General features: G+C 41.5%; 2 protein-coding genes across 3 annotated transcripts; one reads left to right on the top strand and one right to left on the bottom strand.

The window, feature by feature from the left end:
• Positions 1–27,188: 27,188 nt before the first annotated feature.
• On the bottom strand, positions 27,189–30,943 carry lsm6 (LSM6 homolog, U6 small nuclear RNA and mRNA degradation associated). The gene is made up of 4 exons (XM_049567856.1): positions 30,859–30,943; positions 30,306–30,411; positions 30,085–30,198; positions 27,189–27,957 (listed from the first exon to the last, which is right to left on the bottom strand). Exons 2-4 carry the CDS (start codon positions 30,397–30,399, stop codon positions 27,923–27,925), a joined length of 243 nt encoding a protein of 80 aa, XP_049423813.1. The 5' UTR covers positions 30,400–30,411; positions 30,859–30,943; the 3' UTR covers positions 27,189–27,922.
• A 13,520-nt stretch (positions 30,944–44,463) lies between these two features.
• On the top strand, positions 44,464–123,936 carry znf827 (zinc finger protein 827). 2 transcript variants are annotated; one of them, XM_049567823.1, is made up of 15 exons: positions 44,464–45,026; positions 64,797–66,071; positions 68,276–68,448; positions 68,745–69,240; positions 78,804–79,082; positions 91,778–92,017; positions 95,965–96,019; positions 96,147–96,247; positions 106,589–106,726; positions 107,977–108,148; positions 110,222–110,388; positions 113,911–114,120; positions 115,855–116,032; positions 119,364–119,414; positions 119,744–119,883. In XM_049567823.1, exons 1-14 carry the CDS (start codon positions 44,984–44,986, stop codon positions 119,410–119,412), a joined length of 3,576 nt encoding a protein of 1,191 aa, XP_049423780.1. In that variant the 5' UTR covers positions 44,464–44,983; the 3' UTR covers positions 119,413–119,414; positions 119,744–119,883. The 2 variants fall into 2 exon arrangements, with proteins under 2 accessions (XP_049423780.1, XP_049423771.1); XM_049567814.1 differs by lacking the exon at positions 119,364–119,414 and having other exon boundaries at positions 119,744–123,936.
• The last annotated feature ends 20,243 nt before the right edge of the window (positions 123,937–144,179 follow it).

Here is a 144,179-nt window from a genome sequence, read left to right as displayed (position 1 = left end):
CCGCAACGAGCCAAACAGCATCAGAAAAACATGGATTTTTTAACGTGAAACTGCTTTATTCAGTATTTTTACCAGCTTAAATCCCTGGGTCTGTTTGTTTTGGAGAGGAGAAGACCTCTTTGAATATTTCGTCTCCCTGTTAAAACCTCCCTAACATCTGGATCTTAAGTTATCAGAGAAAAAAGGTGAGCACACATTAGCAGGTGCTAGGCTAGCGGCTCATCTGCAACAAGCTAACCAGCATCAAACACTGATTTGTAGCGTGAAACTGCTTTGTTTGGTGTTTGGTGGAGTCTCATTTATAAAACTATATGTAGGATCCATACTCAACATGTACATACAGACAAAAGCCAAAAAGTGGTGTGCAAAATATCCAACAAATTCTACAACCAGCCTTCTACCTCACCATCTGCGTTCCCAATTTCCTGTCTCCAAAATGTTCATCAGCATGGGTCAAAATTTCTCCTGTGAAATTTGTTCTTATAGATCACAACTTTTTTGTGTGAAGTAGCACATACCTCTTTTAGGCCTTGTTTTGTGTATACGCAATGTCTATAAATGAGACCACTGGTCCGTTTGTTTTGGAGAGGAAGAGACCTCTGCGGATAATTCGGCTCCTGGTAAAAACCTTCTGAATAATGAACAGTGAAGGAATTCTAACCAGGAGTTCACACTTGGCACATGGGAGAAGTTTCAGCTGGTTGCAATCTGCAGTCCTCACCGCTAGATGCCACTAAATCCTATGAATCGTACAAAGTGCTCCTTTAATACAGTGTAGAACACATATACTGGCCTATACTTAAATTCCTTTAAAAAAAATATTGCACTCTTGGTCAGAAAAATCAAAATTAGATATTTTCCTCCAGTCCTTCAACTTTATGGTTGCTTGTGTTTTTGAACGTTTGAGAATATCGGCTTCCTTTGGTAAATAAAACAAGGTTTTGGAGATTCATATAAGTATCCCTATAAAGTATGATAAAACGATATCTAGCTCCAGTGGTCACTTATGTAACTACCAAAAAAATAAATAAAATAACTTATGTAAGTGCCTTAAAGTTTGGAGGAAAAAATGTGGAAACTTTCACCAAACGTCTCTGTTCTTCCCAAATGTTCGTCTTCATCTCTGACAGTAAAAGTTCCCTCTGTGAGCACAGAGTATCTCCACTTTGTCACACTGCGTTCATGATCCTTTTCTACTCCCCGCACATGAAAGCCAACCTGCTCGTTTTATGTAAATAACAACAAGGCAGAGTCTCCCGCGTGCCACACTTGGTGAGAATACTCTGAGATCTTTGCAACAATTTTCGCGCTCTCCCCTGCCGGCAAAGTGTGCCACAGTACCAGCTGCAGCAGGAAGGCAACTTAGCCTCCAGCAAGACTAAAGTGCGCATCAGAGTAAAACAGTTGTTTACTTTGTTTGAACTGCAGTATCTCACCCATGGGAGACTGTGCGCTTGAAGTTTTGCATCTTTCACTCTCAACTTGTGACAGAGTCGGATGAATAACAATGTCATTTTCTCTACATTCTCCCCCTTCTCCTGTTGTCTTCTTCTTCCCTACGTTCCATCTACTTCTCTTACCACCCGCCACCGCCGCCACCCCTCTTCCCCTTTGCACTCCTCTCGAATTATTCATCTGCTCTTTTAAAATTTCAGCATGCAGTAAATTGGTGGTGACACACAAACTACATTATGTTTTTTCACTCCTTTTTTTTTATAAACTAACAGCACTGCTCATCTCTCTTTAATTGCGCAGCAGTTGGGGAGGCAGATGCACACAGATGCGAGTGCAGGAGGGTGAGATGAGAGGAGGGAAAGTGGGGATGAAAAGACAGTGGAGCAGAGGATTGTGTAACTTAGTTAAAGTGATAAAGCAGAGGTCCTAAGTGACCCGGCTCAGATGTGAGTGTTGTATCCACATCAGCGCACAGACAAGAGAACAGGAAGCAAGGAAGGGCTGATACTCATTCTTTGGTTTGCTTCTGCTTTAAATTCAAACTACTACTGCTTATGAAGATATGGTACATGTACTTTTTCAAACTTCCCACAAAATAAACTTTAATGAAAGATGGTTGATTATTCAGATTGTATTGAAATAACTGTTCTAGATATAAATGATAAGCTCAAGGTGCTTTGCAGTTTTTCTTTCACTAAGTTTGTACAACATCAAAAGAACATACATAGAGGAGTATAGCGGGTGCATTTCTGTCCGTTTTTTTCTGAAAGTGTCATATTAAAATAAACAGCAGGTGCATTTTAATGTAGCACGTCAGGGCACTGGTACAGCAGTTTTGATTTAGTTCGCTGTTGAGTAGCAGGTGTTAATTTTCAGATAACTTTTCCCTTAAATCTTAACAACTGAGATCCTTATATGCAGTGGTTCTCAACTGGTCCAGATTTCTCCATAGTCATTAGTTAAAGGCCCACAGAGTTTAATATATTCAGCATCATATTTGCGTTTCACCATGTCGTCGAGCTAGTTTGCTGTCCCTTGGTGCGCCTCAAAGTCAAGGATGCTTCCCTGGTACGACAGGTCCATCCAAGTCAGGTCCTACAGAGGCGAGGCAAGACTCCCTCCCAGCATTCAGTGAACACACACAGACTAGCGAGTGCTCAGGTGTACGTCATTGACGAGGCCCTGCCTTTAATTCTAGCAAATCATGTGCAAAGAATTCTGCCTGCTGAGGATACATCCTTTAAAATCCTCTGAAGGAAGGACTCAGTCCTCGGTAAAATTCAAAGAATCCTTGACATTGGGACAGTCCTTCAGTGGGATTCAATGACGTAGCCTTCTTGAAATTCAGCCGTTTAAGGATCCTTACTCAACTTGGAGAAGCACCATCTGTCAAGTAGCTGTCAGTTACTCACTCACTCTACAGCAGTAAACAGCACTTCAAAATAAAAGCTTTGTGCTGGAAATTCACCATACTTGCGGTCCTAACAGAATGGACCTGTGACCCACTATGGTACCATGACCCACCAGTTGGGAACCACTGTGGCATTAAGCAGTGCAGTTTCAAAACTAAAGCTTCTCCCATGTGACAAGCGTCAGGCAGAACTACAGTGGCCAATGCAAAACTGTAAAAAGCACTCTCTAGAGTCAGTGTTTGGTTTTGTCTGTTCTGAGCTACTGTAGAAACAACATGGCGGACTTTGTGGAAGAGGACCGTAGAATTTTATCACAGCAACCGGATGCCGCCTATTCCCCTTCCAATGGAGTTGCTCACCAGGCGCATATGCCAAAAAGTTTTCTGGCTTCTGGGTTTACATCCACGGTATGCAGCCCACTAATTATGCATAGTGGTGTTTCTCCCTCTGGCCCCGCCCACAAGTGCCCGCTCAACTCATAGGTTTGACATTATGATAACGTCACAGATTTTTAAATAGCTTTTCTTGGCTTGAGGAAAGTTTTACAAATATAAAACGACCATGGCTCAGAGATTCAGAATAGAAAGTCTTATAATTGACCTTGTTTGCAGTCAGAGGTGTCCTGTCAACAGTTTTACAGACATCTCTTTGATGTGGGCTATGGGGAAAATGCTTTTTAGGCCATAGGGGATTTTTTTTGCTGCAATACTGCAAGTGACCACTGGGAAAAATTTGCTGTAAGACTGAAGTGCTTTCCGAGGGGTCTGAGGAGGATCCACTCTGTATGTAGCTAAACAAGGCTCATTCTATGGCAATGAAAATAATAATAATAATAATAACTTTATCTATATAGCACCTTTAAAAACAAAAGTTTAGAAAGTGCTTTGACAAACAAAGCAAACAAAATTAAGCTAAAATTGAGGTGAAGTTAAGCAAAACACAGACAGAGTGACAAGACAGAATGTTAAAAGCGATAAGAACAATAAAGGCAATAAAACTATTATTTCTAAATACTAGAAACAAACGAATAGAAGGATAAAAAGACAACATTGCATAATGACAATAGGATAACAAAGAATACATAATTAAAAGGAATAAAATAAAATAAATAAAAAGAATGAACAAAAAGAATAAATAAAAAGACACATAAAGGCAAGTCTATAAAAATGGGTTTTAAGAAGAGATTTAAAAGATGTTACTGATTCTGCAAGCCTTATCTCCTCTAGGCAGGTCGTTCCAAAGTCGAGGGGCCCTGATGGAAAAAGCGCGGTCGCCTTTAGATTTAAGTCTCGACTTTGGAACGGCCAGGAGGGCCCTGCCCGAGGATCTAAGGCTGCGTACTGGCTCATATGGGGTCAACATTTCTGCTATGTAACTTGGGGCCAGACCCAGACGGGCTTTAAAAGTGATCAGTAAAATCTTAAAATCAATTGTAAAACGCACAGGAAGCCAATGGAGGGAAGCCAGGATTGGGGTGATGTGATGTCGTCTGTTAAAACCAGTAAGAAGCCTAGCTGCTGCGTTCTGGACCAGTTGGAGGCGGGAGAGTGATTTATGGTCTATGCCAGAGAGGAGTGACACAACAGTTATTTTCAAGTGACTATAAACTAATTAAAACACAGTCATGAATATTATATTTCATTTCGGCCAATAGATGCCCCTAAATCCTACACACTGGACCTGTAAACACACACGATATTTTTATTGTATGTTTGACTGTAATTTACAACTGCATTTTACATCTTAACATTTTCTGCTGTTAACTCTCCGCATCATGCTAACTAATTGAGATTGAACCAGTTTGATACTGTCTCCACTTTCTCTACATCATTTGAACTAAATGATGTAGTGTTGTGTGTATATACGTACAGTTGTATATCAGTTGATGTGATTTGATTTTGTCATAAACAACATACATAGAAATTCAATTCAACATGTGACCCGCACATACAAAGAAAAATTAATTAAAAATTAAATTAAATAAACAAAATATAACTTACATGTAACACAAAAATATATGTATTAAAATTAAGTTCTTTTATAGTTCTTTTATTAGTGTAGGAAACCATATGAAATATTACCCATTTAAAATCATCTGTCTTTTGGCACTGTATGAAATTATATATATATACCTTCCCAGGAGAGAATGACCCAACAGCAATCAAATATATACACATGGATGTAGGTTTAATTTCAACATTGGGGGGGACATGTGTTAGGGGGGCTTTTGGTTCCTCCACCAGAAAAAAAAGAGTGTGAAACACTTAATTTCCAGCATTCTGATGAACTTTAATGCACCACTTTATGCCTTTTCTGCATCAGTGTATGGTGTAAATGTCTTTAATTTTGTCTGCAACTTTCCTAGTTTTATTGGGGGAGACAAATGAAGATGTTGTAAATATTGAGGGTGACATGTCCCCTGTGTCTGCACCTACTTACACCTAATCTACACCCATGAATATACAGTTGCAGCCTCTGCAACTCTGTGAGCTTGTGAGTCAATTTCACTGTTATCTCCTGTATGCTCTGCAGCTGAGGGAGGTGATGCAGCACCTTAAAATAGTTACATCTGTGGTTTCCTGGAAGAAATTTTAGAATATTCTGTGCGTCAGCCTTTTCGGAGTTGTCGTAATGTAATAGTCATGTAGTAATTGTCATTTTTATCATTGCCGCCTGTAAACATGCGTGTATTCTATTGTAGAAACAATGATAGTTGTGTTGATCTTTGAAGCAACTTTTTAGTTGTTGCCCTGTTTTCCCCTGTGTCGTGTGTGTAAGTTATGTTTTTATTCTGTGCTGTTATGTTAAAAAAACAAACAGTTTATTTTCCTCATTTCTCTGTGCTTAATGGAGATATAGCATACAAACAATAGTATCAGTCTGGGGACATGCAGAGCAGAACAGAGCCAAGATCAAAGCTACAAAAGATTATTGATCGGAGAAACGGAAACATTTTTACTGTGGATGAGGCTGAGGTGTCCATATCCCTGTCCTTGATCCAGTCTGTTCTCTTATCTTAATGAACATGTCTTTGGGGAAAGGGAAATACAGCAGAATGTAGTCTGAGTGTGTGTGTGTGTGTGTGTGTGTGTGTGTGTGTGTGTGTGTGTGTGTGTGTGTGTGCCTGTTTGTGTGTGTGTGTGTGTGTGTGTGTGTGTGTGTGTGTGTGTGTGTGTGTGTGTGTGTCTATGCCTGTTTGTGTGTCAAAACACATGTCAGTACATATCTGAGCAGCCGGTTTTTAACCAAATGATGAATCAAAAAGTAATGTCCTCAAGAGAAACATGTCATAAAAGAAATGAGGAACCAATTTATTTCCTTTCCTCTCTCTTTCTCTCTCTCTCTCTCTCTCTCTCACACGCACGCATGTTCACACACACACACACACACACACACACACGCATGTTCACACACATAAATTACCACGATGAGGTTAAAAATGTCAGATCATAAAATGTCACGTTTTTACTAATGTAGAAGTCAAACAGTGGAAGAGATCAAAGCCGTACAAAATGTATCAGATTCCGTGTGTGTGTGTGTGTGTGTGTGTGTGTGTGTGTGTATTTATGTGTGTGTTTGTGGCACACATATGTGGCGGGACGGGGCTCCCTTTTCACCTCCCTGTCGCTTCCTCCCTTTTTCAACCCCTGCACCTCTCCAACAGAAAATAAATAAGTAATACTTAATATCATCATATGTGATTGAAGGGGCTCTGAAATGGAGGAGTGAAGAGCATCGCCAGATGAAGTGAAGTGTTGAAAAGAGTGATTATTTTTGCTTCACTGAGGTCTTATTTTTCAAAGTGCCACTAAAAGCATGAGAGACTTATGTCACTTTGCGCTGGGAGGATGGAGCAGCTGAAGGGTGATTTGATAAGAGATGAAAGAAAGGTAGTGACACCGCGGTCCCCCGTTTTTTTTCCAGACCTTTGCTCAAAATCTCGATACTTCAAGTGGCTCCAATCATATTCTCCACAAGGAAGGGTGATATTTATGGCCGATTGCCCACAGCCAAAGCTAATATTATGAGCTTCCACAGTGCCATCCATATTGTTTTACCTCCCATTGCCTGCAGTGAGGAATAAATAAAGTGCCTGCCGCTGTAGAGTGGCATTGGCAGTCTTGGCTTTCAAAGCACTCTTCTAGCAGGTTGGAGAGCGGGCCGGGCTGCAGAGAGGGGAGAGATGGGAAGAAAGGGGGCTGTCACTTTAGGTTGGGTAATTTTTGACGTGCACGTCAAGCCCTTGACAAGGGGAATGTGGCCGGCTTGTACATTAGAGTCGGGCTCACAGGCAGCGCAGCACTGGGGACAGGTAGTAATGCAGTCCCAGAGAGTGCTGCTCATCTGCTCACACTATGTACTTGTCTGGTGCCACACAAGGATGCCCCCTGTCGCCCCGGCTCCACTCCCCCATCCCTCTGCAGAAATGACTTTAGTCAGTGAGGGAAGAATCCATTTACAATGTGTGCTTTATAACATCTCCTTGACAATGCAGTAGTGGATTAGAGACATTTGTGATGAATCTTTTATGTCGACTTTTTTCCCCATCTTTCTTTTCTATGTGCACAGGCTTTCTGGGTCCTGGCGCACCACATGCACATGTGTCTGTTCGGATGTCATCGCAGCAAGATAGGGAGAGGAGATAGCAATGGGTACTCGCCCAAAAAAAGAAAAAAGAAGGAAGGGGGAGAGTGACACAGAATCGTCAGAGTGAGGCATTAAAATTTATCTGCAAGTCACAATGGCTGCCATGATATCGGCGTGAAACTTTCCTTTGAAAATGAACGTCACTTGTCCTCTCAGTCATCCACTTCCCTCGCAACCAAGACAAGCGCTCTCTGTCCTCATCAATTCTTCACTGCCATTTTGACATTTATTTCATTCATTTGCATAACTGCTCCCCGTGTCTCTTGTTTCGTCTCGGTTTGAGCGCAGCATTCCCTTTTCCTCAACTTTAAAATGCTGCTTTAAAATTAATGCCGGCCCAAGGAAAATATATAAATATATCCTAAAGTTGACATGATGTTGTTCTACATTATTCCCTTTGAAAAGCGATTTTGTTCGTACTTAAAGCTACTCAGACGCGACGGGTGTGGAGGTGCGGGCACACACACTCGGGCTAACAAACACGCACTTGGTTGTCTAGCCTTGCCATCCCTTCTGTCTGTCTGCTCTGCGCTGTTAACATGGAAAGATGCATACTGAATGTTACAATCCCGACCAACTGAACGCTGCTTTTTTAATGCGCAGGCCTCCAGCAAGTTCTCAGCAGAGAACTTTACTTTAGCAGAATTTGAGTTTGTGGCTGAGACTGTTGGTTTTTGGGTATTTGTGGACACTTTGTGGAGCAGTTTTAAACAAAAGTAGAGAAACCATGACTGAATAATTCATCCTGTTTGTCATCACCTTTAATTAATTTAATCACTTATCCAGTATTTCTTACAAGATGTGAAAGCTTCAGCACGGAGCAAAAGGTGCTCTCTCGAAAGCAAAGGCTGAATAAATCCTTCTCCTGCCTGAGCTGATGTTGTCCAGTTTCAGGCGGCTGCAGCACAAATGGCTTTCCCCTCGTTTTTCCCTTTTTCCACTTCAGACTCACTTGTCTGCCCTCATTGTCCATCTGAAAGGGGGAGCAGCGGCAGAATCTGAGAATGAGCCGATGCAAATGCTGCATGAAAAAAAAAATATTAAAAATTGATCACCTTTCCATTTGAATTCAAGGTAGGCATCATTCTCCATAAGCAGGCCTGTCTCTTTAAATCAGAGGAACTGTCGCTTCTGTGACTGCCTGTTTACAAAATATGAGGCTGAAAATGAGACCTGCTCCCTGCGGACAAGCTCCTTGTATAAATATAAATAATGAATATTAGATAAATAATTTCTGCCCTTTAATAATGCACAACTCGACGAAATTCACTTACACTGTGAAACCCGAGAATCTAACTAAAAGTAGATAATGCAGTAGTACAATAGGGGTTAGAGTGGCGTGTGTGGCAGAGAGGAACAGTTCAGGTTGGAGGCCCTGCTGACCCTGTGGTCACCTCAGTGAATTCACACTGTGTGAAGTATGGTCAGAGTCATACTGTAGCTGTAGCCAGGCTGCTAGTGTGTATAAATAATTATATAGTGATGTTTAATTAAGATTTTCTTAAAAGAGGTCAAATAAAAATGTATTTACAACCTCTACAAGGTTACTGGGGGAGTATGATGCAAACTGGAGCCCAGTTGCGGCTTCACTCCCATGGGGAGAGGTGGACTTGGGAGTGTGGCGGAGCAGGAGGCAGCCTCCTCTGCTCTGCAGCCTGGGTGTCTTCTGGAGAGAAAGAGGGTGGAGATTTGATAAATGGTTAATTATGAAAACCCTTGTGCCAAAGCTAAAACTGTAATTAGCCTTAATTGGCTAATTGGATAGAATTGGTGGATGGCATAAGCGTAATTGCCCCCTTTTTTCAAAGCATTTACTGCAAAATTGAGTATGTAGCAGTGGCAGTGACAGCGAAGTGATTTTATTGCTTTTTTTAAAAGGGTAAGACAACATAACCTGTCGTCAAGCCAACTCCAAACTTGGTCCATTTTTCTGTCAAACTCAAATGACCGGCTCTTTCTGCCATTTTTTTTCTCCTCTCACCAGATTTTTAGTGCACTGCATCGACTTTTTGTGCAGCAGCCAAATGGCTAATCAAACCCTCGGTGAAGGAAGTCCAGCTTTTCCTCCGACCTGCTGATTCACACCGCGGAGATGGATCGTGCTAACACCTTCACTCCGGTCTGAGACGGTCGGCTGAAACAAGAATTTTCTCTCCTCCTTTCACCTCCTTTCTCTCTCTGACACACAAACACAAACTCACACTGAGTATTAGAGCAGCTCAGCTCAAGGTGCTCAGACTCTCTGCTAATAACACCATCTAGAATTCACGCCCTCCAAATAGGTTAATGTGTTTTTGCCCAGAGGGCCCTATCTACCTCAACAGCAGAACTCTCTCTGCACTTCCATTAAGCAAGAACACTGCCGCCTATTAGCTGCTTTGGTGTGTACGGGGCCAGAAGTGAGAATGTGAGCGAGAGTCTGTGCACACACACTTGTATGCGTGTGTTAGTGTGTGTGTGTGTGTGTGTGTGTGTGTGTGTGTGTGTGTGTGTTTGTGGACAGCAAAGGTGCTCTGCAGTGCACTGAGGGTGTCACTACCTGGAGCTGCAGCGATGTGCTGTGTTAACTGTTGCAGGAGAACAATGTTATGGCCCCTGACAGCTTGTTAAAGACTCCACCATGTTGGAGCTGCTCCCACTGTGTTGTGTGTGTGTGTGTGTGTTAGCACCCTGCGATACACAACACATATTTCAACACACATACAGGAAACACATTGTCTTGTTTGCTATGTGGGAGTGTAAAGAAATAAGTGGATCACTGCAGAAATTCATGCAGTTTTTTGACTGAAACTTTCTCTTCCTTCATAGAAAAACAAAACAAAAATGAATTTAAAAACTGCTGCTGTCACTCAGTGAGTAGACCAAACCTTATAAACTCCATTTATTTGACTTTTTCAGTATACACCAAATATTTTGTTCTTGTTTTGTCTTTTGATTAGGTTTAATTTGTATACTTAAACCTAATAAAACATGCTGTAAATGATACGATGGACTAAATTCTAGCAGTGCTTGCCGTCATTTAAAGACAATATAAATAAGTATTAATATAAGAAAGAAGTATAAATTTAGATACCAACTAATTCTGAATATCTGTCACTTTCGACTTTGCAACAGATAATAAAGAAAGACTAAAGAATGAAATTAATGTCCAGGACAGCACTATGAATACTGAGTGATACACACAGTAATTTCCTCTAGTTACAGCAGCACTGCACCGTACTCTTCAAACTAAACTTCCTCCTGTACATTTTTATAGTTGTATTTTTTAATATATATAAATATATATATATGTTAAAATATGAGAATCACATGTGACTCAGGTCACACATGACTTCTCACTTTTTCTTTACTTGCAAAATTTCACAGAAACAAATTGCACAATTACAAAATTGCAAATTGAAGGAAAAGTTATTAAGACAATTTGAGTCAGGAGGTAAAGCTTCGTCGAAATATGATGCAGGAATGTTCCAGTACCAGGGCGTTGGCGATTCAGTGTATTCATATTTTAGATTTGAAATTGATTTTATTTTACAAAAAATGTTGATTTCACATGACAGATATTTAAAAATATTAGTTACGTCTTGATTAAAGGGGCTTTACTTGTGATTTAATGTTAGGAATCGGGCAATAATACAAATTTGATGTTTTACTGTTATTGCTACGATCACCGTGTTTCACTTTCAGCGTATTCCACCTTCACCCACAAGTTTCAACCTTCAAGTAAGTACTCAGTCTAAACTTTTATCAGTAACACTGACATTTTGGAATATATTTGTTCTAATACATTTTTGCCATCTTGATTTGCATATGTGATTATAGCCATGAGGGTTGTTATAAAGAGATATTACAGTATATAACACTGGGCAACATAATATAAGATATAGCTAAAGGTCATTTCTGATAATATTGCCAATGGCTCAGTGCTTGTGGTGACATAATGTAAAAATTATTTGTACAACAGCTTTTAAATACGGCTCTGACAACCAATCATACAAAGAAAATTGTACTTTAATATATTTATGTCGCATAAACATCAAATATTTCCTTTCTCTTTTTGTCATTAAAGAGTTTTTCTTGATGTGACATTTGTTAGTTTATAATTACATATATATGATGCCAATGGATTGAAACATAATTAATCATAAAAATATTTAAACATAAATAAAGTGTATTTTGATCAAAATTAACATGTTTTCTAATCATCAATTGGACTATTTTTTTGTGAGGATCTGGCCTCACATTATTTCACATTGTTCAAACATCTCAGCATCTGTAAAGTTATCTCAGCTCACACAGCAGGGGCTGAATGTTTTGTGTCAGCCTGACCCCTAGTGGACACCCAGTTCACCCACTAGCGCACCACTCTCCCATTTACAGAGGCATCAGACAAAAACAGTAAAAGGAAAACATCTATAAAACTTGTATAAATTTTGTTTGAATGAATAAATCATCTATTGAGATGTTTTGATTGCATTTCACAAGCAACACATGTCCTGAATTGTTTTGCAGAAAGTATTCAAGCTAAAACGCCTTAGGCCCTCGGCACTGGTCTGTGTCTATGAACATTTATTTGTATTTAAGTAGACTAAGCCATTATTCATAATGTTTCATGCCAAAGTCAATAAGGGGCTGTACAGAAATGTGAGTTAAATTGCTCTCAATTCTCTGAACCTCCGTTCAGTGTGTCTGCCTTTGACAACAATAACTCAGACACTGAATATGTATTAAAGCCCAGATAGTCCTCAGAGATGCAATGCATATATTTGATGAATTCCATGACTGACTGGACCGGCTTATACGGGTAAAATAGATCCGACCAACTTAGAAACAGCAGAACTAATTAAATGGATAAAAGATATATATGACCTCCTCAGAGTATGTAAAATTAATACCAGACCAAAGGACTTGCCTCTAAGCCACTTCATCCACTCTACAGCACCGAGCCTCCACACTGTGCTGAGTGTAGATGGAGGGCAGATGAGACTGCTTTTTCGTGTGTGTGTGTGTGTGTGTGTGTGCTCACGTGCATAATCTGCATTTGTTGGTGCGTCTTCAGACATTTCTCTTTTGTATATTTCCAGTGTTATATAGTCTCTGCATTTGATGCTGCCTATAGGAACATGAATAATCTCGAGTATGTGGACAGAACACCTGTTCAATATAATGCAATGCCAGACAACACACGTGCAGTAAGCATGACCTCAGAAATGAGCTGTTTATCTGAGACTGTGTCAATGACTTCAACTCAGTGATACTTTTGAGCTTGTGTTGTTCCATTGAGCTTTATTTTATTGCAAAGTTTCCTGTAGTTTTGTTGACCCTGTTTTATGTCCCCGATAATTTCCCTGGTTTTTTTTACTGATGTCAAAAAACAGTGCTCTTTAAAGGCCCAGTGTGCAGGATTTAGGGGCATCTATTGGCAAAAATGGTATATATTATTCATAGGTATGTTTTCTTTAGTGTGTAATCATCTGAAAATTAGAATCGTTGTATATTTGTTACCTCAGAATGAGCCATTTATATCTACATACAGGTCCACAGAGTCTGTCATGTTGTTTCTACAGCAGCCCAAAATGAACTAATCAAACACTGGCTCTGGATACGGCCATTGGCATTTTCGCATTTTCACATGGTCACGTCCACCACCATAGTTCTCCTACACGGTTGGCGCATGGGAGAAATATTGGTTATGTAACTTCGCCGCTAGATGCTGCTAAATCCTACCCACTGGACCAGGGTCGGAAACCTTAATCATTTTAAAAAATCTATGCGGAGCCACAAAACATATTAAGCCTTGTAATGAAGGTAACACAGTCTATTAAATCTGAATTAGCCTATCAATATAGGTCTAAATGAGCATTCATGGATATGTCTAACCACCAGGTGGCACTGCAGTGGGCTATTAAAGATTATTTGGATCTTTAACTTTGCAGAGTTGGCAGTAAAAGCAAACAAATCTCTCCAAGCACAATTAAGTTTTGTTTTCTTCCAAAAAAAAGTTCTTATTTTGGATTTTGAATCCATAGCTAGCCAAGCTAGGGAAACTCAAGACTACTGAGATTTGGCAAAATATAGAGGAAAAGGTGCTGGGCTGAAGATGATTGACGTATCTTTTGGTTGCCAAAGTGTTATAACTTTTTTTTTTTCTTTTTAATTTGGTGTATAGGCACATTTTTATAACTAGAGAATGACAGAATCACTTCAGGGCTACAGCATTCATGACTGAAAATTTTAAAAAAAAATCCCGTTTTGGAGTCACAGGAGAGGGGCCACAGAGCTGCATGTGGCTCCAGAATCACAGATTGCCCACCCCTGCACTAGACCTTTAAGTGTTTATATGCAACAGTGATTGTATCAAGAGTGGCAGCAACTAATGATCATTTTCAGTGTCAGTTAATCTGATGATTAAATTCTCGATTTAACAATTTAACAGTTTGGTTTTTTTAAACAAATTGAGAGAAAACTGTGGAAATACCCATCACAAGCTCATGATGACATGTTTAAAATGTCTCATTTTGTCCAACCAACAGTCCCAAACCCAAGTATAGTCAATTTAGAATAATCTAAAACAGAGAGTTGCTTGAAAAAAATGACTGAAACTGTTAAGTTACCATATCAATAGTGATTTTTTTTTTCTATTGATATATCAGTGAATTAAATAATTATTTCAGCTCTGGTCTTCAAGGTCTAGTGTCTTGGATTTTGTAGCATCTAGTGGCTGAGGTTGCTGATTGCAACAAACTGAAACTTTTCCAGTGTGTTGAGTATGTACGAAAACTATGGTGGCCGAGGCAAAAACGCTACTAGCCTTTATCTAGAGGCAGTGTTAAGTTTGTCTGTGCTGTGCAAAATGGCAGACTCCGTGGACAGGGACCTGCTCCATATGTAGATATATAAGGCTTAAACTAAAGTAACAAAACCACAACTATTTTTTTAGGTGAGTATAAACTAAAGAAACATAGTTGTTATATTCTATTTCTGACCATATATCCCCCTGAATCCTACACAGCGGACCTTTAAGGTGCGTATGTTTTGGATGTGTCTGGTTGGACAAGTTAAATATTCTCTCTCTTGCTCTGTCTCTCTCACACACACACACACACACACACACACACACTGGTCCTTTGCTGACCTCACTTTTATGTCTTAGAGTGACTGAGCCTGAGGTCGTGCCTGTATTAGGAACACTCTACACTGACCCACTTTGACTTCTTGTCAGTGCCCTCACTTTCACTTCCCCGTCACCCAGTGAGACTTTGGATGAAGAGAGGAGACAGGAACATTTCTTTACTCATCCAGCTTGCTTTCATCAAGACACAAATTGATGTCTGCAGGTGCCAAACACCAGGGTCGGATGAAGATGTTTTATATCTGACGTACAGCATGTAAACAAGTGACTGAGGTCGAAGAGATCAGTTATCTCTCTCTAAAAAGAAGGGTTAAAGAAGGGTTGAATATCAATTTGCAAAGCTGCAAAGCTGTACTGAAATCTGTCTTCCATAGTGAAGTTTTTAACGTTTTAAGGTCTATTTATACAGAAAAACAAGTGTGAAAGTACATGTTAAATATGTATTACCTACATACCCATGTAATCAGAATTACCCAATATGCAGTCTGGGGTCATGAAGAGAGTAAAATCATAAATCATTTTCCTGTCACCGAAGCTTTGATTCAACAATGAAGCCATCATTTCTGATGTTGCGTTATATTCAACAGTATTTCTATTATTTTGTTCAAACTCTGTGCATTAATGTACCACCCTCAAGTGTAGTTGTAGTTGACACAACCCACCAGTAGAGGGCACGCCAGAGAGAAGCCACTGCTACAGCTCTCGAAGGATCCCCAGCCCTGCCAACTTGCCTGGCCTTGACCATGCACTTGGGAAGCCATCATTTATTTTTGGAGCCCTAGGCTGCATGGCAGCTGTGAGACTGACGGAGGGTGAGGAGGAGGTGGGAGGGTAAGGAGAGAGAAGAGATGCAGGGAGAAGGAGGGGAAGCAGGGCATCTTACGCCAGCACCAGTGACACAAAAAGCATTGTCCTGATTTAATGGCTGTGAAGTCTTGCCTCCCCCTGGTCCAAGAAGCTGCTGATGCTTAATTAGGACGACACGCACATGCACACACACACACACACACGCAAACACACAACAAATAACCACGCACGCACATGTACGCACACCTCAGCCCCTGCCTTGCCAGGCTCTTTGCTACCAGCCCCCGAGCAAAGATGATTCAATCCTGCTCTGCCATCACAGCAGATGAGTGATGAAGACAGAGAGGTTTTCTGTTGTAGCACGGCACAACGTATTCACTCTCCTTCTAGTGTGGAGGCCGTAAATTTGTCACCAGGCTTTAATGTGAAGAGTTAAACCTCTGATGAGTCATCATGTGTAAAATCAAACAGGCCCATGGTCTATGATTATAACTGCACAGGGAGTTGTAAGCTTATCTCTGTAATGACAACAGAACAAAAAAAAAGAAAAGCCAAAGGAGCAGCGAGGGAGAATTCATCCTCAAATATGCTTTTTATGTGATATAACACAGTCAGATGGAGGTGCTGACAGGTATGACTGACTCAATTGTTATGATTTATGCATTTTAGATCTATAATTTTTTACAAGGTAACTTCAAAGAAGCTGATTTTATTTCAATCGGACAGCAGGATTTCAGTCATTAAAGGAGGGAAGCTCTATTATCTTTTCTGCTGCGGGGATGGCTTTGTTTAATCACACATATATGCAGTACTTTGTATATTTATATAGTATTTTATATATTCATAGAAGGCCTCTGTAGCTATCAAATCATTGTATAATCTATTAATTACAAAGTTTGATTCTCTGTCTCTTTCTGAAACTAACTGAATCATTTTTTAATGTTTAATCCAACATGTTTTGACTGGATGACCTTGTCATGATGTAGATTATTGATTGCCTTGTATTGATAATACCAGTCTCTCAGCAGCACGTTGAAAAGCCGACACAGGCAGCATTAATATGTAGATGTATCAGACGGGCGGCGGTGGTATCCCTGTTCATATTCTCTTAGTGCAGGACCCGAATGAGCACATGTCCCATTTGTACAGGTTTCTGTTTTTTAAAAAGTGATCCTGCTCATCCTCTATGTTTAACATAAAGGCAAACTCAGTGTGAAACGCCGGATGAATATTTTACCATCTCTTTACACAGAGAAATAAGGATACAAGACAAACTCATGTACAAGCCCCACACAAATATATGCCAAAGTGTTTCTTCAATGAATTTACATCCAATTGTATTAAAATTCCCTTCTCCATTATCTGGAAATGCATATTTCTTAATTATTCATCGCAAAGGCATTGAAGCACCCAGGTCTTTTAAATTTTTTATTTCTGCTCAGCTTCAAACAGTAGATCTTGTAAAGGGGACCCAGTTTTGGGGTGTGGGAATTGCTGCAGGGCGAAGCTGACAGGATTTTCAGTCTCGGGGCACCTCGCGCTTTTTCATTACAGCAAAGCAAAGGAACAAATCCAGGTCAATTAAAATAAGGAACAAGAGGGCTGAGTGGCTGGCTGAGAGTCAGATCACCGCCGAGATCTGCCACAAGAGGGCACAAGGGGCTCAGATATGTCTCAGAAAGGTAGCAAACACATCTTAGAGCAATACAGTACAGCAGTCAGGGGACTAGTGGCAACCCAGATAACATGCAAACACCCAAAACATCACCTTACACATTTGACTTAAGGTTATACAAGCCTACATCAATGCTCAAGCTGCAATTGGTATGCACAGTTAAAAGCCTTCACTTTTGGCACTTCATAAAAGTCTCTCCCAGGTTTTACCTTTATATGTGTCTTCCCTATAAAAGCTGCTCCTCAAATCCTGCCAGCTACTTCTGCAGGAGGTGTGTGTGTGTGTGTGTGTGTGTGTGTGTGTGTGTGTGTGTGTGTGTGTGTGTGTGTGTGTGTGTGTGTGTGTGTGTGTGTGTGTGAGAGAGAGAGAGAGAGAGCTGGAGAGCATCCGCTCTCCACTTTCCATGACGGTCGTTAAAAAGTCTCAAAGTGACACGCCCACGTAAGAAGCATCAGTGGCTAACCTGGGGAGTGTCACATTGAATTTAATGGCCTCTTGTTCCTGCGCCGCGCTCTACGGGAAATCATATCTTGATGTGAAAGGTGCTCTCCCTCGTCTGCCTCATAATATGTTGTGACGCAAATGTTCACATGCAGGCTCTCTATCTGTCTTTCTCTCTAACACACATTCACACAAACAGATGGAGGAGAGACCCAGCCCAGGCCCAAGACTGAAGCGCTGTAATTGTGTTTATGACAGTGCCCTGACTCTAATACTGGCCCTAGTCCAGTGTCCAAGCGTGTGCATTCGTGCATGTATGTGTGTGTGTTTGTGATAGATTAGGTTGCTTAGTGTGTGTTCCTGAGTGTTAGGTAAATGTGTGTGTGTGTGTGACTGTAGCCTCCTTATGACCTCCCTGATGGCCAGAGATGAGCTGAAGTCATAACTCTTCTGTCTGGCTTTACCCTTGAGCAATATCACAGGCAGTCTGAGTGCAGCGAGTCAAACCACTGAGCCTCTCTCTCCATAACTGTGGACACACAGAGTGAAGCAAACACACATACAGAGGCGTGCACAGCCAACAATAATAGGCTTACATTATAAGCTGTCAGAGAAGCACCATTAAAGGGTAATTCCCGTTTATAGTGTAACAACTTGGGTCTTATTTTCATAGTCGTGACCATTCTATCAGCTATAATAACATTTTACTCATCCAAGCAGTCGTTGACATCAAGGCTCACTGCGATATCACTACAGCAAAGACTGACAGGATAAGAAACACAAGCAGTCAGGTGTTCAGACAGGTTTTGTTAACCATTTTTAACCACTGATGGATAAGTACCTGAAAACCAAACTTAATTAAAAGCACACGTGTTACTTGAAAATGACATAAGTGAAAGTTAAAATCACCCATTGAAATATTACCTGAGTAAAAGTCTTAAAGTATTTACTGTTCACTGTACTTAAGTATTAAAAGTAATTTTAGGATATTAAATGTTAAAGTAAAAGTACAAGTAAGTGCTGCTGTAACAAAGGAAGTGGTCAGAATTTTGAAAATTCTTAAGTTTATTTCTTCTTAACATGTACGCCACCTTAACTCTGTGAAACCTGGAGTGACATCATTTTTCTTGTGCTGCTTTTAGACACCTTTCGCAAGTACTTAAACCTTTTAAACCTTTAAACCCTGAGCAATTTTTCTAAGAAATATGGGAAAAAAGGCAATGAGCAACTCGGTAAGAAATGTCCAACAAATTGCAAAAAATATAATAGATGCAGAAAGTTATTTTTTTAAAAAAAAAAAGACTAGAAATGAATGAATGAATGAATGAAAACAGCTAACAGCTATAAATATTATTATTACATTTTAAAAAAAAAAATTATTATTAATTTATAATTTTTAAGCACTTTTTCCAGGCTGTTGTTTGTTTGTTTGTTTGTTTTTTACTTTTTTTCCTTTCTTTCTTTTTTTTTAATGAATTTTCTTGTTAATATTTTCTTTTTACTAATTCCTTGCAAATTTTGGGGGTCATTTCTGCTTTCATTGCTCATTAACTTCTTTTCATGTTTTTGAAGGAAACCAAGCCAATTAGCTCAGGTTTCATAAGGTTAAAACTGGAGCCTACATTACAACTGAAAGGATTTAACATGAAAAAAAATCCAGTTTTTCCTTCCCTCCTATTCTTTCATTATTTCTGTCCCTTCCTCGCTTCCTTTCCTATTTTGTAGAAAGTAACTAAAATGCTTCGGTTAAATGTATTGGAGTAGAAGTATACTTTTTTTTTTTTTTAGGAAATGTAATGGACTAAAAAGTAAAAGTTGACAGAAATGTAAAACATAAGTAAAGTAATGATACTCCCAAAAAATACTTACAGTACAACACTGTTTTTAGCTCTTTAACCCGACATTAAACAAGCCCAAAATAGTGGCAATAATTCCTCATTGCAGAAGAACACAGTGAGCACAACTTCAGCCAGTCAAAGTCGTGTTTCTGGCCACCTGATGAATGTCCAATATTCACTCTCATCCTGGTTTTGCTTTACTTTTAACCAACTCCTGATATGCTCCGCTATGTTCACCAGCTAGTCGCTAACACTGTCTGTCTGCTGTTTGGAGCTGAGCAAGAATACAGTTCCCTTGTATAGATCTGAAGGCTACTGCAAAAATAATTCATTATCATATGAACCTGAAGTTCTTACCACATCCAGAAGCTCTCATGCAGTCTGTGACCAGAGGTTATCGATGATCCTGCAGTTTATCCAGCAGTATCTTTGGTAGTTGTTCTGCTAATGTAAAGAAAAATGCACTGATGGAAAGCAGGATATCTTGACATTCTACAGGTGTATTGGTTGTTTCTCTGTCGTTAAGGCAAAGGTGTGAAGTTTGACCCTGAAGTGCCCTTGCTCCTGTCATTTGGTTTTCATGTTCTTCTCAGGTTAAAAGCTTTTAAAAGCATGCTGAAAAAATACATTGGGAAAAAACATGTCTGTGGTCCTCTGATATCAGGTCTAATCATCAGCTTGCACACACCTCGGCAATCATCAGGAGTCATAAAATCACTTTTCGACAGCGTTCATCATTCTGTTGCTTTTATTGCTAAACGCACAATTGTTATGAATATTTTAACCTAGCTGCCCCTCTACAGTGGGTTTCTAGAGGTATGGAAACAGCTGTGAGTGAACCAGACCAGTAAAGTTGCAGGCCTTAAAACCAAAACAATGAGCTGGAACATGCTGAAACTCTCCATAGAGCTGAGGGGAAATACACAATGAGGTGATAATTATCTGTGTTACTTCAACTCTCTATAGCAACACCTCTCACATATACACAGTCACTTGATCCAGCACGGTCACCAGAATAAAATGTCCGCATTGTAGGTCTCTGCAAATCATGGAAATGTTACATTTGTAGGTTTCATATGTATCATCAGTGGTTCAAGAGTGACAGAGTTCATATTACATGTACATGAGCGAGGTTTCTCATCAGCAGGAGGAGGGGATGGTGGATGGCGCGAAACCTGGGCGAGACAGCTGTCAAGCAGGCTGCCAAGACGTGGAGCAATGTTCGAGACCAGTGACATTTCCAGCCGTGCTTGTGTTGACCAAACTGGGTATTGTTTTACGAGACGTCAAGACATTTGGAGCTGTTTCTGTGGTGATCTGAATATTTCAAGTCAAAACATTATTTTGTTTCTAACCATAACCAAGCAGTTTTCGCAAACTGTAAAGAGATGTTTCCACATATCTGCCACATATGAAACATATAAATGTAATATAGGTAGTTTGCACTGCCAACGTTTAGTCTGGTGATTAGGTTAATTAATCCATTGTTAATATAAAAATATTAATTAAAGCAGCTTTTTTTTTTTTTTTTTTTTGGCCCTCCTAAAACCAGATTCAGAACAAGACCAAAAATACAACAACAGAAGAAGACATGAGACCAAACCTGAATAACTCAGTGAGACAGAGTCAAACCAAATTCTAAACAACTGCAGCCTACAAGCCTTTGGACTGTAGCATTCGAGGGCAAAGGGTCATGTCGTGACTCCTGACTGCCGTGCAAACATTTCCACTTCCTCAACATTTCATCCAGTGACACACCAGCCGCCTGTGGCCGTTAGTCTGAGAGGAAACAACAACAAAAGACTCTTGCAATACCATTATTACCATTTTGGGTGCTTGCCAGCAACACTCCGGATTACCTTGCATGGCAGACAAATTGGCAATTGGAACGCCAGCGTAATGGAGGCTAATTGCCCGAGTGCAGGGTTAGTTTGTATTTCATGCAAATCTCATGTGCATAGTAGTGAGACTTGGCTGACAAACAGAACAAGCAATCGCCTTTCTGAAGCAAAAAGGCGATTGAAAATGGCTCTTTGACACGGGCTGTTTACTTCATATTCACTAATTATTGCTCACAAGCGCTGATGACCTCATTCTTAAATATACTATTTCATGAGATAAGGTCCCGAGACAGTCATTCAGTAACCTTCCTAAACCTTGGATTTTATGCTACTAAGTACTTTTTGTATAACCTGGAATAAAACAGAAATACAGAGAGGTAGAGCACAATTATTTCTTTGCAGCTTTTTTTTTTAAATTGAAGTGATTATATTGTGCCACGTCTATTTCTCTTTCAGCTTAAGAAAGTTTTTAAATTGAACTTTAGAGCATTAGGATACGAATTACTTCCCAAACAAGAGGCAGTTTTAAATCATGTCATGTCAAAGTGCAAGTGAAAAGCAGCTCTTTCAGATCCGTCAGATTTCGCTTTCGAATCTGTGTTCAGAAAGTCGAGAAGCAGTCCTTTTAATGAATAAGCCAAAAAATTAAATATTCAAGCTGTGTGGTTATTCAAGGCCTGCCTGGCATTGCTATTTGTTTGTTATTGTTCAGAGATTTTACCAGGTCAAGACCTAAAATTCGACAAACCTATCTCACCTCAAGGTCAGTTTAGTAGCTCATCATGGGTGTTAGGAATTTGTTCTGTTGTCTTGTCATATGCTGTAAATGCTCAAAATTCTGTTTTTTCTCAGCTTTGTTTGGGACTTCTTGTCCAGGTTCACTAAAAAATTGAGTTTAAAAGTTCATCTTAACCACTGGAACCATTAGATGGCAAAACAACCTCACCTCAATGTCAGTTTAGTCGCTGGTCTGGAGCTTTCAGTCATATTGCATGATCTTCATCAGCTGATGGAGACTTTAATGTTTGGGTAAGTAAGTCAAGTACCAAAGCAAATCATGTGAAGTATCAAGTCCTTATTTTGTGACTGAAAGTGCAACATTTTTAATAATCAGGGGAGCGATGATTAAACAAAAAACAAGGAACTAGTTAAAAACTTAACCAATGTTAAATGGAAAAATCTTGTGAAGGAGATATTTGAAATGGAAAAAAAAATCATGAGAGTTAGAAATCAAGTCTATATTTTTAAAGAAAGATGGGAAAAATGGCTGAGATATATAAAAGACGATGTTCCCAATGATCTTTGATTATATGACAGCTGAGGTAATAAGATTGAAAGCATAGAAGTGTTTTCTTGTTCTTTATCGTTCACATAAACATATGGGTAACTATGTGTCCATATTTGGGTACACACACATTCAATGGTGTGAGCATGTATGATTAGGCGTGTGTTATTATGTGTGTTCATATCTATGAGTACCTAAGGTATACCTAAATGTTATATAATGTATCATCTAACTTAAACTTAAATTTATGTTGTTGTTTTTTTTAAACTATATTCTATGAAATGATGTATGAGTAATTTGCTTTGACCTTATTTTTTGTCTTTACATATGATAAATAATTCTTAAAATTACAAATAAAAAAATAAATGAAGTGCAACATCAGTATTTTCTAACCAGGACCCTATTTTCCCATGTTTTTGTGTCTAAGTGACTAATGGAAACGACAATTTTTGAAATTGTTCCGGTATTTAGCGAGAAGTCTGCAGCCAGCAGCAGCAAAACAGGCTGCAGTGTAACCACTCAGGGCACGTTCGCCCCTCTGTGTACGACTACTTAAAGTGCTTTTTGCCACTGACAGGCTCAGAATATTATTTTAAGTGTGTGACGACATTATGGAAAGAATCCCGACAGAGATAGACCTTTTTGTTCAAAAGTAAGTTAAACCAGAAGCAGCCATCGCCTCAGCCACCAGACTCCATATAAATAAATGGTCATTTTATCATCATAAAACACACGTAATTCACAGTCGACAGAGACTAAATAAATTTCACAAAAGCTATCTTGGTTCAGCTTTCCACCGTTCCAACAATTACCAACTCAGTTTTGGCTAAAATAAATTCTAAATTTACCCAATTAGATGTGAAAATATGCTGGCTCTATTCACGCTAAAATTACTGTTTATTTAAATGGAGTTTGGTGGAATTGGTGGTTGCAATTTCAGAGGTGTTCCTGGTTTAACAAAAAGGATCTTACTCTTAAACAAATAGTGTTATCTTTGTAGGGATGCAGTCTATAATGTTGTCACACATTTACAATAATAATCGGAGCCTGTCAGTGGCAAAAGCGAGCACTTTTAGTGGACATAAATTGGCGGTGTGAACATGCCCCTGAGTGGTTACATTGCAGCCTGTTTTCACAGCTGACGGCAGCAGCACTCTGCCTCAATACTGGACCAATTACGAACATTTTTTGTTCCCATTAGTTGCTTGGATACAGAAAATGGGAAATCAGGGCCAGGTTGAAAAATACCGGAGTTACCCTTTAAGTCTGACTTGACCCCTAGTGTTAAGTCTATAGCTGTGTAAGATGGCCTCTTACACAAAATTAAATACATAAAGGAAATATTCTTCATTGTTTTATATTTTAGGATACAGGAGTCGATCATGGATGCCACACCTTGTTCCAGCCCTGAAGCCTCATCTCTTTGAGTTGTAATAGGTATGAAAAGTTCAGTAAGACACACCAGAAACATGTACAATCAACAAAACAACTTTTAACCTGTTGAGCAGAATAGTGACGGTGTGCTTTGTATTCCACCGGGCTCATTGTGTTGTAAGTGGGTCAGGTCATGGTCAATAATACAATATGGTCATAATCTAGTAAGAGATTTCAAGCAAGTGTGTTTCCAAAATAGACCCTTCTGTTGTGGGACAGCTGGAGAGCCTTTTGGAGGTCAAGGTTCAAGGACTCACGTGGATCACGTTGCCGTAGCACACAAGACTTTTTCCTGGCTGTTGTCTGAAAGTCTGTTGCTGTTCATAGCGTTGGAGCCCATGCAACACATAAAAATGCTCTGTGAGTGCAACAGTACTGCTCTCTGGCCTCCTGAAGGGTACCTAGTTACGCTCCCCCTAACCTCACCATCTGCATCACGCTGCCATTTGGAGCCAAGATAAATCACGGAAGCCCCTGTCTATGCTGGGAATAGCTTCTTCCAGATAAGAAGGTCAAGGGTCACATTTCTGGCCAAGGTTGACTGTCCTCGGGGCTAAATAAAGAGCCTAGGGGTTGCAGAGCGGCAGAGGCTAGCACAGGCCCTCACACTCAATTAGGATCAAAACAACCGTCAAACTTGAACTTGGATTTAGGTTACTGAAAGACAAGGAAGTGGAGCAGGGAGCCGTCTGGATCAAACCACCAGTAACACACACACTTTATCCTGATATATTTTGATACAAATATCCACATCTGATTAATGGATTAATAGACAAAACAAAGAGCGTCAGTTTAATAATCAGAGGCAGCTGTTTTCAACATTAGTCGGCCATTGTTACGCTGTTTCTAAGGTGTTTGTTTATTCTGCGCTAACCTAACATGACCTCTGACCCAGCCGGTGGATTGTGAGAGCAGAGACACAGTGTGGGAGGTCACTGCCATCATTTACATCCTAAACACATGACAGGCTGTCAGGCAGAGGTTAACACTGGTCAAGTTCACACAGGACGGCACAGATCCCAGTGCACTGTGAGGAGGGAGGTCTCTTTACACATGCGAAAACAGATTGTTGCTTACATCTACACACACAGGCACTGGATGTAATGATAGTGTAATGTAATGCAACATGATCCTTGTTTAACTTATTGTGCTTTTTCTAACAGAGAGGTGTCGATGAGGCTGTAATCTGTGGTGCTGCATTTAAGGTGTTTCTGATATTTTGTCGATCTCTGTACATTCGCTACATTATTTCAGCTATGCACACACGATGCATTCGTTTACCGTGCAGTAATTCACCTTGATACTGCTGAATATGTGCAACAAGAGATAAAAAAAAAAAAAGGAAGAGAAAAAATACTTGAATGTTCCCAATGTGTAGCAAATTCTCCATCAACCCTGGCAAAAACCATTCATTTGAAAAGATCCACTCTGAATAGATTTGCATAGAAGAAAACAGAGATTTGTCCTTGTCCGAATGAGAACATGGTACAGCCAAACATAAGGGGGGAAAAAAATCACTGATTTTCAGGTTGTCCTTGTCATCCTTTGATCCCTTGTGAAAAGGCTAGACAGTCATGCTGCAGTGATCAGTCAGGGTCAAAGTCATACTCCACTTTCCCTCCCTCCCTCCTTCCTCCCTCCTGTGACTCCACTGTAGTGTTGTAGCTCTGGCAGCTGGTGGTGCTGTAAGACTTGAGTCTCCCCCGTTTGCGTTTTCTCCTACATAACAAGGCTGTCACCTATTCTATCCTCCTTTGTCCTCTCCCCTCCATCACTCACCTCCATACGTCAACGCTGAGCCACTGCAGCATCCTCTGCCAGGCAGCCCCTGAGCTAGTCTGCCTTTATGGGGTGAGTGGGAACGGACCAGTGCCCTAAACAAACTACGCCACACAAGAAGAAAAGGCAGCTTGAAAAAAAAAATGGAATAAAAAGGGGGTTATTATTCTCATTCATTCTGCGCATTATGTCAATGATCCGACAGAAAAAACTGTGGGTTTGAAAAGGGGCTGCGAGGCTGAAATCAATACTCAGATGTTGACATGGACATGCAAAATGAAAAAATGACTGCATCAGTTCACAGTGTTTTTTGGTTCAATAGCGTGATGTCTGCCACTAGGTCATTTGCGTGAATGGTATTAATTGGGTTCCCTGCGAGGCCACACAGCCAGCGGCTCAGTTATGATTCCAGTGGGTAAATATTTGCCTGTACTAACCCTCACTAGGTGCCATAATGATTCTTTGTGTGTTGCACTGTGTACAATGCGTTTCTGTGTACACATCACTCAGTGCCTATGTCTGCCCGTGTGTGTGTGTCTGTGTTGCGGCTCAATCTCCCCCCCAACATTCCCTCTCTACAGCTGCAGCTCGGCAGAGTTTGATCAATAACGCGTCCTTCATTCTCAAGTCGGGCCTGACCTTGGCAGCCTTTTGTCTCCTTCCAGGGGCCAGAGTGCGCATGTACAGGTTGGAAAACAAGGCTCTCAAAAATCCACCCTTGGAAGGAAAAGAATTCCCCTCACTGCCTCCTCACTACAGCATTCTCATTAAGAGCCTAATGAATCATATATTTATAGCGTTCTTATCTTAGCGTAATGAGGTGATGCCACTTTTGAACTCATTTGCTAAATTACCACAGGCCACACTGAAATGGAATAAACTTCCAATTCCTTGCATATGCTGCTGCATTCATATTCACAGTGCAATGGAGGCGGCAGGGCCGATCCAAAGCAGACTTATGAACAAAGAGCATCCGTGTGCAGTCACAGATGACAAAAGGTAAGCTGTGTGTTCGGAGACATTTGAAAGCACTAAAACATGGAGGTCTGCTGCAGAGGGCAGTGGGAGTTGATCTGACAGATCTGTTTACATGTTAATGCAGCCTGCAGGTGGCACCATTTATGGATCAGCCCTGCAGTCACATTCTTTTTGTGTTACTCAGTAATGGATATTTAAATGGCCAGTAAGTGAAGAATTTTCTTTCACAGGTACATATTGAATTGTTCCATAATGCTGCATTAAAACAAGCAACAAGTTACTTTTGTGTGTACGGGTGCTCCATCACGCAGGCCCATGCTGTATGATTTATGCTGCTGGATACTGACAAAGGTCAGATGCAGGGACGTTACCGCACTGATTCGTCATATAAACCTGTAGGAATACTTTCAGCAACATCAATCATGTTCAGTGTAAAAGCAAGTAAGCTTAAGATAAAAACCTAAATGTCAAACTTTCACAGTTTTATTTTGAATTATACAAAACAGCTGTTCATTAAATTACTGTGTAATATAAAGTAAATGCAGGATGATGAGAACATTTGTACACAGGCCATTCAGTAATGGGTTTCTGCAGGCAAGTCGTATCAAGATCAATTACAAAATTAGCACATTAGTAGTGACAAATTACAAAATTATGTTCTAATCCTTTTGAAGCCTTGTGGTAAAACAGTGGCAGATTTGCTTGCTCCTCGCTTGCTCCAGGGATAAACTTTGAGTGAATGATTTGGCTGAAAAACACCCATCTTTTATTCCACTGCTACAATCCCACTGGCACTGTGGAAGCCTGATATATTCAAGAATTAACTCACAAGATATAACAATATAAACCACAACTCCTCACAGGAATGACAACCTTTTTTTTCCAAAATGAGGCCTATTGAAATGATACTGTTATTTTTAAACCATACTTTCTTTAAACAAAGAACAATTGAGACCAGGGGAAAAAAGTATTGTTTCCTTGTACTGTTAACATCAAAATATGTAAAAATATTCACCAAATCAGACATAAATCAAAACTCAGGATTTATTAAGTTATTCCACTTTTACAAAAACAAACATTCCTCAGGACGTTAGGCTTTACAGAACCAAAAACACAGGACTGCTGTCCACTGACACATGAAACACTGGAAAATTAAAATGTAAGAATTTAAAAAAAAAAAAAAAAAAAAGGATGGTCTTCACTACACTTTCCTCTTCTGAGTGCTGATGTAAAGGACTGTGGGGAGAGAGGGAAAAGCATTAGAATTTTTACTGGTATTTAATCACATACTTTCTTGTTTTGTGGTCTTTTGGTGTGCTTATGCATCAAATTAAAATTTCTCAGTTTTCAAAAGATGAGGTCAATAATTTAAGTGGCCCAACCAACTTTGCTGCATAGTGCATTCATATAGAATTTTACAGTTGGATTGTGAATACACGTAATGCAACTTTACAGCTCATTATTGATGCTCAATGCTGGTTGCCGTCACCCCACCCTTCACCTCCCATGACACACCACTAAAAATTCTCTGCGGGAAACACAGACCCACTCACACAGATCTTATTGTTAAAAAACAGCCACATTTCTCATCCCTGACATAAACTGTGTACTGGTTTTGACTGGTCAATCTAGGTGGAGGTGTGAGTCTGCAGACTGTGCAGAAAAGCAGTCAAGTAAACCAATTATTCCTTTTACTTAAATCTACTTTTATCAACCTGCTCTGTTTTGACTAAAATAGTCTCATCTTTTGCTGTTGGCCCTTTTATCACACCGAGAACTCCACTGGCCAGCATGACTCATGTTCCAGAGGGAAATCACACAGTAAATACAGTATGTAGCTGGTGTAAGGAAAATTCTAGACGGGGGAATCAAGTTAAAACAACAGAGTCTTCACATTCTGACTATTATGATGACTACAGAACTTATTAAATAGACTTTTATTTCATATAAATCTTTTATTTATCAAAGATTGACAGCAGACAAACGTTTAAAAAAAACACACACCAGAGAGCTCCTAATGCTGGCTGCTCTAAGCTTCCCACATTCTTAATATTTCACAGCAGAGCCTGTTACATAGATTTACAGAGTTCAGACATTTCTAATTTGCAAATGGGGCCAGCTAAAGGAACACTTTAAAATAAAAAGAAAGAAAACATTTCAATAAAGTGTTGATGTATTTCTGATGGTTGATTTACCCATCATGATTTTTTTCGTTTGTTGAACAGCGGAGCTTTGTGTTGTCACTCAAACTGTTTTATTATCTGAATCATAACATATCATCTGAAGCATTTCATTTCTATCTACAGTATCACACTTCCTGGGATATCTCTGCTCCAGAGATCCTCAGATTGAGCTGATATACTTGCATCAATATCACTGCCATTAAAATACTTTTTTTTGGAAAGAGGCATTTTAATTGTTTTAAAAAAAAAAAAAAAACTAACAAAATAATAATGATAAAGGAAATCTCTTCAAGAAATACTTCACCCACAATATGACCATTTTGATACCTTAATTTCATAAAGAAAAATGTGTTTATCTCGCATGGCTCCACTAAAAAAGGCAAACTTTCATCTACTGAGTGATTGGGGGCCGTGTTTAACAACAGCAAAACTATTTCAAAATATCAGTTTACAAACTGTCACACAACTTCTGCAGTATAATTCAAGTCTCAAGTATCCAGTCGTATGCTCACTACTTCCCAAACACATGCATTTTCGCTAAAACCTCACTAATTAAAACTGAACTGATAATGAACTTATATATGCTCTCCTCAAAGCCAGAATCCAATACTAAGTTTTGGTTGTTGTTTTTTTGAGTGTTAATGCAAATGTTTGGGAAGTAATGACCATACGTCTAGATAATTGAGAATTGGATTACACTGCATGACTTGTGTGAGAGTTTGTGAACAGATGTTTTGATATACTTCTTATATGATATATACTTGTAATACGTGGTCCCTAAGCAATCAATATGTTAGCTGTTTTCTGTGGTGGCATGCGAGAAAACAAAATTGTTCTCCACAAATTTAACATGACCTGACTATTAGAATCCAAATGGTCATTTTGTGGGTGAAGTTATTCCTTTAAGGATGGCATTACTTAAATGTCACACTGAAACACTCAAATAGGACAGAGAACTAGGATGAGACAAAATGTTGTTGGCCTACGTGTCAACAAACTTTCTGGTCTAGTCTGCAGACCTCCACTGTCCATACACTGTTATAATCTGAGTGCCTCATTGTGGCGTGTATGAGAAAACTTGCACACATGTAACAATGATGAAAAGAACCACGCACCTCAAGTCTCAAAGTGCAAAAATGTCTACAAATCAGAAATGTGAGTATAAATCTAAGAATCTTACCATTGTTTCCTCTTAGAAAAGCATCTCCATACTTGTTCTTGAGCTGTCCGTTGACATACTCCTCAGTCTGCTCTATGGCAATGTTCATGTAACCATCCAGGCAGGCCAGGACACCTGTGAACACACCATACATGTGCAGCTTTTCAACCAAAGAGTAACTAATCACTTTAAAATAACTATATGGAAACAAGTGGATATGTTGTTCATGTCAGGTGCATTACCTCTGTAATCGACACCAGAGTTCAGTTTGACCACCACAGGTCTCCCAATTATCTGCTTCAGGAAGTCGCTCGGGGTCTGCTTTCTGAGACTCATCTTGACTGTGATCTGAAAAGACAGCACATAAACTGTAACGTCAAACTTTATGGTTGCAATACAATTAGAAGAGCTACATTAGCATTAGCTTATTAGCATTACAGTTAACTCGTGCTCCATGGCGTTCCTTCGTTCAATCTATTAGAGCCATATTTACTGTAAGTATTGCGTGTGGGAGCACGTAACTGAATATTTCTGATGTGACCAAACACTACCGTAATAAGTGATAACAAGTTAAAAGCTGTGTGGAAAAGTAGCGTTAGCTGCTTGCTAATCTGTGAAGCTAACCGGCTAACTGCCAACTCTTTAGTGAATATGCCTTCAATTCTTGGTGTACGACGGTTGTAAATTTGGTAAATACATTATATACGTTTATTGGAATTGAAGCGGGAGCTCATGGAGATATATGCGTTTAGAAATTGTTATAATTAGCTATATATTTGGTAGCATTTCACTTACCGATAGACGTTCTTCAAACGATTGTATTTGGCATGGACCGGGAACTGACCAATCAGAGGCGAGTAGTATACGGCGACAGATTGAGGACAAAAATCTGTGGAGCGCAGCGATAGAGATTGATTGAGAGAGAGCCAGACCTGTAGTTTTAAGTGGTTATAGAGACAAAGACTATATAGATATGTTCTGGTGTGAGAGGTTGACATATTTAACTGTGTTTGAGACACATTTTAGTCAGCAGATCAATAAATTATAACACAGTGGCACTTTATTTATGCAGATTACCCTGTAGGTGTTTGTACATTTTACAAGCAGGTGAAAAGATCAGTCCCTATGTTTCTACCTAAAACTAGGATAAGATCATATTGATTCAATATTTGATTCTTACGAATTCTAGACAGATTAGTAGTACATGTAAGTAGTTTGATCCCGAGGTTGCGCATGTAACAGTAATATAATTCCAGCTCCAAATGGACATGTGCACAGGAAAACCATAACAGACTTTTCCCCTTGGTGTTTGGTAATTTGTAAGTGTGTGTTTCATATTTTCAATTCATATTGCTAGCCATCTTGTGAGATCATGACCACAGCAAGATATTTTTAGCTGCAGACTGTTTGAAATCATTATTAGAAACATACAAATAAAAAAAGAAGTAAAAGCATCTTCAGCAAAAAACAAAACCAAGAGAGAATTAAAAAAAAAAAAGCCCATAAAAACAAACACAATATGCACAACACAACATTGCTATTATGGTCATTTACACAGCATTATCTTTAGTAACTTCAAGGTCAGAGTTCAAATTTATCATATTTTCTATAAAATCCTGTACAAATATGAATGTATCTTTTACATTTTACTTATTATTTTTAAATAGAAATATAAACCTTAACATCTGATAGTTTTGTTGTCAAACTTAGAATATGGAAAGATGATAGAAGCTAGTATACAATTCTGACCAACCCTATTTTACTTCCAGCAAAGTGATTCCTGGAATGCTCTGAATCTCACAGACTTGTATGCCTCAGAATTTGTTCCTGTGTCTCTGCACTGTGTTTAGTTTTTTACAGCACAGCCTCCATGGAGCCATGCAAACCTCCACAGTATTTGGCTGCTGCTGGACAGTGGACTTGGAGCTGGTCACCAGATGTACATATACTGGGTTGAGGTCTGATCTGCCAGCATGGAAAAGAGAGCAATGTCTGGATCTTAGTGTGGACTGTAAGTACAGGAGAGCTGCAACAATAAGTCAATGAATTGATTTGTCTCAAATGTGAGGATTTGATGCTTTTCTTTGTCAGATAGTAAACTGAGTAAAACATTAATACATCACATTGGGTTAGGGGAATGATAACAAGCATTTTTCACTTTCTTCTGCCAAAACAAATTCAAGACTATAGTGCAGTATTTTGTTCCTCAACAAGAACAAAAGATATTAATGATATCAGTATAAATTATAGTAAAACTATTGAAAATGCCTCAATATTTGACTTTATAACAGACTTCTGCCATGAACTGAACATTATATTTTAATTTCCCCAACTCTAATTCTCAGTTGTATCATTATTTGCTCACATTTAGTTCCTTTAGCATAACCCATTATAATATTGTTGTAAGTGTTATAATTATACTGTACATATGATACCCAAAAGTGAGTTTAGTCATCTTATTGCACCTTAAATTTAATATATCTTTAAATCTCTAATGGAATTCTTGTTCCTGGTCTTATAATATTGTTAAAGGAGCATCTGCTATCTGCTTTGAAATGTATATAGTATATTTTAAATGCATTATAGCTTTACTGTGGTTTCAATTTTTTTTGTGAGTGTAATTGAAATCAAGCATCCTAGAGGTTTTAGATCTTTTCATCATTTTATTCTGCTCTGGCCGAGCTGTGTTGTGAAGGATAAGAGAAAGTCTACCATCTGATAAAACTCTGGTTGCTGGGTGCATGACCCAAACACTGCACAGCTTGGGAGGTACATGAAAAATGGTGCAGGGGCGAAATAGGGATGAAATGGTGAGGTGAAAGATAGAAGAGGATAGAGGGAGGGAGGATGTGCCAGTACGTGTTAACAGAGACAGAGAGGTTGAGAGAAAGAGAGAGAGACAGAGGGAGGCAGAGAGAGAGAGGATTGTGAGAGGTGGAATCATAAAGTACTTCTTGTGTGTCTAGACAGGTTGCTTGTTAGCAGGGCATGGCTAGCCCTGTGGAGGCTAGAGGTTAATTTGGTATCTGCTGCTGTGTTAAACTAAGGTCAGTACTACAAGTCCTTAAGTCATAAACAAGAGTGGTTAAGAGCCATGTATACACCTAGGCACCGGTTAATGAATATTCAATGAAGATTTTTTTTCTCCCTTGTCCCCTGTTCCCTTCGTTGTTTCTCGCTTTGAGGGAAATTTTAGGAAAGAAAAAATCCCAGTTTATCTCTGTTGCCTTCAAAAATGACCTCTGTGCACTTACATTTACTCGTCCTTTGTTATCATAATAGATGGCCTTAGTCGTAATAGAAAGTGGCTTTTTGCTATTTGAAATGTGGCACACTCATTATGCAGCTCTGTCCCTGAATGCACCAAATGTAACTACCCATAATTTGATTGCTTCATACAATAAAACCAATAATGTAATAATAATGTGATGATTTCTTTTCCAGGTCGTAAAATTTGTGGTTAAAATAAAACTTAAACTTTAGACCAAGGCTGCGTCCTCACCGGCATTTGTTTCGGATGTTTTAATATGCAGCTTGGTAACTGGGCAGGCGATGAGAAAATGCGCTTGAACTGAGCAATCGCAGTATCCAGGGGCCCTGAGATAAGTGTGTTTTGCTTGTAACCTGCAGAAAATTCACCAAGGCAAGATAATCATTCAGCTGAAATGGGGGTTAATTGTAAACATTGACACTGTGGTCTGAAATCACCGTCAACATCACATCCCATTTTACCACGGATTACATGTCAGTGATGACCACACATTCTGCAGCCTATACATTATTTACAATTGAAGCGCGTAGGAGTACACCTTTAAAATGCCAAGCCTTTTTTACATGCCCTATAATAGCAGTTAAACACATTAGCATTAGAAGGCTTTGTTTTTGCTTCTCTCTCTGACCCATCTGAAGGCTCACAGTCAGTATTTAAAATATACGATTTAACAATGTGCTGTGTACACTAATTTTGGTATCACTGCTAATTAAGCTAATTTGCATCTATACCAATTAATTTCCTCTAAAGACCAGTTAGCAACCTCACCATTTCTGTTACACTGACTTAGTTACAGATCACACGTTTGCAGGATTTTTTTAGTGAGCACATTTTCCTGTTTTGTGTCTAATTGCTTTAGTTTTTTTCTGTCTTATTGTATGATAATTCTTACAGTGGTTATCATTGGGACATATTAGTTATTGTTTGTAATGCAATTCATTTAGATGTCTATTTTTAATTTTACTTTATAGCTGCTATAGACTACTGAATTTCATTTATTTAAAAATGGATCAAATGAAATTATTTATTATCAAAGCTTGCTTGTAGTGACAAACCCATTATCTGACACTGCAGTTCCTCTCAGCTTCATAAAGCATTTTGGTGTCTTTCAGTTCACTGTTTTGGGTCTACGGCACACAACTTTACTGTTTTTGTCAAGTTTCACTTGAAAGCATCGTCTCCAGTTGCAGCAGGCAACTGTTCTCTGAAAAAAATACTTTAAAAATTCAATGTAGGCTACACTCCCTGCTCAGCACCAAACAGCAGATAGACAGTTGTTGACTAGTTGGTGAGCATAGTGAAGTGTAAGAGTCGGGAGTTGGTGGAGACCAAAAACAGAGCTAAAAGAGTGTGAATATTGGACTTACATTCATCAGGTGGCCAGAAACTTGACTTCAAATGAATGATAATATTGCTGGATGTGTAAATAAGCAGCTGTTTGCTAACAAGTTACACAATATCAACTTACGTAAAAGGTGTTAGATAATATGTCAGTGTTGTATTCACAGCTCGCTGCCCCCAAGTGGCCAGAAGTCAATCAATTCAGGTTTAAAGTCCATGGGTTACAGTAAATTCAATATTCATTATGTTTTAAAATGGTTCCCGTAATAACCAAAAACATATTTTTTTCAGTAGCAGTAGTAGTCAGGAAGTTGTAGAAGCAGCAGCATGTCATTATAATGCGTAATTGTCCTTTATATAATATTTTATCGCCTGTAAATGATATAATTATTAATATCATTAGATAACTGAAAATCATTTTCTTCTAGCTGCTCCTATATGCTCATCAGTTGTATGAAGCCAAATGTCTTCAACATCTAACATAAAGATGTCTGGACAAACAGCGGGGGACTTCTCTTCAAAAAAATGCTCTGACCGTTGCAGTATAAGAGTGGGGACAGTCAGAAAGCACAACAGCAGTGTTGTCAATTGAGAGACAAATCCCATCTCCATCTCCAGACCTCTTAAACCCAAGGGGCGGGCTAGTGAAATAGAAAGATTATGGTGACGGGAGATGCTATTGTAGGTGGGAAATGGGGGACTGGACCAAAGGAGGCAGGGGCTTGAGGTAAGTGGGAATAAGAAGGGGGGGAGAGGCACATCCCTCTTGTATCCTAAGGCAATATGCAGGATGTGGGTGGAGGTGGGGGTCAGCTGTGCAGGATGAGGAGAAAGTCTAGACTGCATTGACCCTTCTGAAGCCAGGTTTTCTCTTCAGGTCAAGCTTGATATGGAGAAGATAATGGAAAAGCTTGGGGGAGTTTTCAAATAAAAAAAAAAACAGATTGGTAGACAGAGTGTCCCTGCTCTTGCCTCTATGTAATCCCTAACTGTATGGAGGTAATAGCTTGGAAGTGATGGGAAACCTTTCTTCCATCAAAAAGGGGCCAGGAAACCTCAGCTGCATGGCTCGATGCTTGGATCTGTTGCCTTTGTGGCACCGAAGGTTGTTTTAGATGGCTGACTTGTTCAAAGCGCTTGTGACTCCCTCCATGCATGCCCTCTGTTCATGTGACTGTACAGCAGCACATGCCAAAACAGGTGGTCGGACCGTCACATCCATACATCCCCTATAAGAGCTCTGAATCACTTTGTCACAGTCTGTAACTGTGGAATAGAGAATCAAAATGTATGAGCAGTGGTGAATTACCCATGGGGTGCAACGAGTGTCCCTGCGCATTGGGTTTTGCTCCTTATTATTTCCGTGCCAATGACACATCGCTCAACTTCCACTTAATGACTCAGCTGTGAGCGCCGACAGTTGACAGTGGTTGGCTGCCCGGGGGCCCCCATGCTGAGAGAAGGGGGTGGCGCGAGGCAGACGAGGTGGGATGTAATCACTCCCTGTAATTTGGAGGAAATCCACTGAGCTGCTCACAGTCAAAATGAAAGCCTCCTCTTGTTCCGCCTCTCCTCAGCCACCAAGCTCCACTGCTTTCAAAGCCCTAAAAAGAGCGGTTCAGAGAACCAATTCTGCCTGGTTGGTGTCCCCCAGGGGTTAGTCCTGGGACCATCTCAAATCAGCTACAGCCCTGGAGCCATGTTCTTTCCCCAAGGAGTGGCACCACAGACAGACAGTCAGACTGCCCATCCTGTGCTATATGGCCCAGGCGCAGCCAGCCAGCCAGCACACAACTCTCCTGAGATCCTCCTTAGTGGAAAGAGAGCTCAGTGGAGCTTATGCTGAGGGCTCTGCTTGTATCTGGCTGTCTGTCTGTCTTTCTGTCTGACACCCTCTCATGTCACCTTATCCTCTTTCACTTGCCTTTAATATCTCAATCTTAGGCAAGGAGGGAAGGCATTTTTAAGGCTCCACATCCAGTGATTTCTTTTGTCACGTTAGGGAAGAAAAACAGCAATATAAAATCCTTAAAATAAACTATTCTCAACAACACGACAAGCTTGTGTGGATAAGTTTGCCTCGAAGCATCCTGTCATGAAAATAATTATGTGCGCAGTAACTAATAATTACACTTTGTTAACCTCAGCATGCTTTATTGTCTCAACTGTCTAAATGACAGTCAGTTTCACAAGAAAATTTGGCTGGAGCCATGAGCAGATCGCCCAGTTTGATCACTTTGTCACACAACACTATCCTACCAAGTTGTCAAAGAGAGACACTGTAGTGGTTTTGCTTGATAGATGGTGAATGGTGCTTATACAAGGAGCCACTCCAGTGCGCCCATAAATATGCATCGTGACATTTGGAACAAAGCCGCTCGTCCTCTCTTTCCTGATGAGCTCTGCCTGCATACTATAACATATTGCCATACTGTCACACCTTGTGTTTCATAGCCAATCTCTCTGTTCATCAACTTGGCAGATAACCTCTAGATGCTGACAGATGATATGGGCGCTGGCATTAGGGCTCTATTGTATGCAAAACCAGGAAGTGAATTTCCAGCCGGGATGCTTATACCAGTAATTAATAATTAATCCATATTATTTTATGGTGTATATAATGTATGGTTGTATGAATATTTCAAAAGAAGGTCACGTTGTGTATTTGCATGCTCTCCAGACAGTTTGGAAAGAGTCAATCACGTTTCTCTATTGATCAATAACAGGTCAGAGGAAGAGACATGATCTCACATTCACAGACCTGGAGTCTGTTAGGGCAAGTGTAGAAGAATGCTCCCTGTTCTCACTGTAGCATTAAGAACATAACTGGCCTCTTTCTCCAAACACCTCATTGCTTTAGAAAGGAATAAATATCCAAGACAGCCAGGAGCAGTTCCTTTCAAATCCCACACACACGCATATCTCTCTCTCCCCTCCATGTCTCTCTCTCCTTCTCTCTCTCTGTCATTTGACCAGCAGTGCTTCCTGCCACTGAGGACCTGTGACTCAACAGCCAGAATACAGCAACGTTCTCTTGCCCACCCTCTTGAATATTCATAGAAATAAGAGGACTCAAGCTCAGACCCATCCATCTTGTATTCATCCACATTTATATAAAAAAAGGAAGTGTGTGTTAGGGAAAGGGGGGGGGGGCTACAAGTAGTACTAGATATCTAAACGGGTGCAGTGGGAGAGGGGGCGTGGGGGGCTGTTTTACACTAATTTCTTTATCCCTTTCACAGGAGTGCCATGTTACAAGAGAATTCCTGAGGCGAGCCAATGGCCCGATAAATCTGCCGGAGCCTCTCTCTCAATTTGTCTCCGTGGAATGTCAGCTGGCAAGCGCCCAGACACTGAGAACCTCTTTTCACAATGCGCCAATCTAACAGACGAGATCCCATGTTGGAGCTACAGTACAAGGACTGGCATGGATAAATTGCCACGTGCCTTATCTAGGTCTCTTTATGTCTCACTGTCTGAGGTCTTGCTCCTCACTCGGCCTCCAAAGGCCACTTCCTCCCAGACCCTGCCGGTTAACCTGAACGGCTGAGTGGGTGACATTGACAAAATGCAGGTGTCACAAAAGAGGAACCTGTGATATGACACAGATGCTGTGTCAACCCGTCTTACTCTACATGACCCGCAGTGTGAACAGAAATTGTCCTTTTTGGTGTCGTTCATCACTGTGTGGCGCAGTCTCCCACATAGCTCGGTCCAGGTGGTGGAATGGCAGAGTGGGAGAACAGACCATGTTTGTGTGAAGATGCAACAACTATCTCTCTCTTTTTCTTTCTTTCTCCCTCCCTCCTTCCCTCCCTCCCTCCCCCTCCCTCTCCCTCTTCAAACAGACTGCTGTAGCACTCTTTGTACTCTATTTAAAGGTTGTAGGTTAGCAAACAACAAGATGCCTTCCCACCTGTACCCCTAAATGAGTCATGAGTCATGAATGAATTCATCCATTTATTTATGTACAGTATTTACAGCAAAAATACATACATACTGTACATACACAGATGGATATGAGTGTAGCTACAGTTCTTTCCCAATCAAGATTTAAATGCCATTTATATAAATATTTTTTCCTAAAGTTAACATTCTTACAAGGTTTTACTAATTTTATTATTAATGTGGCATTTCCTTAACATTTAAAACTACCAAATGATGTAGGAAAAAATAAAAAAACCCAAAGGAATAGCACCCTATCCTCTACAGCAATTTTAACACAGCCAACCACACAAGCGTATTTAAGGGGTTCATGTTACTGCATGACAGTTGGCATGACTGTAAAAAAAAGGCATGTGCCAAGTGGAGCTGCCAATGCTCAGCATGGCTGGTTTTAATATTTTAATGTGTTTCATTACAACAGTATGGGCCAGATAGCCTTTCTGACGTCCAGACAATTGTCTGCAAATGAACAAGATTACATGACAAGCCCTGAATGACAGAGCTACCCACTGCTGCCTACCCCAGCCACTTATCTGATGGTAGCCTAGCAACAGATCCCTGACCTGGCTTTGACCTCCACCCGATAAGGTCAACACCTGAAGGCTCTCCCATTGGAGGGCTGGCTGAGAGAGAGGTGGAGCTTGGGGATGTAGGGAGACAAAGGACTCACAGAGCAAGGGCAGCCTCCTCTGCATAGAGTTCCCTGCTCCCCGCTGACAAAAAAATGTTCGTACAAAAGCATGCCAGACCTCTTTACCAGGGTTCGTTATACCTGTGTGTGCGTGTGTGTTTGTGTGTGTGTGTGTGTGTGTGTGTGTGTGTGTGTGTGTGTGTGTGTGTGTGTGCATCAGAGACAAGCCAATCATAAAAGACTGGTCAAAAAAAACGAAAGTGCTTGCCAGTACAGTGTCCCCTGTAGCAAATTCAGACAGCAGTGCCTTATTTTACACAGGGTCAAAAATGTTTCCTCCTTCACCACAGCATCAATGAGAGGGGGAAAAAAACAGCAGCTGTAACTGTTCATAATGAAAACTATTGTGGTGACAAACAGAAGAGACGCATTATGAAGGAGGTGCTGAATGTGAAATTAATCGACCAGAGCAGCCCACCCTGATAGACATCCCCACTTCTCTATCATTTGTGCACGCACACATACAAAACCTCACTCGGTTTAACAGCAGTGATATGGAAGTTAATCCAAATTGTGATAGTGGCAATATCCTATTAGACCATGGCAATAAAATCAAGCTGAGACTGGTAACACATTACAGATATCAGAACATGTTCAGCACGCTCCATTACAATATGAAGTGACATTAATCAGCGGGGGTCCTCTTACACACACATAGAGGCATAAAACAAACATGCAAATCATACACACAGGCGTGCACAAGCCTAAAGTACAGCTCAAAAGAACACACGTTTTAGTGTTGAAGTGCTCTTTCATTTGATATTATTTTAAATGGTGTAAAGAATTTATCACTGGCCTTTTGCGAGATTAATTCAGACATATTGTAAAGAAAAAAGATAGTCAAGCAGCCAAGGGCAGAAGGGCGGACAAATGAATAGCTGTTCATAACAGTTTTTGTAATTATTATATTATATATTATAATAATTTTTGCTCACCCTGCCTCTGGAATAAAAAAGTGATTTAGAGGCAGGTGGCAGACAGTGTTACTGTATAGTTCTTTGTGAGTTTCTGTGAAAAATGTCCTGCAATTTAGTATGCAAACTGCTTGAAATGATAAAAGAGCACACTGTTTTTAGAACTCTCCTCGCAAGGAGTGTGCCACTAATCAGCTCACCGATTCCTTTCAGTTTCTAGTCAGTTTTTAGTTGGACTGGGCTGCATTTGATACTGTGCATATCGCTTTCTTCCTGATGTGCATATGCACTGTGTTGACACTGCGAGGATTATCATTCAGCCTGTCAGGTTTGGCACTGCTAAAATAACTCTTGTCCCTGAGTTGAAGGACCTTCGCTTCCCTCCAGGGCCTTTTTGCAAGACCTCTGCCCCAGTTCACCCAGGCCAACCTAGGCTCCTCCTCTCTCGCTCTCTCTGTGAGTGTTTGTGTGGAAGTGAGTGTGCATGTCTTCTTACTGCGGGGAAACTGCTGAAGGTCAAAGGGCAGGAAGTTGGCCACCTGCCTCTGTCACTTTAGTAAAAGTAGTTGAGCAGAGAGAGGAAGTGGTAGCAAGAGAGTAAGACATGACAGGCAGAGATAAAGTATGAGTATATGTCAGTGTATGTCCGTGCTTTTGTCTGACAGCTGAACTTACAAGAAGGTCAGACGGGTTGTAGAATAAGAATCCTTGAATACGTAAAAATCATTGTCATTTAAGTCACATTCTGTAAAATCTCCAGCACTTTCTCCTGGGTTTCTCTTTTTCACCGAGGTTTTTGTTGACCTTTGTGAAACTTAGTTTATCTGATCTGCAGACTTTATGCCTGATTAAAGAAAACGACCGCTACAGGCTTTTGAGTTTCTCAGGACTGTTGCTGAATAACCTGGTAGGGATCTCTCCGCTGGTATTTGCTAGAGGCGACAACCCTTCTCGCTCCCTGCATAAATGTGCCAACTGAGGACGAGAGCATAGAAGGCCAGAGGGCAAAAAGGGAGTGAACCACCTGCTTCTGTCACACTGTCAGGATGAAGGCGGACGAGTGCAAATAGGGTGAAGTGTGTGTGTATGTGTCGGGGTTGGGTTGGGGATATTGTGTAGGAGGGGGACAGGTGGCACGCCGGACAGCGCTGGCACAAGCCACCCCAGGATTTATCACTCAGCGACAGTCACGGCTGGGCAGGGGACAGATGTTTCTGTTTACCCCAGGGCAACATCTGACTGGCCGAGCCTAACGTTAGCCCAACCAGCCTTGCCCGCACAGGACAGGGCCTGAGAGGATAGAGGAGAGGAAGAAAAAGAGAGAGGAAAGCATAAGAAACTGGAGGATGTTCAGTTTGCCCCCAAGGCACATAAGCAAGTTAGCTCATTTCTCTCCAGTCTGCTCCATCCTCCACTGAAGCACCTGAAACTCATTTAGCCCCCACTAACTGTTGTGCCACTATAGGGAACCATTTTAATAAGTAGTAATAATGTCGACTGACAATATGAGCCGTTTTCAAAGCGGGGAACCTGCGCCAGTTATTGGGGACTGAAACAAAACAATTCTAATTGACCTCAAGTTTATTCTACAGCTTCACTTAGTTAGAAAAGCGACACCAATGCACAGCACTTATTGTGGCGTTATTTAAAGTCTACTGGGTGAGAGCCTTTTTGCATTAGCGTATGTGTATAGTGTACAGTGTTCCTGCTGGGAAACCTGAGAACTGTCACTGGTAATGTAGCTGGAGCACTCGTCTCAGGAGCAATGAGGAATGACCTTTAGGTTCAACCCTGAGTGAGGTCATGTCAGTGTTGCCATGGCTACTATCAGCAGACTGTTCTGTTGCCAGCATTACCTCAGCTGCCTGGCATTGTCGGGGTCAGAGAACAGGCTGTGACCTCCCTGTCGTAACCAAACTCAACTAGGGACAAAAACACCATGAGACACTATTAGTCCAGTGTATCTTATTTTCTGTTCATGAAAATGTTTAGTGGAAATTATGGGTGCAGAATTTTTAGATTTCCACACAGATTTCCATCTGGGTTAAGTCAGCCTGGTAAATGAAGTTGGCTATTACACTGAGTTTGCCATCATTAATTAGCACTAATGTGGTGTAATAAGCAAAGGGTGGATACACAGAGCAAGATTTAACACTCATCCAGCAGGAGAATTTCAGCTTCTGTAGGATAGTTAATACCTAATTTGTGAGCATAAACATCACTCTCGGAAATCTAGAAAGCGAGAGAACGACGACATTCATCTGTAATTTCATCAAGACGTACAAACCAGAGCTGCTGCATTACAATGATTTAGTGGAATCATAAAAATATTGTTTGCACTGTGCTGCGTTTTATAGACATGGTAACTGATCTGAACCAGAAAATGTGTCTGTGTGCTCTTAAAGTCACCTTTTCCATCTTTCTCAACTTGTTTCTACAAAATCTCATAAAATCTCAAACATATATATGTGCTGGACATAGTGTTTAATTTATAACTGTTTGCCCAAGTTGAATGTTCTACCAGAACTATAGTACTACTTTTTCCCTGAGGTACTTTGAGAAATCGTCTAGAGGTCTTGCCATATGCATATTTTGTGCTGTGTACAGAAATACAGACAATGTGCAAGAAATGCAAAAACCAAAAAGAATTTAACCTTTCCCTTGTAGCAGCTCATCCACACTTTGGTCAGAACACCTGTCCGTGGAGTATCCATCTGCAGCTGAAGGTGAGAAACACAGCTGTCCACGCACACACACACAGACACACAAACACACTCACACAAGTCCATTAAAATTGTAATGTAAACCATTATAATATTCAGTATCACAACCCTGCATTATCCTCGCCACAAATGAAAAACCTAATGGGATGTCTTAATCATTTCATGCAGGAGATGCAATAATATATAACTCTTTTCTATTTGTGGAACATGTTTGTCCACTCTCCTCCTGATAGGCCCCATTTAATCATGTTGTTCTGTTTCCTAATTAGCAGAAATGCAAAGTGTCTTTGTCACCTGTGGACAGCCAAGAGGGCTAATTTGGGCTTTTCACTAATTGCCACGGTAACGAGCCTCCTGCGCCTCCGCTGGGGGTGGGTGGAAGGCATGGCAGGAGGAGGACTGGAGGATGGAAGGATGGAGGGATGAAGACACAGCTCTCCTCACACACGGCCGAGGTGTGAAAGAACGCGGCAGGCCAACAGAACGCAGCCTGGAGGAGTCCAACAGCAGGGAGTGGGGGACAGCCTGCGCTGTGAAAAAGCCCCAACACCCAGCTGAGAGGGAGGAGGATTCAGCTCTGGCCAGTTTTGGTCTCTCAACTTTGATGAGGAGATGACTACATTGGGTTGGATAATTGTTGGACGTCTCTCTGACACTGACACCTGTTATCATCCCCACCTGACTTGATACTGGTTCCCACACAATGTACCTTCTTTTTTTTTTCTTTTTTTTTTTTTTACTGTTCTTTTAATAGACAAATTCTAGGTATAACAGTTTTTAAATTAGCAGCTTGACATGTATGTTTCTTACAAAGGTTTCCTGTGTGTATGAAAAAGAGGTAGAATGTGATGACAGAAATAAACTAGACTATGAACTATAAATGAAAAATATCAGATGCTTGACAATGATGTTTTATTATGAATCAGTGCTCACCTCAACTTGCAGCTTTCCTTTTTTTTTTTAAAATACAACTTTTATATAGTTTATGAATCATGGTGAAATGGCAGCCTAATAGAAACTTTTCAGGGGAAAGAGTGGGTGTTAGATTTGAAATGTCCTCCTCTTTGAGTTTATAAATAACTTGAATGTACTATAACACTATTAATACTAATGTGCTAAATAAAATTAAGTATTTTTAGAGTTACAGCATTACAGCAGCGTACATTTAACGTGTAAGTTTGCAAAATTGTTGCGTTAACTAAGTCATCCAGTCAATATTAGGCAACTAAAATTCATTTTGAGCATTTATATTTCACCGTGCTGCAATTAGGATACTTAACTTTAATTTAAACAAAGGTTTAAGTGCAGTGGTTCATTGTCTGTTTTGCTAAAGCAAGCTGCTTTATGTATTTCATAACGTCTAAATTCATGTTTGCATCATTCGCATTAATTATTATCGTCACTTACTGTTATATATTTTTTTTTTTTAAAGAAAATTAAATAGAATCCGTTAATGTAATTCGTCCGGATCAATATGCTCTCTCTGCTGATTTATACCCTCTTTTGCTTTTTTCTTTTTTCAAATACATTTTCTTTTCAGCAATACACCCTGAAAGCTTGGGGGCACCTTGTCCGTACGCTGCTCTCGGGGGCGAGCTCCTCGAATGTGTGCGTGCGCGAGAGAGAGCGTGTGCGTGAGTGTGTGTGTGTGTGTGTGTGAGAGAGCGTGTGAACGCGGTGTGAGTGAGTGTGAGCGTGTGTGTGTGTGTGTGTGTGTGTGTGTGTGCGTGCGTGTATGTGTGCGCGCGTGTGTGTGTCTGCTCTGCTGTTGCTGCCCTTTGATCCCTGCATTAGTGTTAGTTAGGGGCTCGGAGACACACTTGCACCGAGAGCAGCCATAGTCAAGACACGGCAACAACAACAGCGGCACCTCCTCCGCCTGTGTTCCCATTCCCCAACAATACACTTTAAACCGAGCAAAGCCAGGTGCACGACCAAGTCCCTGCCATCACTGGCGCCTCCAGTCTCAATGGGAAAAACCTTTTTTCTTCTTATCCCCAAACAAGGACGAGAATGTGATTAAAAACGGGGGAAAATGCCAAGGAGGAAGCAGGAGCAACCCAAGCGCCTGCCTTCACGTAAGTCCTTCACTCGATTTGTTCTATTTTAACGGCTCTCCGTGTGTTTTGCGCAGTAGTTTAGGGTTAAAGAGGTGAAACAGACAAAAGACTCGGCGTAGGTTATTTCTCCCTTTTTAGGTCCGAGCGAGGCAGCCATGTTGTTGGCGATGGGTAACGTTAGCTAGGCAGTGAGTGGATAAATGATACGTGGCTTTATTAAAGAGTATAATCGATAAAGGTCCGGTTCCGCTAAAGGTTGCGGTCAGTTGGCATATGTGTCGGTTGTGTGTGTCTGAGGGCTAACGGCCGAGCGTTTTCGGGCAATGTGTTCGCCTCTGCTAGGTCGCTTTTCGGGTAGAAAGGGGAGGATCTGGGAGTCTGGCCGCAATAAAATGAAGGGTCAGTCGGATCAGACAAGCCAGAGTCTGGCTACCCGTACCCTAGTGTTCCTAGTTAGCAATAGCGCTATCTAGCAACGCTCGGTAAACTTCATTTCCTCGGCGATTAAACGTGTAACTTTCGCCTCATAGTTTTTCGCTGCTTCCAGAAATCGCGGAACCGAATTTTGTTCGCGCTTGTTTGTCGTCGACTTTAAAAAGTGTGGAGAGGGTTTTTTTTCCTCTCTTGCCTCCAAGCCAGTGTATTTTTTTTCTACCCCTCCCAGTCTGCATGCAGGCTATGTCAGAGCCATGGTCGGTCACCTGAAGTTCAGGGTTTTTCCCCCTTCCCTTTGCAGCCATTCATTGCAGACAGACTACGATCAATAACGCGGTTAGAAAAGGGAAACGGCAGTTATGCTCCGCTACGTTGCTCGAAACAACATCGTGCCGCAGCAGAAACCCATTGTAATCCCCGTGTAGTTGATTTTAGCAGGAGGTTGGTTTACTTTTGTACATTTGACCCTCCGTATCTTGGATGTTCGTATTGTGCCTTTATCAGTCCAGATAATGAAAAGCTGCGATAACGCACTCCGGCCACTAGAGGATTGCTTTTAGATGGTAGTGGGCAATGACAAGGAATATTAAAGGAATTATCCCCAGAGAGTGACATCTCTCTGCTCTTGATCATTTCTGCTCAATACATGCGTAAGCAAACAGCTCAATTAGTCACATTGCTATGCAAATGTAATGAATAACTGTGATTCATCTTTAAAATCCACGAGGGCTTGATACATTTATCTTATGACACTGTCTTCTTCTTCATTCCTTAAATGTCAAAGCACGCCAGCTGTTCATCACTGCCAGCCACCATAAAAAAGAAAAAGCACTTAAAGTTGTCTCTCAGTTTGCTCACATAGTTTTAATTTCAAAGGCTTTGAGGAATGAATGAGTTCCAGCACCTGACACCTTAAATCAAAATGTGCCTTACAGAGTCATTCACACAATACACACATATTATTTTGTGGTCACTGATGCACTGCTCAGGTGTTTGACCTAGGGTTGAACTTGGGAAATAGCAGCGGTTGGCTGGGAGGCATAGAGGTGGAGACTGGGTGACAGTAGTGAGTGACTGTGAGTGCATCTGTGTGTGTATGTGACTGAGTGGCAGGGAGATATTTGGACAGTGAGCCCTCACTCATATGCTGCATTAGGAGTATGTAAGCTGTATGGTTGAACTGCGCAGAAGAACAGGGTCGTGATATTTATGTATCACATATGTATATATATATATGTGTGTATGTGTGTATGTATATATATATATATATATATATATATATATATAAGCAAAGGTAATCCACTGCAGCCTTTTTTACCACTGATCTGCATACTGAGGCTTCGTTTATGGAGCTTGTCCATTGAACATCGTCCTCCAAAATCAGTGTTTTACGAAGCATATCAAGTGTACAGCGTTACCATGAAATACAAGCAGTAATTTCTTATTAAAATACCTGAAACTGGGTTCCATTTCCTGAATTTCCCTTCTTCTGTAGTGACGTTCATGCTCCTGTTTATGGTTAGGTGGAGAATACAGTATGGAGTACAGTATGGCTAACTGATGCTTTGATAAGTTGTAGGCTACATTTTTTTTCCCCAGATAAGAAAAAAAGTCTCCTGATCAATTGAAGTGAGTCACTGCGTAGGATTTTATGACACCGTGTTAACAGGGACACATGTATACTCATAGTTTATTGGGTATTTTTGTGATATAAATAAATTAATTTCATGTTGTGCAGGAGATGTTACCAGGAATTTTTAAAAAGCAAAAACAAGCCCTGCTTTATGATGATTACAGTATTGAAGTATATGCTTTGTCAGTTTCAATGTAAAGTAATTTAAAGGTTAAATCAGCTTGAGTAGGATTTTAAATAAATTGTTGTAACATGTTGGGAAAATGGTGAGATCCTGCAATTAAGTTGTTTGAGATTGTGTTTGCTAAAGCTTCCTGATTTTAGACCACTCAGATGGTGCACTGTTTAGCTGTATTTCACAGCGTCATGATTATGCAGACTGGATCAGTCAAACATCCAATATTTCCCCCTCTTTTTTTTGGGCAAGGAGACCAAAGTTAGCCTGTGTCAACCTCTCAATTAAGCTGCTTCCTAATTGGTCTGGAACAAAAATACCCTTCACCCACGTATCTGAAACGCATGTACTCCTGTGTAGGCACTGTACTGGAGCACTGCTGTGCCTGTGTTCCTGGGCTTAAATGAAAGCCTTTTCTGATTTAGGAGTTGTTTCCCTCCTCAGTCAACAAACTGTCACAGGAAAGTATGAATTTGTCAGAAGCTTTTTGCGCTTTGTTTTGGATCTTCCCACTCTAGAATGGAAGTGTCACCTCATGCCATTCGCTGTCAGTCTGTGTGTTTTCATTATTCAGCCAACAACACCCTGGTGGTGTGCCAGCCAACAAGCACAATATCGAGCTTCAAATCTCTTCATCTGTGGTGAAAAAGGGCAAGCTAATACACTGGCTTTAATGCTGGAGGTGCTTTATCTTAGCACAGACCCAGATATATGGGCTGTGTTGCCTGGTGTGCACTGTCCTATTGTCTGTGGCACAGCTTGTGAGAGGAGACTATTCTTTAAGTGTGTGTGCACGGCACGCACATGTGAAAGTGAACAGGCAACCCTTGTGTGTTTGTGTGTGTGTGCGCGCGTCTGTGGGTACATAAGCCGGCTATGGAGGTCACAGTACAGTATGGCGCCTTCACTCTGACAAGTAAACATGACCTTTGGTGCCACAATGAAAACTGCCATTCTTTATGACCTTGCAGTGTGTTATTGTTTGTGTAATTTTGCTGCCTTATTACTCACTCTTTAAAGTTAGCGTTAGTGAAAATGCTTGTAAGGTTTAATGTTTTGTGTAGGTTGGTTTCTGATTTTTTGAAAAAAAAAAAATGACATTAGGTTAGTGAGAATGAACCTTAATATTCTGTATTGTTTGGCATTTTATATTCCAAAATGTACATCTTACAGCCTTTAGTTCAAGCAAGTCCCCTCAGTATTTCTCAACCAGTCGACATTCTCATCCTCGGAGTCTTTTAAAGTAAGTGGGTGAGTATGTTAAAAATATAGACTAAGAGAGAGTCCATATCATAAAGAGCACAACCTTAAGTGTATTGGGAGGAACATTTGTATTCTGCTTACTTATCCCCCGGTAATCTACATTTGAGATGGAGAGACTTTTTACATTTCTAGACAGATATTGGCCGCTCTTCGTCAGCCAATAGCTGACTGGCTGTGTGGCTCTCTACCTTACCGTAATGGCGGGTCACTGGCTCCCTTCCACTTGCTATGATTATAATGACCTTGGTGGGGCTGGGGCTTGAAAACATTGGATTAAGGGGAAGGGAAAATTAGAGGAGGTTTCCATTTCGCTCTTGGCATAAAATTTGTGGGGAATTTCTGCCAAGAATCCCGTACCTCACCACCACCGCTATGCCCCCCCACCTCAAGTTGATGGGGCTTGGGTGCTCTGGTGGTGTTGGATGAGTGGAGCTCAAGCGAATAATGATACACAGGCTTTAACTTAGAAATGAATTAAAGGGCAGGGGAAAGGTGTCGGATGCCTCGCTCACCATACGCTGTCACAGAAAGCATAGAAACAGGCTCTCATTGAACATTCAGTGGCCAAACTGGACTCTGGCTTTTGTGTTTTACTTGACAGTAAATGGGTAAATTAAATGGGCCTGGACAAGCCTCAGGGTGTGGATCTTATGCGCGAACGGTAACCTTATTTGCTACTTTAGACAATTGGCAAGGCACATAAGCAGCAGGGTGGTTTATCATGGTGTCAGTGATGCGTTTCAGGGTAAATACAACTTAAAAATAAATGTTTCTCAAGAATCAAAGCTCTCTGCGGGTCCGGTCCGTATGTTACCCTAGAATAACACGTGAAATTGGAGTTTTCTCAGGATTACCTCTTTCACATTGCCATTGAATAATTCATTTGAACTTGAGTGCCCATTTATTTCACATAGCACCTTGTAGTGTCACTATAGAGCTAGGCTAATGCATGAAATATTGGTGCAGATTCCTGTATCTTGGTGAGCATCATAGCTGCTTTTGATAAGTTTTGTCAAGTTGTCATTTGGGACCTGCAGAGTACAGTATTGTAAAAGTTATGGTGACGTACTTGGTTCGTCATTGCATTGATTGTAAATGTTAAAGGAGACTGCACAGTTTTTCACTCTTCCCATATTTTCACCGCCCATTCACTTATTCACATCAGAGAGCTTGTAGTCACAATGCCTTTACTATTCCTTAAACTAACTCAGGGAATAGAGCGTTGATGTAGGACAAACTTTGTGTCTCGTAATTGTCATATATCCACATTGTTTTTAAAGCCCCCCATCTAGAATGTCATACAGCTTTCTAGCCTTTAATAACTCTCTGCTCAAAAATAATGGCTGATTCTTATAGGTGTGATTCTTGTATATGGACAATAACTATGAATTTCAGGGTGTAGTTTTTGGTTAAGTTTAGTAGATTGTCCCGTAAAGGATGTTAGCCTCAGTCCGACCTGTAAACTGCCAAGGTGCGGACTTTGTCTTGGAAGAAAAGCTTTAATGGTGCTGTAATTGTTCGCTGTTGGTTAAGGCAATCAGGGTAGCCTAGCACATCTATCAAATATAAATGATATTGAAAAAATAAATGAGAAACCGGAGCTGGAAGAGCGTCCCATTTGATTTAGGTCACCTGTTTAGGGAACATTGTGAATTCCTGTTAAATTACAGCATCTCCAGGCAACAAGTAGTGGATCAGACAGAACCGAGTTAGTGATTTGTTATATCGGGCTTTATAAATAAAATTGACTTGACTCACACTCCTAAATTGTTGCTCTTATCTTGTCTCATAAACCACAATTTTTTTTGATCACAGAATGTTTGAGGTCAGTGGAAGGAGACCTGAGTGTTTAATAATGTAGCAACACAAATGTGTTTTCGGCAGAGGAGCTGGTCAAGAGTTTATATGTGCATGCGAGAGGCTAGTTGTGTCCCAGAAGTGGAAAGTAGTTTAACCAAAGTTTTCTCAGACATCTAATTGCAGGCAACAAAACAGGATTAATATACCAAGGCTGGAATCTGAATACTTTTTAATACCAGCTGAAATGGGTTTGTTGCCCCAGTCATCAAAGACTGTCCAACAAAAGTTGCTGCTGAGTGCTTGTTCAGATTCTTTGTGTAGTTTACTTATTCTTTTATCAACTTTGGCTCAACTTATAACATTATTTTGTCAATTTTGTTCTATTTTTTTAATGTAGGCATAGGGCTGTAAACTGTGATGCAGTTAAGTTCAGGTTATTTTAATGAATAATGTATTTGTAATCAGATATTCTCAGTGTGAGTAAACGTTCACACAGCCCTGCATTTACCAGCGAGGGTGGAAAAACACAAGTTGCTCCTTCCAGTTTGTGATTTATTAGTTGTCTGCTTGCATCTTTAAAAAGTAAATTGCGAAATCTGCACCACAGTTAAGTTAAAATCGTAAGGTAAAAAACCTTGTGGTCAACTTTTAAAGTGTTGAAAGAAGGATGAAAACATCTGCTTCATGTTGCTCAGCTGTTACTTAATTCAGTATCAATAACTGATCACACTCCTAAAAAGTCATCAGAAATGTATTTTTTCTCCTTCAGATGTTTTGTTATCTAATAATTTCAAAGTGCCTTCTCCAAGCAGAGAATCCTCTGCAGCACAAAATCAGGTTACAGTATTCGTCCTAATACCTCTAGTACAGTACCTGCCTGTCTGCCTGGTCTCAATCAGAACCCCCTCTGTGTGGAATGGAAGTGCCTCAGCCTTGGTAACGATTTTTCCCGTGTTGACAAGTCACAACATGGAGATCTACAGCTCGGAGAGCAGCCCTTTGGCTACGCAGAGCCCTGCTTGCACTGAGTAATAGCAATCTCACAGGAGTAGCAGGCTTTCAGCTGGCAGCAGTTCATACGGAACAGCTCGCCGGTGCAGCTGGGAAAGACAGAGCAGAGTGGAGAGGGAGAGAGGAGCTGGTGGTGGTAGCAGTGGAGATGGAGGGAGGGAGGAAGTGGAGAGGAAGAGCTGTTAAGAGCTTTGGGCGGTTTCTCTGTTGTTGTACCACACAAGTGCATCCAGGCCCTGCAGGACAAGCCTTTAACAGGCATGAGGGATGGAGAGCATGAGAGGAGAGGAGGAGGAGGAGGAGGAGGAGGAGGCGGCGGTGGAGGAGGTAGTGGTCTGGGGAGCTGAAGCCGGCCAGTCGTGCCAGACGCCCGCTCTAAACAGGGATGTGATTTATTGTTGGACTCTGTCTCACGTTTCACTCCTAGAAAGACACTAAAATTACATTTTACAGAGATAAAGAACTTCCTCAATTGTCTTAGAAGAAAGACCAGTGCCTGTGGGCTCTGAAGAATATTTTGCAGCATGTGGTACATGTTTAACTGGTGCATGAAATTAAGAAGTTTTTGGCATATGGTGGCATCTGATTATAGTTTTTTTGGCTATGGATTCTGCTTTGGTTATTGCTTTTTGACCGTCCCTACAAACCTACAGCTTTATTTGCATATTATAAGTTAACTGTCCATACAGCTGCTTTATGAAACATAGTAATCTAGCGTAGGTCATCAGAGTATGTGCATCTTGCCAGGGGGCTTAAAATGGCTTTTGGCCAACACGTTGATCTTTGTCGCCCTCGCTGAATGCACTTGCACAGCGCAGTGCTATGAGATGACCTCACTTCCTGTGTGGGTAGAGCAGGGCAGGAGGCCTCTTACACACACATGCACACAGAGTTTCTCTCTCAAGCACAGCCTGGCTCTAGTTAGCCTTTAGTGCACTAGCCAGGCTAACCCCTCTCTCCTCTCGGTGTGGAAGTGTTTCCACATTGCACATTTAGGCAGTCAAGAGCAAGGCACAGGCTAATGTCTTTAACTAGCTGGGCTAACAGCTGTGTGTCTGCAGCTTTTTGGGACGTAGGATCAGTTTTATAGGGAGATTAAAAGTAAAGGGGGGGGGGGGGGGGGGTCTGTTACAGACACAGGATAGTAGGACCATAAGGCAGTGACAGCTCTCTAGGGAAACAATATATCACCTCTAAGAGGAGAGTGGAAGTGTTTGGCTCTGGGACAAAAATCCAGAGAAGTTAAAATCATTGATGTGATGTCAGCTCAGAGAAAGCCATTGTCAGTGCGGTGTGAGGTTATTTATGATGTTGAAAATGCAGGTGAGCATCTTGACTAATTCAGGCTCGTAGCGGAGGCTTCCCCATTTGCACAATGTAGTCGTCGCAACTCCCAGTGCATTAAAGAACGATGCGACTCAGGTCTCATCCTTTCATTGTTTACCAAGGGCGTTTGGTCACTTGATTTTGTCCTTGTGATGCTAATGAGATTAGCTAATCACTGGATATTTCATTCTGAGCGAGGAGCCCTGTAGCTTATGGTACCTGTAAGAACCATAACCATACGCGAGAACAAATGAAGCTGGACAAATTAACAGAGTGCGGTAATGAATGAATGGTTTTAGGTAACAGGCTATCCTAAAAAGAACTGGATCTAATGGCTCAGCTCATGATTGCCCGTATGTTCCCACTCCCCACGAGTGTTTTGAATGGGGGCCATGTTGGTTCAGATTGCCATGTCATTAATCCCTCGTACTCTACAGGGGAGTGGTCAGCAGCAGATGTATTTGCACTTCCTCCAGAAGGTTTTCTAGATTAGCACAAATCCTCCCAGAAAAACCGTTTAAAAACCTCATTTGGCACGCACAGCCAGACTTTGTGCTCATAGCTGGCCAAAGACAGCCATCCCTCCCTCTACATCTCATTCTCTGTGACTCCCCTGATTTTTTTTTTTTTTTAACCCCCCCCCCCTTTGTGGTTCTCAGAGTTTAGCCCCATGTCGATTTAGACAGGGCAGTGTAATTGTTTGGAAACTCGGTTTTGTCATTTGCATGTAGCAAGCAGCCACTTTTCCAGTTTCAGTGGTTTGACCTTGTTGTACCTGCCAGCCAGAAATGAGATCATCAGAAGAGTAGACGAGAAGCTGACATCTCTCCTCCACCTACCCATGGCTTTAAGTGATGGTTGTCATAGCAATCATTATGCCACAGAACAGACTCAGTGGGTGAAGGATGGCTTTGAATGCGGCAGCCTCAGGTCACAACCTGGTTATGACAGAACAGATAGACCTATGAGGATTGGTTGCAGTACACGGTCTGCACAAAGTAAACAGCCGCATACATCACATGTCAAGTTCATATAGATGGGGTTAGAATTACTGAGGCAATGTCTCTTTTTATACCTTGAAGAAAGCGAGGCAGGTATTGGTGTAACGGAGAGGGGAAGAGCAGCATGGGGCGAACAATGCCTCTCATTCCCATCAGCTGCCCTGGCCAGCATTTAACATGGAGATTGGAAACGGAATAAGCTCCCCCCCCCCATTCTCCCTGGACCTGCATGTAAATGAGGTTAGCGGTTAGCATTTCCTGCTGTGCCACAGCAATTCTTCTCCCTCTCTTGCTCCCTCTTTTTCTTTTTTTTTAATAATGGCCTGAAAGTGCTCCCCCCTTTCCCGGGGTAGGGACCGGGACCAATCCTGATTAGTGTCCCTGTCCTAAGTGACAGGCTAAAATCCAAGCAGGCACTGCCTTGGGCGCCTCTGCCAAACAGCCGTCAAAGCAATACCACCATAAAAAAGGCATCCCCCCCCCAAGATTCCCTCCCTCTTTCGTCTTCCTCGCTCCTCTGCTCATTCTCCCTTGCCGTCCATTCTGAGTGTCTCTAATAGACACTGCCTCCATCGCTCTAATACACTGTCCCCTCACATACATGCGCGCACATATAGAATTACCTCTCACTCTACCCCCACCTCCCACCGGACCTTGCTTTGTATCCCTGGGTGGACTGGCTGCTATAGAGCCGAGTGTCCCTTTTGCCAGTAGGGTGATTTACAAACAATACATGAACGCTGTACACACTCCCACCTTCCACCCTCCCACTCTCTCTCACTTCTCTTCCACAGACACACAATCACCTCTGTGAGGAGCTTCAGTATGCCAGAAAACTACGCAGCAGGGTGATGGCCTGTTCTTTTTCGCACTTGTTCCAAAGAATGTACCCTGTCTACTTGAGAATGCTAGCGCGACATCCACGTCTTGGTTGAATGAGGTTACTTTGTCAACCGGAAGACAAATTGATGGGATCTGACTAGTATGTCAAGTGGCTTATAATTAGTAGTTTGTAAAACCACATGAAATGGTAATCTGAGCTGTGGTCATGACAATTTTGGTTGATAGAAAGCAAATATGCGAGGGAGTTGTGTTAGTTAAACAGTCACATACATATGTTAGTCACTCTGTGCTTGAGAAGAGGAAATTGTTAAAAAATAATTCTCCGTAGTGGCCGTAATGAAGTGGTTATCATCCTGCTGTCCTTTAGATGTGGTGCTATGTCAGTCTGTACAGTAGGAAACACTGTATACACGACACCCTGTGAAACAACCACTGCAGTACAGCAAATTGATCTGGTTATGTCAATGAAAATGTAACACCACCAAGCAGTTTTTAGGTAAGCAGAGCAGCACTGGACATGTTGTGTCAGAGGCATTATTTGTTTCATCTCTAGGACATGTGCATGTAAAAAAAAACACTAAAAAATTTTTTCTACCATATGTGGTGTTTTAAAGTGTGCTGCATGTGTTTGCTTGTATTCAGTTTCACAAAGAAGGATGCCACCCACATATGCCTATTCCTATGAGAGGCAACGGCTTGAGTCTTGATGAATATGAACAGCTCTTTCTCACAGAATCAAGAGATTGGTTTGTGTCTAGTGTTCAGACACTATGCTGGCAATGAGTCCCATTTATCTAGCAACATATGAATGATTTTTTCCCCCCAAAGCACTTATGTTTAAAAACTGGAACTTTTCTTTTTTTACTTATTAAACTGGTCACTTTGAGAATGGTTATATCATCTGTGCGTATATGCTGATAGATGAAGAGCTATGTTAATGTGCATCAGCAGCGGTCATAAAAGTTCCTAAATCCATGGTGTAAATCAATAGGTCAAAAAATCTAAACACTGAATTTTATTTTCACTCGGTTGTTCTTAATTCGTCTGAGGGAACATGCCATTTACGCAGAATTCTTCTGAATATTCTACTACTTCTTTAAAAAATGAAAGGGTTGTGTTTTGGCTGGTTACAGACAGACTTGGCATCTGGCTTTTATCCACAATAAATGTGTTATATTATGATTCATGATATCAAATTTTGGATAGACTGCATTTGTACTATACTGAAATTAAAGCAGCATTGTACAGTGCCTCAAGCCCGCAAGCAATGAAACAAGACGGGGCACTAAAAACACTTCACAAAAAAAAGTGTGGAAACGGAAGCAGTGAAGAGTACAAAAGACACAGTTGTACAATGCAACATGAAAATATTTGAAGAAATTTGGCACTTTTCAAACCCATGTGGCCGAGTGACCTTTTTTGAGTAATGGCTGGTCAGCAGTTTTAAATGCTGGGATTGGATTTACGCTGTTGAGTAATACCCCTGACCGACACCATGCTGTTAAAGACCCCAGCACACTCATCTGTTTTGGGGTTTCTTCCTTGCATGCATTCCTCGGGTGGAAACCTTTTTCTGCCAGTTTTTTTCCAAATACACGGGCAATTGAATTTTTTAAAAATTATGCCAGGAAATGTTCACTTCACCAACCAACGAACCAGTAAATGATATCCAATGAGTGGGAGACTTAACCCTGTGACATGCACTACATATTACATTTGACCTCTTGACATTAAATACTCTTAAAATGATTTTTTTTCTTCTGATTTTTAAAATGTTAGTGCTATCAGTTTAGTAGTGTGGGCTATGGTGATCCACAGATAGTCATTGTAGCTTTTTTGTCAGTCAAATAATCTTTTTCTTATTCATTCAGTGGAGAACTGTACATAGAATTGCTTTCAAAGATGAAGGGACAACCTTGTCGGACATGAGATCTCCTTTTCTATTGGCTGCTTAGATTATTTACCAGTGCTTGTAAAGTAGATTCAATAAAAAAGCATGACTCATCGTAACCGAAAACACTGCAAGCAGTGAATAAGTCATTAATAATAAAATAAATCCTTTGGCACAGAGTTTGACAGTAAAACCATCCAGAACAAAGTTGACCCAGGGCCAGTTGACTGTCCAAACCAGTGCCTTTGGGATTTACCACCAGTATGCTGGTTTTAGTATTTCTCACCTTGTAATTAGCCAGTTAATCCTTGCCTCTCTGCTGCGGCACAGGCCCACTCTCCTTTATGTTGTGTTTTATGTGCCCAGTCAGAATCAATGCCACCTCAGAGTTAGTCAAGGATCCAGTATCTTGAAGAGCTATTTAAAGCGACTCATTCCACATACACATGACAGTGCTTGGGATGTTAATCATACATATCATATGTTTGTTAGTGATATTAGGAAGTTTCATCTGGTTGATTTTTAAGAGAGCCGTCACCACAAAGGCACAGGATGTACACGATTGGCGCTAGCAGCAATTACTGAGCAGGGCAGTTAATGGTAATATTTGATTAGTGGCGATATTGAATTATGGTTTTGGTTTTAATGTGATTTATCACTTTGAATGACATTCCTCTCTGGTTATATTATGCATTGATAATTTGTTAATTGGCTGATAGCTGCCATTGTTGGACTTGATAACAGTTGGTAATGGACGCCAGTGGCTTGTCATTATGAAGGGAATGCCCAAGATGTCACCATATGCAGAAGTCGCCCACTGTGATGTCATTGGCAGTCAGTATTTGCACATTTTACAACTGAGATCAGCTGCACAATTAGATTAGAAAATAATTCACGCAGGTTATTACAGACTGCCAAACAGTGGTGTCGTCAAGGGCCAAACTGAAACAATCACTGGCGTGGTGTTTTTAAACTTGAATAGTCTTGTTCCAAGTAGATGTTATGTTCCTTACGGTTAATGTACTCCTTTAAATTAAAGCTGAATATTGTTTTTTTTTTTTTCAAACAAAGGACAACTAGCCCATATGAAGAACAATGAATTGTGTGACACATGTATACACAGATACGTAATACTTAATAATAAATTAATAAAACAGGATTGTTTGTGGAACTCAAAATGTTAACTATACCAGTATTAGTCTATGCACATCAGATAATTTGTAATATTTTTTTTTTAAAGATATTTTTTGGGGCATTTTTAGCCTTTAATGGATAGGACAGACAAGTGTGAAAGGGGGAGAGAGAGAGGGAGCGACATGCAGCAAAGGGCCACAGGCCGGAGCTGAACCCGGGCCGCCGCGGCAGCAGCCCTGCATATGGGGCGCCCGCTCCACCACCAAGCCACCAACGCCCCAGATAATTTGTAATATTAGCTGTAAAATAACAAAACAAAGTATATCAGTATGTGATTCCTTAACTCTTGTATTGACATGGTTTTCAACTAGCTTATATACTTCAACACTATAATAGTTACTGAAACTCAGTCAAGGCTTTTGCTTTTGGTGTAATTATATAAAACAGGTATCACACACTCTGGCTCCATATGCATTTCTTTTATGTCGATGGTGATGTTTCAGCCCTCAGACGTTCTTCAAGATCAACAGATTGTTGATCTTGAAGAAATAAAAGAAATGTGAAAAATGAAATAAAAGAAATGCATATTGAGCCAGAGTGTACGACACTTGTTTTTGATAATCAAGTCTACTGCCAGTGATCAGCACCTCGCTATAAATCTTGGTGTGTGTTACTGTTATATTTTAAATTTTGCTTTTGGTGTGCCATAACCAAGATTTTAGCAGCTTCATTTGGCCATCCCTATGACACATTTCTGGGGTGCCACTGCTGCTAAAGACGAAATAGATGAGATGCAAAGTGATTATATAACATAAACTAACTAAGCGTGCAGTTTTCTAAATAAAACATCAATTAAAATCAAAATATATTTTTTACAAATCCGTCCACAGACAACCAGATCTGTCGAAGCTGTTTTGGTTTTAGTCTGGCTGACAAATAGTACGTGGTGTGTAGATGCCTTTAGGCTTTTTTGGCTACCATTCACACACCACTGACTGTCCAGTACATCGGACAGGTCGTTGTTGATCCTTATTGCCTTAAGTTTTTTCAAGATATTCATTTGCTTTCCTTTGGTGTTGCAGATCTCCCTGTTTATAGCATGTTTGCTTTTGCAAATTGGGCAGCAGCCTGATAAACTGACATTAAAATATATTATCTATAAGCTGTTTGAGAGAACTCAGTGAAGTTAGTGTTTTCCACATGTTGAGAATTTACAGAATTGATTTCTAACATTTAATACTTCACAAACTGTTTAGGAAGTCACTTCAGTTTATAAAGTGGCACGTTAATGCACCAGTCTGGTGGACTTTTCATCATTCTGCCTTTTCATTTGCGTTTTATTGTAGACTTTGAAGAAAAAGTACACAACCATGACTCTGAAGGTCTCTGATAGTATGGCACAGTGATTAGAACGTGAATGCCCTTTGTCTGCTCAGTTGAAATGGGAATTGGTAGAAAGACATGGGGTTTGACAGTCTCATGTGTAAAAGATGTTTCAAACATTTTGATGCTGTTTTTGGGACTGTGACAGCGAGCGTTGGCCCCGTTTCCAGTCACCAATTAGTGTCATTAGCTGGATACTGCAGTTCGCCTCAAGCCTGGGCTGTAGATTATTGCTAGAATGATACTCCTAATCATTTAGCGAGATACTGTCTGTGTACAGCGACAGAGGGTGTTCTTAAGCGAGATGAAAAAGTTCTAAAATCGCAATATGTATGTCTATTTCTGGGCGATTGGTTGCTTACGTGGGCTTTCCTGTAATGGTCTCACATCATATTCACACATTTGCATCAGGATGTTGTTGCATGTGAAATGGAAATTGGCTTTCACTGTTCAGGAATATGGAAAAAATTTTAAATTGGCCATAACTGCAGGAGCCACATTAACTGCACAGCCCACTGCAGTTGAACTAAACTCCTATACTATGATACCTGGCAGCAGATATATCTGAATTTAAGTTTTTTATGCTTGTTTTATGTAGTAACATTCAGATGTCACATTGGAGACACAGTAAATAATATATGAATGGTACAGCCATTACAGAAGGTGATAGTGCAAATACACGGTTTGTCCAAACATGTGAGACACACTAACTTCCAGCCCAGGTTGAATCATTTCAGGGTGGGACAATAAAGTCACTGATCAGATTCAGTTGTTATCTCCTCTAATCACAATTTTTGTAATATGTCAGTTTATGCTGCAAAGATGCAATAGACATACCACTTCTCTCCCTCCAGCAGTTTAGGTCTATAGCTTTGATGACACATCTGAGGTTATGAGCAAGTATTTTTTTTTTAACATGAGATGCTAAAAATGGAAGGGAAAAATAAACCAGAGGGTAAAGTGCACTTCATCTGCAATGAGGAATTTCAGAGGTCTGGGGCTCTCAGTCGTCTCATTCTCTTCCAAGAACACTTCTCCTTCCTGTTTCACCTCTGGCATGCCGCCCAAAGTACCCACAAACCACGGAGGCCAAGGCCGAAAATACACAGATGGTAATTTGCACTACATTTCAATACGACTCAACCGCCATTATATATAGCCCTGCTGCCTGAACCCTGATCTTCACCAAGAGTATCGCCTCACCTCAGATTCCAGCTAAAAGATGAGCTCTTTTTCGTCTTTGTCACAGACTGCCAGTTGTGCAGGATGACGGAGGTAGCTGGAGTTGAAATGAAAGAGTTGATTCTTAGTTTTCATGAAGTCTAATGTGAACCTCGATCAATAACCAGCAGGGGTTTTTTTTTCTTCTGGATCAAGACATTGTGTCAACATAATTAATTGCTAGAGGAATGTTTAATGGTTCAGCTTACTCTTGCATGGAAGAAAAATTGTCAGTTTTTCAAGTCGCTGAAAGTAAAGGCCTTGACAAGAATATAAGTGACTACATATATGCCATGTGTATGTATATGGAATTGCTGCTTTTAAGAGTACAATCTGTCTGATAGGCACTTACTTTAATAGGTTAATGTAGAAGGGAGTGGCATTGCATCCCAACACAAGACAAAGGCTATCACACCATCACCAAGTTCATCAAAAGTAAATGCTCCATTGTGTGACATTTTGCTTTAGTGATCACATGTCTTGCCCAGCCTTGTTGGTTGTCATGTTTCATCAACTTCCTAATGGAAATAACATGATGGATAAACTTTGGAGCAATTATCATGTTGCTCCTGCAAAAGACAGCATTTAACAGATTGATGGCGTATAATTTCATGTGAAGGGGGGAAAGTATGTCTGCTAGCTCCCACACATCCAGCTGGATTTATTTAGAGCATCTGCGTTTCATTTGTTTATTTATTTTTAATATCTGTATTCCAAGTTATGGAGTCAGGAGAAAGAGGGACAGGGATGAAGGGAGTGATCTATACAAGAAAAAAAAACATGTGGGTGTGAAAGAGATCAAGCTGGTGAGAGATTATGGAAAAGGGAAGGGAAGCGATCCTGATCCAGTGTGTCCCAATTAATGGAATTACCTTCCTCCTCGGGAGGACTGTTAGTCATTTGCAGAGATGTGAGCCCGCCAGTAGAGCGTCTCTCCCACCATATTGTCCAGCAGGCGCTAATAAGGCAGCCCTGACCGCCGGGCGTGCTCATTAGCATAGCCCGCGGCCGTGGCAACCCCCGCCAGGGCCTAGCCGGACACTTAATTACCACCGTGGCTCCTTCCTCACTGCATCCATGCTCACTGCCCTCCTTCCTATATCCTCACCCCCTGCTCTACCTCCTTAACCCACACCCAAAGACACACACATACCACCACAGTCTCCCCCTCCCAGTCGCAGCAGCAAAGATGTAAGACTAATCATTTTGCCGATGTAGATGTGATGGCTTTAGTCTTGGTATGTTGTGGCAGTCTTTTATGTTATCTCACTTTTAATGGCTTTTGCGGTCAGCAATCTTTGCGATTTTAGTGATTCCCTGACCTGCGCTACCTCCCTCTAGCTCGTGCTGCCTCTCCCTTTGACTCTCTTGCTCTCATTGCTATATTAGCTCATGGGCATGACTCTCGTTTTGACATCGGCACAGTATTGATGCACCCCTGTCCAGCCTTAATCGGCTAATGGCCTCCTCTTCTTTCCTGCCAAGCCAAATCAACCCCTCCCTTAACCATCCCTGTATCTGTCCCTTCCTTCCTTCGCCTTCCCGTCTCCTCTCCCCCTACCCTGTTCAGGCCTGGGGTCAGTGAGGCCAATTTTCATGCCTGGCTAAGTCACAGAATAGCTTTGTGTGTGTGTGTGTGTGTGTGTGTCTGTGTGTGTGACAGAGAGAGAGAGGGAATATGTTAGTCAGCAGCCTCACACAAGTCATGTGGTGAGTGACCTCCTGACCTACCTTTACTCCAGTCCCTTGCTCTTCTCTCCCTTCTCTAACTCGCACTCTTCCCTTTACCAGCAATCATTCTGTTTGACAAGGAAATCTGGCTGACTCCCGTACTAAACTTGTATGTATGTGCGTACACACACACACACACACACACACACATACATGCACCCCTCTCTGACCTAGAAAAGCCACGGCCAAAATAATCCTGCCAAGTTCACAAATGGAGATTGTTGACAGCACTGTGTGGTGAAACAATGAACAAGCACACTACCTGTAATGTCCAACTGTTTTTAGCTGTAGTTGCAGGCTGTGAGCTCCCTGTCTCTTTTTTTGTGACAGGTTAACACAACACACAGGTTTCCAAACACCGTAAGTCACAGAGGTGCTACATCAAAATATTTTTAGCTGCTTGGTGTACATCTCTGTTCAAGCTCAAGGCAGTTTATTTTAGCCGGTCTCGAAGCCTCACGGCCTCCTCTTTATGTAGCCTCAACTTGCACTTTGACTTGTTATGGCTCTCTTTTTTCTATAATGTGGTGGCGCTATACATCTTTGTGGCCCAGAGAGAAAATCCCCTGCCGCTGCACCACTGAATCACCCGTGTGTGAGTGATAACAGAACCAGACTGCTGAGCACCCCGCAGCTGTTTGTCTCAACATGCAAGTCATCCCCGCCATTACACCGCTAAATGGTTCCCTTTCAGTGGCAGACGCTTGCCGCCTCGGCCCGTATCTCCATGCCTTCATCACTTGGGGGGGGGGGGGGGGTTACAGTTACTGTCGCAGAGCCAGCCACCACACTGGAGGCAAAGCATTTGAATGTGTGTCAGAAATGCAGTGAGGGGAGGACTTCAGTATTAAATCACATTCTTGGCTGTGCATTTGGAGTCTAAACATATGTATGCACGTGCATATGTTTGTCCCCATGCGTGTGGTGGGCATACAGCAGCAGTTGTGAGAGCAGAGCTCAGACGAAGCCCCCTTAGAGCTTGGGCCGGAGACCATGACCTTGGGAAATGTCATTCCGCCCACAGGGGTGGCTCACTTGTGACACACAAAGCCATGGTAGTGGAGTGCATCAGTGCACTGTAGCACTCTGGCAGAAGCCTAGTGGTGTAGTGTTGCGTTCAGCTGTACCTAACCCTGAGGTTTAAGAGTGAACCTAGGAAGCTAGAGAGTTCAGCCTCAAAGCTGAGACCTTGGGTCAGCAATCTAGCGATTTCCCTCTAACCACATTACAGCCATTAGTGGCTCTTGCTGCTTTTTCGCATGTCACATGGAAATGGGTCAAGCCCTGCCCTGCATGACTCACTGGCTCTTTCTCCCGCTCCTTCTCTTTCATTCCTGTTAACCCTACTCAGGTGGCAAAATGGCTTCAAGGAGCATGGGAAAATTGGACTCACAATCGTCGCATTATGACGTTTCCATTCACCTTTAGAACAGTAGTAAGAAATGAGAAGGATCATACACGATGTGTTGCTCATCAGTCTCTTACATCTTGCATTGTTTGTGTAGGTGATGTCTATTAGACACAGGGTCACAGACGGGTTGGAGACCCCTAAGGCCAGTGTTATAACATAATCCATTGTTTTGGTTTTTGGCATCTGATGTTTCCTGTCAGCTTTTGGTTGTGTGTTGCTGAAAAATGTAAGATGTGTGTGCATGAAAGACAGAGATGAGAAGATGCTTTGTGGAAGTGTGTAAGCCCTGTTTGATATCTGTTGCAGCAGGAGAGTAGCGGTCATAGTGGGTTGTGATTGTGGTCACCTTTGTGGACCATGGCGAGCCACGCTGGCCAGATGTCAGCCAACTCTAATGATCCCAACAGGTCGCTGGGCTGGGTTGCCAGGCAACCGTTTTGCCGTTGCTTGTAAACAGAGAGCAGACCCACCAGGCCTCTGTCAGGGTCGTGAGGGTGAAGACGGCTTTGGTGTGTGTGGATATACTGCATGTATGTTGACGTGTGAGACATTTTAAATAATTCTTTCATTGCCACATCTTTTTGCAGCTGCATGAGTGCCCAATTTTCTGAGAAATCTCAGCCAGTTTGCTTTTTATCAGATGTTTTGTGAGGTTGTGTACACGAACCCAAAGAGGAGGGGAAAAAAAGTCAGTTTTGACATTTTGTTTTGCCCAGGCTTGGTGCTTTTGACATATTCTTATGGAGGTTTGTTAATATGTATCAGGAATATTCACTTTTCTTTGTTCGCCCTTGTCTGGCAAGCTGTAATGTTTTGCTTATGAATATTGATACATGAAGTGTATATTAATGACCCTTGGTGACCTTAACCCTATCCTTATTGGCTCCCCGGTGGTATCTGCAGGCTCATGAATATTAATCTAGTTCTGTAACCTCCATTACCCTAATCTTTGCTGTCTAGCCTCCCAGAAGGACCCGTTGTCATGGTAACCCCTTTACTAGACTCTTCCAGACCAAGGGTGGGAAAAATATGGTTAAAAAAGGACAGAAAAATCTAAATTACTCAAACATCTTGGATGCGCCTGGTGGAAAGCTGCCATTGTATAAAAAGAGGTTCAATTTGTGTTGGAAGTCATTTTAGTGTTCTCCTTGCTGAGCAATAAAGTGTATTTTTTGCAGCTTCAATTGGCCGTTTGACTTGGTTTGGGCAGGTAATGTGTTTGCGTTTATGAATGTTCAAAATCGTGGTCTCAATTAGGCTTCCACATAGGACAGATTACTAACTGCTCTGCAATATCAGACGAGCAAGGATGAGAAATAATTAAAGTTAATAGTAAATAGTAATTTCCACTGTTAAAAGCTGTCTATCCAGAGGCTATGACCATGCCCGCTACTGAACTCTTAAGTGTTTGGCTTTCACAACTCATACTTAGGATGCTTAAGTGTTAAGCTGACAGATAATGCCTAGTCTAACTGTTTTTTCTTGAGCAACATGGAGATATCTGTATGCATGATCTCTCTCCTCTTTCAGATGTGGACAGCAACGAGGAAGGAGGGCCAGATGACGGTCCTGTGGAGGAAGAAGGCTGGTTTGGGAATGCTTCTGACACCCGCTCAGAGTCGTCGTCCTACGGAGACACCCAGGATGAGCTTCTCTTGGCCAGGGGCTCCTCTCCTGATGAACGGCCTGGAGTCAGCACTGGGTCCGGGGACCATGATACCTGTGGAGGTGAGAGCTCATTGGGTTGCCCCACGCCCGTCCATCGTGCCTCTTTGGAACTTCTTGGACTGGATGGAGGTGCATTCTCGACCCAGGACACACTCTCCTCTGTGGTATCATCACTGTATGGCGAGGCAGCATCTCGTGCCCTGGGAAAACCCCTCAGCAGCAACCTACGGCGCCTCCTAGAGGCTGGGTCGCTGAAACTTGACACTGGGGAGCTTCTGGGACGGTCATCCAGGGGAGGTGCTGGGGGGGAGTCTCCTCCGATAGGTCTAGCCCCACCGTTGACTCTCTCCCCATCTTCCCACCACGCCCAGCAGTTAAGTGCTCTTGCCCGAAAACTGGCCAATAACAACAACAGCGGCTCAGCCTCACCAGCCTCCTTGGCACCCTCAGTCACCAACATTAAGCAAGAGCCCCTTGACCCCTTTAACTCTGTCACCCCTAGCAACGGCAGTGGCTTCGTATGGGCAGGTGTTGCAGATAAGTGGCCACCGGCCAGCTGCTCCACACCCTGCGGCTCCAGCTTGTCCCCAGACTCTGCAATCCAGAAGTTAAAAGCAGCAGCGAATGCCGTGCTCCAAGACAAGAATGCCGTGGCCTCCTCCTCAACGACTCCTTCCTCCTCCTCCACTTCTGCCTCATCTGCAGTGCCCGCCCTCGGAGGGGGTGGTCGGGGAGAAGACGTGGTGCGCTTTGATGCCTTCAACTCTCCGTTCAGCCCACAGTCAGCTAGCTCCACCCTCGCTGCACTTTCCAAGAAAGTCAGCGAGCGGAGCCAAGCCTCGTCAACCGCCAGTGCTGCTACTGACCACCAGTCCTCGGCTAGTTCCTTTCTCTCACTTGTTTCAATGACCTCCTCTGCTGCCTTGCTCAAAGAGGTGGCAGCCAGGGCAGCGGGAAACTTGCTGGCAGAGAAGAAGGATGGTTCCTCCTTGGCGACTCCTGGGGTCCTCCAAGAGGATGTGAAGCCCCTACTGGACAAGAACCAGAAGGCTCCCACGCCCTCTACACCCACCCAGAGCCTAGACCTGCTGTTGCCCTCTACTCCAAAGGGCAGAGGCAAACCCAACAGCCAAGCAGGTAATCTAAAGGAATAATGTCTTTACTGTGATCACTGTAACAGTAATGCTACATTCATCAATATTATAGTTGCATCAGTATTGATGATAAGAGTACAGCCCAGCTTAGGTTAGGTACATTTTTGGATATTTTTTGCAGAGAAAAGTTGTATTTTTCTGTTCATTGCAAAACGCTAAAACAAGGTTGCTACAATGAAACAAAATGACCTTATGTTTGTATAGAAGAGAGAGTCTATGAAGGTTCAAGACCGTTTCTGCTGCACGTCATGCACTATATGAAAAGTTTTCATCTTCCTTCATCATGCCGTTTTCTTTTGAAAAATAATCATACAAATTTACCTGAAGTTCAAGAGAACTCTCCCCTCTCATTATACTTCTTCCCATTCAGCATTTACTAAAGAACTAATGCCACTTAAGTCATGACGAGCAAATCAAAACTGTTAGTACTGATAAGTTAAAACGGCAGCTTGACTCCAAAAAGACACAATGTCTTCGCTGTCATTGTGTGGGAGAGTAGCAGGTTTACTTGTCACCAAAAAAGCACAATTCTGAACTTCCATGACATGTTTTCTCTAGTTTTGTAATGGTTTTGTTCTCACCTCACTGGCGCTGAAGTAGCGAGTAGTGTAGCCTCAGCTTAACTGTCAGCCGAGCAGAGAGCATAGCCGAGAGAAAACAGCCCTGGCTGGCCTTCTAGTCTGGGAAATGGTCTGTGGGCTCGACGGGGGGTTCCGACTGAGACCTCACTGCCTTCCCAGACCAGCTCGTTTGTGCTCGGATGTGCGTGCTGCCAAAAGGGGGCCGTCAGTGTGTGCTCGGCACAGTGGGGAGCCCTGGAGTCCATATCCATCTCGGCAGCCTCCTCCTGGCTTCAACCCCCACTAGCCAGAGCCCTCTGCACTGATCAGCACAGCAGACTTAAGGCCAAACACATCATACTTTCCACTGACTGGATACAGATGCGTGCACACACACTCTCTCTTTCTCTCTCCCTCTTATTCTCTCCTCCTCAGTTACTCACAAATGGCCATGCGGTATATTCTGTAAGTGTGTACTCAGATGTAGACATATAACCAAACAAGGGTGCACACAAAGATCCCACTCGTGCACAGGGAGAGAGAAAGCCTCATAGTGCACGCTCTCGCTAAGTAGCCTTTAGGGAGAACAGAATGTTTTCAGGGAGATGGATGGGCACTTTTGAGGGATTGTGTCGCAACCCCGCCAAATCTAAAATGGCTGGATCAAATTGACTTCAGACAAATGAGGCAGTCGATGTAATATTCTGTGATCTGCATGCTAAAAAGGGGGTCTGCTCTAACCCGTGAGCCGTCAAGGTCGAGCAGCGCTGTAAAAATGCAGGTAGTTGTTTGGTCGCCAGACTGAAAAATGTGACCTTGATTATTGACCGTCATGTCTTGTTTTATTGTCGTCCCTTGCCAGTTCCACTATAAAACTCTATTGCACAGGCATGTTCTGCACTTTGAATATATAAGGGAATGCTTTCTCCCTTCTTCTCAAACATGGTTGTGATTACATAGGAAACAAACGTGTTAAGCGCTAAGGCGAAGGCACTAAACCGACGCACATTTCCTCTCTCCTGTTTTATTTCCGCTCCACTCGGCTCGACTCAGAATAAGCAGAAGTCATTTTTGCATTGTGATCTCTGCTGTGCTTGGAGAGGTTGGGCCGCAGATGGCGGTTTATTGTTGCAAATAGGCAGTCTCGAGGTTTTACACCTCAGGTCAATGAATGGCTGAGCACAGTAATTTCACCAAACACTGATTACCAGATGTTTTTCAAGGAACGGCACTGGAATACTTATGAAGCCATCCTGACAGGCCCTTGTAGAATTTGTAATGCAATCATGCCTCTTTCTAATAAGACCAATTAAACAGTAATGGATGCCGGATATGAAGCCAACAACAATAATCGAGATACTAAAACATGCTTGAGTTTTTACTTCCATTGTTCCATTGCTTCCAGCTGGCATTTCCCTTGATAGTTTTCACCATTAGGTGTGGAGTAGTTGTCTCTTTTAGATCAGTGAATACTGTAGTCTGTGTTTGGAAAGGCATGGTTTTTATTTTGCTACAGTAACACAGGCACATTTCAGCAACACACAGTACATGCTGTATTTCTGCTGTATTTCCATGCACTAAAAGACTAATGACTCTCCTTGTAACAATGTTCTTTGGTGCCCTCAAGGCTCTCCTGAGGATGGTGGCAAACCATTCCAGTGTCCTGTGTGTGGACTGGTCATCAAACGCAAGAGCTACTGGAAGAGACACATGGTCATCCACACAGGCTTGAAAAGCCACCAGTGTCCCTTGTGTCCCTTCCGCTGTGCTCGCAAAGACAATCTTAAGTCCCACATGAAGGTGAGATGATATGGATTTTCTTCATCTTGTGACCCTGCACCCCTTGTCACCCCCATCCACATCATTTTTAATTAGCAGTCATTACGGCTCTTGGAAAATAATTGTTAACATTAAAGGATACTCATGCTTTAGTTAAACGTGTAATATATCCTCTACATGGCATAATTAAACACGACTGCATGTTTGTTGTAGATGAATTTAACTGAAATGAAGCCAAGAGTCCTGTCTTTCCTCGTGATGTTCCGTAGTGCCGGAGAGGAGAAGCGATTTGACACAAACCTGTCCTCCTTTTCCAGGTACATCAGCACCAGGACCGGGGTGAGACTTTTCAGTGCGAACTTTGCCCCTTCACCTCCTCCCGTCACTTCAGCCTGAAGCTTCACATGCGCTGCCACCAGCACTTCCCTCGCACAGACGTCAAGGTGAAAGAGGAGCTCACCACCGACACGGAGGGCGAGGGCTCCCTGATGGGCGACAGCGGCTCCGCAGACCTGAGAGGCACCGACTTGTCCCCGCTGCACTCAGACACCCAGCAGCAGACGTCCCCTCCGGTCGAGGCTTCCTCCAATCACGTCCACATCAAGGAGGAACCACAGGAAAGAGATCTGTCGGTGCTGTCCCCCTTTAGCATGTGCAGGGACCGTCCCAGCAGCAGTGCCAACTCCCTGGATCTACCTGGAGTTGGGGTAGGAGTCGGGGTCAGATCCAGTCCTAGCGGTCCAACAACAGCCTCCCTCTTCAGCCCTGACATCACCACCAAGACGGCCACTGACCTGCTTATGAAGCTTTCAGGTTTGCATCATTTTCAAGTTTGCATGTTTGGTTTTGTTCCAAGAAGAGAGTCAAAAAGTCAAAGATATTCAGTTTGGTATCACAGAGGACCAAGAAAACCAGAAAATATTCACTGTTGGAACTCTGGAAATTTTGAATTTTTGCCATTTTCCTTACAAATACTTGCTTAATTTCTAAATTATCAAATAGTTGCCAGTTTGTTTTCTTTACTGCCTGTAAAAAGCACAAACCCATCAATGTACAGTATATTCTGTGCTGCAGTTTAAAGTTACCACTCTCTAAATGAAAGACAGATTGCATCAAGTAAGTGAGTTTTGAGAAATACATGGAAAAACAGCATGCACAGACACACCAGCTTGACTCCTGTGATCCATAATTGTTTTGTTTATTGTGCTGTTTTCTCAACTTGACTTTCTATCTCCAGTCATTGCAGTCCCACTTTTATCAAAAGTATTGCGCTTCTTCCAGACTTAAACGTGAAGACATCCATTCTGATCTCCAGCTAGAAGTTGTCTCCCCTTTGCCTCAAGTTTTGTTTTGATTCCTCACTGTCACCAGAAATAACATTCGTAAGAAGTGTAAACAGTTTTATGTTTATCGTTTCAGGTCAAGGCCGCAGTATGTCTCTGTGAGCTGTTTTTAATGGGTTTTAAAACAATGGGAGCCTACAATGTCTGAGAGTTAGTTCAAACCTTTAGTGAATAGACAGTTTCAGCTTTTGACAGCTGCAAATACATTAATGTGTTTAGACGTTTTGTGGGCATTAACATAGGATTCGAATGTAAAACCCTGCTTATGCTTCATGCAGCTAAGTGAATAGAAATTATTTACAAAATAGGTGGCAAAGCTGCGTGGGTCTCTCAAGTTCAGACATGTATGTTTGAGCTGTTTTTCAGACCATAACTATTATCTTGCATATTGAAGATATCAGGGATGCCTTCACTTGTACACAAGGGTTACTCACAACCTTGGTTTCAGTATATCTCCCTTGAGTATGGAGGAAAAGTAGGCCATGGACTTTTAGCCTTTTCACAAGTACCACATGCCTTTTTAAACTGGTTAGGGCAACACCCAAAGAATTCAAAGCTTGCTCTTTGCACACTGATTTGAAGAGGACAACATACTGTATGTTTGAAAAAATAGAGTTTGCTTATATTCACTGAAAACTAGAGTAGACAGCCAGAGATACAAAGGCCTGAAATATTCCAGTATCAGTAACAACTAGTGCTGTCAAGGATATTAATTTTTGGGCATCGAAGCATCAGTAACTTTTTTGAAATATCAGTTTTTGGTCAGTGCATCTAAAATAATGCGACAGTTAGCCACTTTGTTAGTGTCCAGGTCGCAGCAACAGCAGCCATGATTTCAAGACAAACTTCACAGTGATTTGAGTAGCACTGGACTGCTTGGAATTGACGTTAGATGAAAGTCACAAAGCCATCGCACCATGGCAACGATGCAAGCTTCGACGCATTCAGGTCAGCCCTAATGAAAACTGCCCAGCTGATGTAACACTGGGATAAACACAGGGAGGATGTCACCTGTGAGTCCTGATTTTGCAAATCTGTATTCTAAAGATGACGCATCTCAGTAATGAAAGCTCCATCCATGTATACTAAACGGTGAATACTGTTAAGCCCAGCAGGGCTAACTGATTCACTGGCACCCTCGTTGTGTCGCGCCACTCGTGTGTACGACGAAGGGGTCATGGGATAAGCAAAAGAGAGGAGACATTCTTAGCATGATAACAGATTCCACGCATACCGTGAAGGTAGTAAATAGACTGAGAATTTTCTGATATTAAGCTTTTTTCTAGCTTAAGGCTTCGGTGGCTTCATGCCTCTAAACTATGCTTTGCTAAATGGTCAACAGGGATGTTTTTTGGGGGGTATTTATCATGATTGGTAGCGACAGAGAAGAACATGCACATGAAAATCAACTCAAGTACCACTGAGAAGCACTAAAGTCATGACCCAAATCAGAGCATGTACAGTATGTTCATGTCTAATCTCATAGATAAATGGTCTGTTGAACCACATATTATCTGCTTAACAATGTCATTACAATGTCCAGATTCTTCTACATTCCCCTGCACATTGTTTTCATAATTTATTCACCCAAGGATGAATACTTGAAGGGTATACTGTATATGTTTTGCTTCTTTTGCACACAGTTCAAATGACACTTGATGGCCGCCCAGTTAGTACATCCTCAGCCCTGTGCTGTCGGCCACTGATTAGCTCCACTGAAGCAGTTGGGGACTAAATAATTCGCTCAAGGGCACCTCGACAAAAGTTGTTGGGGGATTAATTTTTCTCACCCACATCTTATCAGTAGTCGGGGGAGTTGAAGATCTGTAACCTCTAGGCATCTTTGTCCTGTTAACAGTTCTCTTTGCCTGTGTGTCGCTGTTATTATGACTGACAAAATGACAAGTCTAGGTGATTTAGAGTAAATCAAATACGACAATATCTTTGACCAAAAACCACAATATCGATATTGCAGTGATAAAAGGCGACACTTAATGATGATATGCCTCCGAATCTAACATAATATCTAGTCTCATATTGCAATTTCGATATAATTTCTATATATTACTCAGCCCTGTTCTAAAGTTGATGATGAGAAGTTGGTCTGGAGCCTTGCATTAATGATTGTTTATATGACCCTACTGTACTTTGGTGAAGTCTTGCCCTTTGTTGCAGTTGATGCTGTATACCTAGATGTCTGCACCTCAGAACTTATGCCTAACAGTAATGGTAGCAGTAATATGAAACAGTTAAACACTTACAAGTTAACATGTAATTCAGTATTTTCTGCCGCTGGAGAAGTTGCACTGTGACATGGACTTTTCCCCCGAGCTTTACAACATAATGATACAGCATTATTTTAATAAACTGGACAAACATGCTGCTCTAAGGTACTCCAGGTCCACATTGTGTTTAGATGCATTTCACCATGTTGCAAAATACCAAAGGATGAGCTCGGAGACGATGGCAAGATTGATGGAAAAAGGTTGACCGAGGTTCAGCGTCGGGGTCGAGGCTACGGCTGCCACTCTTCCACTTAATGCTGTGTAATTAGATTGAGATCTTGAGCGCGTATGGGAGGAAAAAACCCTGGGAACATTAGATTAATTAAAAATTTATGCATAATTCATAATTAAAAAGGAATTCATAATTTGAAATGATTAGCGCCCTCAGCGCCATCCTGTGACCCCGCCAGGATGCACAGGGACTGGGCTGGCTTAGTTAACTCCCCCTCGATCTCGCACGCCCGGGCTCCACATGGATGCCCCCTGGGTGCCAGTTGCACTTCGCTCCCAGACTGCACAATCAAGCCCAGGCAAGTCCCCGAGGAGCCAAGATGGCTCCTCGCAATGTCAGTCCAGTGTCAAGTGGCGGACATCTTAGTCAGGGCATCATTCAAGGAGAATGAGAACGGATATAAAAAGACAGAACGAGAGGATGTTGAACTTCAATGCATGATGATGGGTTTTAATGAATACTGTGTCTTTGATCACAAAGTTCTCCCTTTGTTGGGGGGCGGAGTTAAAGATAGAGGGTTATGAAACTAAGAAGAACTGGGCTCAGATCTTTGTAAGACTTACCCATGCCACGGAGCAGCCAGGGAGGGAGAGGTGAGGAAGTTCCTCCTGGGACCTCTAGACTCTATTTCTTTTGACCTCCCTGCCAACCCAGATTGAATGTGTACACGAGCAGCTCATCCCTCCTGCTTTTACACTGCTGTCTCAGTGCCTCAATCCCACAAGGCCTGGAAGAAGGAGTGGGGGAGGGGGGGGTATAAAAAGCTGGAGAGGGAAAGATAAAAAAAAAAAAAGAGACAGATAAAGTGACAGCAAGCGAGGGAGAGGGAGAAAGAGGCAAAGAGGGAGTTGCATCGAGTTCCCCAGGCATAAAGAGCCAGTGAACTCTTCCTGACCTCTGACATAATAAGCATATCATTTTTTGGGCTGCCCTGCTTTCCATTGAGTGTTATACTGATACCCTTTGATTTTTATCCTTGCACGCTGACACAACCGTTAGCTATCCAGTGTGATCCACATTTTGATTCAGAGATGAAAGCCACTGAGGCACTTTGAAATGCACAGCCCCTACCCTGTGCCCAGTGGACCCTGAGTTAATAATGACAGTGGGCACTGCACACCCTCCAAACACCGACACCCCCCCACCCCCCGCTGCGGTGACACAGGCACAACGAGCTTGACCCTGGCTGGGTGTGAATAATTGGCATGCAGGGGGTTGTGGGAGGTGTTGCATCTGTCATGATGCTTCTGCAGTTGTCTTATTTATCCTTTTCCTGAGAGAGTATGTTGCATGTGTTGCTTTGCTACGATGAAACGACGTGCAGGCAGAATTTCATCATCGTACATGAAAAATCTTGAGTAATTTTAGAGATCATAGATTTTTTCTTCACTCTTTTGTCACGTCATTATCCGAGATATAGGCATTTTTTGTGTTGCTGTATTTTAAAACAGCATAGGGGCATCTACTGAATGTAGAAGCGTAGTGCAGATGACACAGAATATCTAGAATCTTGAAATGTCTCGTCTTTAGTTTTGTCACTTTGTGAACATCAAGATTTAATCTACATGTCCCTTGCTTTCCAGCTCTGCATGAGCAGACACAGGCAGGCCTTTTGTGTGTGACCTCTGGTCCATACATCCCCACTGCAGCCATCAGTATCACTGTCCGGTGTCTAGCACACTGTCAGCTATTGTTGGGTTCTCAACCTGCCCCACGTAGCCCTGTGCTTTTTTTTTTTTTTTTCTCCGGGAGAAAACAGCAGCCAATTGTCAGAGGGGGAGCAGGCCGGCGTGACAGAGGTGGAAAGCTAATGAAGTTATTTGACGGCAGCCCTGGCCACGGAGCGAGAGGTGAGGCGGAGTGGACAAGCGCCTGGCAGCGAGACGGATGAGGCGCGAGAGAGGAGTGTGGTGAAGGGGAGAGGAACAGGGAAGAGAACGGGGATGAAAGTGGCATTGGTGGCAGGTGTCAGAAGGGTGTGATAACATGGAGACAAACTGATAGCATCGTCAACCCTGAGCTAGAACCAGCCGTACAGTATCATGCACAGGGAGCTGACATTGGACGGGGTACGTACTCGCGCAGGCAGGAAGCTCACCGAGGAGATGCCCAGTCACCCAGAGATGCCCGTCTCCTCCTCAGATCTGTGCTCACTTCACAGTGCTCATGATGCTATTGTGATTGTGAAATTCTGACAGACAAAAGGCCAAAGTGTAAGCTTGGCATTGCAGGCTGAATTGTTCCTGTTGGTAGTGTTCTCTGACTTTTTGTTATTGAGCCATCAGTGTAGAGGAATAAAAAAACTTGCCCATTGGATTAGGCTACTAAATAATTCATTGGGCTCTGTAACATAGATTCTGAGTGGAAATACACTCTATTTATAGCGACAATCCAAAAGGTCACCGGAGTGGTGTGACTTTGTGTGTGAGTGCACGTCCTGGGGTTGTTTTTGTTCTCGTGAGGCCACAGAGGAGAAGAATTTGAGAATCTTAAGTTTGTGTTGAGTCTGTAGTTGTCAGTGGCTTATGTGCAGCCCGGCATTCCCATATGGTTTGAATGCAGCATGACACTGCACTGTTGTATGTGACAACACCAAGTCAGGATTTCTCTGAAGATATAGATAAGCGTGTGTCTGCGTGGGTAAACGGGATAGTGTATTTTTATGTGTGTTTGTAAGGCGGTGACCAAGTGTGCTGTCCCTGTCTGATCCGACATGGCCCAACACGCTTCTAATTAGAGGACGTCCTTCCAGGTGCTGACCAGGTTATACTTAGCCTGCCCGCTGACATCTGACGGTGTGACATTTCCAGCTGGTGCCGCGTGCGACCCTGCGCCACTGCCCCTGAACTTGAAGGTCACTGCCCACCCCCACTCCTCACACACACACACCCCTCCACCTCCTCCCCCCACCGCTCAACCTCTTCCTTCTCCCCCTCTTGAACTGCAGTCCCGGCCCGCCATGATGTGGCACTGTGGCATCGTGGCACCACATGGGTGGTCAAAACACCAGCACCTGTCCCCTCTTCCTGCCCCGTATCCCCCGTCCCTGAGCCCTCTATCCCTCCGGCATAGATCATCATTAATCAGAGGGGCCGGAGCCGGCACAGATTGATGATGCGGGCAGGGGGCGGCGGGCCTGTGGCGGTTAGAGATGTTAGGTGAGACGGTAGGGTGAGGAGCAGAGCAGATCTCTGCTGGGGCCAGAGGAGACTGGACAGCAGTCTGCCCAAGAGTGATAGCCTCTCTTATATCCATGCCCTGTGTCTGTGTGTGTGTGTGCACATGAGTGTGAGTGTGTGACAGATAGCAGGAGTGTACAGATTGCTTGAAAACTGTTGATGTGTCAAGAGTTCAGAAGGATGTTCATGAGATATATACAGATATATTTGCTCGTACCTGGCTCAGCCACAATCAAACTCCATTGGAATAAGTTTATTAAGATTGTAATTTCAATCGAATTTTAGGGCTGTAAATAGTTCGCAATGTTGTCTAAATTAAAGTTTGAATGCTGCACAGATTTTTTTTTTTTTGCATGTTTGTTCAGTCTGTTTAAACCTGGTATTTCTGCACAGCTGCAGATAAAGATCAGGTTACACTTTAAAAGAATCAGAATCTGGTTTATTGCCAAATAGGTTTTTACACACAAGGAATTTGCTTTGGTGTATTGATGCATAACATAAACACAGTAAAAGAAAATGAAATTAATAAATAAAATCATGTATTGCAAAAATTGAGAGACAAAAATACAGGATAGAATAAAGTTATGATAAAAGTGTGAACAATCTATCTGATTTAGCTGTGCAGTTCTTAGAAGTAGTAAAAAATATGTAAAAAAAAAAAATTGTCCAAAGAATGTGCAATACACAGAGATATAGTACGATATACTGTTTATTTAGTATTAAATTATGTGTAGAATAAGATTTAAGTGGTGGCGATGTTGGATTGTTTTACAACTTGTGTCAGCCAAACATTTCCAAAATCTCCAGATTGCAAAGACAAAAAAGTCAAAATTCATTGAAAAAAGACAAAGGTAATCATTTCCAAAATTCACGACAGGTTTTTATCTGAACAAATATTCATCTTAAATCCATATTTGTTGGTGTTTAACCTTACAAAAACGATATTATCGCTGAAGACAAAAACTATTTGCTCTCCCGCTGCAAAAAGAGGCACACACCTGTAGTAACGAGACAATCTAGCAGTAATCCAACAGCACCATGAATCACATGTATTCATTATAGAAATTTGATTAGAGAAAGACTCATTTGATCCGATGAATCACTGTATTCAAATTAAGGATTTTGTTCAAGGGTTTTATTTCTTTTTTAGGGTGATGATTTCATAAATTATGATGACAGGCATTCGAAGCTTCACTTAAAAACCTCAATAGAATCTTCAAATGTAAAACAAAGACCTTTGGTACAGCCCTATATTTTATTTTTGAATTTAAATGTACAGGTAATTTTAGAAGTGAACTTTTGTGAAGCTCCTCTGCAGCTCCTAAAATGTGTTTGTGTGTTTACTATAACATTAACATCATATCATACCATACATGTAGTATTCTGCTGTGAGGAGAAATAACTCTAAAGGTGCATACATTTTTTACAATTAAAGAAAAATATAGAAAGCAACCTTTGCTTCTCAAACTTCGCTATAGCAACGAGGCTCTGCTTCATGACTCACGTGTGAAACCGTCTTAACCACAACACCTCAGTCGCAGATACTAATTCATCCATAGTGGCTTATTTGTTTTTACTTTTGGCAGACGACAACATGGCAACAGTGCAGCGAACATGAGGTTCTACACACACACTTCCTACAAGCTTCATGCTTTGCTCAAATAAACTCTGCTTCCCCACTTCCTCCTACAGCAGGTGTTTGTTATCTAATTAACCGTAATAAGTCAAAAAATTACAAAATATATTGGCTCATAAAACCAGAAAGGACAAAATACAATGAATATTTTACACACTTTTAATAATATGGCATATTGTAAAGATATATATTGAGCAACAGCTTAAACACACATGCATGTAAGTGTTTAAATTTTCATGTATTCAGATCTGTACTGCCAACAGCCAATCCACTTAATGAAGTACTTCGTGCTGTAATTGGTTCTGAAAAATGGCATGGCGCACCCGCTGTAAATCAGGTTACAATAGTGGACAATAGTATCCTTTAACCTTCCCCATGGTTCCCATAGTTGCACTGAAAGAAAAGAAGATATCAAGTGACTTTGCACAGGCGAGCAGAATGCATTTTAAAACATATTTCTACGGCTTCTCTTGGTGCTTTACAGCCATTTTAAATGTCAACAATGGTGTAAGCTATAGCCTGTGTAAACCTTCGTTTTAGTGCGGAGTTTTATTTGGAATGTGCTGAGAGACACAAAGAGAGGCGCTTGCCCCGCTGTTCTTTTCTTGGCGGCTATCGGAAGTTGCTCCATGTCTAATTATTAATTATTCATCTAAGGCGGATTAGATGTGGCCCAGTTTCTCTTGAAGATGACTTTAGAGCAGAGGGATCCATGTGACAGTTCACTCCCTAACCTAGGCTACACACTGCAGAGATGGCAGATAAGCCAGATTGCTATCGCGCTCCACAGAAGTACAGGAGTTATTTTATGCTCTTACATCTGAAGAGGAATCAGACAATTCAGGCGGGATGAGGGAGCCAGACTTAAAGCAGAATAGCACAGAGAATTAGAGTGTACGGACGTTAATGGGATGGGGAGGGGACAGTGTGAAGGAGAAAAGAGGAGGGAAATGAACTGGGAATTTGTTGTGGATGCCCTAAAGACCGAGAGAGAAGGACAGTCACGAGGTTGCACCCTCTGTGTTGGCCCACAGCGAGCCAACTGTGGTGTCTGTTGCGGCGATACGGCTGTGACAATCCACTGTGGACCACTTTGTTCCATTTAATTTGCATTTTCGTGTATTGTACTTTATGTTGTCTGAAAACGGCAATGTGATGTCCTTGTGGCGTATTACACTTAACTTCAGGTGTTTGTTTTTTCAGTAAACGTTAACACCACAATACATTTAAGAAGTTTTTCCATTTATTTTTTTTTAGCAGGGACAGTTGAGTCTCAGCAGTCCCTGCGCAGGCAAATCAACAAAAGAATACTGGCATCAGATGTTAGATCTCAGACAGGGGTATAGATAAAGAAACATTGCATCATATAAAACTAACAGCACTTTCCATTTAAAAACATTACATCAGATAGATGCTTGCCACACGCTGAAGGATATACAGAATGCAGTATGTGACCCTTGGGTGCATGCAAGTTTTAGAGACCTTTTGCCTTACACTCAGTAAGTAATGTAAGGCAGATGCGGTGATAGAAAGAACGCCTCCGTTTGGCCTTTTATTATTTCTGGGTTAAACTTACACATTTCAAATTACCCGACAGACCTCCTCACTTGTTTGGTCACAACTAGTATTTTGACTCCTTTCTGCTTGCTTTCCTCAAATTAACCTTCTTAATTCTTCTCATTCTTTTCTTTCCGACTGCAGCAGCCAACCAGAGGGAGACGCTCAAGTCTCCGTTCCACCTGAAGGAAGAGCCCAAAGTGGAGGAAGCGCTGAGCCCGAGACCATCCTCCCAGTCCCAGAGCCAGGTCCAGCCAAGCTTCCCTGCCACTTTCTGCCAGGAGGGGCCAGCGGGGGCGACAGCAGCCACAGAGCGTCCAGGGTCGCTGAAACCGAGGGAAGGGAGCCCCATGGCAAAGAACAGCTTGCTGAGCCAGGATATCAACGTTAAGGTGGCCTCTGAGCTGCTGATTAAGCTTTCAGGTAAGGCTGTATTCGCACTGTTTCTATGGATCTGTGCATGTTTGTGATAAGGGGGAAATACAAATGAGCTTTTTAGTTCTCAATCTGACCCATTCAATTATTTAATTCTTCTAAAGTGAAGCAAAGTGTGTGGTCTTTACTGGATGCATTTACAGTATTGAGTTTGTGTAAAACCCTTAATGCATCTCATCTCTACACAGAAGTATGTCTAGGAAAGAACAGACCATGCTCTGTGTTATTGATATTTGTTGTGCTGGTCAGCTGTGTGAGTTTCAGATCAGCCAACAGCAGCTCGGGAGGTTAGCTGTAGGTCAAAGGTCATGGCTCGGACTGCCATCAAAGGGTTCTGTTGTTTTCTAGCAGGGCACACCTAACCAAGCTGAAATTGGGGGCTTCTCAGAGGTGAGCAAAGTGTACCTGTGGGGAAAAAGTGTATGTGGTGAAATAGTCCTTGTTTCTGAGGCCTCTGCTCTACATGGTGGCTGCAGATTTTTTTCTTTCTACAGTACCCCTCTGTGCATCTATAGTTTACTCCCAAGTTTTTGTGAACAAGAGGCAGTGTGTTGAGGATCGGTTGTGCTTTGTTTTGTGCAACCGTTTCCTCTTCAAAACAATGCCATCAAATGGCAAAAGACCTACAGCAGGAATACTGAACTTGCTTTGCCCGAGGCCACTTTTGCAAAATGACAGGAGGCCAGGGGCCAGTTAATAAACAAACATTAATAATTGATATATAAATAATTAACCAGGGTCTGTTGGGTGGTCTGGGGATCCTCTCTGGCCATTGTTTTTGATTAACAATCTCTGTTTTGATGTTTTGATGCACTCTGGCACCATATCCTCCTATTTCCAGTTTGAATAAGTTTAGTTTCATTATAAAACATTTGTTGGGCCACCCGGCACTCTATCACTGGCCACATTTGGCCCACAGGCCAGTAGTTGAGTATCACTGATCTACAGTATCTGCTTGCTGTGTTAAACTCAACACTCATCCCTTGTTCCATGACAGACAGTTAAACAATGAGATATTTGACACGCAGCCTGTTTCAACCTGCGTTGACCACTCTGACATCATCCAATGCAGCATGATTTTGCCTTTACAGCTGCTGGTTTGAGCATCGCAAGAATTTTGGTAACAAGTCCTCAGGCAGGGACTCAAACCTACATCTTTATTTTGTAGCACAGCGCATGTGCTGCTGCACTTACGTTGTTTTATCTATTGTTTTTCAATCACCATACACTTTATGCGGCTGCTAAATAAAGTTTAAAGCCGCTGCTTATTTTAGCCTACATCCCAAATCACCAGTGAATGCCAGGTCCAGTTCAAGTGTATTATGGACAGGTGTTTGTCCGCTGTGGGCTGCTGGAGTGTATCTCTCAGGCAGTCAAGAATGAAATCTGCTGAAGTATGTAACAGTATGTACCAACAGAGCTGGCTTCCCTAGCTATATGATTGTTTTTTATCATGGTTTGATAATATATTGCTGTACTGTTTGAATTTTTCTGAAATCAAAAATCTAATTTTAGTCGATCTGATACCTATCAGGCCTCAAGAACTACTTTTCCTGTAGAAAGAAATACAGACTGGTTTGAATAATGGAATCATTAGTACGCTAGAATTGTGCAGCCGTAAAATTTACAATGTGACACACTCATGCAAATATGCATCCACGGTGTTAAAAAGCACAAAGCAAATGGTAGTCTGATGGTGGCGCAGTGGGGCGTTACTCCATCCGCGGCTCTTCATCCTGTGCCAGTGTGTGCGTGCTTGACAGACACCTCACACACCGGTTGCCATTGTTCTCTCTGGGTTGACTGGTGTTCGGAGTGACTCATGCTGGCTGGGAGCTCTGTGGTAGTACACGTGTGCTGCTCCACTGCCTGCCCCCAGGTCACGTTTCCCTGTGTGTGTGTGCATGTGCTTTTGCGTGCGCATTTGATGAAGACAAAGATGACATGATTACTACTTAAAAACAGCGGAAAGACCAAATTTAAGATATTGGACTTTGTGTTAAATGCGAGCAAGAAGCCGAGAGAATGATGTGGGCAGTATATAATTCCTCCACTGTACTGCCTCCACCTATGTTCTTTGTTTCATCACTGTTAGCCCTCTTCCTCTCCCATCAATTTTGCCATTTCCAATCCCTGCGCTGATGTTATCCTGCCAGTTTATTTGGTCCTCAAGCAGCATGGCCAGCGTTTATCCCCACCCATCACTTACACTAGCTCTGCAAGGTTGACCTAGGTTAGGGAGAGATGCTGCAGCGTTCATCCGTCCGCTGGCTCCCTCTGCCCCCTCACACAGTCCTCGGAGCGCAGTGCCGTCCATTGCCATGGCAACAGCGGGGGCGGTAGATGGAGAGGGCTGTCTAGAGTGACAGCCTTGACAAGAGTCTGGACCCTCAAATGACCCTGGGGGAAGGGAAGGAGAAAAAGATGGCGAGGAGGAAAGGAGAGAGCCAGGGAAAGGTCAATGCCGTTACAGTCACGTGTGATTACGGTCGTGAGGTTCAAGGGCATCTAAACCGTAACCTCTCTCTGTCCCCTGTTAAAGGTCAGCCCCAGAGCACAGAAACTCAGTAAGGATACTTGAATAGGGAAATCACATTGGGGAGTTTAGATGGAGTATTTTCTTTGTTCAGAACATCACTTTTCTGCTTATTTTCTCATCCTTGCTTGTCGTACAGCAAATGGACACAGCCTAATTAGATTTCCGCTGCTCATCCTTCCTCGACTATGGCATTGGACAGTCCGAGCAAGTGGGGTTGTCATCATTACTGCCCATTGTGTTGTAACATGAGTTGCATCATCCCTTTAACTAGGTCACTTCTTCTTCTCTTCTCTCTCTCTCCTTCCCCCCTCTCTCTCTCTTCCTTATCAAACATTGGTTGGTCGTGTTGAGTCGCCTTGCAAGCGCTACCTCCCCCACATCTGTTTAAAACCAGGCTGCTGGTGTCTGGGGGCTAATTACGCCAGGCTAAATAGTCCCTGGCGCCAGAGGCTAACGTGTCCTAGCAGATGGGCACTGGTGTTGCAGGGCAAGGGGAACATGGCGTCACAGGGAGGGAGGGGGAAGGAGGGGGTACAGGGCCCTAGGTGGTGCCCTGGCAGACTGGCATCGTGTGGGTAACAGCCGTGCCACCCACTCACCATCCAGCCACCCTCACTATAGGTGTGAAATCACACTTTGTACTCGCTTAACTCATTCCTCATTCCTTAGGAACAGGCCTTCCATCTCTGAGGACATTTTACAGGCCCTCTCCCCTCTACAGCGCTCGTTACCTTCCTAATAAAAGTTGCATTAAGCAATTTTGACCACTAAGGAGCAGAACGACGGTGAACTGACAGCAACAAATTTTCAGCTTATGAGGTTCTTTTTGGTGATTATTATAGAAAACAACAACCTACTTAAACGTCCAGAAGGAACAAAGCAGTATCTAAGGCTTGTCTGTGGTTACCATTGAAATGTAGGTTTTATACTAACCGGTGGTAAGTCTTGGTTTGGTCTACCAGCTCTAGTGATAGTCGACGCACATGGTTTTATAAGAAAACTGTATTGTTTTGGTTTTGTCTGTGTGTCAGAGCAATTAGCTGAACGCAGCAAAAAGCTGCAAAGTGGGTGTTGATTTCCAGAAGCATTGGCAGTTCTTGCAGCAGTGGCCAAAGCTGATTGATTGAGTGATAATTAACGCTGTTTGTAATCAAAGGATGCCAGCTCCACCTGGCCTCCCCTCAAAAGATTGCACATGATTGCCTCTACTGAAGGAGCCACAACTGACTGACACACCGCATGTTGACGGCCTACAGTGTGGAAATCGTCACTGTCAACTGGATATTCTGACAGTTACACGACTCTCCATCAAGAGTTTTTCTTTTTTGTGGGAGTTTTGTTCTGCTTAAAAGTCAACTCTTAACTTACCACTGTTAAATGTTGCTAAAACATTCCTATTTTAAGTCCGCTCCACCTCTTCATTTTGCTATTAAAATGCAACAGATAAAGTGGCAGAATACCATCCACGTTGAAGCAGACCAGCCTGATGTGTGCAGGTTTTTATTGCAGCGCCCTGTTTGGTTGTGCATGATTTCCTCGAGGTAACCTCAGCGGATCATGGTGCGTAATGTCTCTGCTCTTTGATGCGGCACTTGTTACAGATAAAACACACATTGTACATCTCCTCCTGCCTTCAGGTAGTTGTAGGGATTTAGTCAACCGAAGTGGAAGGCTTTCGTGAAGTCTTAAAGCAGTTTAGTAACAGCTGCAGACAGACTTATTGAAATTGTTTCTTACATTGCATTAAATCATGTTTTTTATGTTTGTGTCTGCTGATTGTAGAATGTGTTTATTTACATTATTGGGCTTTATTATGTAATGCTGCATATTTGCACCCACACATATTCATTGCAATTAATAACAGAATGTCCAAATGATCAACTCAATGATTGTGCACTGAAAACAAACATGGTCCCTTTTTAAAGCTTTTCAATTTCAAATATTCAGACAGCTAATTTTCGCCAAGACCTTGCCATCACTACCTTGTTTGTATGGAGCGTACATGTCATAGCACTACTCCTACCACCTGTGCAACATTGACAGTAAAGCATAATTGAAGCTTAGGAAAATGTTTCATAGTACCATAGCACCTAGGGTTGGGGGATATGACGGTATATACTGAACGGCAATAGAAATACATCCACTGGTAGAGATTTGGCAATACTGTTTCTTCTGTGGGGATTATTTGGGGCAGGCTATGTAGTAAATCAGGGCTGGATTCTTGTGTGATCTCACAAGTCTAGCTGCCTCGCAAGGTAACATGATCTTGGCAGACGAGGAGGAGGAGTGAAGTTTTAAATACAGAAACCTGTAACACTTGAAGTCATTGATCTCTAGAACCTTAAAGCCTCCATTTTGAAAGAATTTTAGTTGTTACTGTTTGGAGTTTTTCAGTTTTAACTTGAATATTTGTAAAATGTTGTGCGGATCCTTTAATAGACTGAAAAAGCAATGAATTTGTTAATGTAAAAATAAGGCCTTAATTTGTATTGGAAGTGGTTTAAATCAGTGTGTGAAGTCTTAAAAATGCTGAGACATTGCATTGTAAAACCTGCTTCTTAAAAATATATTTTACCAAATGTCTCTAGTATTAATGTCACACAGATCAGGAAAGCAGAACCAAAAACACTTTAAAACTATTTTGTCTATGGCAGGGATGCTCAGAGCAGAGGATCCAGTGTCTGCTAGCTAGCTGTCTTTGTACCCTGGATGATAAGGGGCAGTGCAGATTCAACAAATCGGCTGTTTAACCAAAATTCACAGCATGGCTGAACCTGGTACAAAGCAATGCATCTGAGGCTCAATGTATTTTACGCAAGAAGCTTTTCAAACTCAACTCAATGGGCAGTGGGATACCACATGCAGAGTGAGACACAAAATTGTGCGTTACAACAAAAAATGGGCATTTATTGTTTTTCTTTTAATTGGTCTTAAATGTCGTTTCAAGTGGCATAAACAAATCTTAAATCTAACTGACCTTAAGCTCTAGGAACTCTTGCATGTGAGGCAGTTGTTTATTTGTTGTTGTTTGCATGGAAATTCCCCCCCAAAAAAGAAGAAAATAATTAAATGTGTTGAAGTACAATGTGTTTATTTTTAAACCATTTATTCGTTTTCTGTAACTGCTTATCCTGTTGGGGGTCGCAGAGGGACTGGAGCCTGTCCCAGCTGACATTGGTCGATAGGTGGTATACACCCTGGACAGGTCAGACTATCACAGGGCTATTTAAAACCATTTTAAACCATTTTTTATTACATTTACAGAACAATTAATGTATGGTGATATAAATATATGATATATAATTACATATAACATGATGGAAGATTTTGACCCTATCGCCCAGCCCTAACAGCAGTGGTTGCACTGGTCAGCAACTTTTATGTGACAAATGTAATGGTTTGATCTTAAATCCTATTAAAACAACAGAAATAGTTAAAATGATATTGGAGACTTCAATTTTTTCGGCTTCTAGAAAAAAACACCATCAAGCGTTTTAGGAATAAACAAAAACAAAACAAAGGGAGCACTGAAAATAATGATATTTATTATGGTAAAAATATATGTATGTATTAAAAATGCACATCGCCCCTCCCGTTTTATTTAGAGAGTGAATGTAATGCTTATTATTCATCTGTACGCTCACATAAAAGCATTCACTATTTATTCAACATGGATTATTACAGCAGACTGTGTAAGCAGTTCACTGTTCTAATTCACAACAACACTGGCATTACTGTGGAGTATTACTTTATGTTAAGCTCCACACTGCTCTGACAGTGTCCTCATCATGCCCCCTCAGTGTGGCCGCTCGCTGACCTCTCCTACTCCCACCCTTCCTACCTCCACATCTTTCTTTCTGTCTCACCAGCTCCTTATCACTGCCTAAAGTTCTATTTAGAGAAATACACAGTTGAATCCTTTTGCCCCTCGCTGCATCTGTTTGTTTCCTGGGTAGGCAGTTTTAAATGCGGAAGTGATAGCCGGAATTACCAGGGCAAATCATCGGCCGGCTTTTGTCTTGACCTTATATGATGAAGTTTCACCAGCCTTGGATCAGCTCTGGCTTGTGCCAAATGTTTTTTTGTTTAGGACCACTTTATACGGGCCGTATCTGGTTCCTTATGGGCTGTTTATCAAGCATGCTGCTCTAGAGTCAGATGTAGCTGCAGTTTGCGACCGTTGGAAGGCTGAACTACTGAGAGCTAGCTGGTCGAGGATCAATTGTAGCAGCAGCTGTCTGTGAAGTCTGCAGGCAAGGCTGCTGTGGCTCCCACATGACATGCAGTCTCCACACTGCAGCCTTTGAAGCGCATGAACTCTTCACCCCTGTCTGAGCAGGTCGGCTAGAGAGCAGGAGAATAGAGAGATTGAGAGAGAGAGAGAGAGGGATGGGGGCAGGGATGGAGAGATGTGGAATAACAGAGCAGGGAGAAGGGTAGACTTGGATAACGGGAGGGGGGGAGAGGTGGAGAGGTTGTCATTTAGGCTCTAGCCATTCCTCATCCTCCTGTCCTCCCCCAGCTCCTCTCTCTCATCCCACTTTCTTGTTTCCTCTCTTACCCTCGGGTGTTCTTTTTCTGGCACTGTTTGACTTTTTTTTTTCTTTCTCTTTCCTCTTTGCCTCTTCCTCTGTCTGTCTCCCTCACCGCCTGTCTGTCCAAGTTTTTGTTCCTGTGCCATCGACGCATCAAAGTGGTGCAATAAATTGACTTTGCATGAATTAAGTCGCTAACTGTGTGTGACTTTTTTCGTCTAAGTGTAGTTACAAATCTGTCCTGGGTCTGCACCTTCCTACTGTATGTTCTCAGCGAAACAGGCTGTCACGCCATCCACGCAGATTCGAGTAGACACCTGAGGTCAAAGTTGATCACTAAAAACAGAACATCGCACAAACCCCAGTCACTTTCGCTCTGACTCAAAACTTGAGTAGTGCTGCGTCAGAGGGAACAAGGTATGTATAGTCCATTTAAAGTAACCTGGCGTACAAATCACATTCACACACATTGTAAAACCGTGTAGTGCTGCTGTGGTTTCAAACCAAACGGAGCTGATAGAAGCTTTGGTTTGCAGCCTTTTACCTAAAGGGTCACATTTGGACAAGTTTTAACCCGTCTGATCCGGAGAGACTTCAACTAACAGTTTGTCATTAGTTTCTAAAGCACGTGCTGCTTCATGAATAGAGTCCATGTGCATCTGTTTAAGCAGAGACATGAATCTTAAACACTGAAAGTAAAACCCAATTAAAACTAAAAGTTCACATTTATTTACCAAACAAACGAACAGATGTGTGCATGTGAACTTCAAGTCCCCATGAAATGAAATATACAATTTCCTAGTTTTAATCCTGTGCCCCTGTGTTAATTGATCATTAATCTTTTGTCATATGCTAAATACTTGTTGAAAAATCTCTATCAGAGCATTTTCTACATCAAAATCTGTGTCTTTCCTCTTTACGTGAAAATGTTTCAAATGTTTGATAACTCATTTTGCACTCAGGGGAGTTTGCAACAGTTTGTCCAATCAAATGGGCAACTAGCTAGCCACACTGGTCATATAAAACCACACTTCATTGTTTGTAGGTTGTCGTACCTAACAGCAATATGGAGAGAGATAGAATGAGATGTGTGTTTGGATATCAGCGGGCGAAACCTTTGTTTTCATTTTCAAAACTGTGTGGTTGAGGTCTAATTCATTCATCCCTCCTTCGTCCTCCTGATCTTATGATGAGGGGGGTGTTTGAGGAGCCGACAATTTGCTCAGCATCGGACTCCGCTGTATCACGTTAAAGACAACACCCGCCCACTTTCTAACAGTCCCAAATGCAAAGAATTTGATCTCTTCTTGTTACTGTAGTCGGCTCAAATAATCGATTTCATGAGAAAATACATAGTCTTAAGGCTGCTGTGAAACTGCGCCAACTTAGGGCAACAAAAAAAGTTGGGTGTGTCAGTACAATAAACAATCAAGAGAGGATGACAGAAGTACCTGCACACCAATTCCACTGAGCTGGACAGCGACAAAAAAGGTTCACGGGCTGAGTCAATAACTGAAATGTTTGATGCTGGTTTTATCACTTTTTATTACTCACTTTTTGCACTTTAAGCACCCTTCTTTTTGTGCACGGATGTTTTAAATAAATTGACATCTTTTGGCATCAATCTCAGCCAGTGAACCTTTTTTGTGGCTGTCCAGCTCAGTTGAATCGGTATGTGGGTGTCATTTCTCCTGCCATCCTAACTAGAAAATTCATCACAGCGCAGAAGCTAAAGACGCTCTAACTACTGTTTCAACGGGTCTTCAGTTGTTACGCCTGCTCTTAAATTTACAAAAAGTTTTAGCAATTCACTATTGAAACCTTTGGGGAAAAAAGAAAATTTAATTTTTGGACCAAAAGTTTTAAAAAGATTTATTGACATTAATACATAAAATATTAATAGTACTGATAGTTACGTTGGACCATGTTGTCCCTTCAGACAGGAGGACAGCCAGCCAAACTCTGCAGAGGACTTTGTGCATTTTGTTGTAACATTAATAGTCTTTCACATCTAGGCCAAATTTTGAACTTGAAAATGTAATAAAGTAGATTATTTGTAATGAAATAGGAAGTCAGTTTCCCTGGTTTTTATTCCTCAAATATAACCACAACAGTGGCTCCCATCTACATGATTATGGTGTTTCTAAAATATCACAATATAAACCACCAAATACCAGTTTTCATTTTCGGTGGTGGTGCAACTATCTCACAAATTTCTAAAATGCACACACATAAAATATCAGCCTGCAGTTTAACTCCATTTATGTCCCGTAGTTCTTGAAAATAACTGTAGCTTTGGCTTATTTTGAAGTTTTATTAAGAGGAATTGAAGCAACACTGTAACTAGAAAAAAGCTATGATATTTATTTAGAAAGGGCACAGGCACTTTGTATATTCACACCAACACACACACACACACAGGCACACACACAGACACACATTCCTCCAGACCTGATTCTGTGGCCTAATGGCAGCTGGTGTATCACAGAAGAGGCTTCTGCTCCAGAGGGGATGACACATACGCTCATAGACACACAGGGCACACACACAGACACGCACACTCTCACGCTCTCACTTACAGACACACACAAGCTGGATTCAGGCGGACTGAGGGCTGCTTTTTATGGCTTCAGAACATTAGGTCACGACCCTGACCAAAAAGCCATAGCTATTATCAGTGTGGGAGTAAGGCCACATTTTCATTGTGTGACAGGTAGACTTCTGATCTGACCTGCTGTGATGTGATGCTTTCAACGTGGTGTCTGTGTGTTTACGAATCAAATATTTTCTCTCTCTCCGTCACGTGGACTGCTCTTTGGGTCGTAAGCATGTTTGTCCCAGCGCTGGGAGCTCAAGCACATATAGTATCCGTTAGTCTGGGGATGCGTTTTTGTGTGTGACTGTGTGTGTTTTTGCAGTGCAGCGGTCCACTCAGCCTCTGTCGTTAGGGTGGTGATCCAATGATGGAAGCTCGCGTGTCCCTTTTTTGACCCTTGCAGAGCTGTGCCCCCACCCCCACCCTCACCCCTCCGCCCTCCCGTCTCTCTCCTCCTCTGCTCTGCCCCTCCATCAGCCTCTCCTAGGTTACTCTTGGCCAACTCTGGCCACCTGATTAAAGGATTAGTGGGGCTGATGGTTGTCAGTGTCCCCCACATGCTGGCTACACCTGGACCTCAGGGAGGCGGCGAGGGGGAGTTTACACTTTAATTCGCCCACGTAAACACAGTAGCATGCATACTGATTCAGTGGATATTCTCGCATGTTTCACACGTGCACACTATGTACTGCAGGACCCGTCTTGGTGTCTCACACTAGCCTCGTTCAGCGGAGGAGTGGAGAATGTGAGGGGAGGGGGGTGGCAGGGTTAGCGCAGGGTTACTGCCTTGTATCTCCCTCCCTCCCTACTCTTTCTCCAGCTCTCCTAACCCCCCCCGCCCCTCCCACTGCTCCCGATGCCCTGCCAAATTCATATATCCCATAATCGTGCTGAGTCGCCATGTCAGCAGCACTGTATCAACCCCACTGCTTTGTCTTGCTCCTGCTTGTCACCACACTGAGACACTGCCTTCCCTGCAGTCAAAGATCAGATGTGTGTGATGCACAGATGCTAACAGATGTACCAGTGAGTTTATTTATTCCAAATCATACAACTGTGCAGTGTATACTCACTGTAGCCTCAAGTAGGCCTACATTTAATCTAGTAAATTTAGCCACAGAGGCCATTAGAGAACCAATTTCTTACAGTGGAATAGCTCCGCATTAAGAAAATATAGCCTGCACACAGTTTCCCTTTAATAGTTTCCAATATTTTTTTATGGCGGCCTATAGTCTTTTGTTTAATATCCACAGAGAGAGGAGAGTCAGTGTTTGATTCTGCAGATCGGCTCGGGACATTCCTAACAGATGCCATCTCGACTATTTTTAGCCCGCTCACTTCGCCTCACCTCTTGAACTTGTATGAGAAGTGAGTCAACAGCTGTTTTCACCCTTTCAGGCCATTGTTCGTGTGCTGAAAAACCACTGTCAATCAGAGCCTCTTCTATCCAAACACCTCTGGTTATTCTAAACATAGATTCATCCCGTCTTCGTTAACATTCAGAGTGTTTTGGTGTCTTTCCTGTTTGCTTCAGTGAACCTACATGAGCTGCTGGAGCCCTCCCCGAGCGACTGTGTGACCTCCCGGTGGCCTCTTGCCCTAATAATTACACAGCTAGATGCTAACCGGCTCAGCTCGGCTTTGGCTGCAATGTTTTGGCTGTTATTTGGATTTCCCTCTTTTGGTTTTATTTCTATCTTTACAACTTCTTTAAACATGTATGCTGGATAAATTATTTACCTGTACATTCGGGTGAAAGTCAGCAAGTGTTTATCTAATGTTGTATGTCTTTACCTAAAAATTTTTATACTTCTCAAGTCTGCAAATCTTCATGAAAAAATTTAAGTTATCCTCTGACTCATTCGATATGTAGGGCATTTACAGCAGAGGGATCCCTCCTCTGTTGCTTTTTTGGAGTGTTAATGTTTTTTTTTTGTTTGTGTGTGTGTGTGTGGATTTTTTCCATGTGGAGTCTACAACCATAGACCACGTGTCATATATCTTACTGAGTGTAGAGCCTCTTGAGGCAGATGTGGGACGCGTGAATTTGGGCTGTATGAACACATCAAAAAAACACATCGAATAAGGCCTTAATTTGGTATGCAGGTACATGATATTGTTACATTTTCATGTATTTTGACATGTAAATCAAAGTATACAACACAAATACTAGCATATTCTTTTTTTTTTTTTTTTTTTTTTTTAGATTATTTTGGGGGGGCTTTGGCTTTATTTGATAGGACAGATACAACATTAAGGTGGCAGAGATAGGGGGAGTATGACATGCAGCAAAGGGCTGTTGGTTGCAATCAAACCCACAGCCGCTACAGCAAGGACACAGCCTTTGTACATGAGACGCCTGCTCTACCAGGTGAGCTAGTGGGGGTGTATTTAGGATTGTCACTAAGCTGTTTGTTCCTCTGTTTCTGTGTATAATGTTGATTGTTAACTTTTTGATGTTTGGTATTGATGTCTTCCTACTGCACATGGGTAATGTGTGCAAACTCACAGCCTCTCCTACTTAAGATGGCTTCTCTTTGTTACAAAACTGTTTGCCTGATGAAGAGCTAGTCACTGAAATGTTGCAGCAGCATTAAAATCATTATTTTTGCAAGTTAGACAGTGTGCGGGAGTTCTTTTTTCGAGCTAGTGAGTGCCCCAGAATATTCATTTTCATTAACACTGTAAACAGCTTAGTGAGAATATTGTCTTTTTCAGAGTAAGGGCAAAAGCTGGAATATTTTGTGTATGAAAACTTGGTCAGAACTAGTCAAATAGTGCTTTACAAGTAAAAGCCCTGCATTCAAAATCCTACCTCAGTCAAGGATAATGCATTGCATCACATTACACAGGTTTCTGTTTTTGCTGGTTAGTGTATAATCCTTAAACTGGTCACAGTAACCCAGATTCTTTAAATAAAACAAAAATGTGTTTACCCTTAGATAATGTATAACGGTTGAATCTCCTCAGAGTCCAACCAGTAATTCTTCTCTTGTTCAATTATCTGCTGCAGAGAACAACAAAGATCAGTACCAGAAGGTGAAAGTAAAGGCAGAGCCCATGGAGGTGGACCCACCCCCTGCAGAACTCACCCCACCTGCCTCTCACCTGCTGGCCTTCAGCACTTTAGGGGCGAGTGAGAAGACTGAGCCAATGAGTAACCTCCCCGAGACGTTGGCCCGCCCCCAGAAAGACCTCTTCTCCCAGGACATATCGGTCAAAATGGCCTCCGAACTACTGTTCAAATTGTCAGGTATGTTCCTTCAAGACATGCACGCTGTCAGGCACACGCTGCTCTCCGAGGGACGGTAGATCCACACATACATGCACAGTAACATGTCTTCTTTTCCCCCGCAGCGCCGCAGTGTAAACCTTGGACAGTTTTTTGATATTCGACCATAAAACCTACATGTTTCCGTTTCCATCCCCTGGTGGCTCTCTTGTAAAGTCGAGGATATATGACATGTAATGACATCCTGCTTTTTACCTGTGCGGCCATGAAAGTGACATTGAAGCTGCAGACAGCTGTTTGTATTGCTAGATTAAGACAGAGCTTTGAGGTGGAACCATCGCCCCCTCAGGGAGAAGGTGCAGATGTGTGTGTGTGTGTGCGCGCATGTGGGGTCAGGCTTGTAGTCCTGGGCTGTGACCTCGGCTCTATCCAGCCTCTGATTGCTTCGCTGAAATGCCATATAGTGAAACAAGCTCGTGTAAAATCTTTTTCCTCGTCTTGCTCTCACACATATTCACAAATTCACACATTGGCAGTCTTTCTTTCCCACACAGTCTTGCATGCACACCTTTACACACTCACACAAGGCCCCATGGGGAGTGGTGTCTGCACAAATGCCCCCTCTTCCCTCCTCCCTCTCCTCCTTTCTCTCATTCTCTCTCCCTCTCTCTCCCTTGACTCGTTTTCAGACATGCCGGCTCAAGCACACTTGGCTGCACACGCTCGCCCCCTGCACTTCCCCTCCCTCGCTTCCTCCCTCCTCCCTTTACATTTCTCCCGTGCGGCATCTCCATGGCAACGTGGAAAGAGACCTCTGTCCTTGGCGAGCAGTGTGACGGAGTGGGGTGTTTAGGGGTGGGGGGTTGTAGCGGGGGGCAGAGGATAAGGAGGGTAGAGAGGGCAGCAGGGGTACACAGTATGCCCACCCAGGGAGGCCAGGGCATCGCTAGCCTGGCAACAGCGACAACCGCCCCCTTAGAACTGGGTTTGAATGTGAGGGGGACTGGAACAGAGTGGGCTGCTGTCACACAATGAGCAATCAATATGAATTACCCAGAGCAGTAGGACCTCAGAGACACATCAGTAGCAAGGTCGCTCTGAACACTGAGATGGTTGCAGCTTTGAAATTCACTTCAGTGCATCGCCTTGAAACTCACACATATGGCTCCATTCTCAGGCATTTTGTATAGCACTCTTTACAGCTGAATACAGAAACCCATACACTATGCTCACAGCAGCTGGCCAAGTAGTGGTATTAGAGCTGATTTTACAATTCTCACTTTACTTACCACTTAGAAACCTCTTAAAATCGTTTGTATTTAAGACTCAGCCTCTCTGTGAGAAGCCAGAAATGGCTGCTACTTTACAAGTATTCAGATCATGAGCTGCAAGCATGTCGGACCTGAAGTGACTCACTCGGAAGAAGCACTCCAAATATCTGGTGTATTGAGGTGGACTTTGATGCCCTCTGCTTGTGTCACTACAGGTGCATGCAACAGTATTAAAATTATTCTTGAACAGAGTTGTCTTAGTGCATGATCATGAACAGGTGTGATCTCAGGTGTGAACACTCCCAAGGCATCAAGGCTCTTTGGAAAACACAAGTAGTTATTGACACTTTTATATTAATGCTTTCATGTTAATCTTCATTGAAAAGTGTCCTGCAGCATTTTGTAGTGGAGGCACTGGAAATAAACAAGCACCACTAGTACTATCAGGACAAACTATTCCATTGAAATATAATATAAGGCTTATTAAAGAAGTATTTCACTGCTGGAAAGAAGGTCTCTTCATGAAACGGGGCTGTCTATGCAGGAGAAGGACGCACATACTTTGAAACTGGTGCTACATGACCAGGTAAACAGAGAAGAAGGACTGAGGCATTTGCTTTTGCTCAAGAGGTAGAAAACCTACAACTACCAGAATGCACTGTGCCACACCAGACCTGTAAAGGTTCCCCCTGGTGGGTGACATAATGCGAGTTGCCTGTTTGAAAAAAATATGGCAGCTGAACAGTGTTTCTGAAAACATTTTAGGTGAGAAATAGGCATCAACTACTTAGTTTACTGTTTATTTTAACTGATTTTATTGCATTTTTCAGGCAATCTGTACAAAAGGAACACAGCACATGGGCAAACAGTAATAAAAAGTACAAGTAGGAGAGGTAAAGCCAGACATAGGTAACTCAAAACAATGTTAAGATCAATAATAACAGTAAAATAGATAAATCAGAGAAAATAAACTGAACTAAATTAAATAATAATTGAATAAGTTGATAACTGAATATAAACTAAATCAAGGGGGTGGGATTGAAGGCCTTATTCAGTCAACCTGGCACATGGAAGGTTGTTAAAGTAGTCCAGGAAGGGCTGCCATGCCTTGTAGTATTTTTTAATAGAGCCCTGATTGCGATATCTCAGCTCTTGTAGCTTTAGGTGTGTCGTCACCTCTCTGACCCAACAGGCATGTGAAGGTGGAGCTTAGTTTACTGTTCCTATATCATACCTGTACTCTTTGTGTCTGTGGTGGCGGGTATATAAAAATAGGGAAGAACAATCTGTAGTTTGAGCAACAGCCCAAGTGGCATGTCATCTGGCGGGAGATCTTGGTGCTGGCAAGATGGTGACAAGTTCACCATAGATCATTTACCCATACTACCTGTATCATGATACAAGGCTGGTTGAAAACCGGCAAAACCTCCCTTTAAGCGTCAGGAGATGTCGAATTCAGTTGATCGATCACATTAAGATTATTCTCAGCAGCACGTTGTTATGTCAGGAAATAAAAAGCCTTTGGGTTTTTACAAGTTGGGAAAAGTAGAGAGGAAAAGCGCAGCTAGTTAGAACCAGGTGCTGATGTGTGAGAAAATCTCTGCATTGCAGGTCAGACACAGGTTAGGTTGATAATCACCAGCTGGAAACACATTTCGCTTTTATTCCTCCTAAAGTAGCACCATGAGATATATGAATATTTCGTCCTGATAAATGGCTTTCAACAGACTTTTCCTGCGTGTTCAAAGGTGGTGGATATTATTGTACACTGGGTACTTTTCTGTTAGGTAGATCTGTACACTATAATGCAATCTAATAAGACATCCTTAGAATAAATCCTAACTTTCTCAAGTTTATTATCTGAACTGTGTTTTGACATTATGTTAGTGGTGTTGTTTTAACTCTTGGCGCTTCTTGATGCTGCTGTCAGTGGATTTATGTTGAACTCTATAGTGTTGAGAGGTGTTTGTAATGTTTTTGTAATGTTTTTGTTTTACCATCTACACACACACACACACACACACACACACACCATCTGGGTTGTCTGATCTGACCATTCATGCACATTGTTACTTTTCAAAAATCTTCTCATATTGGTGTTCCTGGGCTAACTCTCGGCCCACAGGTCGGCGGGCCCACCAGAGAGACTCCCACTACTCCAGATGGCCAGTGCACCCCTGCTGGCATGGCCAACCTGTGCTTTACCAGCCGAGTTAAACTTCAAGGAATCAGGATCATATAGTGTTTGTTTCTCTGCTCTATAATGGGCAATGTGCGGGGAAGCTTTAGGACATTTTTGGCAACCATTTGTTAACAGAATAATTTATAGGGCATCAGGATGCTTCTACATCTACATATCTGTTCTCTACAGTTACTCAGGACTCAGAGTGAAAACATAAAACACTAGCTTCTTAATTCAAGGTCCACTTTTCCTGGAGACAACAGCCACGTTTTCATCAGCAGATAGAGAGTGCGTAATTGTCATGGAGACGGCTCAGTTTTCATCATGTGTCCTAACAATGGAACATCAGTCACTTGATCAAATGCTTGTACATATGAGGTAGATGTAACTCCTGTATCTGTTTACAGATTGCCTATGGGTTGAATAGATGGTGTAATGTTTAACACAAATGGTTAAGTGTAAACATATTAATGTTACTGTACTGACTAGGTTGATATGTTTGTTTGTTTTTCCAGAAAAAGTCAGCAAAGCCAACAACCACAAAGACAGTAACATGGTGGGAATAAACAGGTGAGTCAATAATACCCTGTGTGTGTGTTTGCTTCACAATAAGGAAATATCCTGCATTAAATACAGTCTGAATATGTGTTTTATTTAGTAGCTGTATAAACTGTTAGTATTATGCATCATGTTTCAGTCCGTTCCTGGACGAGTGCTTCAGACAATCACCCTTTAACTCGCGCTCCAAGAGCTCTTCCCCCGCAGAAGCCAGCTCCTCTACCAGGGCACCATTCCACGGTAAGACACACACACACACACACACACACACACACACACACACACACACACACACGCACAGGAACATAACTAGAGTAGTAGTAGAGGAACAGACATATCACTAGCAGTTTTTTTGTAGGCAGTAGAAGGATGGGCATCAGCTCATATTGTGTTGTTTAAAGATGCAACTATTAGTCAATGAATCGATTAGTCAGTTGACAGAAAATTAATGTGCAACTATCATGACGATCAATTTAACGTTTTGATCAGTGTTCAAGCTAATATGTGAAACATTTTCTGGTTCCAGCTTCTCAGATGTAAATATTTATTGTTTTTCCTTTGTAATGTAGAACTGTAAATTGGATATCCTCTGGCTCTTGATTGTGCGAAGACATCATCCTGGATCTGATACCCTTTCTTCACCAAAATTAGTGGGTGTATGCAGGTTTTTTAAAAGATGGGAAACCTGTTAAAAATAGGCAGTAGCTGCTTTCTTGTTTCCAGTAGACCAGAGCTGTGTACCCTGGCTCTGCAGTGGATGAGCGTGCCTTTTTGTTTTTTTATTTCTGTTGCATCCGATCGACATCACCGCCAGGCTAGTAAACATTAGAAAGCAGCATGGAGGTCATTGAAAATGTAACGGTGTTGTTGCTTAGTGGTTAGAGCAGGCAGCGTGTCACTCTCCCCCCTCATCTGCGTAATCCATTAAAGGCAAAAAAAAAAGCCTGGAAAAAAAAATTTAAAGAAAATGTTACAGTGTTTACTTCTGTTTTTTAAAAAAATCTGTCTTACCTATTAAGGGGCCGCACACATGCTGCGTCTTTAATCGCCTGGAAAACGCAAGGTCGGGTGCTGGGCTCTACTTTTGTGCCTATTTTGAGCCAGCTTTCATGAGCGCGGTGACAGGTTGCATCTGACGTTGCTAAGCAGTCTTAACAGTCATAATATCATAACCTATCTACCTCAAATCCTGAGTGCAGAGCTGATCTTATGTGTGTGGGCATATCATCTGTGGGGCAGATGTAAAGCTCTGACAGCTCTGCACCAAAATGATCAAGTTTTCTGTATTTATCACAGACTGACTTTTATGGAAGAAGAGAAAGATATCTGTTGGCTGTGATTGGTTGTTGCTCGTCACATGACATGCAGTGCTGTATTCCAAAAGTTAAACTCGGTTTATCTTGGGGCGTGGCTGTTGCATCCTAAAAAATAGGCCTTCAGGAATGCGTTGCTCGGCGTTTGAGCACACCTGCCACGTGGCTACATTAAAAACGATGAATTTGAGGGCACAAAAAACATGGCACGTGTACGGCTCGAGTCTTTCTCTCAGAATCAGTGACAACTAAATTTGGAATGATTTTCAAGCGCTGCTCAGGCAGACGTGGACAGTGTTTTGTGGCGGCCTGTCATTTCATCACACTGGCAAAGGGGCTAAAGTTGGCACATTCACCCACCTTGACTTTGGATCGGATGCACCTTGAATCGCATCCGATTAGAACTGATAAACGCCCGTGACCACTGCAGAGTCATTTGTCGTAGTAGTAAATGCTGATTGTAACCTTTTCCATTAAATACAAAAGCCAGATGTTAGTGGGTTTTTGTGCAGTGTGAGTAAGAAGTTGTGAATTGCATTTTTTCACTACTTCTTAACACCTCATCGACAAAAACAATTAACCGAGAAAATAATCGTCAGAGTAATCGACAGTAAAAATGATCGTTAGTTGCAGACACAGTGTCTTTATGTTTGTTCACGTTGTTTTGCCATTTCTCCAAATAAATAATAGACAGAAAATGATCTGCAGCTGGTCAAGACGCGGACGTAATTAACAGCCAACAGTCAGTACTGTTGCATCATTCATAGCACAGTGTCTTCAAAGACATGTCCAAGTCTTCATGATATTTTCACTGTAGCTCGGAGCAATAATTGTATATGCAGAGATGCTCATTATACACATGCTGTACACATACATATGCATACATTTACAGACACTCCTTGCACACATACACTCTCACACAGAAGCTTTGTAGCTTGGCGAGTTACTCAACATCCAGTTACACATGAAGACACCTTTAAATCTTAGTATACGGCCACAAGGACACATCTCAATTAACCACCTCCAACTTAACATGATCTCACCCTCCTCTGTGGTAAAACCCCCTCTCCCCGTTTCATTTTTAGAGCTCCATGCAGCCTTTCTGCACTCTCACGCATTTCCCAACCCAAAGGCCTCTGCCCAGGGCATCCCCCGTCTCCCTCTCCTCCCCTCTTCCCTGGCATCCCAGAACTTCCCTCCATGTTCCTTTGGCAGTGAGAGATCCAGAGGTTAATTAGCTTGTGCCAGCTTTGCCTGTCCCTCTGCCAGTTAATGAAAATCTGATTGGCTTCTGGGTGTCAAGAGTGTCCTGAAAGTTAATTCGCCCAGACCACCTCCCCTTTCCCTTGTGTGTTTAAGCTTCAGATCCAGCCTCTGCTGCTCGCTCTTTTACTGTTTTACTCTTTTCACTGTATGCCTCTCTACGCCTGCTCTTTTTCTTTTGTCTATCTGCATTTTGGTTTCAATCAGTTTTGTCACCCTGCTGTTCTAAATATTGGTGAGTGTTTGTAGTTGCAGCTGTAGGAAGGCAGATCTTCAATCAAACAGATTTTCTGTATAGTGGATGGTGAACTTAACTGTCCTTTCCTGTTAGTTCATGCCACCTTTCCAAAACAACAACATAAAGAGACTCATTGGTTTCGCTAAGTTTATTGTGGTATTATTAATTTAGATCCTAAAATGAAGTGTGAGCAAAAACTGTATGAAATTATAGACGTAGCCACCGTGACTCCTGTTTTGAAGCCTCCAGTTCAGCATTTTAACCATTACCATCTTGGTTTCTTGGAGGCAGAAGTGACCATATTTGACTCACAGACTGTGATGATGCCTCATAGGCTGTAAACATGTTTATTTCTGCTATAAAGTTGAGCATTTTAACCTGGGTGTCTATTGGGATTGACTCACTTTTGCAGCCAGCCTCAACAGGGCATTAGAGGAACTGCAGTTTTTGGCACTTTCACGCCGGCGTCTTTTTTTTTTAGCGCTTGTAGTTTCCACTTGTTGGTGAGCAATGAGTGACAATTGACTGTTGTGTTAGAGTCTCAGAACCCATCGGCTATCGTTTGACAATAATAAAGCCTCTAGAGGCGACAGACAATATTTCAGGCTGATCCGGTGCAGAGAGCAGATATCCAGGGTGAGACTTCTTCTTCTGTGCGCTGGTCATTTCAACTTATCTTCATAAACAGATATCTGAATAACAAATATAAAGTTAAACTGTTAACTATGACTGATGGTTTCCAAGATTGCATTTCAGCCAATGCGTACTGCCTCTCCACATGGACTGTTTACCTGCCCTTCAAATACGAGTGGTCAAACCAGAACACGTCCAATACCAAAATCTTGCCCCATTGCCCACATACTCAGCATACAGATATCTGTTTATAGAGATTAGCTGTCGTTATTTTGTCTTGAAACTTGCTGTGTATTTAAGAAAAGCTGACATCATTATTGCAGATATTTTAATAATGCATTTGACAATGTACCTGTTTTTTTCTAGAATGCAAAATAGTTATTTTTATTTATATTATTATAGTCAAGTTATGATTAAACACCAGGAGATAAGGGTTGTATTTTTATACGCTCATAGATGATTATGTTCACTCCACAACTATTTATCTGTGAACTACATAATTGGCAACCACCCTTAATAGTATTTCTGAGACGTAAAAAATGTTAATTTTAATAGCTGCTAATGGTGCATGAGGCCAAAACCTTACCTCTCCAATGATCATTTGTATTTCAGTTACCTTGTATTACGTTGAATTTATGAAGAAATTTTGTTTTTCCTGCATACCTCCAATGAACCCAGAATCCAAAAACTGGGGAAATTCTTGATGAGTTGACTAAAAGGGGATCCTTTCCCTTTCCTTTCCGACAGGGTACACTATCTTTAAAGCCAGACTCCGTTGACGACAACAGTAATTTATCACTGCCTTGATCTGTTTGTTTGTTTGTGTTATTGTGTGATTTTGATGTTTTAACAGGTCAGTTTGAATTCAGCAAATTCCCATAATAGCACAAATAAACTAACTATTTGAGGCAGCGATAGACCAGCAACTCCCATGTTCAGAAAGGTAAAATTACTGTTTTTGTCAATGGAGTATGGCTTTGAAGAGAGCACTGATAAGTTTCACTTATTCCTTGTTGGAAGGGGTGGTCTGTTTGAGTAGTACTGAGTATATGACTGGATAGATGAAACTCAGATAACACTACAAGAGTTGTGTGGGAGTTTGAAATGAGATGTTTTGATATAGTACTGCTGTTGTTAAACACAGACACCTATGCCTTAAATTCATCAAGAATTTCTCCATTTTTATATTTTTCCATCATGGAGACATGCTGAAAAACACATTTTCTTCATTAATTCAATGTAACATTGGTGATTAATTGATAGACAAATGGTCATTGGGGGGTGATGTATTCCTCTAAGCAAGAAACAATAAGTAAGTAGGAGGTAGTGTCTTCTCTCCTCAGTCTGGGGTTTCTTACGATCCTCATTTCTTGTTTGTGTCCCTCTCCCTCTCCCTCCAGCTCTAATAGCACTAATTAAACCATTAACCACTTCAAGGCTCACGCCACACCCTAACTGGCTTAATCATCAGTGTGTTAGCCAGGTCGTGGCCTCCAGCCCTTGCCATCCGGCTTCTCATCACCTTGTGTGACCAGGCCGTCCCCTAGTTTCACTTATGAGTCAGGACAAGTTAATGCCTTTATGTGCTAAGCTTTAACTACAAGGCTCCGTAAGAAGGTCTAGGACTCTCAGAATAACACACACACACACACAGACAATAAGTTAGGAGAGAAGCAGCGTAATCAGGCAGCTATACTTGGATATCAGGTCGTGTTGAGAGGCGGGTTGCAGCTAATGCAGGAGGTCAGGATGTCCACGACCCGCAGGTTGGTCAGGGTCGCAGTAAGTTTCTTGACATGTCTCGTGTTGTGACACCTTCACCGCCTGTGTGGCTTTACTCTGCGTGAGGAACCACAAACATAGCCACTGTGTGTACTGATTACTCATACAGTTTTCAGCTAAATGTTGCTTTGCACTGGTCCATTTACATGTATTTACCATCACACATGTGCCCTCACTCACCTTTATTACAGTGGTGAGTCACAAACCTACTGGAGACAGACGATTAAGATATTCATCCCACAGTTATATAAAACTGAAAAGCAGGAAGTTCTTACATTGGAGAGACTGCCTCTTCATCAGACATTGTGTTTGCCCTTTTTCTTTTCTGTTTAAGAAATCAACTTAAATGATTTATTATCAAAATAGTTTCCCATTCAAATTGTGTCAATCAACTAATGGACTAATAATTTCAGCTCCAGTTAAAAACAGGCTCTGCTTATAAACTATTTCCTAATTTGCGGTCCATTTTTGATATCCTAGAAACAATATTTCATAGAAGGAACACTGTGAAAATAATATGCAAACATTATTTTATTCAAAAGCAGTTTGAACCTGATGTAGCTCCTCAAAGTTCAAATACATTTCTGTTCAGTATTCGAATTTGTGATAGCTGCATTATTTCCCTTGCAGCATATTTGGTATATCTTAGAATGAATCATAGTTATATATGCCTTTTTTAAATTAAGATTAAGATGCACTTGAATTAGATTATTTTTGACCAGTTCTAAAACAGTCCATTTGTGGCACATACCAAAATTGCAAAAAAAAAAAAAAAAGATAAACCTATATTCCTTCCCAGCAGGGAGGTTCAGTTGTTGCAGCAGCAGAAGGACATTAAGTACAGATAAAAAACAGAAAGCAAAATAAATACATAATGAGAGGTATATAAAACTGTAATAAGAACAGAATAAAAACAAAGTACACAAGAGCATATGGAGACAAACAAATGTGGCTATAGGTAGTGCACATGCATCTCACACTTATTTTGTGTCCCTTTTTACCTTCCAGCTGTCTGCGTACACAACAGATACCTTCCATATGCACTGTATACTAACCATTCTCCTCTAAATTAAGAATTTAAACAGTTCTTTTGTGTGCTTGAATCAAACAGAGTGTGCTGTGTTTTGCTTTGACAGCTCCAAAAAAGATGTGTGAGGGCAAATAAAAGCAAACAGACAAAGACACACATCATAAATTCATTAGTTTGCATGTTAAGGGGCAAAGAGGGGATTAAATCTGTGACACAGATACAGAAAAAAAAAAATGCTCCAGGGTTTGTGAGTCATTGACACAACAATAAAATGTCCTTTCGCACCACCTTCCAAAGCCGATGCATCTGTTCTTTAACATTTAGTTAACATAAAACATACCCCCAAATTCCTGAAAACATTCTGCTTTTCCTCATTGCGGCGTCTTTACCACCACAGTCACCTCATCAATGGGTTTTGTAGGGCGGCTTTAAAAGGAAAAAGCCCTTTTAATGGTGAAATGTGCCTTCAAGAAGCTACCACAACTTGGTGTTCGGTATAAACTGTACATTATGTGACTTAAAGATTCAATTTCTCTTTCTTTTGTAAAGTCAGAACTGTCAGGCTCATGTGCGCTGATTTCCATCTGCAAAGAATCAAAACTTTAAGTGAGAGGGGGAAGTAAGCAGCAGAGTTTTTCCATCCTTTATGAACACTGAGAGTAAAACTCAGAATAACTTAAAGAATCTAATGCCTCGCAAATACAAAAAGTTTTGTCCAAGGTCAGTGCGTGTTGTGTGTTCTCTGCACATTGCAGATGAGAAGTAAAAATCCTGCCTCCATCTGCATAAGTTGCACAGCACAATGAGAAAAGTACTATACGTTTTTATTCTGGTTTAATTCAAAGCAGAAACTTCAATTCTTCAGACTCTATCAAAGCATCTGAAAATAGTCGCTCTCATTCTTTTTATTTCTTTGATTATGGGGTGCAGCGGGAGGGAGGGAAGGGGGGGTGACATACAGTAACAAGAGCTACAGTGAAACGTGTATGCTGCAGGCTTTAGAGCAAAGGACTGGTGCTTGCTGTTAACATTAAGAATGCATTTGCACTGCATCCCACCCGCAGGCGAGACAAGGAGCATCTGTCAAATGGTAGCAGACAGGTTTCTGTCTTGTGGGTTAGCAAATTAGCCCACAGTGTGTCAGTTCTGTTGTCTCACTGAAGTAAAAGGGAATGAGACTTTTCCTGATAAACTAGACTGGTATACCTCCTAGTTTTTGGCTGAGCACTACTTTACCAGAGAGTAGCACGTTGCCATGATTTAAAGCAGCCAAATGAGTGAATGTCATGTTGTACTTACACAGCATCTTAATGGAATTAGATTAATCATAGATAGATCCACTGCTGGTAAAATGTGATGTGAGTGTATTGTCTCTTTCACTCTCTAGCCCCTTTTACACTGCCTCTTCAGGGTGGGAATTTCATGCTGTCATGCTGCTTTGCCATTCTGTATAAAAGGTACGATTGTGGAGTGGGGGGACAGAGTTGTCTCGCTTTTAAGCCAGCAATCGGAGGTACGAACAGAGCCGAAATGATGTCTGTATGAAAGGGACAGCCAGCAGGACGGGATCAGTGGCAGCACGGGTGTACTGTTTTGAGGGCATGTTATGTGTCTGACCCACTGCAGAAGATTTAAAAAGTAGCTGATTGTAGTTAGCAGCTAACTCGAAGACGAAGAACATGGCCACAAATGTCCACAAATTGGGAAAACAATGAGGTCAGCTGCCATAAAAGAGACAGTAAATGGTATGGTTCTGTGTAAAAATGCAAAGGGGACTTCATAGTGGCCCTGTAGTTTGACCTCTGTGTAAAAAGGGCTGCTTATTTCTTCTGTATCTTGCGTCATGTCATTGATTCTTTTCTGTGTCATTTGTCCCATCTCCAGTCCCCCTCCATCCTCTCCTGCCTGTCTGTGTAGTCGGGTGGAGACCAGAGGCAGAGCGCTGTACGTAGTAATGCAGGCTGATTAGCATGGGAGCCACACGGCCTCCATAGGAGGGCTTAGAACTGATGAGCGGTGGGAGAGCACACGGGCACCTCAACAGAAAGAGAATACTGTATGAGGTTATTAAAGCTGGGTAGAATATATATCTCAATTTATTTATCACTTAAGGGATAGGTAACGAAAAAGTTCAATATTCAACGATACACATACAGGTAGCTTTAAAGCTCACCAAGTTACATATAAAAACAAGATGTGGTTTATGGGGGGTTATGTGTCAGACTATTTCTCGACCGGACGTTTTCATTTTCTTGTGTCTTGGCAAATCTATTGTTTCCCCTTGTGTCTAGTCTTTGAGCCAAGCTAAGGTAATTTCCAGCTGGTTGTAACTTCATATTTAGTGGACAGATATGAGAATGGCATCAACGTTGTCATCTAACTCTCTGTACGAAGGGGAACAAACATATTTCCCCAAGTTGTCAAAGTCAGTGTTTCCCAGAGGTTGACTGCTTTGAGGTGGCTGCAGGTTGGCAACAAGAAAAATATTTGAAAACAACATTAAATAAAAGTATAAAAATTTGCAGAAATGTAACTGTCAAGGTTAAAAAAAAAAAATTTATTTTTTTTTTTTGCTAGTCACCATTATTGTCATAAGGCTATAGCAGGTTTTATTGCGCGCAACATAAAGAGTTGTCAAATTGAGTAACAAGTAACGCACATTTCACTTGTCTCTCCTCTCGTGTGCTCCACTCCGCTGCGGCTCCAGCCCTGCCCTCGGTGAAGTACAGAGAGGAGAGAAACTTGCGTGACCCTAAATGACCGCGAATGCAGAAAAGTTTAAACCTTGTTTAAAAAAAGTTTAAACATTGTGCAGAAGAGGTTAGAAGCCAAAAATGGCTTATGGAGATACCTCCCCTTTAAAATAACAGGGATTGTAAGTGAAAAGCAAAAGTTAAAAACAAATTTTAACTGATCAAAAATTCAAAACAAAGCAATGACACAAAATTGATAGAAATGTACTCATTACAAAAAATTGTATTTACATTCTGAAATGTATTACACATGCATCAGTAAAATGTTAAGGGTCTTTTCAGATGTTTTTTGAATAACGATTATGTCCATGTTAAATGTAGTGAAGGAAGAAGGTTGTTCCAGTGAGATGGTCCTCTATTTCAGTGAATATTGGTTAAGGGACGTCCAACAATACCTTAGATTTAAGTGCTTAGAGTGTCTTGTGGAATATCAGTGACTGTCTAAGGAAGACTTAAATAAGTTCTGGAAAACACTGGGCAGGTCATGAGTCAGGTGTATATATTTATACATGAATACACATGTCTGGTATTTCACCTTAAAAACTGATATTGATAGTGATAGATATAAGCTAATAATTTCTTAAGAGAGGAGCAGATGAGTCGCGTCTTTTAGCGAAGATAATCACTCTCAAAAATTTCTTTTGAATTAGAAAAATCTTGTTAGAATAAGTTGGACATGTGGCAGCCTAAGCAGTATCATGCAACATTATATGAGGATAAATTAAGCTGTAATAAAGAGTTACATACAGGAATGATTAACCAGTGAACATACTCTACATAAGATACCAACCGACATCTTTTTGCAGACAAGTTCAATACGATATCTCCATGTTAGTTTTTCATCTGCTATGACTCTTAGGAATTTAATGCAAGGACCCTGATTTATTTCGATGTTGACTTTGTCTTTTATATGTTTTTATTTTTGTTATATTGAGAGAGTTTGTCCATCTGAAACCATTTGGAAATAGATGATACCTCATCATTTCAGTGTCTCCCCCACAAACACAGATCTCTTGGCCTGGCCCCATTAGGCTTGTACAATTATAGGGGAAACACTGCAAAGTGTTCTTTAAGCAAATATGAAGTGAAGAAACAGTTGTATTGTTCCAGCTGTTTTACTGGTGTTAAATCTCATTAAAGATGGATGTAAATGGGGCATCCTGGTGGTTAACACACACACACAATATTCTGCACTGATCACAGCTTTCCCTGGTTTGTTTCTGACCTGCGCTGCATTCATTCCCCTCGTCCCCCTTATCCCCTTGCTTCCTGACACCTCTCATACATCCACTATTAAATAAATAAAGGCAAAACTTCCTGATGATAAAAATACCCTACAATTCAAAGAACACCACTATCACTACATTAGCACCTACCACAGCAGTGTGTTGTGGTTTGGTAGTTACGGTTTCAACATCAAGACATATTATACTTAAGTTACTTTGATTTATAGCGTCATGACTTTACAGCCTTTGGTCTACCTGCTGGATGCTTCTGTGGCTGATTGTGTCAGCAGTGAGTGATGAGGATGGTTTTCTGTGTTTGTGTGCGTGTGTGTGTGTGCTCCAGACTCAGAAAAGGATGACGGCGAGCCGGGAAACGGGATCGCCCAGTGGAGACTAAACGAACAGCTCTTCCCCTGTCCTGTCTGTGGCAAGGTGTTCGGTAGACAGCAGACCCTTTCCAGACATCTGTCTCTGCACACAGGTAAATAAAACACACCACCGCCGCACATTTGCATGTCTTTGTCGAATGTATAGATGTAAGCTGGTGTGTTTGTGCATGTGTACTTGTGTTTGTGCTGCCCACAGTAAGTAAATAAGGTTGACTAGACTAGATTACCCTTCCTTTAAAGAGATTACTACCATGATTAGTCTCACTGGGAAAACTGCCCGTCTAATTACCCAGCTAGAGGGATGCCTCACAGAGTATCCACACACACACACACACACACACACCAGTATTTCTGATGCAGTCACGATTGGTTCCCTCATTCACTTTCTCTCTCGCACTCGGACACGGGAGACTTCCTCAGGATGAAGCTGTACACTCCCCTGTGTCTTGATTACACTGTGTTTTCAAACTTGGCCCTCCTTTGCTCCCAATTGATCCATTCTCTCCCGTCACTGTCTTCCGCAATCCCTCTCTCCATCCTTATTAGGAAAATAAATTAATAAGCATCCCGCTTATGCAATTTTATTTAAAGCCAATGAACGCCGGATTAGAAATTAATGCAACCTACTTGGGACTGCAGACTAAATCACTGGGCGCACAAATGGAGACTCGTGTACAAAATGCCCCCGCACAATTGGACATGCTCTCACATTTTGCGTGCACACACTACACGACACACACACACACACACGCCATCTGAGAGCGTTGGCTGTGAACAGCTTGGCCACACCACAGAGAGCAGAAGCAGGGGCATATGTCAGTGTGATGGTCTTTTTGGTTTCCCCGGCGACATAAAGGTTGCCTGGCTTCATGTCCTTGGGGCAAATGGTGTGTGTGTGTGAGTGTGTGTGTGTGTTTGAGGGGGAGCTAGAGGGAGAAGACATGTTGTTATGTTGATTTGTTGCGGGATTAAAGGAGAGATTGTTATTTTGCATTGGTTTTTATCCAAATTATTTTATAGTGCTGGCGAATACGTTAAAATTATGTCTGTACGTGCCTCATATTTTCACTATCATCTACAGAATCATCCAGATGCTACTCCGAAAAGTTGATTTTGTCAGACATCACAAGGTGTTTTTTTTTTTTTTCTTCTTTTTTTTCTTCCTCTTCCAAGGATCAGAGTTACAGTTGGGGTCGGGCGAAGGTGAGGCAGGGTTAGGCATTAAGTAATTAGGTTTAAGCTTGCTTTGAAGGCTCAGAGGCTGAGTGCAGCTTAATGAAATATCATCTGAGGTAATGTTTACAGTAACCCGAGGTCTTTGTGTTTGTGTTTATTTTTGCAGAAGAGAGGAAGTACAAGTGTCACCTGTGTCCTTATGCAGCCAAGTGCAGGGCTAACCTCAATCAGCACCTGACCATCCACTCTGTCAAGTTGGTCAACACAGACGCTGAGCAGATCGTCAGCGCTGTTACAGCCGACTCTGCTGAGCGCAAGAACTGCCCATACTACTACAGGTAGTGATAACAGAGCAAAACACAACACACAAATCCTTTTAGGATGTCTCGAGCCAATATCAGGGGTCGTAAACTCTTTGAAACACTCACCTCACGCCACAAAAACAGTTTCTTCACATCTGTAGCTGGCCTCATCAGCGAGACACCCTCCCAAAATAGACTTCTGTCTCTATACGTTACATGAACAAGACACATTGTATACAAAACAAAACTAGCTCTTTATGATAGCTATAAACAAATTCAAACACTAGAAACAGTTCTGTTTATGAAATGCCAGATAAATTTACTTGTTTTTAAAATGTTTAGTGTTTTAAAACTAACATTGTTATTTGTTTTGTTTTTTTTGTACATAGCATAAATTACAGTCTGGCTGTAATGGGTTTATGAAGGAATATTCTAAGTGGGCTCAATTACATTTAGCATGTTCGTAAAGAGTTTTCCACTACAAAGTCAGGTCTCATATCTGCGGCCATAAACATATCAATCGTTTTGGTGATCAGGTAGGAATGTCTGCCTAAATGCTGCGGGGATAACGTTAGCTTGTAGCATGTGTGTTGCTCCTTGTTTCCATTTTGTTCCACCCACTGACACACAGGGGGGAGTGAAATGAGTTAACATGTTTGAAGTACTCCCATTGATGTAACATACAGTTGTGTAGCAGATGTGACATACCGTTGTCATTTTAAGTCTCTCGCCATCCCCCTTTATGTTTCACATCGAAACCAAAGTAACACCCAACGCCAGACCTGTAGGTTATCGGAGGATTTTCTATTTGTGGTCTGGTTATGGCGTTACAGGTGTTACTAACCACTTTGTAACGAGCCCTTTAGCGTAGTGTGCATCCTAGCATGTCTCATTGGAGTAGAATGTATTGCTTTGGGGTGGGATGGGCACACAGCGCATGGCATGTTACGTCGTGTGTAGTGGCGCTGAAAACATAACATTTCACACAGTTTAAGATGTATATTTTATTTCTGCAGATGTAATAGTATTGCAGTTTCCAAATAAGTTAAAAAATAGCCGCCCACAGACGCCATAACGGGAGATACGGTGAACTCACTGTCTTTGGTTTAGCTTTACTCACTGTTTGATGATCCAGGGTGCATTGGTTGGTTTGAGAGTAGATTGATTTTCAGGTTTGCAAGATGGCGCTATGAACTGATTGTCTTGACTGTCGCGTTTAAAATAAATGGAAACAAGAATCCCCAAACAAACATTCCCCAAACAAAGGCCTTCACAAAAACTAATTCAAATCAATGGGGTATTTAATGACTTCATCAGACAATAGAATCTAACCAAATGGGTTGCGGTTAAAGACTGTAACCCCATGGTGTCTTCCACGCTCCAAACGTTAGCCCACCTGCCTTTAATCAAAGGTTGCCGCATTAGAATGACTCAAAAAATAATAGAAAACTAGGACTTGCTAGAAATGGTGCTAACAAATAGTAGGTCAACAAATTACTCGGCTCGTGGGGCGTCAGCGGCTTAGTGGCAGAGCAGACGCCCCATGTACAAGGCTGTTGCCGCAGCGGCCCGGGTTCGAGTCCAGCCTGTGGTCCTTTGTTGCATGTCATCCCCCCTCTCTCTCCCCCTTTCACGCTTGTCTGTCCTGTCAAATAAAGGCAGAAAATGCCAAAAAAATAAAAAAAAAATCTTAAAAAAATAAATAAATAAATTACTCGGCTCGTATTGCATACCGAGCCGAACGCCTCGCACAGAAAGGTTCAACACATGTATTGTTACACCCTTGTTAGTTAACCATCTCCTGGCTGTTTTTTAGTGTGTTAGAGTGTTCTTGATCTTCCTCTCCAAGTGAATGAGTGAATTTCCCAAAATGCTGTACTTGTGTACTGGAATACTTTTATGTGGCTAATGATGATCTGGAAAGAGTCAAATAGCACCACGTCTGCAGTGTTGAAATATTCAATAATCTTAATCAAATTAAAAGAAATGTATCCGTGCTGTACCACTTACCAATTTATGCAGACATAATATAACACTAAAGCTGACGGTCCCCCCCCACCCCCTTGTTATTCTCGCCATCCTTCCCTTTCCTCTCTGTTCTCTGTCCAGCTGCCATGTGTGTGATTTCCAGACGGAGCTGAATGCCCAGTTTGTCAGCCACATGTCGCTCCATGTGGACAAGGAGCAGTGGATGTTCTCACTCTGCTGCAGCGTCTGTGACTATGTCTGCATGGAGGAGAACGACATGAAGAACCACATTAGTACTGGACATGCAGGTACACAATCCCTGGTGACACGTGGTGGTCCACTGGTCCTGAGTGACTGAATTAATGAAATAGCCTCTCTAAATGTGTTGGGTTGTTTTTTTGAGTTAATCAGTTAGTTGTTTAGTGTATAAATTGTCAGAAAATAATGAAACACTCATCACAATTTCTTAAAGCTCATGGTGACTGTTCCAAATTGCTTATTTTTTTCTATCCAACAGTCCAAAACCTTAACATTTGCAATTTATTACTATTACATAACAAACAAAAGCAGCAAATCCTCCAAACCAAGAAGCTGACAGACACTAGAACTTAAAAAAAAAAAAAAACTAAATCGATCATTAAGACTTGATGATTCAACTTTTCTCTCGACTGACCAAAAGATAAATCGCCCTGTCGTTTGAGCTCTGGGGTAATGTTCCTGTGTTTGCTGCTCATGCAGGCTTCTCAAACATGTACTGAATAGTAGCAAAGTGCATGATTCAACCCCTAGAAAAATGATTTATGGAGTTATTTTCAAAATTACTCTCACATGTTAGAGTGGGTGGTAGCTTACACATTGTGGCTCTTGTTCACAACTCAGAATAGAAATACAGTGCAGTACTTGGACAGTGACACATTTTGTATTGTTTTGGCTCTGCACTCCAACACATGGGGTTTAAATTTAAACAGTGACTGACGTTAAAGAGCTGACTCTCAATTTTTAAGGGTTTTTGAAAATTGTGGATATGAATTTTTATACGCAGCCGCTCTGATTTCTGACAATGATGAGGTTACAATTCATTCAATCTCGGAGTGCATCGGCTAATGTCTGACTGATAAAGTCTCTGAGGAGTGTGAGAGACAATATTTGGGGCTGATCCGGTGCAGCCAGCAGATATACGGGCCAAGGCTTTCTCTTCTGTGCGCCAATCATTACAGCTAATCTCTATTAACATATCTGCATATATGAATGCAGCTACACTTTTAAAAAGCTAATATAAAGCTAACTCTTAGTCAGACAATAGCCGATGGGTTCCAAGATTGTATTTCAGCCAGTGTGTTCCGCCTCTTCACACACCACACTGTCAACCTGCTATTCAAACATGATTGGTCAATACTACTCAGACTACAAACGGAAACCTGAGCACTTTGGATGCCAAAATTTTGTCCCGTTGCCTACAGACTCTGCATACATACGCAGATATCTGTTTCTAGAGATAAAAAATCCTGCACTACAAGTAATTGTTTGTTCTATGAGAGTGAAAAATGACAAAATTGACACATGTAAATGTATTTTGTCTGACCAGCAGTTCAAAACAAAGGATATTTAATTGACTGTCAAATATGACTGAGAATAGTCCTTTAATATGAGGTATAAGATACTCTTTAAAATGAGGAGGCAGAATATGAGGAAAATATGCTCTATACTTGTATCATTACTACAGTAAAAAAGGTCCATGATGCAGCTGTGTTTGAGAAGCTGATACCTTGAATTTGTTTTGACATTTTGCTTTAAATAATGACTTGACTGAAAACCAATTAGCAAAATCTGTTCAGATAAATAGATTAACTAACTTACTCGTAGTTTCAGCTCTACTTTCAATTCAGATCCAAAGTGTTTAATTACAGAACCAGCACAATTAGCATCACTGTCTAAATACTAAATAGACTTTAATGCACCTTCCCAGTTTTTTACTGAGCATTAGTTCCAAGTCAAAACATCCTAATGTCCTAATGAAACAGTAATTTACACTTCATAAACACGTAGTTGCGTGTCAGTTCAGAGGACACGGGGAAAGACAAGCAGCAGAATTGGGTTTCACAAACAATCCTCCTCCAGTCGACCTTCTTTGGACTTTTAAAGCTGCTGGTGTGAACCCCTGGTGGTCGATATGAGTGTTTTTGTCTAAAACAGCTTTGTCCAGTTTATTGCTGACGTTTTGCTCTTCCACTGTTCCTCAGTGTGTGTGTGTGTGAGTGAGTGCATGTGCTGCTTGTGTGTATGTGTGGGTGGGTGGGATTGTCCGGCCTAGACAGCTGAGGGGTCTTTCAGAGGCCACAGTGGCCTTGTTTATCTGAGAAGGTTGGCCCTTATCGTGCCTGAGGGGAAAAAATCAATAGGCCTTGGGTCCTTTGGAGACGAGCTGGGTTTACGATGCCACTGTGGCCATCTTTTAAGTCTCTCAGCCTGGCTTGGCATTTATCTCAGTCTCACACAAGATGGACACCAACAACAAACACACAAATGTACAGAAGTGTGGCTTATGGTCACGTCCTGCTGCCGTCTGTATGTGGAGATTTTAGTAATTTGTTAAGGTTTTGTTAAAGTGTCTCTACTTGAGGTTTAAGGCAGCACTTAGAGTGAATCCAGATGGACTGTAAAAGGCTAGTTATCTGGTCAACTGTGTGGACACGCCCAGGCGGGAGATGGCTGAGCGCAGCAGGTGTCATAGTTCAAGCTGACCCCCTGTGAAGGCTGGTCTCAGCATGGGGAGAGGGTTGGTTGGGTGCCCTTCTCTGTAGGGGGAAGGTGGTGAATTATGTGATGGTACTACTTGATATCTACCTTGGATACTTTGGCAGATAGGCAGGCTTTGCCTCTTTATTTCCGCTCCTATATCATGATTGTTGCCGGGCAATCATAGACGAAGCTTTTCGTGAAAGAGAAAACGGAATATTTTTCAGTTAAGGTGTGTTTCAAGGTCGAGGCCCACTGGCTCAGAGCAGTGCCTTTTTTTTCTCTCTTTTTGCTTATATTCTATGGCATTAGCCTTTTGGATATTATAAGAGAAGGCAAGTGTATGTTAAATACTGCAGCAGAGGAGATAAAAGCTCCCTCAAGCTGGTTCAATACTGTATTCAAAATGCTGCTAAGACTGCGGTGTGATTGACCCTGGTTTACTTAGATTTGATTGAAGGCAATTAATCATGTCTTCTATTACAGTATAATTCCTTGTGTGTGCACTGCATGTGCACATCCTTGTATGTTTTAGGTAAGCATGTGTTTGTGTGTATGTGTGTGTTTGTGTGCCTGTATTAAAAAGATAGGTCAACCATTTCAGGATCCGTGCAGCCTTTCCTCCCTGCTTTCACTCCCTCCTGAGTGAATGCCCTTTGTTGAGCTGTGCCCTGAGATGCTCCCGCCATCTTAGCTCCTTCGGCCATGACCCGCGCTCCTCACCCCTCCCTCCCTCTCGGCCCCCTCCCCTTCTAATTCCCTCTCTCTTCGCAGTGAATTGCAGACTTAGAGAAGGGGATCAATAAAAGCACACTGCATCTTGATTTGACTGGCAGCAGGGCCTCGGTCAGAGCACAGGGCTGCCGAGGCTGCCTGCCTGTGTTCTGTTTGTGTGTATGCCGGTGTGTGTGTGCATGTATATAACGATGGGGTTCTTGAAACGGATTTTCAGCACAATTTCTGCAGGGTTTCAGGTAATATCTTTGCTCCAGGGGCTTCTTTAGTCAGGGCTGGTGCATTTGTTTCCCCAGCATTGCTTTCCATCGAAATGATAAAGATTTCTCACCTTCTGCCATCTCTCCTCTTGTGTCCAGGTCTGAACTCAAGGAGTCCCCTCAGCGAGACCAAGAGCACCTCATCGTCCCTCTCGGCCCTCAGCGACTCACTCAACAGCTCGGAGGGCGGAGACCTCACCCACGGTAACGAAGAACTCAGGGGCCTGCTTGCCCCACCCTCCTCCGCAGGCAGCCAGTCCAGCTCTGGAAGCCACTCGGGATCAGGAACTGAGGACAAGTCTGACAAAGGCAAGGAATCATGGGAATTACTGCGAACACATACACTTCACCATTTTAAAGCCTCTGAAAACATCTCCATTCTGTCTCTACAGCGCTGTATAGTCATGACTGAATAGACAACAATAAAACAACACATCAGGTTATATTAATGAAGAGTTTCAGAGTCAAATCTTAGCTTATCTGCTTCATCTGGATTTTGTGGGTGTGATTTAAAGGGATTTGATTGACAGTGACCAAACAGCCCACTAACTGTCATCAAATTCTGCTTCAGAAGTTGCTAAATCTGGACTGGTGCACACAAGTATTATTTAATTAATAACCCTCCTCCTCTAGAGCTGTACTGAGACTAACCACTTACTCTTTGGTCAGAAATCTGCTTGCACTGGGTGACAGACCAAATATGGACATCGAGAAATAAAGTTGATTTGTGTAGCATATTTCATATGACAGACTCAACGTGCTTCAAATAAAAGGCAAAAACAATAGGTAAAGATCGTACATGACAAAAACATGCAAGATAAGAAGGCTTTATTAAAAAGGGAATAATAAGAGTACTGAAGTATCCATTAACCACACCATTTAAACCTCTCTACTAAGAGCTTGAGAAAATATATATAGTTTTCAGTCTGCTTTTAAAAGACGACACTGTTGTAACAGACATAAAGAAGACGTTCATTATTACTCCTGTCATTTATAAATACACCCGTTAAATCAGAACAGTTGGAGAACGATGCAAATGAGTTCTGAAATGACACGTTCATTTACTTAATTGCGTTCATATGTGGCCTAGTCCAGGCAGTTTTTTTTATCTTCCATTAAGTAACTTAACGACACACTTTATACTATAATGTATGAAGTCTTCTGTGTGTCTTTCTAAAATCTAAGAAAAAGTCCCAGATGATGTCATCAGCATTATCTGGATGTACAGATTCCTAACCAAAAGTTTACATTACAAACTTGGGGTGTGGAGTTTAAAAGTTGCGGGCATATGCCAGGCACTGAGGGTCTGAAAAAATATTTGTGAGATACATTGTTTTTGGAGGCTCAACCCCTGTTAGGGAGTGATAGTCAGAATGTCTTCGCCCAGCTGTATCAATTTATTATATATATTCTTTTTATGTGAGTGGGCATCAGAGCATGTGAGCCGAGTGGAGCGGTGAGAATTTCCGCTCCTCGCTCACAGAGCTGCTCGTTCCCTCCGCTCCTTCGCTCAAAGGCGCTCCAAGCCGCTCCGCTCAATATCGCTCCGTGCTTGTCTCAGATTTCACCCCGCTCCACTCAAAAAAGCTCCGTTAGTGTTACAGGAATAGTGCACCTGTATGACTGCTCAGTTTCCTTTTGAAAGTACTTAGGAAACTTGATTGTCGAGCTCGCAGCAGCCAGTTTTTGACAGGAAATTGTGAGTGTGTAAAACACAGACGAATTTAAACTCATGGTGTGAGCAGTACCAGAGTGAAATTGGAGCGGGATGGAGATGAGGCAACGCTCTGACTTTTAAAAAAAATCTGCTCTGTGTTCCATCCAAAATTCTTCCACTTGCGCTCCGCTCACATGCTCTGGTGGACATTGGTGAACCTGACTTTTCCCTGAATCTGAACTCCCTTTGTTTCAGGTTCTGGGGTCAGGTTTTAGTCATGCTGAGTCTGAAGAGCACGACCAGCCTCTGCAACAAAATTATCAAATTAAAAATCATTGGAACAGACTCAGTCTTATCTCATCCTCTCCTCTTTCCTTCCCCTCCAGGCTTCGAGTGTGTCTTCTGCAATTTTGTGTGCAAGACGCGTAGCATGTATGAACGGCACCTCCAGATCCACCTCATCACGCGAATGTTTGAGTGCGACGTCTGCCACAAGTTCCTCAAGACGCCCGAGCAGCTGCTGGAGCACAAGAAGTGCCACACCGTCCCCTCCGGAGGGCTCAAGTAAGGAAAGCAAGTACAGACAGAGGTTCCTAACTCCGCCCGTCCTCCCCCTCCCTCACCCCCTCACCCTTTCAATTCACTACACACAAAAACACACATACAGTACGTCACAGTCACAGACAAATGCTAGGGGTGTGCAAGTTACATACGGCATATGGTTTCAGTAATTATTTTACATGCACCATTTAACTCATTTGATATAGATAAAACGATGCATGTTAAATAACAAAGGATACAAAAAGATGCATAATGTTATATACATTATTCTGGCTGACATTATTATGGTTCTTTCACTAAGAGCTGATTGAAGCAGCCATACAGCTGAAGACAGAAACAGATTTGTGGTCCTATTTGAAGATTATTCCAGCCATGTGTCCTTAATCAGTTAACCTCACTTTAATGTTCATTATCTGCAGCCAGCAAATGAAATGATACAAGCTGTAGTTTTGCTCGACAGCCTCTCTTGGCAAGTGTAACTTATTAGACAGTGGTCTCTGGGTCTGCAGTGGCTGCTATGAACAGAAGGGAGAGTGGAAAGGAGATGGAAATGGGCTTCCCCTCAGGGTCTGTTGTTCCACTGCCCACAGCTAACAGCCATGCCAAAGAAAAAATGTCTGATGAAACCTGCATTCCAGAAAGCTCCCTTTTTTCCCCCCAATACAGACAGTAATATGAAATTTGTTGGCACACCCCTAGAAGATAATCATTTAGGAGAAGCACAAATGTCAGATCACTTACATCATAGCCAAGTCAGTCCAAATGTATATGAAATTAAACTAATGCATGCTTTGTGATACACAGCGTGCATTTTGTGGAAACCCTGATAAAAAGCTTTTAAATACAGCATCCAAACCTACCCCACACAAATATATATACAAACATATGAACATGTACTTAGGGCTGCACAATTAATTGATGACCATAATGATTTTGGCTTCCCACATTTAAATGAACATGATCAGCTGTGATACTGATGTTTAAAATGCTCATAGAAAACTCCGCTGGCTATCAATCAATTAACTCAAAGCCTCCATTTTTAATGTGTGCACCCTGCTGCAGCAGAATGAAAATCATCCCTTCATCAATGATCATCATATGTTGTTTGGAAGTATTTCCAATTTAAAAGAGAAAAAAAATCATATTCAAAAAGTGCATGAGACGTGTCCTCGCCACAAAGCAACACAACCAACTTGTTAAACCATCTGAAGAAACACCATAATGTGCGGTACATTAAAGGCCAAGAACAATAACGTCTCTTTACATTTCCTCACTGAATCTCCTTCTTTAGCCAGCGTCAACTCAGACATCCATATCAGTGACTCTGTACGGCCCGTCACAATACCGCGACCCCTGTAAAAAAAAAAAAATTAAATACAGCAGTGGAAACATCCATCCAGCTCCCAAAGACGGACTAAAATAACCAGTGCAATCGCATTCCATGTGACCAAAGATATGTGCCAATAAACCTCTGTTTTCATGTGGTCGCATTCTGTAATGGCATTTTTATTTTTAGTCAGCTTATATTTTGGTACAGTTATGTTACAGTTTATTTATATTTAGCTTTTAGGAGATGCACTGAATTAAGGTGAAGAAGAACTGTATTTTTTTTTAACCTTTATTTTTGGATTTTCAATATAAAACAAACGCTCAGTGCATCATTTTAAAAACTCAGTCACAAATATCTTCACAGGTAGAAAAACAAAAAACAGTCCTAGGACTGAAATATTACGAGTAAAATGAAATACATATATACAGCGATAGAGGGAATACTGCTACTCATTTAGACTGTTACAATTCACTACAGGGCTTCAAATACAATATTTGAATCGTATTCTTATTAGAAAACCTTAAGTCTTATGTTTTTACAACATGGAAGTAAAAGCTGTGCTCTGTTCATTTGCAGTAAAAATCAATCAATGAAGAATCGTGATAAATAATCGTGATCTCGCTACTGTGTAAAATAATTGTAATCATCATTCTGGCTATAATCGTGCAGCCCTACAAGTACTCATGCACATTGGATATAGTTGTCTAATTCTAACAAGGCAGCCTCGCTCTCCTAATAGTGACTGTTTATGCAGCTCCAGTCTCCTCACATGCTTCCCTCTCCATCTCCATACTCCAGTCCCACAGGAGCCTTTGTTGTACTGTGACACGTTTATGTCCCATTTCAGGCCTGTCAAGCTAACATAAAGCCCATCTGTTGATCTCAACATCCACACCACACACTGATGATGTTAGTGTCTGAGCTCAGGCCAACCCAGGGTGGCAGTCGACAGCAGAACAGCTCCAACACATGACAATATTTGACTAAATATTTAGGGGTGAAAAAATGCAGTAAATGAAACATTTTGTGAAGATTCATTTCAAGTAACACGAGCCATTTTTTTGTTTTTGAGTTGTTCTCATAACTCCAGTCTGTGCATGTGCAGAGTCATTAAGTATCATTATGATTACCGCCTCATCTTGTCATAAACAAAGATCTGTGTTCTATATCGTTTTATTTCTTTTCTTCCTGTGCAGCCATCAGTGGAGTTAGAATGTTCTAAACATTGCTAAATGTCTGGAAATGGTAGCATTTCACTAAATGTAAACCAGGAAGCTGCCAACACAGTTATGATGATTTATACTTTATACATATCCTGTGGCTAACAGAGCACAAACACACAAGAAGCCCCCTTCATAGCTCAAAGATCTCCACACAGCATCTTCAGTCACTAACTTGAGGATTTGCTGCTAGCTGTAGAGTGTGCGTGAATACATGTACAGGAGTTTTATAACGGTTTTAAATGTTTCTTCTGTCTGGTGTTAATGTTTTTGAAGCCAGATTGATTTTAAGCTAGCTACTCAGAAGGGAAAGAAGCAGGTAGAGGATATTTTCGATTTTTTTTTTTTAATTCAAGGGAGAAAAAAGATGGAAGAAATGAGCTATTTTGATACTTTTTATATTTAAAGTTATCAGAAAATATGCTTCTATGCTGTTCTGTTTATATCTGCACATGTGGGTTATATTTCCAGCTCTTCAAGGTTTACACAGTCTCTTAATTTATGTAAACCACATTTATATTTACTTTTAAAAGCAGGCAGGATTTAGCCAAGCAGGTGTAGAGAGAGTTAATGGACCTTAAGGGCAAACAGGTTTTAAATAAACTCCTATTGCCTATATTTTCTAATCTCCAACGTCCAGATCAAGATTTTTTTTCCTAGACCAGTGTGTACACGTGTATACACTTGAGCAATGTGAAGTGTTTCTATATATGTAGGAGTGTGTAGAAAGGGAGAGAGGGCCTTGACCATTTCGAGGTTTTTCTGAGGTGATTCTGTTCTGCAGGGTTTGTGAAGCGCTTTGGGGCCCAGAGCAGATGAAAGGTGCTATTTAAATGTAAGTGCCACTCCATTCCTTCATTTCCCTTCATGTCCTACTGCTCCAATCTTTTCTCCAGCCTGTCACCCCCCCTCCTCCTCCACACACACATATACCTGATCACTTCAATTCTCCCACCATTAAACTGCCACACATACCACCATGAGCACACAGAACTGTACATGATACACACTTTTCCTTTACCTGTCCTCCTCCTCTTCATCATTTTGTGTTATTAAATTTCAAGGTGTGTTATGTGGTTTTGAACGTACACTTTCCTTCAACTGTCCTTTGCTTTTGTGTGCTGTGTCCTCCCTCCCTGCTTCCCTTTTTGTTGCATTACTCAGGTGCCCTTTCTGCATCTACTCCACCAATCGTCCAGCGGCCATGGAGTGCCACCTTAAGACGCACTGTAAGATGGAGTACCGCTGCCGCATCTGCCAGGGACTGTGGCCCGACCAGGCCTCATTGGAGGCCCACATGCGCGGGCACCGCCTGGGCAACCACTACAAGTGTGAGCAGTGTGGCTACTTGTCCAAGACGGCCAATAAGCTGATCGAGCATGTGCGTGTGCACACGGGCGAGCGGCCCTTCCACTGCGACCGCTGCTCTTATAGCTGCAAGCGCAAGGACAACCTCAACCTGCACAAGAAGCTGAAGCACGCGCCGCGCCAGACTTTCGGCTGCCAAGAGTGCCCTTTCACCACCACACACCCCTTTGTCTTCAGCCGCCACCTCAAGAAACACCAGAGTGGAGGAGCGGGGGGACTGGACGGAGGCTTAGGAGGAGAAGAGGTGGAGGACGATGAGGAGGCAGGAGAGGAGGAGCTGCCACTCCAGGGAACATCGCCAGGGGGCTCTTCACTGCGAAAGAGACAGGAGAACTTCCTGTTCAGCCGAGGAGGAGGGAGCAGCGGAGGGAGTGGGAGTAACAGCCCACTCATGAGTCTAACAGCGTCCCAGGCGCTCCAGTCCGTTGCCCTGTCACTCACACTGGGCAAGTCCCACCAGCTGGACGCTGGCAGCCCTCTGCACTGCGTGGTCAGCACGAACGGCAACAACGCCACCAGAAACCCCGGCGGCCCGAGCAGCGGCAGCCCCTCCCTCTTCCTCCCCTCCTCCCGCCACGTGTTCGAGCAGTACAGGAACTGCGAGCGGGCGCACCTGATCCCCCTCACCACCTTGTTCACCCACAACAGCCGCTTCACATTCCACTCGCACCTCCACTCCAGATGGCGGCCCGCCACATCTCCTCTCCTCTTCTCCTCCAACTCGGCGTCCCCCTCCCGCTCTCCCTCCTCGCCCTCCTCCCACAAACACTCCTTCCTGGCCTACCTGGGACTGATGGAGAGGGCCAAGACTGTTTGACCTCGCCCACCTCCTCTCCTCCTCCTCCTCACTCTTTCCCTCACTCCTCGGACGGTGGTGTGAATGACACTTGACCACTGCAGTGGGAGCAACGTCTTTTCCAATCAGACCAGCAGAATAAGCTGGACCAGACAAACATATTGAAGAAAAGAAGAAAAAAAAACATTTATAAGAGAAAAAGGCTGTACATGCTAAAAATGCATTTATATCAAAAAGCTGCTTTTCTTATCAGTTCTATCAATTGAATTATTACTACTTCAACTACTACTCTCTATTACCTTTTTTTCTGTTTTTAAATGTCTGAATGACTTGGACCCAGTTGCATTATCTGAGGAAACTAACGTATCTCAGTTTTATAGATATTTTTCTTTAGTCGTTTGACGAGATAAAAAGATGAAACAAAACTTGCAAGTGCTATATTTTAGTGCATTTTTGTCTCTTGCTATTATGCATCGAAATAGCATGCCTGTGTTTCAACTAGCTTTGACGTCATTAGGAAGCTAAATTCGAGATATCCTGAAGTGTTAGCGGTGCAACGTGGACAGAACCAATGAAACGGAATGCTTTTCATTGTAAAAGGCACGTTTCCAAAGCAACGCCTCAAACCACGCACTTACTTATTTATCAGTCTTGTACATAGTTTTGTAGCCCTTCCCCTTCCCATCTTTTTGATTTCTGTTGGTTTTTTGTATAATGGTGAAACCATATTATGCATCGCTGCTGCCTGATATCACCCCCGTCTCGGAGTCATTTCAGTGGGTTACTAGCTAATTTTAATAGTTCTCACAAAACAGAAGATAAGCTGTGATGATGTAAATAAGACAAATCTGACCTATCCTGACAAGAAATATAGATTTATTGCTAATAATTTGAAAGTAAAATGTTGACTATGAATTTGCACTCGCAGGTGAATAAGCAGTGAAATAACGACACGACAAACAGAAACATGAATTCATTATGTCTGAGACCAGGTGGATATCAGCGCAGCTCCACGTGCAGAACTATGTATGACGCACCTATACTTAGAAGAGATATATGAGATAACTGTTTTGTGGAGGTGACCAGCTCTGGGTTAGCGAGCTACCCACAGCCAGGGTCACCACAGGCCGATTCAATGGTGCTTTTTGGAGCTTTTTGTAATTTTTTGTGTACAAAAAAAATAAGAAAAAAACTGTTCCAAAATGACTTGAATGAATGTATTTTTGTTTATGTACATGAAAAAGAAGCGATACAGAAGTGTGAACAGGGACGTCTTCTGTGCTGGATAAAGACGGGAAAGTTAGTGTGTTTGGTGGCCTTCTGTGTCTTTTGTTTGTTTTTGTTTTTATTTTTTTTTTTGTCTTTCAATTTTTTTATTATTATTACTTTTTTTTACTGAGCCTTTTACATCATAATAAAACATTTTCTACTAACATTCATAGAGGAACCCATCGTGAGAAAAAAAGCTCCTGTAGGTGCAATGATGAAGCAAAGCCATTCACTTGTACAGCGTTGCGTTCAATGGCACTGGCTTCTGTTAGGCCGGCAGACATGGTACTGCGTTATGTCCCACCCCCCTTTGAGTTTCAATTGCACTTAATGTAGTTATACGTCAAGCCAAAAGCACTTAAATCTTTATTTTCCTTTTTTTTTTAAGTGCAAACTTAGGTCCACCAGGTTACCGTAATGTGAAGTGGACAGTAGTTGCTGGAAATGACTCAGTCAACACCCCTTAGTTTCACATGTAGGCATTTCGAGCGGTGCAAAAGGGTCTGCCTCTGTGAAATCGGAGAACGTCAGTGAATACAAATTGCATGAATTAGACAGTAGAGGTCAAGCTCTCCCTGGGAACTAAAGGTCCCAGGCTAAATTGTGATAGCCAGTTTTGCACAGCGCTGCACTTTTTGATTAAGAGAATATGTATTTATCCGTAAATTGCTCAAAAAGAAGTATGTTTGCAAGACAGGGCAGCATAGTACAAGCATTTTATTTTGAAAAGATGAAAAAAGCTTTACCCATTACTGATGGCGCTTGTGTTTAAGTGGTCTTCAAGCCAAAATCCCTTATTGTAAAGGGATTGTTTTTTTTTTTAAATTTTCCTTCTGTTCTCCTTTTGTTTATTTCACTCATGCATTTTTCTTACAATGAATCATTGTTGCTTTTGTTTATTTTTCTACTTAAATCATGTCAGAAAAATGTCGATTGGACAGAGAAAATGAATTGTCGAGACCAAAATGTAAGTCGCCGCAGGATGTGATGTTAGGATTGAATCCGTCACTACCTGCCTCTGGAGCGATGCCTCGATTGTCCCCCTTTACACTGCTGTTTGTTTGTTCCTTTTTGCTCTATCAATGTCTGGCATGCTGTCTCTGGAGTGAAAGGAGCATCCCTTCAACACACACACACACACACACACACACACATACATACATACATATACACACACACACACACACACACACACACTCTCCTTGTACTATCTACGTTATCTTTTATACTCTAGTGCCACTTGGTGGAAGGAAACCACCTGAGACTTCTGAGAATGAGTCAAACTAATTGTCAGGGTCCAAAAGAAAAAAAGATGAATATAAAAAGAATGTGTCCACTCTTGACACCTTTTTAAAATGTCTGCCTTTTATTACAGCGTAATCATGAATGGCTGCACTTATTTCTGTCCCCCCTAGTTTGAGTGTAATGTTTAAAAAGGCAACAGGGCTCTATCCTTTTAAAAACCGATATTCTTAAGCACTTATTCTGTTTATTTTTGCCCACTTGTGAGCAGCACAGTGACCTTTTTTTATTTTAAAGCTTGACTACCTTCTCAGCACTTCAGAGTATGCATGACATTGCCCTCAGCACTTAATTGTGTTTAAAACTAACTCCCCTCGGTTGCATTTAGTTAGCATCACACTGCACTGTCTACAATCAGTTAGCTTTAAGTTTGGCTGTATTTTATGATTAGAAAAAGGCTCAGCTATCTTTTGGCACTCAGTAAAGATTGGTATGTGCTGTACAAAGCTTTTTTTTATTACTCCATTGTTAAGGCTGTACAGGGTTGTGACGATAACTGGTAAATAGATCATTTGTACTTTTTTGGTTTTGTATTTGTTTTCTTTGTTTGGCATTATTTTATGTTCAACTTGCCAGGTCTAAATGTAACAGGATTTGAAAGTAAAGCTTACATCAAATATTACGTCGCTTGTTTGTCTTTTCATTCTTTTGATGGTGAGTATCATGTGTATCCACGACCTCAAACTGTGTCTCTCTCACTTTTCTACACTGCAAAAACTCAAAATCTTACCAAGAATATTTGTCTTATTTCTAGTCAAAATGTCTCATTTCTAGTCAAAAAAAATCTCATTACACTTAAAATAAGACTCATCACCTAAAAAGTTACTTGTTTTTAGGCAATTTTCACTTGTTTCAAATAAATTTTCACTTGAAATAAGTAGAAAAATCTGCCAGTGGACCAAGTTTTTTTTTGCTTGTAATAAGAAAAAAAACCTTGCTCCACTGGCAAAGTTACTTGTTTTTAGGCAATTTTCACTTGTTTCAAGTAAATTTTCACTTGAAATAAGTAGAAAAATCTGTCAGTGGACCAAGTTTTTTTTTTGCTTGTAATAAGAAAAAAAACCTTGCTCCACTGGCAGATTTTTCTACTTATTTCAAGTGAAAATTTACTTGAAACAAGTGAAAATTGCCTAAAAACAAGTAACTTTTTAGGTGATGAGTCTTATTTTAAGTGTAATGAGATTTTTTTGACTAGAAATGAGACATTTTGACTAGAAATAAGACAAATATTCTTGGTAAGATTTTGAGTTTTTGCAGTGTAAACATACAACAAAACTGTTCTCTTCATTTTCCAAGCTCACTGTTTCTGCTGTGGATATTTAAATGACCCAAATACTTATTGTCTCTTATGCATAAACACAGAGCAGTCATTTGGTTTAGTTTCTAGTATATGTGCTACATATAACAGATCATTTTATATAGTGTGTGAGGTAGAGGTAGTCTCAGATCCCTTGGGGAGCTTAAGACTTATTTCTAGTTATCTTTACTGTTACATTTATTTTCACGTTGAAAGGTGATCCACACAGACTATTCAGCCGACTGTGAGCAGGTAGCTATAGTATGTTGCTGGTGTTGTAGCTGCTAGCATAGATATAATACTGGTGCTACTGGTTATAGTGTGTAAATTAAAAATATACTGTAGGCTGATTAAATACATGTAACATCCGCAGTTCTTTTCTGCTGAATGATTGAATAACCTTGTTTTAGTATCCAGTCCAGTAAACGGTTGAAATAAAATAAAAATAAAATAAATGAAAAGTTCTCAGATAGTGTTCATGTCACTAAACAAATAAATTCAAAAATAAAATGGACCTGTGTTAAACTCATTTTTAGTCAGGACATAATTTCAGAAAAGGACATTTAAACTGTTTAAAAATACTTCTGGTAAAATTACTTTTTCACAGTTTGTCAAATTGCATGGTGTTGGGCTTTCTGGATTCATTGATTTGGCTGACAAGAGCCCAATCTGATTTGGAAGTAGCCTCCCAAGTACAGATGTCGTACGATACTTAAAGGGTAAGTTTGGTATTTTTCAACCACGACCAACCAACCTTTTTCGACTCGATTTTTGTGCCAAAGTGATGAATGGGAACAACAAATTTTGTAATTGGTCCAGTATTAAGTGACACGACTACAGCTGGCGACGGTTGAACAGGCTGCAATGTAATCACTCTGTGCAAGTTTGCACTTTTGACGACATACGACATGCTATACTATGATCTTTTTTCATGATTTTTTGACAACATGCTATAATATGACATTTTTTCATGGTTTTTGACGACATACTATACTATGACTTTTTTAATGATTTTTGAAGACATACTATATTATGACGTTTTTTCATGATTTTTGACGACATACTATACTATGACTTTTTTCATGATTTTTGACAACATGCTATACTATGACTTTTTTCATGATTTTGGACGACATGCTATACTATGACTTTTTTTCATGATTTTGGACGACATACTATACTATGCCATTTTTTCATGATGTTGGACGACATACGATACTATGACGTTTTTTTCCATGATTTTGGACAATATACTATACTTTAACTTTTTTTCATGATTTTTGACGACATGCTATACTATGACTGTTTTTCATGAATTTTGACGACATGCTATACTATGCCATTTTTTCATGATTTTGGACAACATACGATACTATGACGTTTTTTCCATGATTTTGGACAATATACTATACTTTAACTTTTTTTCATGATTTTTGACGACATGCTATACTATGACGGTTTTTCATGATTTTTGATGACATGCTATACTATGACTTTGTTCCATGATTTTGGACGACATACTATACTATGACTTTTTTCATGATTTTTGACGACATGCTATACTATGACTGTTTTTCATGAATTTTGACGACATGCTATACTATGACGTTTTTTCATGATTTTTGATGACATGCTATACTATGACCTTTTTTCCATGATTTTGGACGATATTCAATACTTTAACTTTTTTTCCATGATTTTTGACGACATGATAGTACGAATTTTTTTCATGATTTTGGATGACATACTATACTATGGCATTTTTTCATGATTTTGGACGACATACTATATTATGACGGTTTTTCATGATTTTTGATGACATGCTATACTATGACATTTTTTTCATGATTTTGAACGACATACTATACTATGACTTTTTTCCATGATTTTTGACGACATACTATACTATGACTTTTTTTCATGATTTTGGACGATATACTATACTTTAACTTTTTTTTCATGATTTTGGACGACATGCTATACTATGACTTTTTTTCATGATTTTGGATGATATACTATACTTAAACTTTTTTTCATGATTTTGGACGACATATGATACTATGACGTTTTTTCCATGATTTTGGACAATATACTATACTTTAACTTTTTTTCATGATTTTTGACGACATGCTATACTATGCCATTTTTTCATGATTTTGGACAACATACGATACTATGACGTTTTTTCCATGATTTTGGACAATATACTATACTTTAACTTTTTTTCATGATTTTTGACGACATGCTATACTATGACTGTTTTTCATGAATTTTGACGACATGCTATACTATGGCATTTTTTCATGATTTTGGACGACATACTATATTATGACGGTTTTTCATGATTTTTGACAACATGCTATACTATGACTTTTTTCATGATTTTGGACGACATGCTATACTATGACTTTTTTTCATGATTTTTGACGACATACTATACTATGCCATTTTTTCATGATGTTGGACGACATACGATACTATGACGTTTTTTTCCATGATTTTGGACAATATACTATACTTTAACTTTTTTTCATGATTTTTGACGACATGCTATACTATGACTGTTTTTCATGAATTTTGACGACATGCTATACTATGCCATTTTTTCATGATTTTGGACAACATACGATACTATGACGTTTTTTCCATGATTTTGGACAATATACTATACTTTAACTTTTTTTCATGATTTTTGACGACATGCTATACTATGACGGTTTTTCATGATTTTTGATGACATGCTATACTATGACTTTGTTCCATGATTTTGGACGACATACTATACTATGACTTTTTTCATGATTTTTGACGACATGCTATACTATGACTGTTTTTCATGAATTTTGACGACATGCTATACTATGACGTTTTTTCATGATTTTTGATGACATGCTATACTATGACCTTTTTTCCATGATTTTGGACGATATTCAATACTTTAACTTTTTTTCCATGATTTTTGACGACATGATAGTACGAATTTTTTTATGATTTTGGATGACATACTATACTATGGCATTTTTCATGATTTTGGACGACATACTATATTATGACGGTTTTTCATGATTTTTGATGACATGCTATACTATGACATTTTTAAATGATTTTGACGACATACTATACTATGACTTTTTCCATGATTTTTGACGACATACTATACTATGACTTTTTTTCATGATTTTGGACGATATACTATACTTTAACTTTTTTTTCATGATTTTGGACGACATGCTATACTATGACTTTTTTTCATGATTTTGGATGATATACTATACTTAAACTTTTTTTCATGATTTTGGACGACATATGATACTATGACGTTTTTTCCATGATTTTGGACAATATACTATACTTTAACTTTTTTTCATGATTTTTGACGACATGCTATACTATGCCATTTTTTCATGATTTTGGACAACATACGATACTATGACGTTTTTTCCATGATTTTGGACAATATACTATACTTTAACTTTTTTTCATGATTTTTGACGACATGCTATACTATGACTGTTTTTCATGAATTTTGACGACATGCTATACTATGGCATTTTTTCATGATTTTGGACGACATACTATATTATGACGGTTTTTCATGATTTTTGATGACATGCTATACTATGACTTTGTTCCATGATTTTGGACGACATACTATACTATGACTTTTTTTCATGATTTTTGACGACATACTATACTATGACTTTTTTCCATGATTTTGGACGACATACTATACTATGACGTTTTGTCATGAATTTTGATGACATGCTATACTATGACATTTTTTTCATGATTTTGGACAACATACTATACTATGACTTTTTTCCATGATTTTTGACGACATACTATACTATGACTTTTTTTCATGATGTTGGACGACATACGATACTATGACGTTTTTTCCATGATTTTGGACAATATACTATACTTTAACTTTTTTTCATGATTTTTGACGACATGCTATACTATGACTGTTTTTCATGAATTTTGACGACATGCTATACTATGCCATTTTTTCATGATTTTGGACGACATACGATACTATGACGTTTTTTCCATGATTTTGGACAATATGCTATACTTTAACTTTTTTTCATGATTTTGGACGACATGCTATACTATGACTTTTTTTCATGATTTTTGATGACATGCTATACTATGACCTTTTTTCCATGATTTTTGACGACATGATAGTACGAATTTTTTTCATGATTTTGGATGACATACTATACTATGGCATTTTTTCATGATTTTGGACGACATACTATATTATGACGGTTTTTCATGATTTTTGATGACATGCTATACTATGACTTTGTTCCATGATTTTGGACGACATACTATACTATGACTTTTTTTCATGATTTTTGATGACATACTATATACTATGACATTTTTTAATGATTTTTGACGACATACTATAATATTACTTTTTGTCATGAATTTTGATTAAATGATATAATATGACTTTTTTTCATGATTTTGGACGACATACTATACTATGACTTTTTTCCATGATTTTTGACGACATACTATACTATGACTTTTTTTCATGATTTTGGACGATATACTGTACTTTAACTTTTTTTTCATGATTTTGGACGACATGCTATACTATGACTTTTTTTCATGATTTTGGATGATATACTATACTTAAACTTTTTTTCATGATTTTGGACGACATACGATACTATGACGTTTTTTCCATGATTTTGGACAATATACTATACTTTAACTTTTTTTCATGATTTTTGACGACATGCTATACTATGACTGTTTTTCATGAATTTTGACGACATGCTATACTATGCCATTTTTTCATGATTTTTGATGACATGCTATACTATGACGTTTTTTCCATGATTTTGGACAATATACTATACTTGAACTTTTTTTCATGATTTTTGACGGCATGATAGTACGAATTTTTTTCATGATTTTGGATGACATACTATACTATGGCATTTTTTCATGATTTTGGACGACATACTATATTATGACGGTTTTTCATGATCTTTGATGACATGCTATACTATGACTCTTTTTCAGGATTTTTTGCGACATGCTATACTATGACATTTTTTTCATGATTTTGGACAACATACTATATTATGACGGTTTTTCATGATTTTTGATGACATGCTATACTATGACTTTTTTTCATGATTTTTGACGACATACTATACTATGACGATTTTGTCATGATTTTTGGTGACATGCGATACTATGATGTTTCTTCATGATTTTTGATGACATGCTATGCTATGATGATTTTTCATGATTTTTGATGACATACTATACTATGACTTTTTTTCATGATTTTTGATGACATACTATACTATGCCATTTTTTCATGATTTTGGACGACATACGATACTATGACGTATTTTCCATGATTTTGGACGACATACTATACTTTAACTTTTTTTCATGATTTTTGACGATATGCTATACTATGACTGTTTTTCACGATTTTGGACGACATATTATACTATGACGTTCTTAATGATTTTTGATGACATGCTATACTATGACGCTTTTCATTATTTTTGATGACATACTATACTATGACGTTTTTTCATGATTTTGGACGACATACTATATTATGACGGTTTTTCATGATTTTTGATGACATGCTATACTATGACTTTGTTCCATGATTTTGGACGACATACTATACTATGACTTTTTTTCATGATTTTTGATGACATACTATATACTATGACATTTTTTCATGATTTTTGACGACATACTATACTATGACGTTTTGTCATGAATTTTGATGACATGCTATACTATGACATTTTTTTCATGATTTTGGACGACATACTATACTATGACTTTTTTCCATGATTTTTGACGACATACTATACTATGACTTTTTTTCATGATTTTGGACGATATACTGTACTTTAACTTTTTTTTCATGATTTTGGACGACATGCTGTACTATGACTTTTTTCATTATTTTTGATGACATGCTATACTATGACTTTTTTTCATGATTTTGGACGACATACGATACTATGACGTATTTTCCATGATTTTGGACAATATACTATACTTTAACTTTTTTTCATGATTTTTGACGACATGCTATACTATGACTGTTTTTCATGAATTTTGAAGACATGCTATACTATGACGTTTTTTCATGATTTTTGATGACATGCTATACTATGACGTTTTTTCCATGATTTTGGACGATATTCAATACTTTATCTTTTTTTCCATGATTTTTGACAACATGTGATAGTACGAATTTTTTTCATGATTTTGGATGACATACTATATTATGACGGTTTTTCATGATTTTTGATGACATGCTATACTATGACTTTTTTTTCATGCTTTTGGACGACATACTATATATACTATGACATATTTTCCATCATTTTGGACGATATACTGTACTTTAACTTTTTTTCATGATTTTGGACTCCGTGCTATACTAAGACTTTTTTTCATGAGTTTTGACAACATACTATACTCTGACTTTTTTTTCATGATTTTTGATGATATACTACACTATGATGTTTTTTCGTGATTTTTGAAGACATGCTATACTATGACGAAAATGACTGAAATTCAATAAACAATAATATAGGATTGCGAGGATATACCTGTTTTAAGCATATGTTGTACATTTGCTAATGTACAATACTGAAAAAATAATTCAACTGGACGCAGAATCTCCTTTTTATGTTGGTTATTCTTTTTAGAGACCTCTTACACAAATGTCCACTAACAAAATGGTTTCAAGTTTAATTTATAGTTTGTTCAACCAACAATAAATCTTCCATTTTCCTTTAAGGCCTTGGTTCCCAACTGGTCCAGACATGGGGTCCAGATTTCTCGTTAGTCGTTTGTTCAAGGTCCACAACGTTTAATATTTTCAACGTCATACTTGTTGTTGAGCAAGTTTGCTGCCTCTGTCAAGTAGCTTTCTGTTAGTCACTCACTCTACAGCAGGAAACAGCACTTCAAAATATAAGCTTTGTGCTGGAAATTCACTGTACTTAAAAATAAATTTTAATTTTTTTTTTAACTTGACATGTTTTCAAGTCACTTGCAGCCCATTCAGAATGGACCTGCAACCCACTTTTGGACCAGGACCCACCAGCTGGGAATCACTGCTTTCAGTGTCATTCTGACTGATAGTCATATAAATTCTGTAACACAGAGAAATATTTTCGGAGATGGTTGTCATACTGTGAAAATCTCATACTGTCCAAACAAGGATCCTCATATTTCACAACATTCAAATCAAATTACGAGGACCCCAAATATAAAATACCCTCAAATTGTGCCACCGATATCACCAAGAAATGCAAAAGCCTTGGTGTCCATTCAACGTTCCTCTCAGAGAGACTAGCATATAAAAACATAAAAATAAAGGCTGAGAAATCAAGCATCAAATGCATGTTTGAGACCAGTAAGGGCAGATATCATTCAGTGGGGAGACAGGGACATGAGTTAAGGAACAGCGTAGATCATCTTTGAGGGATATAGCAATCTCTAATTTATAACGTTGGCGTGCCATCATAATAATAAGGAATAGGATCTGTCATGGTGTCTAGCTGGTGTTTTTATTAGACCGATGGGAGGTCTCTCTCCCTCTCCTTTCTGTGTTGTAGTAATGAAAGTTACAGCACGTTCTCGCCCAGCCAAAGGTTGGCCCTGCCTAATGAAAACAGATGAAGCAGAGATAAAGTGTTTGCCGACATTAAGGGACTCATTTATCACCGTTAGCCCCCGAGCTATAGAACACCTTGGTCTGGAGCTCTCCTTTAACAGGCCCTGCCTCACAGCACCCTGGTGGCACGCTGCAGCCTTCCAGGCACATGAACACCTCCATCTTTACCTCTCTTTCTCTCTTTTTTGGTTGCAGGTTTTGCATTGCTTCAGCAGATAATATCACTGTTTACATCTCTATGTGTATACAGTCTCATCCACAGTGTTTATACAAGCCAGAGTGAGGTTTTAACTTGAAAAAAGGAAGTGATTTAGAGGAACCTTTATCAAATCTAAAGGATTTGGCAGTCCTTGCAGGACCTCCGTCACCTCAGTGTTGACCCTTGTGGGTTCAACAGCCATCCGAAGCTGAATCTCTTCTGTTGAAGGGCCATGTTCTCATCTAGCTGCTCATCTTGCCTGTGTAATAATGAATCTTTTCGGCTGTGTTTAAAGCTGCTTAATTAAGTTCAAAGCAGCGCTCGGGGCACTGTGCGCCTGCTCAGCTGACCTCCCTATGAGTGGAAGTGTTGATTAGGAAGTGAAGAGACATGCAGGCACTGCAGGGGATGGCTATTGATTGAAAGGATAGAAAACCTCATTTGGATTTTGTGATTGGAATATCACACTGTACACGGGGGCTGTTTTTCTTCATTTGCCGAATAACAATAACTCCATTCCTGCGCTGACAGTTTGGTGAAATTGTCAACTAAGTGAGGAATTTCTGTGATAAGACTAAACGCCGGAGTTTTCCCTCATCCCAATAATAGCCCTTCACCCCGGCCTGAGCTGTCTGCACAATGTCGACCTTTCGACACCACCTCGCGAAAGTTGGCCGCTGTCGATCGATAGCGTGTTAGCTTTTTGTTTGAAGGTTCAGGCTGCCTTGGCTTTATTACAGCTGCTGAGAGTCATGGGGGAGTCGTGCACGGCTTTGTGAGAGAGGAGCTCCCTCTTGTTTGCCAAAAGTGTAATCCCGCCGTGACCCGCCGTGACCCTGCCCTGAGAGGAAAGCTGCTTAGACAGAAGTGCGTGTCTGTGGGAGCTCCCAGCTGCCTGGCCTCTCTCTCTCTCTGTCTCTCTTTTTCTCTATATTTTGCTCACTACATCTGCCTCACACTTTCCCCCCCTTTATAGCTCAATATACATCTTTTTTATCACACAGAATCTCTCCTCTTGCCCCTCACTCAGCACTCTCCTTTTGTCCTCTCCTGGTTACCTCCTCATCTTTGTGTGCCCTCTCCTTCTCCTGCAGTTAACAAAATGCATGCTTCACTCAGCATCAGTACTTCTTACGACTCCCCCTCCTCACCGCCCCTCATCCACCATCGAGGTTTTTACCCTGTGAAGGAGCCGAGGCTTTGCTAAGTGGAGACAGATCTCCTCTTTTTCTTTTTTCTTTTTGCTTCGACAGAGAAAATAAACACACAAAGTCCTGCCATAGACAGCCTTCAGTACAGGCTGCAGAGCAAGACCACTGGCACTCAGGGAAGAGAAAATGAAGGAAGAAAATGACCTCTGGAATCGATTTGGCATGGGTTGAAGCCAGGGCAAAAACAGCGCAGAATAAGGCTCCGCTGAGGCTGCTTGTTGATTTGTAAATCTATTCATCTTTGGAAAAAAATTAGGCACCGAAATGAATTGGTGAATATGAAATATTCCATGTTTATTCAGTCCTTAATAGTGTGTGGAAGTCGTGCAAGTCTGCACAGGCTGCTGGATATTCGTGCAGTTTTATGCAAAGTGCAAACCAAAAACAAAGATGTCAGGCTCAAGCCTGTGCGCAAAAAAAAAAAAAAAAAAAAAAAAAAAAGGCAATCCACACCTGAGGTGCACCTGAGGGAGAGCAGCAGAGGGAGATAATCTGCAGGCTTGTGTGGTGCGTCACTCACTCGCCGCTCTTTGGGTTGGGTTGGACACGCATGGTGGGGCATGTATTTACATGCATGTTTGGTGCCCAGCCCACGGGCATAGCATCAGTGCCTGCCCAAACCCCCGCTGCGCCCGTTCCCCATTCTCTGGGGTGAGACATCACTCGGCGGGGGTCAGCAGCAATCTGATTCAGGAAGCACTGCAGGGGGTGTTTGGGGGGAAAGAGAGGGGGGGATTACCCACAAGTCTCTGGGCCTAGCATATCCAGACTTAGGGCAGCCTGAATCAGCAGGGAGGACAGATCATACCCCCCTGCTGGGTGCTGCCTCAAATATAAAGCTACTGCTTGGCCACTCCAACTGGATGACAAACACATTATAGAAGAGGGGGTGGGGGGGTTGTAAATGGGCAGAGGGAGAGCAGCTCTACTTAAGTATGATAGTGTCTTTGAAATAGATAGGACACAAGCCAGCCAACTCCCCTGTTGTTAAGCTCTGCTGTTACCATGGCATTCCATGACAGTCACCAGCCATAGGTTACTTGGTTTCTATGGGTAACAGTTGGTGCTGCACTTCATTCACATCTTGTGTGACACTGAACCTAAAGATATTGCCCACTGATTGTCAGCAGCTCACAACCAAAGCCTCTGCAACTGAAACAGGAAACAAGATTTTGAAACATCTTCTTGCGCTCTTGCTTGTTTACGGTGTTCCCATGCAAGATGCAACAATTTCAATGATTCGAGTCTGCTGAGATCTATAAGAGAGGAGATTTAGTTATAGCAAGCTTAACAGAATAGCCCAAGGTCAAGCCCAAACTAATCAGGCTCCTCATTTCCCTGGATGGAGTAATGAAGTAGAACGCTGACCCCCGGCCGACCCTGGGAATCTGTAGCAGGGAAATCTGGCCTGGAGACCAATTAGCCAAAAGTAAACGGAAATATTAAAACAGAGCGGTCACTTATTAATAAATATGATCCGAGTCATCCAAAAAAAGAGCCGCTTCAAAGCACTCGAATGTGCCTTTATGTGAAAGGAAGGGTTTGATGTTTTACACCAAATGTCACGAAACCTTAAATCTTGCAGGATAACAAGCTCCTTTTAGTCTCTATCCTAAAGATGATTTGTACTGAGGGTTGATTACAACCTGGCTCGCACTCCTAATTATCTCATGCACTTGAGCTTTTAATGATTTCCATGATTCAATTATCCCTAACTGAATTCCTGTCTTCAATCAATTAAAGCCATAGCTGCACACTCATCCATCTTCCAATCAGGACATCGGGAATCCCTCCATCCATTCTCATTTGAGACGAGAGTGGGTCAAACAAATTAACAGAGATCGCATCCATCCATGTCTTTTCATCTTTTTTTCTAACCTTTTTCTGTTACTTTTACTTTGTTACTCTTGAGTGTGGAGAGGATTTGTTGAATAGCTGCATTATGTGTCCTCGACAAAAAAAGGTTTCGGGCAGATCATTTTCTCAACCAAAACATCTGAAGCTGCAGTTAAATATTTTTAACTTCATTATAAATAGGAACAATATGGGCTGACAACTACTCTGACCCATGTATCTGCAAAAAACGAGATTGTAATGTATTCAACTGAAACCTTGAATAAATACAGTATAGTCTTTTATCTAAAACCCTTTTGTCCTGCGCCTCTCTGCTGGTTATTGTGATACCTGATGTGAAGGTGAGTGACAGGGGCTCTCTTCATCTCTCACTCAAAGACACACACTTAAGGAGATCAATGCACACACAAACACCCGCTTTTGTACACGAATACACACACACACACACACACACACACACACACACACACACACACACACAGTTTGGCACCATCTGCTGGAACCTTGAGAAACATGTCGGAGAAATATTTAGCTCGAGAGGGTATTTGTAATAAAGTAAACAATAAAAGGATGGGTGAAAATAAAAATCTAAAACCTGAAACCAAAATCGCTCGTTTGTTCAAGTGAGACTAAACATATTTCAAGACTCCTTCACAGCAGGTTGGTTATTTTTTTGAGAGAGAAGCAAAGGCATGTTTGACTGATGAATGCAGCCTGTTCACAGCCGAATTAGTGGAAGAAGAAGAAGCACAGAAATGGTTGCCAAGGTGCCCAGATAGTCATTTAACCCTCATTGGTTGAGAGGGACGCTGAGGGCAGGGCAGCCTTTTCACATGCTGCTCTTTCCATCCCCATTATCTCCTCTGTCTCATCCCCGCAACCCACCAATATGGTTTTCCTTGAAAGGGTTTAGCATTCTTTTAAATGTAAATACCAAATTGTGCTCTTTCTGCGCAGACGCACCGGATGGAGCTGAAGATTAGGTTTGATGTTTTATCACCGCGGTGGCTTTCTCTTGAGCAAAACCGTTTAACAGCAGCGCCAACTGCAGAGCAGAGCATTAGGGGCATTTTGGCCACATTTAAGATTGGGGAAGATCAGACAGGGGAAGAAAAGACAGGCCCACTACACTGAAGCGGCCTTGTCCAAGCATCCCACTATGATGGACTCCGCGGCACAAACGTGGCTGCAAACTTCAATCTCATCACCCTCAGCGGTGTTCATCGTGTTACTGAGCAGCTTCAGATGTCTTCATTCGGAGGGCAGCCTCAGCTATATCTCTTTTTTTTTGTCAGAGCCCTTGCATTTTTTGGACGGCGGTGAGTGTGCATTCCCTGGCACAATTTTCAATAGAGCTCCCCCTGGAGAAGCCGGGGAATGGCTATCACAACAATTACACTGACAGCTCTTTTCTAAAGTGCACTTGATTTATTTGATTTAGCTAAGATTAATGGCTCTCCCTCCAAGCATGCCTGGCTGAGATGTGCAGCAAAACACATGCTCACTCCTACAGAAGCACAGGTGTACGCTAACACAGATAATGAAATGGTGCCAGACGTATGTGCACATCCTAACATACATGCACATACATTCACAAATCATCCTCAGGCATTCTCAATCTAACAAAAGCTTCAGCCTTAAGCTTTATACAAATCGCTTTTTTCTAGTTTCCCCTGAACTGACTTCCACTAACAAATTCCTGTTTACTCCAAAGCATAACACTGTAGTAATTACAACGAAATTAAATATGAACTGAGCTGAATTTGCAGACAATGTACAGCCAAAAACTTGACTTTGAAATGTAAACTTTAATTATGTCCTGATTTTTGCTCCTAAAAATTAAATAAAAATTGTTTTTTTATTCAGGGTCACGTCCTTGATGTCTGCTCATATAAAATCTACCAAAGTTAAATAACAAAACCACATCCAGCTAAATCTGTGCTTATTTTTCCAGACTTGCTTGAATAAAGTGAAAAAGGCCAGCACGTTCTTGCTTACCACTGTATTTCTTTTTGTCTGGGATGGCATGGATGTTGTTGTAGTGCTCCATTTATGCATGTTGAAATTGGAAGATTGATTTATGATGTATGTATTTGCCCACATTTATCTTTAGTGCTTTAGTGTCTTTTTCTCAACTCCACTCAAATTTATTTATACATTTAAAAACAACTCAAAGGCTATAAGATGCTAAAAGGTAACATAACTGTCAGGTACACAACACACACAGGCACGCATAAGAGAAGGCCACATGACGAGGACTTAAACGCTAATAACTTAAGGTAGGTTTTGGAGCTACCTTTGGACAGCGTAGTATTGTACAGATGTATAAAACAGCATAGACATTTTTGTGGTCCATAATTTACCCTGGATTTATAACAAACTGTTGCTTGTCCATACAGCTGATAAAGGCTAAAACATTGTGAATAAATATATCAGCAGTAAGTGGAGGAAAAGGACAGTCCAAGGTTGTTACATGTGTATTGCTATGGTAAGTTTTATTGGAACTGCATTGCAAGGCAACAGCTTGGGTCCATTTTTACTTCCTGTTAGCTGATGCCATTCATATACTCTGCAAAACTTTCCAACAGGAAACACACAGAGACACATTTAGAATGGTTATGTTAATTTTGAAAAGGTCTATAGTGCTGTGTTTATGAGTGACACAATGTTATGAGTGGTATTGCCTCCTGATGGGTCACAATTCAGGTGTACGGAAATATTTTTCATTCCAAAGAGTTGCTTTAAAAAGACACAGCAGTCTGGTTATAGCTCACTTCAGGGTTCAGGGGTTTTATTTTATTTTAATTTTTACCAGATTTCATTTTAGCATTGGCAGCCCCAGACCTCCATAATATCAAACTCAGAGAGCTGCTTGGACTTAAAGGTCGAGTGGTCTGGTTTCAGTTTGGGTTTGTTTAAATGATTTCATTTTGGTGTTGGCTGCCCTGAAACTCTACTATCAAAGTTAGTTAAATTCTGTTCTGCATACTTATTTTTGAGTTGCAATAACTTATATGGTTTGATCTTTTGTTCGCCGTCTCACACACACAGGCACATAAACTGTATGCAGACGGACATGCTCCCAGAGCTCGCTGCTAGAGGGAGACACCTGCCCCTCCACCATGTGCCAGGAAGCGCTACGTCTGGCTGGCTGGCCGACAGTTGCCAGGCCAGCGGTCCGGTACGGTCCAGTGCGGTTGGCACTGACGCCTGCCCATCTGCCCAAGTTGACACGTTTGCTCCCACACCACTTGTCCAGGAGGACGAAATGTGCTGTGGTGTCCTGGCAAAGCTCCCCGAAATGTCAACCTGGCGTGACAAACCCATGCCGGCCCCTTGGCCCTCGCAGGCCTGGTAGTGAGGGGCGCTGCCCTGGATCAGACGGGGAGCCAGGAACATGCCACGGTAACAACAACCGCTGATCGACTACCGGGGCGCTACCATCTTGTCCGGGGTGGATAGAGCTTGTTCGGTCGGGGAGAGGATGACTGTTCTCATTACTGGCCCTGAACCTTACAAAACTTGGCTATTCACTACTTGATAGAGGGCAGCTGGACAGAAATGAGACATCATGAGCAGGAAATGCATTCAGGGAACACGCTTGGACCCTCCGCAGAAGCAATCCCATCCGATTAAAAATTGTTATGAATGAAACAAATTGTAACTTGGCGCCGCTTCTTACAAGCCAAAAACAATGGACGCAAAAGACAAATAACATGCGGAACATATTTTGTGTTGTTTGAGCAGATGGTCTTGGAGGTGCTGTGAGGGTCTGATGTTGGCTGACTCTGTCCTGCAGCCCCCTCAGGGCAGCAACTGTGAGTGGTCATTAACACGGGGAGCAGGCCATGCCAGGAGAGAGCGGAGTCTAGCGGTAGTTAACAGCCACTATCCAGTTAAATCCTCCTCCTCTGAGCTAAACAGGAACAACTACACAGCATTCCTGCTGGTTGCCAAGGCTGTAAAAGCAACACATCATGTTAAGACCTTTAGAAAAAAAGACATTGTTTTGCAAGCACAAAGAACAGAATGGAGAAAGGTGTATTTCTACTCCACTGCGCCTCATCGCTCACTTTTGCTGAATCTAAGGTTACGGCCAGGGCTGTCTGGCAGTTATCCATACACAGTGATTCATGGCACTTGTGTGTGTGCGCGCATGTGCGTGTGTGCACAGTGGAGCTGTGGACAGGTATGACAGGCTGACCTCCGCATGTTACCAGAGAGAGTGTGCGGCCCAGTGTTACCTGTCATAACATGGGCTGCCTGGAGCCCCGGAGCACCAGCCTGACCAGGCCACTGGGCAGCCAGAAATAATAGAGACTGGCAAGAGGGCAATGAGGGGTCACACGGAGGGAGAGGGGGAGAAGGAAGAGGGGGGGGGACAAGGACATATGACAGGAGGACTGGTGGAAAGATGAAGGCAGGAGAGTGAGAGGGAGAAGAAGAGAGGAAAGAGAAATGTACTGTAGTGAGGAGAGGTGTGAGGATAATGATGTGGGAGCAAGTGGGTCAATCAAGGAGCAAAGAGAGGAAGATAAAAGAGAGGTAAGGAAGGTGGCTGCTGTTCTCCCTGCATATTACCTCCTCGAGCCTCTGAAGAGAGCTAAAAATTATGCGTTAAGGCAGTGAGGGGAGAGGAGAGAAAATCTGACTTATGCTTTCTGAGCTCTCTGTGTCTGTCCAACACCCTCAAACCAGAAAAATAAGCCTTGGTTTTAACAAGACAGACCACCGCGCATCACTTCCCATTTGTTTTGAAGCACAGTTTATCTTTGTGAGTATGATGTTGGATCGTTCTCGAGGTGCAGCCACTCGCCTGCAGAGATGGAACAGCTGAATTCACTTAGGCAGGCTTGGCCAGCAATTAAAGTGCTGGATTAAGAGTGATTGCATTTTGTGTCCTGAGGAGGCGCTGCCTGCCATCTTGAGAGGTCTCATTAACATGGCTGCCATGGGCTGTGCTGAGCACTGCCACAGGCAGTTAAAAAATAATGGAGACATTATCAACCTTAATGTCTTGTACCTGGAGTGGAGAAGATTTTATAATCACTATTGTGATGGGCCACGGGCTGCCAGTTGTGCGAAAGGGAAAGGTTGGATGAAGATAACCCTTTTTCTGACCAGACCCCTGTGTGTTTTTTTGATCAGCCACTACACGTGGGGAGTCTGAGCAGCTGGATTTCATTAATTGAGTGCTGGCAGCGTTCTGCTCTGGCGGCAGGGGTGAGTCACACTGGTGGGATTGGTCTCTCTCTCCCTGATATCATCTTCCAACCATAACTACAAATAATTATTCACTCAAATCCATTACCGGGGGTCAATCAAGTTCCCCAATCAGTTCTAAAGTCCAATTACTGGCGCCAAGGCTCTATTCGCGCCTTCCTGCAGATGAAGGCCTGGCCCACAGGCTGCACAGTAAATTACACATAGCAAACAGTGGAGTGTGCATGTGTAGGAGAGCGAGCCTCCTCAGGTGGGTAATAAAGCAGAGGTACATAGTGGTCTCCCTGGGGCATTCTGACCGTACCATCTAGCAGACTTCACCAGGTTAAATAGAATTAGCCCATGCAATGAGACGCACTTCGAATACCAACCACGTCTCATCACTCTACAGGCTAGAGAGCACGCAGCATGCACAGCGCAGCCTGGTATTAACATCCATCTCAGCAGTTGATATAATAAGACATGTCGCCATAAGGGTCTTCTTATAAAGAGGCTGCACAGTGACCCATCAGAGCAGCATAATGAGTGGGGTGTTACATCTACAAGCACACACACACACACACACACACACACACACATACACACACTCAGGGCTTCGCTGCAGCTCTCCAACCCCATTAGCGTGTGGCTCCTTGTATCGTTTTGCAGCCGTCTTGAAAGTGAGCCCTGAGCCTGGAGGAAATGCTTCTCACACACTCATCTGTCACTACAGAGAGACAGCAGTGCAGCCAGCCGAGTCGGAGCGGCCGGGTGGGCAACAAGGCAGGCAGCGTGTGTGGGTGCATGTGTGTGCGAGTGTGTGACAGGGGATGGATGGCTTGTATGTATGTACAAGATGTGTAGGAGGTGAGCGGGACGGGTGTTCAAAAAGAGGGGAGGGTGGGTGAGTGCGGCGGTATGTGCTTGTGTGTGAGGAGCAGAGCAAACATAGCAGGGACGGGGTGAGGCTTTGTGGATCAGCAGCCCATGACCGGTTGTCACACTACACACACAGCTCCCAAATCAGCCTGGTAGGAGGGCCAGTCTGACATTTCCCTCAGTGTCAGGCTTCCCTCACGCTCTGATCTGACCCGAAAACAACCAAACTGTAACGCTGACACAACCAACAAGAAGGAAAACATAGATGTCTATCCGTGCTACGATATGCTCGCTTTGTTTACTGACATTTGTAGCAGCACCGATTGTTCGGCTCTTGTTCCAGACTTTGAGGTTTTGAGGGGGAAAAGCTGAGTTTTGGGTCTGCAATTACAACAGTATGAGGGCACCGTTTTGTTTTGTCCGGAGCCAGGAAAGCATTCTGACTTCAGACTGCTGACACAAAGAAAGGCTGTCAATGTAAGCCCCTCCATTAAACATGAAAAAACCTCATCAAAGAGCCAGTCTCTGTCCTCTGCTTACATTCGAGAGATCCAGCAAAATGCTAAACACATGTGGATGGGTCCTGTGTTTAGGCTAAAATGGCCGAACACGATCCGGCAGCATTTGAGTTAATCTTCCTTAGTGAAACCGCATGGTGTTGTTTACACTGGAGACGACTGTGTGTGTACGTATATGCGTGTGTGTGTGTGTGTGGAGTGTGTCCAGAGCTGCAGAACTCACTGTTCCCTTTTGCAAAGCCAGAGCAGTTACAGTGTGTATGTGTTTGTGTCAGCATGATGGAGGAGAAGGGTGTTACTCAGACCTAATGAATCCATCTGCATTCAAGGGGCATTCTTCCTCTCGTACGCAGGCGGGAGCAAACGAGCAGCGACCTGGGAGCGCGTCCAGCGGTTGGGGGGCTCAGGCTCAGTATTTCCAAAGCAAACCAGCAAGGACAAGCATGGATTAGTACTGAATTCACTTCTTTTTGGCCTGAAATATAGGCTACTTTCAAAGTGAGGGGTGAGGTTGAAAGCTGTACAGTAACACGCTCAGCCCTCCTCTTCTGTACTGTACCAAGCATCGCTCCCTTTTTCTTTTCAGCGAGGATTGAGAGTAGCCGAGGAGGGTTTGGCACAGAGGGTGAGGACTACAGTACAGCCTGTGCTCCAGGAGAGTGGCAGCTGCTGATGTCCTCACCTCTGAGTGACCTGGCACCCTAGGCAACCTCAATGAAGAATGGATGGAGGGCAGGAGGCGGGGGCATTATGGAGAGGAGGGTGGTTGGCACTCAGGGCCCAGTCATTAGGGTAATGAATCCAGAGCTGAGTGGAATTTGGGAGACCTCTAGTGGCTGAAGAAAGTAGAAACCCACACCCACAGGGGGGTAGAGATACAGTACCATGAACACTATATAAAGTAGAAAATAAAATCCAATCATCAAGATTTTATAGTCTGCGTTAAATTAAAAAGTACAAAATCATCTGTAGTTGGTTCAGAATACAAAAACAAATCACCCCACCTTTATAATTCCTCTTTGGCTTCCAGTTACTTTTAAAATAAGGTTGAAGATCCTATTGATCTCTCCGATTCGCAGCACTGTACTGAAAGTTCAAAAAGTTCAATATGGCAACTTGATCACTTCACTGAATTTTATTGTGCCAACACGTTTCGGAAAAATATCTCTCTTCTCAGCCCTAAAATGTCACATTTTCCGAGCTCTGAACTATTAAGCTGTTGAAGGAAAAAAGCTGGATATGACTGACGTGCCAGAAAGTTTATATTTCGGACATATTGAGCCCATATGTATAGAAGAGCACTATTAGGCCAACAGTGTCTGAAACTAAAAACACCTGAGCATCATTTTAAACTGGCTTTTAACCGACTGAAATTATTACATGTTTATATTTCCTGAATTACATCATTTTTACTCAACTTATAAGATGCACTGTAATGTTTAAATGTACATTCATTGTATAGTATTTGTATTGTAATATTTAAATTTACTACATATATTGTTATTGTTATCTTTGGCTCCAGGAATTGTGAGATGTATTTTTCACATTTCTCTGAGCACTTTACAGACTAAATCAGTGATTCTGAACATACAGTGCAAGGGCCAAATCTGGCCCACGTTAGGGTTCTGGGTGGCCCGATGACCACTGTCTATTTCTTAATGAAAATAGGTTGATTCCTGCTGGGATTTATTTGTTCTTTGAATGTAAATATGTTGCCAGAGTGCATTAGAAACATAAAAAATAGCTTGTTTATATATTAGGGTTGTAGAGTGATTAAATAAATTAATCAAATTAATTAAATGCTCCGTGATTAATTAATCTAAATTAATTGGATCCATCAACTGTTGCTGCGACAGTATTTTTAAAAAATCATTTCAAATGAATTTTGGCAGATGTGTCGTAGTAAAGCTGCTGGATTTTGGACACAATTGTCCGCCTGTCCACTATCACCAAAACTGGTCTGCAGTCCACTGTAGTCAATTTTGGAAGGGTCGGTCATAGGTAGACTTACT

This window comes from Epinephelus fuscoguttatus, linkage group LG3 (assembly GCF_011397635.1).
Source record: "Epinephelus fuscoguttatus linkage group LG3, E.fuscoguttatus.final_Chr_v1".
Lineage (NCBI taxonomy): Eukaryota > Metazoa > Chordata > Actinopteri > Perciformes > Serranidae > Epinephelus > Epinephelus fuscoguttatus.
This window is presented reverse-complemented; position numbering and strand designations above follow the sequence as displayed.

Bases quoted from the DNA above. Each gene is read 5' to 3' on its own strand.
- lsm6 (XM_049567856.1), bottom strand. From the start codon at position 30,399: ATGAGTCTCAGAAAGCAGACCCCGAGCGACTTCCTGAAGCAGATAATT. The intron at 30,199-30,305 runs GTAATGCACCTG...GTGTGTTCACAG, and splicing joins CTCTGGTGTCGATTACAGAG to GTGTCCTGGCCTGCCTGGAT. The intron at 27,958-30,084 runs GTAAGATTCTTA...CTCTCCCCACAG, and splicing joins TTTTCTAAGAGGAAACAATG to TCCTTTACATCAGCACTCAG.
- znf827 (XM_049567814.1), top strand. From the start codon at position 44,984: ATGCCAAGGAGGAAGCAGGAGCAACCCAAGCGCCTGCCTTCAC. The intron at 96,248-106,588 runs GTAAGACACACA...TGTGTGCTCCAG, and splicing joins TACCAGGGCACCATTCCACG to ACTCAGAAAAGGATGACGGC. The intron at 110,389-113,910 runs GTACACAATCCC...TCTTGTGTCCAG, and splicing joins CATTAGTACTGGACATGCAG to GTCTGAACTCAAGGAGTCCC.